This window comes from Parasteatoda tepidariorum, chromosome 9 (genome assembly GCF_982258835.1).
Source record: "Parasteatoda tepidariorum strain Cologne lab strain chromosome 9, Ptep-v5.0, whole genome shotgun sequence".
Classification (NCBI taxonomy): domain Eukaryota; kingdom Metazoa; phylum Arthropoda; class Arachnida; order Araneae; family Theridiidae; genus Parasteatoda; species Parasteatoda tepidariorum.
The window spans coordinates 103981526-104125704 of record NC_141763.1 but is presented as its reverse complement, the minus strand read 5'-3'; the positions used below and the strand labels follow the sequence as shown (position 1 = coordinate 104125704).

General features: G+C 29.7%; 3 protein-coding genes across 3 annotated transcripts; 2 read left to right on the top strand and 1 right to left on the bottom strand.

Moving 5' to 3' along the window:
• The first annotated feature begins 39831 nt into the window (after window positions 1-39831).
• LOC107439052 (uncharacterized) lies at window positions 39832-131264 on the top strand. Its single transcript, XM_043047282.3, has 7 exons — window positions 39832-39945; window positions 86756-86859; window positions 113924-113973; window positions 121231-121364; window positions 121802-122096; window positions 125589-125789; window positions 127779-131264. Exons 2-7 carry the CDS (start codon window positions 86784-86786, stop codon window positions 127944-127946), a joined length of 924 nt encoding a protein of 307 aa, XP_042903216.1. The 5' UTR covers window positions 39832-39945; window positions 86756-86783; the 3' UTR covers window positions 127947-131264.
• LOC147805186 (uncharacterized) lies at window positions 91477-92531 on the bottom strand. Its single transcript, XM_087152544.1, has one exon. It carries the CDS (start codon window positions 92233-92235, stop codon window positions 91477-91479), a length of 759 nt encoding a protein of 252 aa, XP_087008670.1. The 5' UTR covers window positions 92236-92531.
• A 2854-nt stretch (window positions 131265-134118) lies between the features above and the next one.
• On the top strand, window positions 134119-139338 carry LOC147805185 (uncharacterized). The gene is made up of 3 exons (XM_087151557.1): window positions 134119-134795; window positions 134913-137717; window positions 137925-139338. Exons 1-3 carry the CDS (start codon window positions 134119-134121, stop codon window positions 139336-139338), a joined length of 4896 nt encoding a protein of 1631 aa, XP_087007683.1.
• Window positions 139339-144179: the final 4841 nt, after the last annotated feature.

Sequence of the window (144179 nt, the reverse complement as noted above, 5' to 3'; positions counted from 1 at the left end):
TTTTGGATCAGACAAACTAATATTTACCTTGGGGGGGCCAGAAATCCAAATAGATAAGAAAAAAGGTATGTTTATTCATGGAAAGTGTGTTTTTGTGTCTGATTTTGTAACTTAAAATATCGTCTGGACTAAGTAATTAGCATATTTAAGGTCACCCTTTCGAACCATTAAGATTGAGTCCTAAAGCGTGAAGATCAGATCATTACATTAAAAGTTATTCAGGGCAGCCCGTTTTTCTTTTTGGCTCACTGTACAGTACGTTAACTACTTTGCACTGTTAAAAATTTGCACTTTTAAAATTAACTGTAATAAAAAAAAATTATAAATATACATGAAGAAGTCACGCATTGATTATATCTTGCTGTAGTAACGTATTTTATACATTACACTATTAAAATGTCTTAAAAATAATGCAGAAAATAGTAGCCATGCGTTTTAACTTTGAATTGTATAGTTGATAGAGTTTCCTGAAATAATACGGAAATTAAAAAAACAGGAACAGAGCCTGAAAAGAATTACATTGAAGATAATAGCAGCATAATACATATCAAATTTCGAACTTTCGAAGAAAAGGACTATTATGCTGCGAGAAACTTAAAATTTCTTGGAGCATACAGAAGAGTACCTATTTTGTACATTGCTGTGTTAAATAAATAAACAGGATGAAAATTGCATTAAAGATATTTAGAAGCATTGTACGTTTCATATTGTCAAAATTTCTTGAAATTATTACTATTAAGTATAACATCGATGAAGTTCACACTCTTTCTCATAGACATCAATTTCAGTTATTCAGAAAAGCAAAAAAGAAATAATACTGAATAAATAAAAGATTACTTATACAAAAGCATCAACTTGTATTCCTTATGTTTCAATTCAACAGAAGAACTGGTTTTTCGAGGTAATGAATCAAGAAGTAAAAAAGACAGTTTAAAAAAATAAAATAAAATTTTTTTTTTGTGAATCTCTGTTTTGTAAAATGAATTTAGTGTTGATTATGATTTACGATCGATGAACGGTGGTTTAGAGTTTTGTTAGTTGCTTCCGGAATCTCTAATGAATCGAAGCCTTCGAAGGACGAGTTTCGAACGATGAGACATAGTTTATGGCTAATATGTGATTCTTGTTAAAAATTAGTTTAATCCTTAGTGATGCCCTAAATTAAAAGTTTTAAATAGGTTAAAAATAAAATAAACTGTTTGATAAGTTTATTACTACCAATCTGAAAAAAAATTATTGTATTGCCAAGCTCGCATTTGAATTATGACGAAAGTACTAAAGTTCGGAGATGTCTCGATTTTTGTTAAATATTGATATATTTTTTTTAAAAAAATTGTGAGGACACTATTTTAAAACAAGTTATCATAATATGCTGCGAAATAACTGTCATAAATGTTGAATATACTATGATCAACACTGATGTCAGGTAAAAGCGCTATCAATATTTATAATGACGCGATCAGTAACGAAAATCGATATCCATTACAACAGAATCAGTACGAACAGAAAAAAACACTATCGATTTTATCTCGATCATTAAAAATCGATAGCAAAAAAATATCAAACAATATGTCACGATTGTTATCGATAACGAAAATTATTTAGTATAATAATCATCACTAACAATAAGAATCAAATGTCGTACTATCGGGATGTTTAACAAAAAGAGTAATATCATGGACAGTGATAAACACTGAACATTATATCGATACTAATATTTATCGAAAATGATGTCATCATAATATAGGTTGTTAAATTGTGTTGTTTCTATGTCAGAATTCACCACCGATTTTAAATGAGGGTTGTTTGAAAATTCAAAGGAACAATTCGAAATGCTCTTTTAAAATTGCTTGAAAGGATAGGAATTTATTCAAAATTGTAATCTTATAGTCGATTCTTGATCGATCATTCATTGGTTATCTTTGATGGATTCTCTACCATCTTTCAGACATTAGTAGGAAAAAAACTTGCTGTGCTTTCTCCATTTAGGAAAATCGATTGAATGAAAACTGTAAGCTCATTTTAAGATGATAAAATTAAACACCTTTCTGACTGTTTCAATCTGTTTTCAAAAAACGTAAAATATTTTATAAAGTTTTCAGATGATACATTTAAAATGGAACTTTCCGATTACAACTCTCTATCACTCTAGTATAATTTAGATGCATACATTTTTAATGAACTCCTTTTAAAATTATATTTCTTAAAATTATGCAAAATCTAAATTATTGTGTACCTTACAATTCAACATTTTTTCGACCATTATTAAATAAATTAATAAAAAATAATCTATATTTACTAAAAATTATTTTTTTTGCATGGAATTAATTACTTTTGAATAAACGAATTAATAATTGTGCTCGGAAAATTTTTCAATTCGCTCAAAAAGTTTTAGAGATATAGTGAAATTCATCAAAAGTAAAATTAACATTAAGGGGTTCAAACTTTGGAGATCTCTCCTGACCAAACTATTGGGACCACATCTCCCAGATATTATATTTAGGGGGTCAAGCATCTAAATCCGTAGAAAAAAAGGTATGTTTAATCAGACATTTTTGTGCCTGATTTTGTAACTCAAAATATCGTCTGCACCTAATTAATTAGCATATCTGAGGTCACCCCCTCGAGCCATTAAGATTGAGTCCTGAAACGTGGAAATGCGATCATTAGATCAAAAGTTCTTCAGGGTAGTCCGTTTTTTTAGAGCACTGTGCATTCTTCAGATCACCGAAGTCAAGCATCACTGGCTACGGTCAGTGTGCGGGTGGGTGACCACTTGGATCAGTCTGCGTAGGGACCGAGGGTGTGCGGTATTGGTCCTCGTTAAACTGTGCTACCATAAAGTGCTCGACTTCGCGCACAGGTCGTCGGGCTACCGAAGCGGGGGTGCCATCCCCTCCGCAGAGGATCAAAATTGTGATGGCATGTCTTCGGATCATCCTCCGGGATGTTTCCCAGACCGTCGCCAATAGCCCATTGTGCAGCTCTAGTGCGACGTAAATTAACAACAACAGCATTCTTCTTCGGAATTGCATAGATTTAAGCTTCTAGTTTCTACAGTTTTTGCGCAGTAAAAACTATTAGAAAAAATGCAACATTGCAACATAAAGTTAAATACCCAAAGCAGCTACGCTTATAATTTTTTAACATAAAAGCATTAGTAGATAATGTTTAATGAATAATAATAAGGTATATATTGCGGCTTGTGATTTTTCTTACTTTCATTTTTAAACTTTTTTGGAAGTTATTTTTATGAAATACTTTTTAAAGTTCGCTAATATAAAGGAATTATGTTTCAAAAAATTTTTATTTCCACATCGTATGCCGCTAAATTAAATTTTGCATGCAAATAAATTACGTTAAATTTTTAGCGTCTTATATAAAGATCCGAACACAAAGACTTACAGATCTACTTTTGAAGTAAGTTATTAAATTTATGCTTAATTTGTGTTAAAATGAAAAGGTTTTTAAAATGAAAAAGCGGGTATAGTTGTTCCGAGTTTATATTCTTTCATTTATTATCCCAGAATTTGATTCAATTTATAACTGATATTTTTTTAGTATTAAGTGAATTTTATTTTCCTTTATAAAAACAGACATAAAAAACCTTTTTTTTCTATCATTTAAAATAACTTGTTTTTAGTGAGCAATAAATAAACATTTTATTTCCTCTATGAACTTGTTTCCGATTTTGTCCAGCTTTACATTAAATTAAATACTTTCCTTAAAATTTAAGTGCACATTTTGTTTAAGTAATGTTAAAGCGAAGTTGTGTGTATGAGGATTATCAGCGCAAACACTTTCATTGAAAATAATCGGATGATGTAAGAACTAGACCTAGAATTGGATCTTCTTATAGTTTCATCAAAACAACATCCGTTTTGGTGAGGTTTTTATAATAAATTATTAATTGTTTTTTTTTCTTCTTTTTTTGTAAATTCCAAGTCAAAATGTATTTCCATGTTAACGTTACGTTTGTTAAGTTATAAAAGCTCTAGAAAAAATAGTGCTATAAATTACATCTAATTTAAAACATAAGGTCAAATTTATATAGTCTGTATTTGATGTATTGTCTTATTATTACACTAAAAATGTTCGCCAAAGTACAGTTTCAAAAACGGTATGGCTAATTTAAATCAAGAAGCCACGTTTAGAAACTTGGGCAGATTGACAAATCATAGTGCATACAGTCGTCACACGATAAAAGTACGAGTCTTAAAAAATATACCGTTTATCTAACTCTTAAGGTAAAATATTGACATGCAGAGAAAAAAATAAGATCAAAATTATTATAATAGGGTATCATTTACAGCGTTTCTGGCTCTATTGGGAACGCAAAAAAGGTCTGTCATTTTTGCCGAAGTGCTTTGGTAATGATTTTGGAAAAATCACACAAAAAAAATATGGTTTTATAATATGTAATAAAATTTTGTAATTGTGGTAATATTTGCTATTTTTTATAATGATACGTAAGACATGGCATAAAAATTATTCATTCGGTTAAATTTACTTTTCTGATTTGTAAACACTTTTTTTACAAAATGTGTTGGAATAAGAGCAATAATAATTTAAAAAACCAGAATTTTTGATAATCTCGCACATTTTTTTCTCCGTGCTTGTTGTCGTAATCTTACATAAAAAATCTTTCAAAAAAGCCGTTTTAAGTAAGAAAGAAAAAGTTTATTTAACTCCTATACTGAGAAACTTTAACCTACAGTTGCCACCATTTTTGGTATTGAAATAATCAAAAGTTTTTTTACAGTGCATGTAGTCACACTTTATATTTACTTTTTCTCCGTTTTACTTATTTATCTATTTTTCGTTTGCTTGTTTACTGATGACAGATATTTTCCTGCGCTTTAGAATGAATGCATGACTTTATTGCAAAAATTTCGTTTAAGAAACAAGTATTACATTTGCTTTAATTCTTTCAAACAATTGTTAGTTTTTCCATTTTATGTAATTTTTTCCACAATAAGTACAGTTCTGTACTTAAAACTATATTTAGTGTACCTCCACACCAAAAATGGTAGCAACTTTACTCTAAAACATTTTAAAGTGTACGCTTAAATTTTGACACATTCTTACAGATGTGTTGCTATCACGCACCAACTCCCGCAAAGTACCGTTGGAGGGGGGGGGGAGGAATATGGCTTATTTAAAATGAAATATCGCATTAGAATACTTAACATTAAAGCGTTGTCATAACAATATAACCACGTGACTGTGAATGACCGAAATGGGTGGTTGTTGACTTCCACCAATGAATGTTGACAATCACATAGTCGTTTTAGAAAATTTCCGAAATCTGTAATAGGTCTAGCGAAGCGCCTATCACCCGGTATATATTTGTCCAGTATGCCCCACATCAATGTTTTTTTTTAAGGTCAAGTGCTACGGCCTAGTATGCATGTAATCGGTACTCCGAACTAGCCCTGCTCCGAACACTGATGTTTCTCCTAATCTATCGTGAGCACAGGTATTAAAATATCAAATAAATGAAATATCATCAGCGAATAAATTAACATCAAATCGGATATAACAAATATTTCGGACATTCACCGTTATTATTCTCTTGATTTCGGTCAATCACGGTAACAACTATACGATTCTGAACTGAAGTACAGCTTTAAAGAGGATGAAGCCAGTTTAAATCGTTAAGTTAAATTTGGACTCCCCACATAGAATGCGTTGTCACGGAATTCCTCAAAAGTACAGAAGCCGTTTCGAGAGAAAAGATAATCTGTCATTGAAAGTATTATCTTTCGAGACATTTAATTTTTAACAAAGCGTTCGACACCTTATATTGATGAATAAAAGAAATGAAAAACACATTCTATTGTTAAATATGAGGGTCAAATCGGAAGGAAGAAATTAATCCAGGGCGTTCGTGACTTACAACAGTGAACACGTGTTGCCAATAAATGTAGGAAAGTTAAAAAAGATTTTCTATTGAATTTTGTCTGTGCAGCAATGGATTCGTTAACTATCATTACTTTGCCTTTTAATGAAATCACATGCTCTATTCATAAACCATTTTGAACAAAACAAGGAATAGATTTCTTTTCCATCTGAAACAAAACATTTTAATCCTAAAAGGCTGTGGGTCGAAAAATTACTTTTAGCTGCTTCTGTTTTACTCCCTCTGTGTTATAGAAAAATTGGTAGATAAAGGGAAAAAAAAGGTGCGAAATTTTTTAAATCAATTTTTTCCCGTTCCGCGTGAAATATTTGAACATATTTCTTTTCGAATATATTTCAAATTTTCGAGCATATTTCTTTTTTCTTGTTTTAAGACAAAAATGAGTAGAGTTTACTTCGTCGACAAAGCTATCTACTTACAAAACAGAATGCTTTTATGTATGATTGTCGCAGCGGTCATCATTGGCTACTTTACCGACATTCCGTTTGCTCGATATAGACTAAAAGAAGAATATTTGACAAGTCAAATATTTTAAGTGATTTGTTAGTTTCCTTACATCTATCTTTATAGAATCAAGAAGGAGTTTCATTCGCAAGTTTATATGAATTATTTATCGTTGTTTTTCTATGTTGGGTCAGAAAAGGTAAAATAAACGTGAATAATACAAAGGTGTTGTTTGTTGATGTTTACGGCCTTAAAAAAAGTTTTTTTAAACCTTGATAATTTAAAATCAACAAAAAGTAATGAAATAAAATTAACTAGTGGGACTAGACTTTCGTGCACTCTTGCCAGAGTAAATGATTGCGATGTCGTACTGGCGTTGAAGACTTTAGCATGCTGGCTTAACATTTTTTCTCTTTTTTTTTTTTTTTTTTTGAAGTGATGAACTACTATTATCTAACTTTTCCTATTGAAACGAAAAGTAGTGACCATTTTAATGGACCACTATGTAACTAGCTTGTTTTTAATAAACGATGTTAAGGAACAAAAATTCAAGAAGCTAAATATAGTTCTAAAAATAATAAAAGTTTGTTTGAATCAGTTTAAAAACCTAATTAGTTAAATTAAACAGTTGAATGAACAAATAAATACTCTCTATTCAACTAATTATAGCAACAAACATGACATAGTTTTAAACTTATCATTAAAAAACTTCTTCATCTATCAAGCAAGGAAAATTTTGAAATTATTTCTTATAAATAATTTAATTTAAAATGATTTTATTCAAATTTAATAAAAGAAAATAATTTAATTTAAACAATCTTTACTGGTAAACATGTTTTGTGTTCCAATTCTCCTGCTTATGAAAATAATCGATCGGTAACAGACATGACACAGATTTGCGGACATTTATTTATACAATAACATATTTTTTAATAACAGTTTTTAAACCTCTTTTAATTTTATTTAAAGTAATTAAAAAAAGCATAAAATATGAATTTTCCATTTCTGTAAAGTGACTCTGAAAGAAAAAAATGCATCTTAGTAGCTTTATTTCGGGTAGCTTTATTTTCAGAATTGCAACTAGTTTCCTCAAAATACTATTTTTTCTTAAATAATGTGTTATAATTTTATGTTTTTTGTACTTAAAAATGTCTACAAATACTCTTTTTACTCAAAAAAACATCACGTAAAGTTTCTAACACCATTGAAAAAAAAAAGAATATTGTTCAGGCAAACATCAAATTATGAAAATGACCCGCTTTATGGAAATCGTGATATGTTTTTCAAAAATGTTTTTAGAAAACGCTCTTCTAATCCATGTATTTAATTGTGTCTCTTACGTTGAATCGACTGGATGAAATTCGTAGCTCAAAAGTTAATAAAATTTTTATGCATCAAAAAAATGCAATTATATACTCATACATTTATGTGTGATGTATTGTTACGTATGCATTATTTTACTTTGATTTGGAAAAGATCAAATTGCTTTGTAGAATCATACTTTTTCTTCGGAAAAGTTAAAACCAAAGATTTTTTTCAAAGAAAGCTTTGTTATGCTAATAAATGACGCATGAAAACTCTGCTGGGCATGCTTTCCTCTTTTCTTTTCTTTCTTTTTTTTTCTTTAGAGGAAAATTGATTTTCTTCATGACAGTCAAGTTTCTGATGTTATTTTTTTACACTGAATTGCATGAAGAGCAAACACAAAACAATCGTACTAATAGGTTAAAATAATACGATTCATTTTACTTGTACATGCTTACTTGCTATCTAAACTGGTGATGCATAGGAAGCGCGTTGCCTTACTTCTCTTATGTCTAAAAATGTACAAAAACTGCACTTTCCAACCTCGTTTTTCAACTTTTGAACTATTCGCACTTGGTTTTAATTTTATTTGATTCGGCGTGAAAAATGTCACTCACTTGATTAAATAGGAATATCAGATAAGTCAATAGGTATAAACCAAAAAATCTCCCTTTTACACATTATGACATCCAAATAGCTTAAGCGGATTTGCAAAAAAAACTCCAGGCTCTGTTCAAGAAAAGATAATATGTATCCGTGAAATAAAAAAAAAGTAATCAGGATTTTGGAAAACAGTTAAAATGGAGCTGATCGCTTCATAATTGAAAAATGGGAAGATACAGGATCTACGAAAAATAAACACCGATCTGGTCGCCCAGTCAAAGTAAATAACAGTGAAAGGATGCATACCCCCCCCAAAAAAAAAACTTAAAGTGCTCTAACTTTAGCCAAGACAGCGACGCCACGAATTATACGAAATATTGGTGTTCGGCCAATGAATTTTCTTAGTGAGAATTTTGCTCTCGCGTATCGCCAAAGGGGTTCTGAAAACGAATTATTATTTTCTGATGAGAGTAAATGTGAAATATTTCGACAAAAAAAAAGCATTTTAACAGTTTCAAGGAAAACTGTTCTTGATAAGAGAAATATCTTGTCAGCAATTAAACAGGGTGGAGGAAATGTAATGGTTTGGAGTTGCATGACACATAATGGAGCTGGAAATTATTAATGACAGGATGACAGCTCTGTCTTAAGTAACAAAATTTCCTGAAAAGCAGCGCTAAAAAATCAAAGATACTTATGTATTCCAACAAGATAATTATCCTAAAAATTCCGCGAATGTAACAATAGGGAATGGCTGCTTTATAATGCACCAAGAAAGCTACTCACTCCCCTTAATCTCCCCATCTGAACCCAATTGAACATCTTTGGCACCATCTCGGGCAAGTAATAACTATATAACATGTATAGAAATTCTTAGAATCTGCATTCGTTTGATCCTGAAACAATATTCACACCAGATATCACCAAAGAGTTCGTGGAGTCCATGCCATGTAAATTAAAAGCAGCCATTAAGGTCAATACGAGATATTAAAAAGTAAATCACCGTAATGTTGTTATTTGTTTCTCAAAGTGTGATAATACTTTTTTTGCAAAAAAAAAAAAAAAAAAAAAAAAAAAATTATTAATGTTCTTTTTGTTTAAAATTCTGTTTAAGCAAGTGTGCTTTTTATTTCCATTTACTTCTTTTTTTACTATAATGAAGGGAATTAAAATCAAAGTTCCGAATAGCGTGACTGATTTGTCTTTCAAGAATTTCATATTAGATTAGTGTGCTAATACTTTTTTCGTCAACTGTAACTTATAAATTATCAGTCCAAGCGACTTGGTCTCATTCGATTTAGCGTGAAAAATGCTTAGGAAGTTTAAATCTGTCAACTTCACTCTGACTATTCAATTCAAGATGGTGGCTAAAATTCCCCTGGGGCGGATGACAGACTTCAGATATTTACATAGGACCTGAATAGAAATTCTTAAAAAATTAGTTTCAAGCCTTCCCTAAAATATATTTGAATTTAACTATGCATTCTAGACTAACCTAACTGTACTTTTAAATTGTTTTCACAAGATTACTCATCCCTTCAGGCGGTTATTTTCTAGGAAATGTTATTCTGAACTATATATCATTCTAGCAAAAAAATATTTAATTTTCCGTTGTAAATTGCATTATCAGTTTTCACTAAATAAAATTAAAAACAAATTTTGTGCAAAGAAATAAAAATGAAACGAAACAGAACTTCAAAGCAAAGGAGAGATTATTCTCTTTTATTGCTCATTTATTATTTGAAAAAAAAAATAGGCGTGTTAATGCGAAATAATTGTGCTAATAGACAATTCATTATAGGAAATGAAAGAGTGAATAATAGAATAACGAATAAGAAAAGTTTAAAGGCAATATAGTTATCAATTTTTGCCACACACAGTTGAAAAGAATATTAAATGAGTTTTTTTTTTCCATCTGTGTAAATAATTATTTCCTTATTTCTTTCTGCAACATTGTATGTTTCTGCTCCGTTGATTCTTTTACGTACTTTAAAAATATTCTAACAATTTATTATGTTTAGTTATCAAATGCATTTTATTCTCAAAAAGACAATTTATGACATTTTACTGTAAGGTACTTCTCTAAATAATGGCGACTTCAGCTAAGTTTGAATATTATATGCCTTAAATAATAAATAAGTTTGAATACATTTTAAAAAATTCCTCAACAAAATTACACTCAAGATCAGTAAAAAGTGTTCCAGTCGCTGACCAAAATATAAATATATATATATATATATATATATATATATATATATATATATATATATATATATATATATATATATATATATATATATATATATATATATATATATATATATATATCCGTAATGCTATCACGATCTTTAAAATACAGGTCTAGCCATAATTTTTACTCGTAAAGTAGTAAAGCCACAGACTGTAAATTAATGTTAAGTTCGTAAAAGTTTTCTTCAGTTTAATCCTTGATCTATTTTGAGACGTAGACAGCTTGTTTGTCGAATCTAGGCGAATCGAGGAACGAGAAGAAGTAATGTAGTAAATGTAGTAAGTACTGCTATTTAATGAGGAGTTACTTGTTCATAGTTCGTGGTCACCAATGTAGAGGAACTGCGAGAGAAAACCCGAGCACGGAACCATTATCTACGTAACCTGTCACAAGAGTACAAATCCCCGAAATAAGTTCGGAAGATTCATATAATAACCATATAAACTAACGGTCAGATCAACTAATTTTGCTGAAGTTCGTTACAATTACAGGTAGTGGGCTTTTTTTCCAGTAAAAGAGAACTGGTCGTATAAATGAACGACCTACTTTCTGAACGGGAATTTCTTTAAGTGTACTGTGTGCACTAAATGTTAAGTACTAATGCAAAATACTTTCCTATATAAAAATATTACCACTATAATGACTTTTTTCATTTAAGTTTTGAATATGAGATTATCTTGAAAAAATTTATTTATTGGAAAATTTCGCAACTCCATGTCAATGGCATTCCATTGCAAAAATATTTAGTAAAAGAAAGTAAATGCATTCCCGCAACAGCCAGTTGTGAGCCAGAGGAGTCATAAACGTTCCACAGTTTCATGGATAACGGCATGATTGTGACACCGGCCAAGCTGGTGTCTCAAACTCCACTGGAACTATCCTCTCTTTCTTCACAATGTGCCTTAACAACAGAGCCATCGGGGTTCATATGTCATAAAAATATTATAAAATACTTCAGAATACTCTGGATTAAAATTGCTATGGATTATTATAACTGCCATGAATTGTGATGATACTTAATTAAATGGATAGCACAAAAACCACTTTAAAAGATTTTGAGTATATTTTTATTCATTTGCTTTCATATAAAATATGAACTGATTAGGTATTTAGTTAAATCATTACTCATTAAATGATTATTCCAGAAACAACTTTAACAGGTTTCAGTATTTTTAATACAACTTAACACTTAACTTTATTGTAACTCAAAAAGATATTCTTAATTAGAGCGTCATTAAATGAAAGAATGCCAAAGCAACGACTTCGAAAGTTTTCAGTATTTTCCTTTTAACTTGAAGTATTTAAACTGATTTGGCACTTGTTAAATTTGCACTTATATGAGGAAATGAAAGAAACTCAGGAATACAATTAAATAAAAAATAAAACATAAAAATGAGTCTAATATGTGTTGAGTAAAAAAAATATATTATAATACATATATCGATTTTTTCTAACAAGGAAATAATTAAAATTGCCATAATAACTGCGATAACAATCACAAAAATTGTTTTAATCAACAAAAGTTCTTCTAATAAGCACAGTAACTGTTCAACTAAACTTAATCAATAAAGCGAATTTCTGAATTTGGAAAAACTAGACAACGGAATAAAGCACAAAAAGAGATGAACTCGTTTGTATCATCAAGAACCTTCCTCGGTATCAAAACACAGAGTGAGTAAGGAAAAAGAGAGAGACGCTGTAAGAAATCACAAACATGCTGCAACAAGAAAAAAAATGGCTTAACCGAGTGAGGGGAGCTAATCAAAGAAAGGGAGATGTGATATTGCTAGAGTGATAGCCATAGTCCTACTACGTGTAGAAAGTAAAATAAATTGCACTTTCGAACATTTTCGAACATGCTTGAAAGGTCATTAACTAAATAATAGGAATTTTTTCAATAATATGATATGATTCTCAAAGATCAAGATCAGTGGTTAGAGAGAGAGAGTGCTGAATACTTTTGGGGGAAGAAAAAAATCTGACCTATGATAAGAATTCCAACAATGTAGGGAGATAGTTTAATTTTCTGATTTTGAACATAATCTTTCAAGTTTGAGTCGAAATTTAAGGGTAGGTTTAATGTGTTCTGACATGCACAAGACCACAATGACCAGAAATTTAGTAAATGTCCCTCATCAGCTATAGGATCTTCGAGGTGGATGAAATTGAGTTTGCTCACAGGAGAAGAAAACGATTACAAAGTATTTTTTTTTTATTCTTAATTTTAGCAATTCTTGGACTGATTCAGGGATAATAATACAATCTCTAATTAAAGTTCGAATTAGAGAATTTATTGGATCGGAATGATTTAACTTTCCATGGAGTTAATTGCATTCGAAAGAAATCCATGGGCAGGAGTGACAGGTTTAAGGAAAAGGAGTTGTTTATTGAGGAGATTACTATTTAGAGGCAAATTTTAGAGGCACGATGAACAAAGGAAGAAACTTTTTGCCAAGAGTGCTTTGTTTTTGTTGTAAATCATATCTGTACTTGAATTTCTGTAGACGTTTATGTCACATTCCATTAAACACTGTTAAGCGCGCATTTTTTTACAAATTTTACATTTCTATGTTTATTTATTTCAAATTAAACACAAATAAAACATGTTTGGAGTTTAGTGTATTAGTAATAATCAAATAAGTCAGTCAAAGTAAAATTTCTATAATTAAATGAAATATTCCGTTATAAATATTAAAAAAAAAACATTTTGTATTTTCAACACAGCAATATTCTTTTTTAAAGGAAGAAAGCGAAATAAAACGAATGTCTTGCAACTTTCTCCTTCATTTTCATCCATCGTGCTTCGCCTAAAAAAGCATTGCTGCCTCACCCACCATTGCCTCCTGAAACATCAACTGATAAATCTCAATAAGATTGCTAATGATTCATTTTGCCCATTAAGAAGAAAGGTTATAACAAAAGCTAGTATTCTAAATATTCACAGGCTATTAAACAAAATAAAAAGATTTAATATATATATATATATATATATATATATATATATATATATATATATATATATATATATATATATATATATATATATATATATATACACCCTTGTGCAAATTAATTGAAACAAACTCAATAAATTCAGAAAACTAAGAGAAAATGCTATTTTATTTAAATTTATACAAACTCAAAAATTTTTAGTACATAATATGATCTCCGCGACACTTTATTAACATTTGGACACGATTCGGCAATGATTACACTAATTTTTTACAGTCATTTATAATATTTGTGTCCTTGTAACACACATGAATTAACGCCGTGATTAGCTTCTCCATATTTGTACAGTCCATATTTAATAGGCGATTCTTGCATATGGCCCAGAGATTCTCAATTGGGTTGATATCCTGAGAGTTCCCTGGCCATTCCAATGTCTCAATTTGATTCTCAGACATGAATTTCTTGACAATTTTGGACGTATGGCAAGGTGCTAAATCCTGTTGAAAAATCCCTGTTCCATCAGGGTATCGTTTCTTCAACTCTCGAACAACTTTTTTTCCCGGAATAGTAATGTACTGCTCAGAACGCATCATACCGTCAATAGGCTGCAAAAGTCCAACCCCATTGTAACCGAAACAACCCCAAAACATCTTTAAAAAACACGAAAAAAAAGTTTCTTTCAATTAATTTGCACAAGGGTGTATATATATATGTATATATAATGTATATATATGTATATATAATATATAAACTGCTGTTTGTAGAAAATGCAACACCATGAAAGAATCATCAGAATCAAATGAAATTTAATGCAGAAACGACTTGTACTGATACAAATAAATGATGAAATTTTCAAAACAAAAGAAACAAATTAAGCGTCCAAAATCAGTATTTGGTGCAGCCACCACGCGCTGCAATAAGTGCTGCTATACGACGTGGCATGGAGTCAAACAGATGTTGAATATCTGCTTGAGGAAGAGAATTCCATTTCGCTTGTATGCGCAACCAAAGTTCGTCTTTGGAAACTGCAGGACGCGGATCACGAGTGAGACGCCGACCAACCATATCCCACACGTGCTCAATAGGCGACATATCCGGCGAATAAGCAGGCCAAGGAAGAAGTTGCATGCGTTGTGCTGAACAGAAGTCTCTAACAGTCCGCGCAACATGTGGGCGTGCATTATCCTGCTGAAAGATAGCTCCAGGGATGCCTTGAAGGAAAGGAACGACTTCGGGCTGTAGCACTTCACGGACGTATCTGTTGCTATTGAGATTACCCTCAATTCGTATCAAATTGGATCGTCCATGATACGAAATCGCACCCCAGACCATAACTCCGGGTGTTCGACCACTATGTCGTTCAATAATACACTCAGGAAGGCAGCGTTGACCGGCATAACGTCTAACACGAACACGGCCATCATGGGTCCACAAATTGAAGCGTGATTCATCTGAAAAGACAACTTGGTGCCAATCAGCTCGCCAGTCTCTGTGCTCAAGAGCCCACTGCCGACGCAGCCGTCGATGATCCGCCGTGAGGGGAATCCTGTATAATGGCACCCTTGCACGCAATCCACGGCGCAGCAGACGACGACGAATTGACGAAGCCGACAATTGTACACCTGTAGCAGTAGACCAATGTGCTGCCAGCTGCCTGGAGGAAGCTGTGCGATCATTCACCGCCATGCGGAGCAGGTGTCGATCATCGCGCTCTGACGTCACCTTCTGTCGTCCAGTGCCTGTTTTTCGAGTTGTTCGGTGCTCGTCGGTCCACTGCTTCCAAACTCGCATCACTGTGGAACTGTTCCGCTGCATACGAGCTGCTATTGCGCGATAGGAAAATCCTCCTTCTCGAAGGCCGATTATCCTCCCTCGTTCAAACTCCGTAAGTTGCTTGAATTTCTTATTCTTCCGTCGTGGAGGCATACTCAGGTCTCACTAAACGTTTGCCACTAACAAATAATCATAGACTATTTTCAACGTCCCGCTACAGCACTTTATTTATACGCTTTCAGCATCAATTCAGAGGGCGCTGCGCGCGCCACGCTCGCGCGATGGCTCTGAAACTTTATTAATTTGCATAATATCCTATAATTGACATTTGCTGCGAATTTCATTTGATTCTGATGATTCCTTCATGGTGTTGCATTTTCTACAAACAGCAGTTTATATATATAATGAAGATAAAACAAAGGAAAATTACAGACATGAATAAAGGGTGGAAAGAAAAATAATAATAAAAAAAATAACAAACAACTGGGAGGAAGAAAAAAAAAAGGATAAAATTATATATAATCCGGAAAATAAGAAATCCGGAAAATAAAAGATATAATCTTTTCATCGTGTGGACTGATAAAAAGATTATATCTTTTATTTTCCAGATTTAAAAAAAAAAAATTTTTGTCCTTTTTTCTCCCTGTTTTTTGTTATATTTATTATTTTTCTTTTTTTCTCCTTTTTTCATTGTTCTGTAATTTTACCTTTATATATATATATATATATATATATATATATATATATATATATATATATATATATATATATATATATATATATATATATCCCTTTTTTCAAGATTACCGAGTGTGTAACGATAGGACATTTCAAAAATCACAACTAACTATTATTGAAATTGCTTGGCAAGTTTTATGAATTGTTCGGCTTAGTTTTGAAATCGCGGTAAAACTTTCAAAATTTTGTTAAAATATCTAACAATGGAAAAATACAAAATTTATCCCTTATACCTCAAATATCAACAAAACTTTTTCTCATTTTATGAACTGACGAATAAAAGCATTTTAAATCGAACTAGGATCAGTTTTTGTTGCACTTCAGTACTAAAATAAAGTAAAGAATAATAAATTTCAATACATTTTTTCCGCTAACTCCGTAAGGTTTCAGTAGAAGTCGGAGATAGGCAATTAATTTATGTAGCTGAGTCCCTTTTTTAAGAAAAGCGCGCTCTGCTCATAATTGTAATGTTTTTCGCCAAACTTTGTATAATTAACTAAACGGTTATATACAAAGTATACTAACTCAAAGCAGACCCCTCTTTTCAAATTATGATAACAGCATCAGACACAAACGTCTCAGATTCAATCCAATTACTCACACTCTCTCTACATGGGTGGTCGCGGGAAACGCAACTCATTCAATATTCGACAGAACTACACTATTTCGTCTCGTTCCAAGGCTCGCCTTCATTCAATAAATTAACAAACAAATCGCTCGAGTCACTAACAAGGAAAGAACTGATTTTATTTATTTATTTTTTTTGTAAACTAGTTAAAAAGTAATAGAAAATTATCTCCTTGTGAACTAACTGATAACACTGGCAATAACAAGTAGCAACCAAAAATTTTATTTATATTTTAGACGCAAATAATTTTTCGATTATTTTTAAGGTTTTATGACCTTTTATTGGGTCAGAGTGCACTCAGGAAAATTCTTTTCTATGTAAATAAAACAAATTATAGTTTAGTTGGTTTGCATGCGAATTTATTGGACAATAAAAATTTATATTCAAAAATTAGTATCGTTGTTCAGTTTTTTTTTATCTAAAAAAATGCCCAATTTTTAAATCTTTCATACTTTATTTATATTTGTATACTTTCAGAACTTTTTTTGCTTAATGATCACTACTAGAAACCTAGGCATTGATTTGAAGTTAAAACACTTTCTATTGTTGCTTGAGAAAAATTAAAGATAAAGTTTAAAAAAATATCGTTCTCACGAGCACAGCATGCACTAAAAATTCTAATAGATTTTAGAAGGCTTATTCAGTTTCATTATTATTATAGTTTTATTCAGCACAAGTATATTCATATTGTTTCCATAAATGTTTACTTCAAAGCTCCAATACGAAAAACTCTCTAAAGATTTCTATAAAATTTGGAGAATTGTTCATTAATTTATACGGACAGTTCCTATTTTTCAAAAAACAATTCAATAACCGTAATGGTGATGACTTTCAGCAAAATTTAGTAGAGTTGATTTATTATTTAACGCGGTCCTTACATAAATTTTCTTAATTAAATCGAGGGTTTACACTAATTTCCATAGTGAATAAAACATCAGGCACACATGTTAATGGTTCAATCCCAGGTCTGGAGGCACTTCCTCTAGATTGGTGACCCCGGACCACGAACACGCAACTTTTTCAAGCCTCGAAAGATGGCAGCACTATACTCTTCCCTCTCTTTCTACGGTTCACCTTTTTTGACAAACAAATCACCAGAGGCTCGAAAAACTCAAACCTATATTGGGACCCTAGCGAAAGAAAACTTTTATACGCATAACGTTAAGTTACGGCTTCGGCATTTTCCTAGAGAGAAAATTAAAGGGTTTATTGTTTTAATAGCTTTACGGGCAGACATTTAATTCTGTGGTCGCTGACTGGAACACTTTTTGCCATTTACAAATTATTTTTAAAATTTGATTACCCGAGAAATATTTAAATGGTTTCTTAACAGCCTTTTATTATATTATCAATGTCATACTCTGTTTGGGTAATAAATTCTAAAAAGAAAGAAAAAAAACTCAAGGTATTTAAGATTTTTGAGTCTTAACCCACAGATTCCAACACCCTTAATCTCATACCCCTCAAATATAGGTAACAAACACAAAAAATAATGCTTACTTTTTTAAATATCTAAATACTTTTCCCGTCATTTATCTGAACTTATCAGACTAATGTTGAAAAAATAAGTTTATACTAAAGAAATAAGATAAAGGAAATAAAATATTATTCATTGAACAAAACTAGACCCTAAAGTTGTAATTGGCCAAAGGTACTAGAAGTAAATATATATCTCTTTATGAAAACTTTTTATTTATTATTTTCTTAAAAACTAGTTAAGCCTCTCTGTAGAGAAGCTCTGAAAGGTTAATGCGATTTTTGTTATTTTATTTCTACGCTTTTAATTCACTTTATTGCTACTTCTTTAAATGAGACTTTTCTGTTGTCTCAAAGCAGCAAATCAATAACTCTTTTGGAATCTTCTTCACGTAAACTCTGAAACTTTGTGATCAAAGAAGAAGAAAATTCGTTTAGCTTTATGCTGCCATAAGATTTATTTTTTAAATTACGGATATATAGATTATTTTAATTAAATATAAGATCTTTCTAACTTAAAAATTTATATAAATTGTAGTTAGAATTGCCGAACAATTTTTCTTTGTTCTTTTTTTTATGATTTTCCGCTTTCCTATTGCACTAGAATTTTTCTTTCATACTTGTTAATTTGCTTTCTTTATTTATTGCTAAGTAATTAGTCATTACCATCAAATTATCGTGTTAAAGATTGGAGCATTTAACTGTTACTAAGGGATAATTTTAGTTATTATTAGTCTGGAATGTTTTATTGATAGTTTTTGTTTATATAATTTTTGACACTGTTTGGTAATTTAATAACTTTCATAAGTAAGTCTTGATGCCATTTAATATACTTAGTTGTCGTTAGTTTTAAATGTTCTGTAGATAATTTTAGTTCAATTTGGATAATTTTAGTTATTAATAATTTTGTCATGATTTGATAATTTAATAATTTTTACAATTAAGTTTTAAGACATTATTTGATAATTCTACTTATTAGTTCTGATATTATTTGATAATTTTAATTATCCGTTTTGATACTATTATTATGTGGAGAAAATGATCCTTACAAGCTACAACTCATGATATAAGTTTATAATCCATTTATTTGCTATTATTCTAAATGAAAAAGATTAAGTTGAATTCTATTGCCACTTTTACATATTTTGCCTGCTATGTAATAGTCTAAGAATTTCATTACGAAGTCACAACTATATGTCAAATTTGACTCTTAGTTACCGACTATTTACCAGTTTTGACCAAGTTTTCCTGCTTCAGGACATTATAAAAAGAATAACCAGAGTTATTTATAACGCTGAATTGAACACTCAGTATAAGCTCTGAAGTACAAGAATAAGATTTCTTTTCTCATTATTAATTAAATTTCATGAAACTTTTTAAATTTAATCATGCTTTCCCTTTATTTAAATTTCATAATACTTCTCATTTTTTCTTCTCATTTTTTCTCATTCATGATTTTGAAATGTGTCCAAATACTCTTACTTTTCTTAAATATAGACTCTATTTTACTTCTAATTTTGAAATTTATTTTAATTCTACTCGTACTTTTCAAATCCGATTAAATTCTATTACTAATTTTGAAATTTGTTTTAATTCTATTTCTACCTTTGAAACTTGATTGAATTCTATTACTACTGTTAATAACTCATTTCGAATTATTTAGATTCTATCACAGCTTTAAAAATTCCTTTAAATTCTATTACAATTCTAAGAATTTGTTTTAATTTAATTTTTGTTTTCAAAATTTTCCTTCGTTCTACTGCTATTTCTTCACAACTATAAGTTTTGACATAAAGTTTACACTGGGTGAACAAGATGGGTGTCGAGTAACATTTCTCATTCAACAATTCTATATTTCAAAAACAATTTAGGGCACAAAATTGTTGTTGTAGTTTTAAAAAAAAATTCATTGACACCACTTTCTATTTTACATTTATATACATGCATAAAGACTTCATTACAGAATTTTATTTTCAAAATATTCAAAAGCTAGATATTTCTCAAATAACCATTGTCCGAGGGTTGTTTTAATTGGTGATCATAGCAGATTAAATCCGCATACTAATTACATTTCTCTTTTATAGCAGTGCTTGTTTAAAAAAAAAAGCAGCTTTTAGAAAAAGCATTCTGTTATAAATGAGGCATTGTTCCCGTGGTTGTTAACGATAAGGGCTGGGCCAGCGGGTGACCTCCTACTCTCTTATCTGATAAGAGAACGTTTTCTGTATTAACACCTGATTATCCAACGGAACTTTCACTTCTTAGTTTATGGATCACCGATTTTAGAATATAAAATTATGTTATGCAGAGACAAATACATTTATTTAAGAAAATGCTTAATTAGAGTTTTTTTATTCGACGTGAACTACCAAATTGTTAATCACATTTAGTTTTTTGTTAAAGTATTTCCCAACTCTGTGACCCGAAATTACCAACACTTCATCTGCCTGACCTGATAAGTTCTAGAATCGGGAAGATAAAAGTTAAGTTTATGTTCCACGCTACTGGCAAAATTTTTCAGTCACAAAAAGAAAGTTTGTTTTAATGTTTTTTTCAATTGAGAAATAAAGAAACAAACTTAATTTCACGAGTTTCAAAATAGTGTGAAACTAATTAAATAAAATTTTACTCGAAAGATTTTCAATAAATTTTTTTTTTACGGAGGATATCAGAGGAGAGTTGCCAAAAACGTACCATTTTTAACATTTGAATTTTTATCAGTCCCAAATCACCGACACTTACATTTGAAATATTTTAATAACAGTTATTCAGCAACTTATAATGTTTTTTATAATAATGTTTGTGCAGTAAATACTGAAAATTAGTTATTTTTACGAGTTCTGTAAGTGGTACGATTTAGGAAATGAATTGCCTAATTTGTACCACCAGCTCCCTAAGTTGTAACCACCCAAAAAAATTTATTAACCAAATGAACAAAAAATTTAATCCAAAACGACTCTTTTATAATGTAAAATACAATATCATATTTCCTAAACTGTTACGAATTCGGTAAATGATAAGGCAAAAAAGTTCCCATAGAACATAAGAGTTTGTTACTAGAATGCTCATGTATGACTTTAACTAGAAAATAAAAATATAACTCATTCGAAAAACAATCATTACTTATAAACAAATCATTAGGTTCCATGTTTCATGGGTACATGTTTTCGATATAACATAAAAAAATTTTTTCTAACTTTTGGCTAAATTATTTTTCGTGAACTTAAGCAAACATTGCACCATGCACACAGCAAACACATGACAAACATTGAACCCTATATTCAACTGAATGAGCTACACACACACATCAAATTATTCTTCTGGATTCATTTAAACGATCAAGTCATCCTGTAATGAAGTAGGTCTTCAGTTTAATATACACCTAACTTGTTTTTGCACCTTGATTCAAGGAGCTGTTTTATTTCATTTCAGTTTACTGTTTTCGATTTTTGATTTGAATTTAAAGGCTTCAGCTCCTTCATTTTTTCTTTGGCAAGTTTAAGTTCAATCGATAATCCCAGTTTATTTTTATAAGGGCTGCCTATTAAAACTACAGCTCCTTGTCATTTAGAAACACACTTTTTTCCTTTAAAGGTTTCTATTGAAACTTTCATTGCAGATTAAACGAGGAGGATCATCACCGTCTCTATAATTATTGCTGACGAGAAGTCCGTTACAAACTGCTGGATCAATGGATCCTTGAACAGAATTTTCAGTCATTGCTTGCCTTATTATAAGCTTCATTAAATAGATTCAAATCTTGGTACTCTATAATAATTAGTCCTGGATAACTTCATTCCAATTTCATTGCAGATTGTCATTCCTGACTAAATCCAAAATGCTTAGATTTTTTTGAAGGAGTCAAATGACCACCCAAAAGAAGAAGAACTTGCATTATACTGCAGTGCAATTGAAAAATACAACGTAAGTGCTTCGCGATAGATTCCTAAAAAAGTTGGCTTGGCAACTTTTTTCTTTCTATTGCTAATGCCATGAACGTTAAAACAGAATGCCAGAAAACTCATGGAACAAAAGTTTTTTTTGAATGAAATGTTTTTGCAAAATGTAGCTTACGATACAAAGAGGCCAATAAAGATCTTAATTTTGAATTTTTTTTTGTCGCTTACGCTGAATTTCGTATTGCACGACAGTATACAGAAAAAGTTAGGCAAACTTGCATTTTATTAAATAAGTAATCATAAGTGCTATTAGGTTTTATGATTGTCAATCGCATACAAAGGGTGTGACTTTTTATTGCTAGCCAAGTTGGTGGAATAAATTAAACTAATACAGAAAGATATTAAACTTATATGGCAGATATGGACCCTATAGTTAGCTCCTGAATCGTACCGGTACGATTTAGGAACCCACAAGACGTGCAGTATAGGCAACTACGTTGCTTCTTACACAAAGCGTGATTCCTAGCCTCAAACAATAGTTAGCTACCAAAGGAACTAGTAAAACATAGCAGAATAAGTTGTTTAACAATTATCTAATGTATTTAATAATTTGTCTACAGCATTATATCTATTATACACAAGATGCTCACAAATTACACTTTGAATTCTCGTAAAAAACCAAAAAACTTAAATAACAAAATTTTTCAAGCTAAGCTATTAGATTTAATAGCAAACTATCAAAAACTCCCATTTTTGATAGTAAAAATTCCACAAAAAAAGAAAATTAGATACCTGCAAGCGACGTCACACATGGGTGTTGAACTTCATTGGCTGTTAAATCGAGGCATTTGTTTATGCCATGATTCAACAGCCAATCAGGCTCAACACCCACACGTCACTTCGCTTTCCGGTAACCAATTAAATCTGATACGAAAACTGATACAGTGAGAAGTCATACTTAATAGTTATAACGTTCTTTTTTTATACACTACCAGCTGATTTCAGTAGTCTTCTTCTCGAGTTGCCCAATAACATAACTCTTGTTTAATCTGATCGGAAAACACAAATCTTGTTTAATCTGATAAAGGGAGTTTTTGCTTTAGATTAATAATTGGATTGAATTTTGAAATACTTAGTTAATAGTCATTCAAACAATTTGGATTTCTTAGGTTAAAGTCTGAGTTATTCATCATTTAAGCGCTTTATTACTTTTTCGATATTTCATTTAAAAAAATTTATTCTACGTATCCCCCATCTCTAATGCATACAAAATAATGGGATGCCTGCAAGTGACGTAGTGTGGTTATTTCGATCCAGACTGGTTGCTGAAACGTGGCATTTGCTTACGGTAGCAACTGTTCTTTCCATTCTATTTCGAGTAAGCCAAGCCCATCAAGTCTCTTAAGTGACACATTCTAAATTCTTTCTCAAAGATTTCAATTCTTTCACCATGTATTTACACACAGACTTAATAACAAAACAAGCACGAAGCCATGTGGAACATAAACAAACTAATTATGCATCGAAGTTGCCAGATACACAAAACAGAAATATATACAATAAAATACCTAAGCAAATAAAAAATCTAAGTTAAGTAAAAGAAGTAGACGAGAAGGAATTATATTTCGATGTGCGATACTGCTCTGTATTTAATTAAACTTATCGTTAATTAACTTATGTAGAGAAACTTAGCTCAACTTTAATACGCTATTTTGTTGATAAAGATTAGCTGGGGCTGACGTCATAGGTCACATGGGTGGATGTGAGAGGTCTTCTTCTTCTTGAAATGCAAGTTCCCAACTATCGAGATTTGTTGAGATTCATTGATGTTTGCGTTATATTTTGCTAACCACTTTTATTAAAGATCTTTTCAAAGCAAATAATTTCAAATTTATTTTTCCCCAATGATTTTTATAAATCTTTTAAAATGAAAGTTTGTTAAAAATATTTGGAAAAACATTTCTTTTTTTTTCTTTTAATCTTTTGCAAATCAATGTAAAGATTTATTGCAAATAAATTTCGTTAGAAACCTTTTTGGCACGAATAGTTTTTTGTTAAAAAAATCATTTCTTTTCACTGCGTTTTATATTTACGCCAAAACTAATATATTAGACAGGCAAACTAAATTTTCTCGCTTTGATGCTCCTATGGGTATAAATAGCATCTTTACTGAATTCTAATAAATCAACAACTGATATTGGAAGCAATAATTAAGTTCAATTTTTGACAGGAAAATTACAAAAAGGATTAATTATTAAATCAAAGGCATGCAATAAATCATTCTTTTAGAACCTAAAGTAAGCTGATGACCTAATAAATTTTATTTAAAAAGAAGCATTTTAGGTATTATTTAGAGACTAGTGCCGAATAATAGGTTGGACAGAATAAAAAAAAAGTAAAAAGAAAACGATAATAATAAATTCGAGGAAGAGTTTTGTGTCGGACAGTGCGGAAGTGTTACTCTTTTACGAATCGTGACCTTGGAATCTAGTAACCTGTTTCAGACTCGCAAGCGATACGCTTTTTTAGAATAAACGGGAAATAAAAAAAATACTCGTTACCTGGGATAGAATTTTTAATTTCCTTTCATAGCTGCATAAGAACTGGTGATACTATGTGGAAAGCGAACTTTTTTCTCTTTAACTTTTAAATATTTTTTTTTTAAATTTTATATTTTAAGATTGTTTAACGTTTTTATTTAATTATCTAATTTTAAATAAATTTGAAATTTAAATAAAGTTTTTTTTATTTATATTTCCGAAATATTTATAGATGCAGTTTTTAGGCAAAATGCAGAATAAAACTGCTCGTTACGCGAAATTAAAAATTTCTTTCTTAGCTTCATAAAACTGGAAAGCGAAAAACCACAGAAATGCATTTTTTCCTAATGAATATTACATCGTTTTTAAAATTAACAACATAGAAAACACTTAAAATTGGACTTATTTATATTGCTTTAAATGAAATACGAAATTTGAACAAAAAATATTTGTTCCTTTAATTTTCCAAATAATTTTAAGAGAAGATGTTTTTAAACTAAATGCTAAATAAATGCTAAAGTTTTAAAACGAAAGACTACTTTTTACGTGAAATAAAAGTTTTCAATTTCCTTCCCCAGCCCCATGAAAGTTCGTATTAACATATGGGGAACGAAAAATTAAAAATTCAATATTTCTCTTTAATTTTTCAAAAAGTGTATTCTCTGAATAAACCATTTTAAGTTTAATTCACGTGTCTTTATGAAACATTAAAATAATATAAATTCATATATTTTTAACTTTTCACATTGAAAAGAAAAAAGAAGATGGTGATGCATATTTTAAATCAAACTTAAAATGCAAAGTGTCAAACAGAGAATCGAATAATTCATTTCTTTTTACAATTGCACACAAATAAATGACAAGTAAGAAAAAATGTAAATATACCCACTCTCTGGAAACAATGGAATTTCTTAATGCTACAATTTAGTATCCCCTGAAACAGTAACTTTTAATAACAGCTTCGAGTTCAACCCATGATTTCTATTATTTGCTTTTATAATCGAGTCAAGAAATGCATCCTAAATTTGGCCTAAACTATTGTTAATTATTATTTTCTTGTAAATTTTATTAACGGCAAAGCGTATCAAGTCCTTCCTTAGTAATATAGATTTTTTTGTTGGAATTTCTAAGTCCAATGTAAATAATTTTTCGCAATGTGCAACAAAAAGTGTGTGAATTTGTTGATTATTTATTAATTTATTTCTTTGTAATTATCAATTAAATTAACGAAATTATATGAATGCTGTTATTCGTTCGGGGTTAATCATGCCACTTTTCAATTTAAGACTATCACTCATTTAAGAGATCACTTAGTTGTTGTAAGTCGGTAGTCTACAATTACACTCGATGCTTACATGTGTGAAAGTCTTATAAAATATGTATGTTAAAGTTCCAACAAAAAAAAGAAGAAGAAAAAAAAAAACACGTTAGTCTAGTTACCCTGCAAAATAGGACGAGCAGTGAGAATTCAATATCTTATTTCATCTTATTCAGCTTTGGTTAGTTTGTGAAGAGGCTGCAAAGGTTTAAAATAAATGTGCAATATACTATTCCCAACAACTATTAACGAAAAAATGCTAAAAGTATTTTTTTTTTGTTTCAAGAAATTTAGATATTAACTAAAAGGAAAATCCAAACACGTCGTAACATTTTTTTATCTAATCTATCTGATAATAGTTTAAATAATGACTAACATTGCTTCGACAGTTAAAAATGATAACAAATAGTTTCTGAAAAAAATAATTCATTAGTTTTATGTTATATACTCGTTGTTATTGACCAAAGAAAGTTATCCTGTGGCTCAAATATTATTAGATTGAATAAATCTATAGTGGGCCGCTCATTTGGCCAATTAAAAAAGAAAGTGCTCGTTCATTAAACAGAATAAATTGCTCATGTTAAATATTAAAAATTTCTGAGAAATTACAAATATTTTCCGATGTGTTTTGGATGTTGCTTCTTTAAAAAAGAAAAAACAATCATTTTGTTTTCACTTGCATACGAATGAATATCACGCATTTTTCTTTTTAAAATTTAATAAGCCACAATAAAAAAGGAACATTACCATGCTACAATGAAGAAATCTCCAGTGTAACTGATGATCCTGTTGTTCGTCTCAAATAACAACGCCTCCTGTAGGTCGTTGCGTTCGCGAATTGAGTACGTCCTTTAAAGAATACTTTATTTTGTCTTTTAGGTTGTTTTTTTTAATATTTAATAAGAGGAATACAATTTTTTCATAGTTTGTTTATCATTGATCTTAAATTATGTTTTATGTTTGACAGTTGAATTCGCTGTCTTCGAGCCGAACCTAGTCTAACTAAAAATTTGTTTTTAGATTACTACTAAATAAAAAAAGAAGAACGATAAGTGCTAAAAGTGGACGGAAACATATTTCTTTATTACAACATATTTCTTATTTTGTTTGAAAAGAGCAACCTGAAATACTGTTGCAATTCATAATTTTTCATAGTTTTTGTTTAAAAAAATAATATTTTTCAAAAAAAAAAAAATATATATATAATTACAGGTTTCAGAAATGTTAACTGCTTAAAAAGTTTTCTTTTGGGAGCCCTTTTATAACACTTCCACAGAACCCTAGGATACCTCCACTTGAGAACCGCTGGCCTAAGTAACCTCGAATAACTGTACTTTATTTTTTCGTTATTTTAGATTCTGGCATTTTAACTCTATTAAAAAAATCAAATCCACCTAATATTAAAATTTATGCAATATTAATATTTATTTAATATTATGATCATGCTTTATTAATTGAAAAGTATACTTTCAGAATGTTATATTTAAATATTAAATAAAATCGTAAATTTTACATGTACCTATTTACATGCCTTCGGCGTCTTGATAGAAATCGGATAAACTTGAATGATAGAACCCGGGACCTCCTACCCTATTTCAATTCTATATATCCATGTTTACATTCCTCTGACGTCTCGATAAAAATCGGATAAAATTGGAGGATAGAACTCAGAATTTCTGATTTTGCTTCTAACCTCTTGGCTATGTTAGTATACTTCATGTCAATATTCCTTAGAATATTAAGAAAATTTAATGGGACACAATGTTTAAATGTTTATTCAAAAATTTTTATCAATACGATTGTAATGCTTTTTTTTTCAGAAATCTCTGTTCTATATCTGTTATCATATCTAATTTAAAAATATCACATTTGTGTATCGTCAATTTCAAAAAATTTTGTTTAAAAATGAAACTTTTTAACATTACGAGTATTAGGATGAAGCTACGGGAAATGACCCCCTTAGTTGATTTCAACATACAAAATGTTATTAAAAATTTGCGTTTTTGGCATTAATAGGTTAAAAATGAAAATAACACAGCAAAAACTTCCGCTTTCTTTGTCACATTTTTATAATTTAACAACTGTCATTACATTTTTTTTCTTCAAATAACTTCACAAGCCATAGAATTGAAGATGAGGAAGTATAGAAATGAGCAGTTTATAATAGAAACATAATAATCATCTCTTTTATGTGACTGACAACGATTTTCTTTGAATCAGAACAGTATCAGAAGTCAGCAATTAATGGTAAATCACCGACTGTCAATAAAAAGAAACCTTCGACATTTCGAACTTTTACCTTCTACAAAACGATAATGCGTGACTTTAAGTTGAAACTATGTCTCCTTGCGCATGAGGTTATAATCGTGATGTTCGAATACGTAACACCAAATTACACGATTCGAAATTAAGTCGGGAAAGAAATTCAAAAGAGGGGTCATCTTTTACAACCCATTACAAAAAAAAATGGTTCATTTGAGATCTCATCTCACAAGATTCAATTAAATTAACAGTCTTGTTCACACTGCCATGTGAATGCACTTTTGAACATTAGCATAGCGTCCAGCTGTTTAAAAAAAATGTAGACCACATCATTTTGAACTGGAGATTAAATTAAAGATTGTTTAAATGACTGCGTGGTATGGACAGTTATCATTTAAATTTCCGATTAACGATTGAGCAATATTTGCAATAAGCTTACGAAATTTCTTTCTCCCTTTTTTCTAAATGGTGGTTGTTGATTCTTAACAGCTACATTCTTTGATTTTCATTTCTATAATATGATTTCCATGAACTTTTTTCTGGTGATTTCGACTTTATTAACTTTGTAATTAAAAAAGTATACATAGAAATTAACAAATCGTTTCTAGAAAAAAACAAGTTTAATATTAAACCGTAATATCGGTTTCTCTAATGATTGTATCTCGCAACCTTAATAAGCTGCCAAATAGAACCGTGTTTCCGTTCAAACATGATTAATCATGTTCAGAAAGAGATTAATTTGCAGCATTGTGGTTGCTGATTATTTCTATAGTTAAACATGTGTTCAATGTTCCTAACAGTTTATTTGTCATCGAAAATTTGTTCAAAGACATCTTGAATGAGTTCCTACTATTAATCACAAAGAAGACAGTTTGTCTAAAAGATTCTAAGAACTAAAAACTAAAAAAAATTCGGTTCAAGGTTAAACCATACTTAAACAACAACATGTAAACATAAAGTTATTTTAATTACTTCTCTTTTTTTTCTCATAAGTACAGATACTACTGTCATTTTATTCATTGGTATATCATTTACATAAAACATGTCATGGATTACCCATGCGCAAATATATCAATTTCTTACAATACAGAATGTTCACTATTAAAACAGAGTATCCGTTTTTTGATTCATCACAAAATAGTCAAACTTTCATTGCCAATGGATATTATAAAGTACAACTCGATTTATGTTAACCTCTAAAAGAAATAAATGTATTTATATTACTTTTCTGTCATTCACACAACAACATTTAAACACATGATGACAATAAACTACACAAGAGCATAAATAAAGTATTATATTATTCTGGATTTTTTGAGAAGTTGGGAAAAATCTGCTTACAATTTTTGAAAAAACTGTTCTAAATACTTTATAGGACGGGGGGGGGACTAGTGTGGATAATTTTTTACAAATTTGTCACCAAAAAAAAAAAAAACTTATTAAATGTAATTTTCAACTCGTGAAGCCCTTTTTAAAAAAATTTATTTGGACGTTTAACTGCGTTCTTGTATATATATGCTGACTTAAAAAAAAATATTTAGTGTTTCTATAAGTTTTTTTAATTTTTAGAAAAAAGTTGTTCTTGACTACCCTAGCCCATTTACTCTAGTGTAGACTCTATTATCTAGTATCTAGTGTATCTCTATTATCTAGTGTAGACTCTATTATCTAGTGTAGACAATCTTGATAACTTGTAAAGTTGTCATTCATTACAACTCAGAAAAATATATTTAAAGCCAACATGAAATTAATTTCAATCTAGGCCTTACTTAAAAGTAAATATTAGCATATACAATTATTAAAACACTCATTTGTAATAGAGCAATTCACTATACTAAGAAAGATATTTTGAAAGCAAATCAATACAATTGAAAACCATTATTCATTTTAAATATCTTGATAAGTATTTTAAGTCTTTTTATTTTATCAATTTAATGTCCACATTATATGTGTATTGAATTATGAATATTAAATGTGTACAATTTTAAATGCGTAAAATGTTTTGGTAGTTCTGCCAGTCACTGGTGAAGATGTTATGTAACTACTTTTTTTCTTGAAATTTAAGAAATGTTTCTTCTTTTTTGGAATATTCGTGATTAGAATAACATTGTACACTCCCCTATAAGAATTGAGCATCATAATATCCAAATCAATAAGCAACTTCCATTATATAAACATAATGCACCTATTTTTCTTTTTAAATAATTTTTTGTTCAGCACAAAGTCGCTAACTTTTACTGATTTGGCTAACTTTTACTGATTTACTGATTGAGTCAGTGTTGTCAAGAAGTTTCAATTTACTTGTATGAATCATTGTGATAAAAAGATGAAAATAAAGTTTGTAACCTATGAATGAAAAAATCCACTTGCAGCATGTCCATACTGTGTGTTTACACTAACCCTACGAGGGTTGTTTATGCTTGACTAATGCTGATTAATGCAAAGCATACAGAGCCAATATTGAAATAGGTAAAACATAGTATCATTTAAAGCATATTAAAATCTTCAATTGAAATTTTGAAAATAAAATATATTATTAGAAGTGAAAGAAAAAATTTGAAAGTTACTTTTGCACCTGAAAAAAAACCTTCTCTTTCATATTTCTATTAAAGTATTCACAGCCTATTTACGATATCTCACAGATCGATCCATAAAGAAGATGTCCATTCCTAGCCCCCCCCCCCCACCTTCTCCCTTACTGGAAACCCTATTAATACTTTTTGTAAACAGCTCGATTTTGAAGTATTTGTCAAAATTTTATGCATCATTTTCTGAATCTGAAATTACCGTTCATTTAATTAATTCATCAAATTACGAATATTAGGAATAAAAAACGTCATTCTTACCATTTTTCATAAGAAAAATTTTTAAAAGATTCATTTTGAAATATAAAACGTGTCATTTTTACGATAAGATAATTGATGAAGTCGGTGAACCAGGAATTTGACGGATCTATTTTAACAATAAAAAAAAAGTCCTTCAATCGGGTCAATCAATGACCCCTGTTTTGCAAATAATGTTAGCATGAATATAACCAGCATGTAATCGAAATTACGTGAATGAATAACCGATATTCTAGCAGAATAACTAATTAACTAATAGAGAATAATTAAAATACAGAACTGATAAAAAAAATAATCTTAACTAACAGAGATTATACTACACTGCTGGACAATTGCTAAGGACGGATAACACTATCATCCATAGCAACCACAAAATGAAGGGAAGCAAAATGTGGAAAATTAGAATAAGTGCGGGATATTGTAAGAAGGGGTATGCGTATGTAAATTTTTTTTCCACGTTTGCTCATCACGTAATAGCGCTGATAAGAGCTTTAACGGTTTTGACGCGTTGTGGAGAGTTGTTGTTTCAAGTCAAAGTTTTACAGGAAAGATTTAGTTGATGAACTTGAAATTTTCGGCATGTCTTCCCGATATTACTTAGATGATTTTAAGCGTGGCCGAATTATTGGAAAGATCGAAGAAGGGCGAAAAATAAGAGACGTTGCCAGGGAGTTCGACATCGCTGACGGTGTTGTTCAACGGCTGTGGAAATCTTTTAAAACTACTGGAATGTGTAGTAAGCGGCAAGGGGGAGGTCGTGTTAGAAGTAAGACGCCTGCTGAAGACAGATACATCGTCCTATCAGTAAAAAGGAACAGGCGCACCACAGCTCAGCAGGTGGCAAATCAGCTTCTTGCTACCACAGGAAAGCAGATCTCCCGAAAAACTGTTGCCAGACGTTTGAGGGGAGGAGGACTATACGCCCGCAGACCTGTTGTGTGCGTCCCATTGACCAGACAGCACCGTACTGCACGTTTGCAATGGTGTCGTGAGCATCACAATTGGACTGAACAGGACTGGGCATGCGTACTCTTCTCAGATGAGAGTAGGTTCAGTCTGTCATCGGATTGTAGACGCCAACTGATCTGGCGCGAGAGTGGTACTGGTTATCGTCCAGAAAATATTCAGGAAAGGGACCGATATCCGACATGCAGTGTCATGGTGTGGGCCAGCATCATGATCAATGGCCGCCCGCGCCTACATGTGGTTGCGTATGGGAATATGACGGGCCAACGATACTTTGATGAAGTTTTACTTCCTCATGTTCGTCTTTTCCGTTGTGCTGTCGGTGATAAATTTGTTTTTATTGGCAACAACGCAACATGTCATCGAACACTCGCTGTTCAGGATTGTTTAGACAGCGAGGGTATTCAACGCCTCGTATGGCCATCACGTTCTCTAGATCTAAACCACATTGAAAATGTTTGAGATGCTTTGGGAAGGCAATTTGCTGGTTGAAACTATCCTCCAACAAACAAGAACACCCTCATCCGTGCACTGACAGAGGAATGGGATAAATTGCCTCAACAGCTGCTGGATAATGTTGTGCAAAGTATGATACGAGTAGAATGATACCTGTAGAATGTTGCATCACCCTCCACGGTGGACATATCCCGTACTGACACCTTTCTTCAAGCTGCCTGCTGACATTTAAATGCATTGTTCCATTATTCCGTACACAGCATCAAATGAACATTTTTTTTCTTTCAGATGTTTCATAGCTTTTGTACTTTCCAGAACAATGAATGTTCTTTATTCTAATGTCTGAACAGTGTGGCAACTATACTTTATCCTACTAGGTCTCATGTCTTGCTTAATGTTATGCTACATTGCAATTTGTGATCCGTCCTTAGCAATTGTCCAGCAGTGTATTAAGATAACTAGAAGGAAGACAGCTAAGAGACCTAAATAAATATATTCTATATAATTAAGTGTGTTAAAACTGTCAAACAATTCCTGATAAATTTATGGAAAAGAATACTGGCATTCAGATTGTCAGTATTTTTCACCGTAAAATCTTATGTAACGAAAATTTGTGAAGAGTCACGGAACTATTAAAGCTGTTTTCCAAAGACTCTGTTCCCGCAGTGGACTGATCGTAAAGACACAGGTTCTCAGTCGAACACCGAAGTCAAGCATCGCTGGCTGCGGTCAGTAAGCGGGTGGGTGTCCACTTTGATCAGCCTGCGTAGGGACCAAGGGTGCGCAGTATCGATCCTCGTTAAACTGCTTTACTGTAAAGTGCTCGACTTCGCGTGCAGGCGGTTGGGCTACCAAAGCAGGGATTCCCTCTGCAGAGGATCCAAATTAAGATGGCATGTCTTGGGATCATCCTCAGGGATGCTTCCCCGATCTTCGCCAATAGCCTATTGTGCAGCTCCAGTGTGACGCAAATAAAGTACCTACCTATTCAAGGACTTTGTCTTCCCATGGAATAACGCTATCTTAGTGAATAGTGCGCTATTTTCATAACTGATGGGTTTTTAAAACAGTTATTTATGGCTGTTAGATCAAGTTTAGTCTATTTTTTCCCAGCACCCTCTATGCTAACTTGCAAAACTTCAAGGTAAAGAAACGTCGAAGTTTTGTTAAGAAAAAAGATGAAAAAAAATTTATGATCTAATTCTTGCTTCCAAAATCTATTCCAATTCTACAGTTGATTCATAAAAGATTTCTAAAATTAAGAATCATTTATTGACATTTATAATTTTCCTCTTGGTGAAAAAAAGTTCATTCAATTAAAAGTTTGTTTTCAAAAAAATTGCTTACTTTTAAAAAAAGTACGCGCTAAAGCCCTGATAATTCTTAACGGCTAGATGGTGTATGAAGTTTAAAATGAATGCAAGCACTTAAACTGTGACTTTTTTTATTTCTCTTGGTAAAAGAAATTCAAAAAATACTATTGATAGATTTTAACTCTTTTGCAATATTTTAATCTTTTTATAATAAAACAAATACTTTGGATTTTGGTAAACTACATATTTATATTTTTTATTTAGAGATTTTTCAAACATTTGCCGTATTATTTATTGTTCGAGCAAATAAAGTCATTTCCAAAAAAAATACAGGCTACGTATAATTTTCTAGATTATTGTCGTAATATAAATCTCTTTGCAACCCTATTACCCGTCACGCAAAGAATTTAAATCAATATTTAATTTTTGAAGTCATTTAAAATATCTCAAAACATGAATGAAATGGTTTTTGCTATTAAACATTTGACTCACAAAGACTTATAGAATGATCATTATTCTATCATTCGTTTTCTTATTTTTTCGTAAAAGCAATTTAATATTTGTATGCACTACTTAAATTACGAATGGAATGCTATAAATTTTAAGTTTAGTTTCTTATTCTCCAGTTAAAAGCTAACACAAATAATAATAAACTCTGGCAAACTAGTTATGAGCTGATTAAAGCTATTTCAGAAAACCTTTTGACAGAAGATTATAGAACACATAAAAAGTTTAATGTATACATCTTTAAGGGTTTGAGATGATCTTTTTTAATGGCGTGTTCCAGAAAAAAAACTCAATTTAATAACTTTTTGCCTTTGGCTGGCAATTTCGTTTGTTTAATAAAAGTAAGTATGTTTTAAGCTTTAAAGTAATTACTTATGTGTATATAAAAAGGAATTTTATAAGACATTATTACCTTTGTTGGAGATCAGAATCTTTTATCCTTAATTTTTATTCAAAGAAAAAAAAATTTTTAATTTATTTTCTTTCTTTATTTTAAAAGTTTTAAAACATAAAATATATGGTTAAAGAGAGTGCATCCATATTTAAATGACAAGTAATGAACTTAAAAGAATGATGCAGTTTCAGATGATCTCACATTGAAACTGAACTCCATTTAATGATTAAATTTTATGTGATTAGATCCTATTAATCAAAATAATAAAACTCTTTTCAAATGATTATTAAAACAATCAAGTGTCATGAATAACTTTTTGAAATACTAATTTTAGATATGGAGTAAGACATATTTATAAATATTACTTCTCAGTTATAACAACTTATTAACAGCTAGAGTGCAAGAGCCACATAAAAATACATTATTTTATAACTGGTAAAATAAAAATGTTTTTATGATTTCGCAAAATTTTTAGTATATAGCAGTTAAAAACAAAGTAAGTAATAATCTAAGGAAGTTATAAAAAAAGATATTATCACTGAAAATAAGTTTTCAGTATCATAAATCATTGTTTAAAAACCAATTATTGGATTAACTATTGATTTATTTATTACCATCCTTATTACGAAATTTTAAACTGCTGTTCATTAGATAAAGAAATATTTTGGATTATCACTCCAAAATATTAGTAACATTTTAAATATTATTTTTTATGAAATCATTTAGTGTAAAAAAATCGGCATATTTATGAGTATCACTTTTAAAACTCTTTAATACATTGTAATTCAAAAAACTGCTCATTTAAAAGGCCTCTCATTATGTAAATAATTGAAATATTTGAAATACTCTGAAATTATTCAGTCCCAAAAAATTTCTTAAATTTTATTTTTTGTTTTTTTTACCAATAGAATATTTTTTTTAAAAAATATACCACTTATTGCATAAAAAATTGACATACTTATAATTACTGTAAAATTTTCAATATCCTGATTGCTTTTTAAAACACCACTTATTAGGTAAGCTATTATTTATCATTACAGCAAAATTCAAAATGTGATTATTTTTTAAAACACTACATTTTAGATAAACAATTAACGCATTTACAATTATTAGTCCTACAAAATCTCAGTATCGTAAGTTTTTTTAAAACACCTAAATAATAGGTAATCATTTATATATTTTTATATATCACTCCTACAAAATGTAAATACCTTAACTACTTTTTCAAAATAATTTTATAAAATTTTTTATTGAAAATTTTAAGGTTATATGAATGTTTAAAATTCGAAACTATTTTTTATGAATTAATTGCATGAGCTCAAGCTATTAAGCTATGGTGACTGTTGTATGCATCTTTTATGTGGTAATGAGATTGATCTATTTAAACACGTGGGATTCGTTGTAAATACAAAGAATAACTTAAAAAGTCTTTTCAATTTGAAAAACACAAGTTTGCAAAAGACTGCAAGAAAATATTTCCAGTGTTACAGTGCGGTTCGATCCCACTACATCCCCACTTCAGAGTGATATTGTCAGGACAACGAAACTACAGGAAGGCCCCTATCATTTATTGCAAGCAAAACAACCGTACATTTGTTAAAGTTACCAATGTATTATTCTTCCACCAAACGCTCTGTAGCGTAGAGGTGGCGGGTTCAATATAGTTGTGCTGTCTTTCTCATTTTTGTTCGATCTGCTCTTCAATTTGACAAAAGACAAACCATTTCTTGGGTACACGAGCTTGCATATGTGTCTAAACCAAATTTATTTATTTTTTACTCAATCAGGAGTACAGGGGCGATTGAACCCGTTTATCTTACTTACATCTTATTATCTTAGCTTAGAAATCGTAGCATTTTTAGTAAAAAGAAGAAACTGCTCGGTCAGGGAGGCCTATAAAAAAAGAATGATTAAAAAAAATAAACCTAGTGTAACGTAAATTAAGATTCATGCATACAAAAAAAATAAACATTACTATTCCAAGTATTTATTTACTTTTTTTATCTTTACATATACATATGCAGGCTAGTGTTCTCTTTACAATTTACGATTTATGGGAAGACCTACTCAATCTTAGGAACACGTAGCTCAAATCAGAGAAAGACATTACAAAGATGTATCGATTGTAGCGTTGAAGTAGTGGGTTCGAATCCCACAATGTGACTAGATATATATGTTTGTAATATATTTCTCTATGAATATTTCAACCTGACTAGGGCTTATAAGCTAAACTTTGTAATGAACACACAGGCCTGGATCTGTATGTGTAACAATAAGTAAATAATAAAATTTCCATAAATAGATACTATAAAAGAGGCAGTGGGATTCGAACTCGCTACCTCGATGCTTCTATTTTATGAAAATGGGACAGCTGTGAAGTTAACCTACTGACTTAGTTTAGTTTAGTCCAGGCATTTGTATATTTACAAATCCACATTTTTTTAAAGGAAAATAGATGTTAGCTTATAGCTTAGATAAAAGTGAAAAGAACGAAACAACGAAAAACAAAGCCAACAAGCATTTATTCAAAAATTAGAGGTTATTAAACTGAACATTTGTGTTATCTCAAATTATATTGCTAAAAATAGCAACTTCTTGGTTAAGATCGTCAAATTTTACCATATTTTCTACAAGACAGTATGTTAATAAAATAATTTCTTATTGTTAGTTTTATAAAAGAATTCATTACCAAAGCGTTTCGGCTCAAACTACAGTGTTTCCATCTACACAAATTTTTGTTACACTGAAAATGTTTCCATATTCTGGTAGTTTTGACCATACTTTTTTCTTAGTGCAGTTATGGTTCCCAAAAATTTGAAATTCAAGTTAGATGAACAATATGCCGCTAATTGAATCTTAATTTTCATCATTAAATGTGTCCACAGTTGAAAGTTGAAACCACATTAAAAAAGTTATGAAATTTTGTGTAGGACATGCTCAGACAACGGAAATTTGTTTGAACTAATAAGAAACTAGTTTTAAACTTTGCCACTAAAGAGTGCTTTTTTTTTGTTGAGAATTACGCTTTTTGAACACATTTACAATACTTAAAAATTTTTATTTCATCGTAACGTGTTCAACATAACGGCAATCCGTTTTAAACGCCAGCTGGCACCATGAAATGAAATGAATGTTACACAGCTGACAATATTATGAGAAATACAAAGCCATGTCGTGAATGTGATCTTTAAGACCAGGAAAAGTTTATGCATTACTATTAGATGCTTCAAATATTTCCAAAGTCAAAAGTTGCATGAATTGAGGTCTGGAGTTTTGGAAGGCCACAGACTACAAAAGGGAAGGTTGAATATACGCTCTACTGTTAAGAGATTTTTTAGGACATTTCAGCACAAATTGTTATGTGTATAGAAGCTCCTTCGAAATAAAATTGCAGTTGACTCAAGTGATTGCGTATTTTAATGAATTATTCTAAATTATGAAGAAGAAAAAAGTTGGATAAAAGAATTATTGTGACGTATGGGTAGAAAGTATGTGATATCCGTCATGTATTACAAATTTGCAATTCATTTAAAAAGGCGCTCTTACGCGGTGACATTTTGAACTAATTTTTCATCAGCTAAAACAAATTTCTATTTTTTCCTCATGTCCTATGAAAATTTCAAACCTTTTTATACACGTCTGTTGACAAATTTAAAATAGAATAATTTAATTAAAAATGAAATCCAGTTCATAAATGAAAGGTAAAGCTTGTTACTACGTTAACCCATTAGTATCCTGTTTGATGAAAGTTTCTGAAAATGTATCATTAGCACAGAGGAATTATTTTTCGATATAAAGTTAGTATAAATTATTTTTTAATAAGTATTCTCTTCTTTAAAATTTCATTAATGTTAACCTTATTTATGAAATGAATTATTATTGTTATTTAGTAATGTTATTTATGAAACATTAAGTTAAGAATATATTTTTGTTTTCCAGACTGAATTAAATTTACCTTTACTTCATGTCCAAAAAAGGTGTTACTTTTGTTTCATATATTTTTTTATTTATTTAGTAATGTAAATTTTAGTTTATTGAAGTGAAGATATTGAAGTAATGTTCCATTCCTGAAATAAAAATTTTTCTATTCAAATTTCCCCCGTAGTATTGTTACTTTGCAAATTTACAGAACTTCCCCAAAATGTCAGCACATTACCGAGAACAATCTTATTCCCTACATGTAAATTTTGATATTTTTCATCAAAAGAGCTCTTAAAAAACTCTATCCTGTTCAATTCTAAAATATGCCTTTTTATTATATTGCTCTAAGCCCTTGAAGTGTAAAAATATCTTTTAATTGAATTTCGTGTAATTTTATGGTAACTTACCACTTAACAACAGCAAACGCAAAGAAAAACCCTCATTCCAACTCAAATCTTCACAAAATCTTATCTAGTTGGAAGCGGGTGTTTGGATTTTTATTGGGAAAGTACGAACTAAAATATGAAGTAATTTTACATAAATCAAATAAATAGAGTATAAATATAATTATTAGAATTTTATAGGAAAGAAACAACTCGAAGTGTGCTTCTTTTCTGAAGTCGACGATAGAGATCCACTTTGTAAAGTTCTCTTATTTAATTCACATTTATTTGAAAGGAATAAATTTGTTCTGTAAAATAAACTTTATTTCTGTCTGAAAAACCAAACCCAATTTGTCTATTTTTCTAAATATCTTTTAATCGAACTAAACGATTTAAAAAAGAAATTTGCTGTATTTTATGGTTACTATGGTTACTTACAAATATTTAAAAACATTTCACCTCTTTGGGTTTGAAAAAAATGTTCCTAAAACGTATGAATTTGTGTTTTGAGAATAGAATTCAAGCACGAAAAATTTTACTTTATTTACAATGATTTTTATTATTATTATTATATTTTTAACATCAATTCAATTTTGTTTAATAAAAGTAACGTGACATGGGGACACTATTGTTTTAGAAAATTGTTTTTTATGGTATTCGGTAGTAAAAATATTTTTAAAACTTAGTCATAGAATGTTGTATATCTACGAAGTTTTTAAGTAAGTTTCGTGACATTATTTTAATGTACAAAATATTGTTGAAAACTTTCGAATCCTTAATGGTTTAACACAGCTTTAAACATCATGAAATAAAATGAATTCCATTTGGTTTGAATGCATATATTTTAAATGAACAGAGAGATCTTCATCCTCCTCCTCCACAGAATGTCCAGGTCATCACGCCCCTCCGCAGTTATAAAAGGGTTGACCAATCCACTCTTCTAAGTCCGTTTCATTTCCATCTCGAGTTCTCTAACCAGCCGGACACTTGTTTTCCCTCTTCTGTGGATTACACGATAGAACAAATCATTCTCTCGTTTTATGGATACAAGTGAGTATTATTTTCTTTACATTTGGCTGTCATTCTGTGTTTCATTTAAGGTTGTTTTCTCTTAATATCGATGATATCGTATTAATATTACGATGGGTTTTAGAAATCGTTTTCAAATTTTTAACATCTGCTCTTTCAATTAGTTTGTTTGTTTGTTTTTTAATTTTATCCAACTTAAAAATTGCAATGGATAGGGACTCAAGAAATGTCTTCATATTTTTTAATTTTTTAAATAGATAATCATTTTTAAGTGTAAAAAAAAACACAATTTTTTGAGCTACCGATTTTATAAATAATGCGGTTTTTAAATCATTTTGGAATTTTAAAGTTTTAATCTCTTATTTGGATTCAAAATGTTGCGCAACTTACAAACTAATTCTTTTAAATAACATGAAACCCTTCAAGAATCCTGTGATATTTTTAAATTTACTAAAAAAAATAGTACCTTTACAGTGAGAAACAGTTTGTTTTTGCAAACGATTTTAATGATGCTTTTTAGAGTAATTTTTTTTTAAATTTTGAACATTTATTCTTTTAATGAGTCATTGAATTCCACTCAACTGAAACAGATTTTTTGTAGAAAACGACTCTTAAAATGATGCAGTGATAGATTTCATTTTTAGTCTCTCGATTCTAATTTTTTTTTTTAAATGAAATGGATTGTATCAAGATTAATGTCTTTCATAATTTTTACAGAAAACATTACGGCAGACTTTTCATGAGTTTGAAGATAATGGATAGGACATTTAAGGAATAACGATTCACAAAAATCAATACTATTTCTAATGTTTTATTTTGCCCTTAATTTAATATACTGAAGCAAAAACTTAAATTCCCGTTCCCATAAGAAATGAGTCGAATTTTAAACGAATTACAATAATTACATTATTCGTTCTTGTGAAAGAAGTATTTATGCATTATTTTTTGTAATAGTCTTCATAATTTACATAATGACATTTATTATCATCATATAAAGGTTTCGATAATGGTTTCCAATCTTGAATGACGTATAACTGTCATATATGAGGTAAATAATTCTAGAAAATGTCTTACTTCATTAAATTGAATGTTTAAAATCTAAAACATTTGCACAAATCCTCGTTAAAAATGATTTTTTTTTTAATTATAATAATGATATAATCGATGAAAAATGATTAGAGAATTACAACCAATTTTAGAACCAATTTAGTTTTGTAATTAGATACGATGTAGCATAACCCGTTTTGTTCAGTTAGTTTCATAGCAACGCCATGCCAGTGGCGTAAAATTCGAACACTTATTTTAACAATTTTATTATTAGAAAACAATAGTTTTAAATAATTTGATATTAAACCTGTGTTTAGCTATGTTATGCATTAAAACCTTTTTAAAACTAAAAATTTATTTTTTAAACTGATGCAAACCATTAATGCATTATGATGAACAATGATTACTAACAATTCTCTGATTTTACGATATAAAAACTAATTTCATATCATATCACTCCTATCATAATATCCTATCATAATTAATTCATCATTAAGAAAACTAAACAACAAAATTAATTTGCATTCTAAATTCTCTATTATAATTCAATTTTAATGGGAAAATAAACCAGTTTAACACCTTTTAAGGTTCCAGTAAATTTTCACCTCATTATTGACTGAGGTACCGATATTATGGTTCAAATTTGAACCAGTTTTTCTCAGATTGTGATGAAGAATATTATTCTATAATATTCACTTTATATTTAATCCTTAAAGTAAAAGGAAAATCTATGCATTTAATACATTATGCACTTAAAATTTTAAATAATCATTAGCTTATACATTTGCAATTTAAAATAATCTTCGGTTTATACATTTGAAGTTTATTGTAATCATTAGCTTATACATTTGAAATTTAAAATAATCTTCGGTTTATACATATGAAATTCAAATAACTATTGTCTCATACATGTGAAATTTAGAATAATTATTTGCTTATACATTTGAAATTTGAAATAGTTATTAGCTTATACGTTCAAAATGTAATATAGTTGTTAGCTTATTTGAAATTTGAAATAATGATTAGCTCGCATGTGAAGTTTAATATAATCATTAGCTTATACATTTGAAATTTAAAATAAAAATTATGGTTTACGATTTTCTGTTTAATAACAAAACTTATATCGAAACTGAAATTTCATTATGGCTAAGTTAGATAAAAAAATTAATTACAATTTATTTTAAACCCAAAACTTCAATATGTCCTTTTTAATGCAGGAAAAAAAGCAAATTAGGATTGTTTAAAGTCAATTTAATTAAATGAGCAAAAAGTATATTTTGCCCTTAAATTCAATTTTTTCTGGCAACAATTCGTTTGTATTTTTTCATATATTCTGTTAATTTATTTATATTTTTTAATTATTTATTTAGTTTACTTGCAAACTGTTTTTTAAATCATTTATTTTAAGTATTAAAAGCCTTTTATTAAAGTCACTACAGCAATCACAAATATGTTAGATTATTGACATATAAAGTTTAAAAAAAAGAAGGGCAAGAAAATATGCAAATCAAAGAATAGCCAAGTGTCGTATAAGTGAGTTAGCTAAAAAGTGTGTTAATTAATCCGTGAATTAGTAAACCGATGAATTGGTTCATTAATGAATCAGTGAATCAAAGAAAAATTTATTTATTTTATAACCGTTGTTGAACAGCTGACCGAATTTTCAAGATACGACTACCAACGTTCAACTCCGTTTCCCTGCAATTTTGAACCCAATCCAGAAGAAAAGGGAACTCCTGGATCAAGTATTGGGGGAAATTTACTTTCACAGAAGGCATTTTGATGGAACCAACCAGCATTTACGTTAATTGAAGAAGTAAACCACGAATCTCGCATGGTTAGTGTAACAGCAAGGGGCTTCTAACCCATAATCCGTCTACCACTGAGGATATTTTATGTCAGCACTGTAGTCGGCGAGAAAATCAAAGAAAAAATGCATGATTTAGTGAATAGATGTATCAACTAAAGCAGTAGATCAAAATTTCCCTAACTAATATACCAGGGAATCCAAAATCGCTAAATTAGAGAGTGAATTGTATTAACTAACAGGCAAAATGGATTATAAATTACAAAAACAATACAAACACGTTGTACGGATATGGGTGAACGTAATTTATTAAAGATATTTATAATAAATTAGAATATAGTAAATTTTTATCCACTATGGAAATGCTGTATTAATGCTGTATATAGCTGGTGAGAGTGAGTGTTTAATTGCTATTTTGCGTTTTTAACAAAGTTTTCCTAAAATGACACAGAACAGGTTTTATTACCCGATTGATACTGAAATAATTCTTCAAAAAAAGCAATGGTTTAAATAAATTTCATTTTAATTGAAATAATAGCAGCTGATATAATGATTGTATTGCTCATTACTAAAATTATAATAGTTCGGTATCTTTAATGATAGACTGTTGTTTTTCGTTTGAACTAAAGAACGATTATGTTCCTGAAAAGTTTTTAATATATATAATCTTAGCTTTTGAAATAAAATTGAATCGTTGTGGCTGCAGATTCAAATAAGTTTTTAGAAACTTTATCTTTATGCGATACCATTGTTTCAGATTCTCTAACTTCACGCAATTTAAATCATTCATTTTTTTCCTATCATTAATAACTAATTGTTGAATTGCAATGAATCGCGAAATGTCCATTTGTAAAAAGAAAGATCATAATAAACAATAGTATATTTTTTATTCTTGGCAAAATTGTATATATACAGTATTTCTTAGTCCTTGAAAAAGGGTTTATTTTCAGTTGTGATGGAAATCCCCTATAATCCATGTCCTTGAGGATAACAAATTGTTCCTAAATTTACAGTCATTTTTTCAACTCCTCACTCTACGGTAAAACCTTAAACTTTTTCAAAATAAAATTTTTCCTCTCATCTTTCTTTGCTGAGGTGTCAAACATTGGTTTAAAATTATGCTCCAAAATTAGAACTTTCTGAAGCAAACAATAATAAAATCTCTGCCAATACAGATACCCTCTGAATTCCAACCATTTGAGATCTAAGAAACTATTAATGTGATTTTCATATTAATTTGAAGAAATTATAATCAACCAAACGCTCAACATTGTGCTTAGCATATTTTAATCTATATATAAAGGTTCATTTTTCATCCTTAAAAACTTTCCATCTGCAAAATGCAATAAGTGACCGGACATTTCCTAAGTGAGTAGACGTTTTGAAGCGTTCTAAGACATAATGGGGTTCAAGTTCGATGCAGCTTATATGTAGCTCTAATTTTAACCCTAATATCTCACTTCTTAAATTCGATTACAGAATACTGTGGCTGAACTTGAATGGAAAACATGATTCAGTTTAGCAGACAGCTTATGATGTTGCATGGAATTTGCTTAGTATTATAGTTCAGGATATTTACATTGCGTTTCAACCTTAGACCGATTTTTCTAAAACACTTTCTGTGCTCTCAAATACCTGGAATCAATTTCATTAGACAATACCGAAAAACAACAATAATTTAAAAATGTATCTTAAAAATATAGTTATAACACTTTGCATAAATGCTTTTTTCTCACAGGTACGATAAAAAAAATTTCTATTTTTTAAACTTTAATTTTTAGAGCTTATGTCACTTAAGCATTATCTGCATACTTAAAAATTATATCCATGCAATACAAGAATCTTGATAAAATATAATAAAAATGCAATACTTGGAAAATCTAATTAGAAATTATCTGTTGCACATTCTAATTAAACTAGCTGGTGACTGACACTTAGTTTTAAATTTAATTATGCTTAGAGTTCCTTTTTTATTTCTTAGCGTTTGAATCATATAGTTTAAAAGTGAAGATTTTTAAATATTTCTGGTGAATTACTGGAAATGAAGTTAACAGTAAGCATAATGTTCTTATGTCTAAGTTTTAATAATGTTTATTATACATTATATAAAGTGCTTGCAATTTACAACAGTAATTACATTTATATTAACTGTTTACAAATTATTGGTTGTTTAAACAGTTATGTCTTTTATTCGAGTTACAGCAGAACTTGAATTTGCGAACATATTGTAAAGCTTAAATGTGTTTTCGTGCTTTCCCAGGGAGTTAATATTTTTCTAATCAAACACAAACTAAAGCATAATTAGAGTAACTAAAATTGTAGAAAATTTTAAAAATTGTGAATAAATTACACTAAATTTAAACATTCGCTCTATTTATTTTGATTATAGTTATATTTTTTTATCAAACGCAGAGAAAGTAAGTTCGCTTTACATTTATTTATTTTTTTAAGAGAGAACTTTGTTTGTTTGTATACAAATCAGAATATTTTATATTTGATGTATTCAAAATGAGTTTTCTGCAAGTCGACTAAAGAAATTAAATTTCGTACGCACACCAATTATAGCATCCAAAATGTGTTAAACTACAAACAATATAATTTTAACTCCTAATACTGATATTATCTTCTGTTATACTTACATTTATTCTTAATAACATTCATTAAACATAATCAGTATAATTCTACGCTTTTTTTTTGCAAACAAATCTTTGATCTATTCCATGAATGAGTTTACGAACCGATATGAGCGATAATTATGATTAGAGCAATATCCTAATTGCAGAAATCATTTGGCAGAAAGAGAAACGAGAGCCGTCCTTGCGACGTCTGTCTAAAAAACCAGTCTGGATCGTCGTTCTAGGACAAGCTGACCTCTCAGTTGCTGCGTTTTATCAATTAAGAAAAATGTGTTGGTCAAACAGATTAAGAGAAAGAGTTAGGAAATAAATGGATGCTGCCTTATGGACATTGTCTGCACAATGTCCATTCGTTAAGTGAGCTGGTATTAATATGAATTCATGGTTTTGGAAGGCTTCTTAAAATGGCGGATTCTTGACTTTTTCTGATGATAAAATGTATCAAAAGTTAACTATTTTATATAAAATATATTACAAATGAACATTTAATTTTTAATTATTTACAAATCATTGACATAAAATAAAATGAGTCTTATTATTTTGAATCACTTTGAAAGCTAATATTTTAAAGAGAGAAAGCGATCATAATTTTTTGGCCAAACAGTTTTCGAAATTAATTTCTACTTTTTTAATTTTGAATTGCTGTTTTTAATATATGTTATACTAATACAAAGAAACTTCTAAAGTAGCAATTTGTTAAATAAAGAATAGGTGTTCATTACTTGCCTTTTAGTTTTATCTATACACATGTAATAAAAACGATTTACATCTATAAAAATTATATTATGCAAAAATGAAAAGAATTACTATAATAGTTTAAAACTAAGAATTTGAAATATTCCACTTTAAATAATTTTTAACTCGTAGCAGATATATCACGCAAGAAAAGGAAGCATTCCTGTATAAATAAACGTTTTCGAAAGGCATTTATATTTTAAGAGTTAAAAAAAATGGAGTCAAAGCTCCAAGTTTAAAACAAATTGAATTGTATCAGTCAAATTGAATTTATCAGTTGAAAATTGTATTAGTTATTTGAAGTAAACGACGCGTAATTAGGACGTAATAAATTTTGAAAAAAGATAGATACCAAATTTCAAGAATTTATTTATTTGTTTTTTCAGCCAAATTGATAAGTCTCCTTATAAATTTCTCCTCTTCATTAAGGATGAGATTTTTTCTCGTGTTTCTTTTTTAGTGAAATCAATATTTGAATGCCATGTATCAATGCTTTATTTAATTATCAACGATTTAATGGTGGGATTTTTAAAAATAGCTGATTTTAATCTGCATTTTAGTGAAATCAATTTGGGTTGATTTAGTCATAGTATGCCTGAGAGAGAAAAAAAAACCGCAATTCTCAGCTCCTTTTTTGGAGCATTCAAAGCAAATAACATCTGATCATATTATAAAATATCGACAAATGAACTTTGAAGGTGAGAGCCATTAAATTGTGCAGAATTAGACGGTTCTGTCGATGTGAAGCCCTTTTAAAAAACTAGCAATTTCAAAAACGGAGAGAACTAAAAGATTCACAGAGCAAAAGATATGATTTGGGGAACATCTTAGAATGATGGGAGTAGAGATAAATCATCGATCGACCCTCTCTGTTTGGAGAAAGCGAATGGAAAAGGCCTGCAGTAGACTGTAGTGCTGATTAAGAAGAAGATATGTTGTGCGTCGATCTCTTACATGCGATGCATTATTCTGAATTCTGTTATTATAAATAAATCTTAGTAAGATAACTCAAAGTATACCTTAAAACGCATTGAGTTTTATTTTTATTTTATAATCGCAAACGGAATCGTTCGATATGCCGACTTAAAACCCTTTAAAAACATTGAAATAAGAAATAGATTCATCAACTTATAAATTAATAAAAATTGAATAATTAAAACTTTAAAGTATTAATAATTCAAAGTATTAACTGTTTCAAAGTATTATTATAATTTCGAAATATTATAAATTACTTCGAAATATTTATAAAATGTTTTCAAAATATTTTTCATACAGCAATATTTAGAAAAATTTATTTCTTATCATTTTTGTTCACATTCTAGGATTTAATCTTAATGACTCGAGAGGGTGATCCCAAATATGCTAATAAATAAGTGCATCAGTTTGAACAGTTCCTGAAAAATTGAAATTTCGAAAAACTCCGATGTTTAAAATTCGATTTCTCAGGAACTATTCAACCGATTTTGCTCAATTTTCTTAATTTTGCTATGTAAAATTATCTTCCTTAAAATGATGAGAAAATTTTTATGTCTTACAAATCAAATTTTTTCGACCTTTATTAAATAAAATTTTAAAAAATTAATAAATATTTAAATAGAGTTGTTTTCTTGTTGATTAATCTTTGTATAAATGAATTTTATAAATGTGAGCAAAAAGTTTTCAATTTGCTTACAAATTTCTCGATATATAGCGAAATACGCAAAAAGTAAAATTATCATTAAGGGATCCAAACTTTGGAGCGCACTCCTGATCGAACTATTGGGGCCATATTTCCTAGATTGCGACAATCCCCTATATTTTGGGGTTCAGAAATCCGAATCCGTCAAAAAAAAGGTATGTTTATTCGGAGAAAGTACGCTTTTGTGTCTGATTACGTAACTTAAATTATTGTGTGCACTTATTAATTAGCATATTTGAGGTTACCCTCTGGAGCCATTAAGATTGACCCCTAGAACGTTAAGACCCGATCATATTCAGGGTGGTCCGTTTTTTCAGCTCACTGTACCACCGTCAAACAGGCAGATCAAGGACATGCCAATTAAAATATTGTCAAACAAGAATTAATACGATAAAACGAGCAGAAATACGGTAGAAGAAAATGCTAACAATCGAGCATAAATACGGTAGAAAACTATTAAATACTGTTAAACAAGCAGATCAATTAAAATGAATTTTAAATTTTTGAATTTTAATTCAAAGGAAGCTATATTAAGATCTTTTGCTTTTTATATCTAAAATACAAACAAATCTAGTGAAATAAGTTGCAAACTTCAATGTTGTCATTCTCATATACATTAATCATATAAATAATCACATACATAATTTTTTAGTTTCAATTCACTCCTGACAGAACAAAAGTAGCTATAATAAGAGTCAAGCATTTTTGCTTTTTATATCTAAAACGCAAACAAATCTAATGAAATAAGTTCATTGATTTCGCTCTCAAATGCATCACGGTTAAGAATACAAGTTTAAAATATACATTCAAAATAGGAAAAATATCAAATAGCAGTGTTTTGCGCGACGCAAGTGCTAAATTTAGAGGGAAAAAATTTCATGTTTTTAAAACTGGAAAAGAATATTTCTCTCCATAACGTCGTCAAAAACAACATGAATGCGAAAAGTATTTATATTTCTAAGCATGCAAAATAAAATTACATACAAAGTAAAGAATAACCATTATCCACACTGAAAACTAATTTGAAGATAAAATAACTACTGCAGCGACTTTTTTAAACCTGGAGTCCATTTAAAAGAACATTCGTATTTTTTTAATGTAAAAAGAGGTTGTTATTACAGCTTTTGGCCTCAAATTCTCATTGTTTGATACTTTAAATCTTCTAGTGTTGCCATTTATAACTTTAAATAGTAACGAATTCTGCAGACGATTTATTTCCTTGCTAATAACTGTTAGAAAGAAATCATTAAAGAATACAACTTTCTTCTTTTTCTAAAAATAAAAAATTGTATTTGTATTGGATATATTTCAGCAATAAAATGCAATTTTTCCTTGAAATAATATTTCAGGTGTAGAAATCGATTATTAAATGTCTTAAGACAATACAAAATAATAATCGTCTACCAATGGAAACAAAAGTTCAGTTTTATTTCCTAATTTTGTTGTTTCTGAAATAATCACACACGATTATCATGCTTTCTAAGTAGAATGTAGGAATATTCAAAAATTGGTTGGAAAAAAGTTGGAATTGTAATCTTAGATTAATAAATAGCTTTACGAGTTTTACTCCCAAATGATATTTAAAAAAAAAACTCGAACCAGCTGCACATTTGTTGAACCGCTAATGGATTTCAGAAAAGATTCATTTGTAATAATTTTCATGCTATTGAAATATATTATTGAAGATATAACAAGTGTCATATATTACGTGATACTCAAGCATATTTCTAAGGACATTTTAATATTTTAAATGAAAACGATTAAAGCGAAGTTTCTACGAAAGAGGATCAAATACATTCCTGAGAGATAATAACCTGTTGCAAAAGGGGAAATATTTTAGAATTATTCTAACGAAAGTATGCTTGCTTCCTATAACTTGCTTTTTAAAGATTCTAAAAATTGTATTTTTTTTTCTCGCATGTTTTCCCAAAATGTTTTAAGTAACAAGTTAACTCCTAATTTACAAACTCCTGCTTGAACTTTATTTGTCCCTTAAATTATTTTAGTATAGACTAATTTTAAACAAAACAATTGTGAGAAAAATGCGGAAATGGTGTACTTAAAATAAATTGTTTATAAAATTATATGCATTTTTTCTAATTATCAAATAGAATTTCTAATTATCAAATAGAGCCAGATGTATCAATGACATTAAGTCTTGGATAATTAATATCGGCGAAAGAAATATTAAGAACAACAATTTTTATAAAATTCAACTTAAAATTTTTACTTACTTACTACAAACTATGCAATAATGAAGTTCATTGTGAAACAATGAGGTTAGTAAGAAAAAGTATGAAAATAAAAGTTTAATACTTTATTAAGAAATGCAATTATTTGTCTCGGGATTATTTAATCATAACTACACAAAATCAAAAATTACAACAAAATAAATTTAATAAATAAAGCATGCAACCTTTGTTGAGAAACAATGTATTAAAGTTTTAACATAAAAACTTTTATGTTTTTAAATTTTTTTTCAGTTATTAAGCTTATGAAATGTTATTAGTTTTATAAAAAAAATTTAAATGTTTAAGCATTAAAAAAAATATATATATGCTGAGAATTACCCATTTTATACAATGTAAATATTTCAAGAATTAAAAGCTATTAAATGCCATGAAATAACAATTAAAAACAAGACAAACATAAAGCAACAGACAAATTATCTACCTAACTTCAACCCTTTTATTAAAACTATTATTTAGAAACAAGTTTTAAATAAACACAATTAATGCAATTTGTGACAACATTTTGCACATCCATTTATTGTAATAATCTGCAGTTAAATATGAGAAAATAACAGCTCTAAATAAAAAAAAAGAATTCTATCCAGACGCAACAGAAAGAAGTCCTTTTTAACATGCATGTCAGAAAGCAAAAAGTTCTCGTGGCAATAATTACTCGCTCCGAAATATGATTTGGCCTCTTTGAGTGCATCACTTTTTGTCCCCAGGCAGTGTCTTCCGTTGCATACAAAAAGTCCAGAGTGACCTCCTTCATTCAAATCTTATTCTCGAGTGATTACGAACGCACTGCAATCAAAAGAAGCGGAGGAAATTTATTGAAAGTAATGAGAATAACGAAGAGCGTTAATAAAGTCGAAACCCTATGAATTATTCATACTACTTGGAAGAAAAAAACTAAATATTCAATTCGTATCTCGAGAGTGATATGGAAAACAACACGTGCATCTTTTAACAGTTTACAGTTACACTTTTTGAAACTTCACAAATTGCTATAACTGTATTAGTTTCTTAATTTTTTTATTCAGGATCGTTTGCTTTTTTTTATATTCGTTGCATTTTTCTGGCAATATTCCTTCAGGTTTAGCACTATTTCAAGTTCCGTTCAGTTTGAACTGTCCTGCAATCTAGAAAACGTCTTATGGACAGAATTTAGAATTATGAAAGCAGCAAAAGAAGAAATCTGATCTAGAATTCTCGCGTCCTCTCCTTTTATTTAAAATGCAAACTGCGAAATTTCATTCGTTTCTTCATTTATTTTTTTCACCGAGATCGTTTGTCCTTTTTTATTGTAAGTTTTCTTTTCCTTTTGGAAACATTAAGATTACGGCTATTCCACTTTAAGCTTTACTTCAAATATTGTCCATTTTTAACAGCACTATACTTTGCGAAGTGTTTTGTGAACAGAATTCGGATTTTTAAAAAGAACGAGAGAAGAAATCTGATCGCTACTCATCCGTTCATTTTAAATGCAAACTGCGAGGGAGGTTTCAGAACATTTTCTATTCAACTTATGAAACGAAATATTTGTTTTAGATTTCAACTGTTGTTGTTTTTTTTACTGATACGCATTTAAAATTTAAAAAACAGCCCTTGAGGAAAATAGTTGGCTGAATTTTGCAATCTCTAAACTATCTCAATGAATAATTTACATTTTACATTTACACGATCAATATCAATGGAATTGGCTCGTCGATAAGTTTAAAAGTGGACGAAACTTAATCTAACAGCAATAATTACTGTTACAAACTGATGGAAGTTGGAAAAAAGCATGTTATTCGTGATGCGAAATGATTTTTCATAAACAGGTATGATATTTTATATTTAGAGATACTTTTTAAAGTAGACTTAAAAGGATTCCCAAGAGATGATATTATGCTTAACCGTAAATACTTGTATGCCCTTTTGTATTCATAAAATAGATGTGTATAACAGTCTCTTCGTACAGCTTTATATAACACTGAGGAGAGTCATGTGTAAACATTTATTCATAAAACACGAAGAACTGACCATAAAATAATTCAGTTTCTTAACACAATCGCGCGTAATAATTTATGCGCATCCTTAGGTATATTGAACAAGGAGCTGGTTTATGTAATAAATAATTTTGTTCAGAAGTTTTGGGGCTCTAAATGAATGCGGCTAGAATGAGCAATAGTAGCAAATTGAATTAGACGAAAAAAACTAAAATAGGAGAAACATTTTCTTCATGAACATTTTGAAATAGCTAATGTAAAATTTAAATTAATTTTGCTATAACTTTTTATGTGAAAAATTAAATATAAGAAATTTTCTCAAAATTTGCGCGAAATCATATGAAACTTACATTGAAAAGTCCTATGACCGATTTAGGAAAAATAAAATAAATAAAGTGTGGAGAAGCAACTTCCAGATTTTTTTGGAAATGGTTTTTAAGATTCAAAATAATAAAAAAAGACTTATTCCTCTCTAATTAGAGTGTTTAGGGTAAACATGAATAAATTGTAAAAATTTCGAAAAATAAAAACATCTTTAAAGGATTATTTGAAGACGGTAAATTAGTTTAACTAATCCAAAAATTTTGTGTTTATACTTTAAGAATAATTACTTAAAATTCCTTGTATTACATTCCTTGTATTCCTTAAAAGTAATTACATTATTTCCCTTTCTGAAAATTGAGAAGATTTTAAAAGGTCAGTGTGTTCCAATTTTAATTCCAAATATTTTTTAACATTTTGAAAGTCATTATTTATAAACAAAACAAAAAAGTTTGAAATGGAAGGCAATAAACAAAGAATTTCATCAATGTAGAAACAAAAACTTAACTCGAAATAGAAGAAAAAGCCATTTCACTTTGAAGAATCTGTACGTAAGTGCTAAATATCCATTTATCGTGAAACATTTCTATTTTATTCTCTATAGCGATATTTGTATAGAGTTAATTGAATATGATATATATAAAGAGCGAGACTTAATGGAAATATGAATAACCTCCGAAGGTCCAAATGACCCGAAGCATTGGATTACATCCTCTCCCAAACGTTACAGAATGAAAAACTGAATTATATAATGTTCAACATCAACTCATTCACAATATATATTTTGTTAAAAATATAATCTAAAAATGTTTTAAATAAAGAGTTGACCGCCGATTTCTTTTAATGATTGCAATCAAGATTATTTTGCCAGTGGTTCAATTAATATGGTAATCAAAATGAACCATCAAATAAATTTAAGGATTTTTCTTATCTCTTTTCGTGTGATTGTTTCCTTCCAAGTATGGCGCTTGGCAGAAAAAGGAAATGTAATCTGGTGGGCCACGCCCGGCACGAAAAATAAGAATAAGAAAAAGAATTTTATGAAATCGTTTGAAAAGTTATTTCCTTTATATCTAATATCGTTTGGATGGATCGTTTTCGTTTTCTTTGTTTGAGAACTGGATCAAAATGAGGGAGGGGGAGGAATGATTCCAATCAATTCATTGGTAATGGTTGTAATTTTAGATCTAAATATATTCGAAAGTAAAACTGGTCTTTAAAATGCGTTATTGTTAGGGTTACGCTCCGGTTTTAATTAATTTTGTTTATTTCTGGATGAGCAGATTTAAAGCTTCATCAATTCGTTTCTAATTGTGATTTACAGCGTTAACAGCTTTTAAGAAGCCTCTTTACTCGAAAATGAAATTTGCAGGGATACAAAACTAGAGCTTTTGAATTAATCAGTAAACTAACTATGATTGTTTGCTTCACGCAAGGCTTTACTAAAGTATGTTAAAAAATATGAATGCTAGAATTTTTATCGAAACGCAAGAATAATACAATTATTTAATTAGCATATGCAGGCATAATTTATTAATACAAGAACTTATTCACATTTTGTAATATTTCAAAACATTAATTTACTTTGAAAAGTAAAACTTATGATTCACTCAGAAAAAAAAGGACATAGAAATGAATGCTCATTTGTGTAGATAATAGTTTCAGATGCCCAAATAGGTTAAAATCAAAAATTCCGTTGAAAAGGCTCAAAATTGAGCAAAAATATCTCAACATAGCTCCGGAACAAGCTTAGTTGAATTTGAAAATCTCGCGTACTCATTACTGAGCATAGTGACATGCTGAAAAATTGAAAAAACAAGTCATCTACATTTGTAAATCTACATGGTGGCATGGTAGAAAAGTGCTGATTACTGATATGAAAGCATTTTTTATTCGGGAAATAAATTTGGAATGTGTCATGTGTCAGTATTGAGACCATTCAATTTTGAGCATGTCACTATACTCTCACTATGTCACTATAGTGCTTGTTTCAAACTTACTAAATCAATTATAACTTTTTCGCTTTCAGACCTATCAGTTTTGCAATAATGGTCTAACATATTTCATTCAGAAAATTTGGATGCAGATTATAAAGTTTTTTTTACACTTCTACACTAGAATAACATTCGCATTTAAATGAAGAAATTGACTATTTAAGAAAAACTCTAACATTTATAATTTTTATTAGATTTATATTGCTGTTTTAATTTCTTTAGTGATTGGGTATAAGTGCGCCAAAAGAACGGACCACCCTGAACAACTTTTGATCAAATGATCGGGTCTTCACGTTTTAGGACTTAATTGTTCGAGGTGGTGATTTCAAATATACTAATCAATTAGTGTTACAAAACCAGACCAAAAACGGAATAAACATTCCTTTTTTAGGGTGAATTTGGATTTTTGGCTCTCAAAATACAAGGGATAGTAGCAATCTGGAAAATAGGGTCCCCATAGTCTTATCAGAAGAGCGTTGGAGCCCTTAACGTTAATTTTACTTTTTGCCTATTTCGCCATATCTTAACAAAATTTTTGGGCGAATTGAAAAAATCTGGGTACACAATTATAACATTCGCTTATCCAAATATAATTCCATGCAAAAAAAAAATTTTAGTAAATATTTATCACTAAAATTATCAATGCGGAGTCATCTCAGAAACTGTTCAATTGACTTTACTCAAATTTTGTATTTTGCCATGTAGAATTACATACTTTTAAATGATGCAAAAAATTTTACACTTTACAATTCAAAACTTCTTGACCATTATTAAATAAAATAATAAAAATTCATCCGATATCAGAATCCATCGAAAGAAAAGGTATTTTTATTTAGAGAAAATACGTTTTTGTTTCTGATTTTGTAACTTAAATAGAATCTGCACTCATTCATTAGCCTATTTGAGGTCTCTCCCTTTAGCAATTAAGAATGAATCCTAGAACGTGAAGATCCGATCATTAAATCAAAAGTTATGTAGGATTGTCCATTTTTTTTTTTTTTTTTGACGCACTGTTTTTACATAGTGATTTGAAAAAAACTTTCCTTTTCACCTTGTTGTTAATAGTGCAAAAAATTTATATCAGGTAAAAAATAAATGATAAAAAAATGGAACTAAACTTTTAAATTTTTTTTTTTCATTCGCCCATCGACATTGAAATTTTTCTAAAAAAAAAATCTAATTTAACTCGATTTCCTTATTCTGGTACATTTCTTTTAATCGAGTCATTCAATCCCCTTTTTAATAAAGTTTAAAAGAAGCAATATTTTGTATTACATTGCAACCTTAGCGTTCTAAATACATTGAAATGCAACCCTTCAGAACTATGGATATTCAAGAAGCTTCAAATGAGTGATCTGTTTATTTATTAAATGTTTGCCCTTAACGCAAATTAGACTCGACGGGACATCAACTGACCTATGCGAGCTCAATTCTTATGCTTCCTGCTTTTTTATAAGAGCGCTTCCTTATTTCCACATAGTTCGGAAGATCAGGCATTCAAAATCATTAAAAGGCAAGTAAAAAACCACTTAAAATGCTTAAAATAGGTGTTAAAAAATTCGCTTACGAGTATATGTGTATATAAATGTGTTGAAACGCTCTAAATTTTATTGCCAGAAGTTATGAATTTTTACATTATATGCCATTTGTATCGTTAAGTCTGTTTATTATTCGTTGTTTTATTCATAAAAGATTTCACGGCCTAATGCGTGTGTCCAATAAACGGAAAAACAGATTTTGAAACCACTCAACAGATTTCAGGCTTTAGATTAGAGATTTCCAAAATGTTTTTTTACCTCATCTAAGACCTATGGAGTAGCTGAGGTGTTAAACTTGGCTGCAAAAAATTTTAGTGCATCTTAACACCAAAATGGAAGGCATTTACAGGAAAAGTGGTGTCGAGAAAAGCTGGAGATAATTCTTTAGGGTAATGAAAAACAGGAACGTTACTTTTGGTGTAAAAAAAAACTCCCTTTTCCCATATTTCCGGTGTTAAGTGACAGTCCTACTGTAACAAGTAGCAAAATTTACAGAAACAATACGCAACACAATATTCACAAATTCAAAATAGTCTGTGGCGCAGTAAAACTGTTATCGTAAAAATTAGATCTAACACGTGTACAATGTGCAAAATAAAAAACGGACCTCCCTGATTAACCTTTGATCTAATGGTTGGATCTTCACGCTTTTATTGATTTGAGGGGTTGACCTCAACAAGTACACTAATTAATTAGCGCAGACAACATTTTAAGTAACAAAATCAGACACAAAAATGTACTTTCACTGAATAAACATACCTTTTTTTTTCAACACAATCAGATATCTGACCCCCAAAGTGTTAGGGGGAGCCGCAATCTGGGAAATAGGGTCCTCACAGTTTGGTCAGGAGAGTGGTCCGAACCCCTTCATGTTAATTTTACTTTTTGCCTATTTCACCGTGTCTCGAGACATTTTTAAGCGAATTGAGAAATTTTTGCACGAAATTATAAAATTTGTTTATCCATAGATAATTATATGCAAAAAAATGAATATAGTCCGTATTTGTTACTTTTTATTACTTAATTATATACAGATCAAAAAAAAAAGTTTTAATTGTAAGGTATAAAATTTTTAACATCCTATTAAAGAATGTATTTTTACAATACAAAACTTGAGTAAAATGGGTTCCATTAGTTCCAGAGAAATAGGGTTTTAAAAATACGACTTTAGCAAAATCAGATTTCTCAGAAACTATTCGACTGATTTCGCTAAATTTTTGTATTTCGTCATTTAAAATTACATTCTTGAAAATTATATGAAAACTGCATACCTTACAATTCAAATTTTTTTAGACTAGTATGAAATAAAATAATAAAAAATATTAAATACCCACAAAATTTATTTTTCGCAAGAAACTATCTTCGGAAAAACAAATTTTATAATTGTGGTCAAAATCTTTTCAATTCGCTTAAAAAAATTTCCAGCTGTGACAAAATCCGCAAAAAGTGAAAATAACATTAAGGGGTTCTCTCTCCTGACCGAAGACCCTATTTCTCAGATCCCCAATGGGTCAGAAATCTGAATCCGTCAAGAGAAAGAAATGCATGTTTATTCCAAAAAAAACTTTTTGATTTGTCTGATTTTGTAACTTAAAATATTATCTGCACTCATTAATTAGCATATTTGAGGTCACCCTCTCGATATATTAAGATTGAGTCTTAGAACGCGAAGATCCACTCATTAGATCAAAAGTTATTGAGGGTGCTCCATTTATTTTTTGGAGCACTGTACAACAAAATTAGCACACGTAAGATAAATAAAAATTATAGCGTTATAGCTACCGGAAAATCGTTAAATTTTTTTTCATTTTTTAATTAAAATATTTTGCAAACTTTCAAATGAATGAAAAAATCCAAAATTGAAAATTTTAAAAACTTAAATAAGTCCCTTTATAGTCTGTAAACAAACAGAAAGAGTTTTTGGAAATTAAGGATATATTTTATAAAGGGTTCTCGTCTTTTAAATTCTTTATTTCTCAAAATTATTTGGAATTTTTCAAAGTTATCGTTTATCATTTGCTTGTTTGTCTACAGGATGACAAAAACAAACTCCGTTAACAAATAAATTAGTAGTTTTATAATAAAAATGAAAAAAAAAATCTGTTTTCTCCTCTCAATGATATTTTAGTTAACATCTGATAATCCGCAGCGCTGGAGGATTTCTGCTCCCGGAAATAACAGGAAAATTTACAATAACAATAAAATATAATACACATACGAATCAGTTAAGCTACTTTACGATGCTATTTTATGCGTGTATGATTTACTATGCATATACACACTCATTACTTTAAACAAATTAAGTATTTAAATTTAGAATAAGCATATAACAGAAAAAATTTTAAGACAATTTCCAACTAGGCCAAACAGAAGCTAATGTGTAGAGCCCGGATTTCGATGACCTAAAAAATCTCAACTAATGCCCTTAAAAAATGCAAAAAATGCCCTTAAAAATGCAAAAAATGTCCTTAAAAATGCAAAAATTGAGCTAAAAATGCCATGCAATACTTGATCTATGCTCATTAAAGTTTGAAAAATACGTTTTATGTCCCAAAATAACAAAAAAAGGGAAATATATTGACTCCAAAACATTTTCATTTTGTATAGAAACTTTATTGAATATAACAACTTCCATATCATAATATTACTGAATATAAGAATTGCATTGAATTATAATTATCTTTTGACATTTTGAAGTGCAAACGAGCGTCTCTTGTCTGAAAGTAAATTGTTATACCTGGAGAAGCTTCTTTCAACGTCTACTGATGTTATTGGTGCGTACTTGAAAAAGACGGTCTCACTTACTGGCAATTCTTCTTCAATTTGAAAAGATGTTGCTTCACTTGTTAATATCCAAGAGATTTTCTTCATTGTTTTGAAGTCAGTGTTCTTCTCCAAAACTTTGTTCAATTTAGCTGCTAATCTTTGTCCTATCTTTCCCCTTGCTTCTTGCAACACTTGACTCACTACGTTAATATAATTTATTGCATCGCAAAGCTCCAAATCTTGTTTCTCCAAGCTTGTAATTGTCGAGGACACAATAGCAAAGTTAGACTTTATAAATGCTAAGTTTCCTTCGATTTTATTAGAGGCCAACACGTTCAGCGCTATCTTAATTGATGCAGCATCTTCTGAATCAAAACTACTGACGATAAACTTCACTATCTTACAATTTTTACTGAAACATGCATCCAACCAGGTACCACATCGTGTGATTACTGGTTTAGGGGGCAAAGCTAGACTAGGAGCAAATGTTTCGAAACATTCTTGGCGATATGGGGCTTTCAGAAAAATCTTTTTCATATTTGACACCAGACTGTCTACACCAGAGTAATTTACACGGATCTCTTCGGCAACACGATGAAGTGCATGTGCAAGACAAGTAACATGAACTAGTTTTGGATAAAATCCTTCAATTGACTTTCCAGCTCTGACCATATGGCAAAACTTAGATGGTTTGTTTTTTAGGCACTTCTTCAAACACTACGTAATCTTTAATTCATCAAACTAATATATAATGAAAACTAATGTATAGGAGATTGCAGCTCACGCTAATGGCACCTTCCACTTACTAAGATACTTGAAATTTTGCTTAATCCTGTTAATATCTGCTCTGACTGTTCAGAGCACTAGGAGGAATAAACCGGTTTTAAACACAGGTGTTCATTTAAATACACAATTGTTAATTTGTGCTGTTGAAAATTGTGACGCACAGGGGTATATTTGAATACAATACACAGGTCTTCAGTCATTTGACTCTAACCCTTCACGAAGTTTTCAAACTTTATTTCTTATGCCTCCCCACAGTTTCTTTCAATAGAGGACAATAATAAGTTCTTTGCTAGAAAATTGTAATGTTCTAAACTGTACAAATCAGAGAAAATGGGAAAGTTGTGACAAAGAATTACTTCTAAAGATTTTATGTCAATCAATAACATAATGGGAAAACATAATGGCATGCAGTTGGTATTGAGAGTTACAATATGAAATGCAAAATTATAAGGCAAATATCGGATTTCATGTAATAAAAATGCCCAAAAAAATAATAAAAATGAGAAAAGTTAACAAAAAGCTTAAAAAATGCTTTAAAATACAAAATACACCCCAAAATTTTTAAAAAAATGCCTTATAAATCTAAAAAAATGCTCTAAGGGACAAAAAATATCCAAAAATGCATCAAAATCCGGGGCTTACTAGTGTGAATTGAATATTATAAAATTATTTAATAAAATAGACAAAAGGTATAAAAATTAAAATACAATTATCCTTAACTTACATACACACGCAACTTACATACACACATTTGGTAAAAGTGGAAATCTGCTGCTGCATACGCTCAAAGTAACCAACTCTCGCCCATTTCGCACTTACTTGTAAACTATCGAAGTGGGTGCTTTCTAAAGTGGCTTATAAAAAGATAATTCCGTGTAAAAAATTATGTATAATAATTATTTTTTATCATTATATTTAATAATGGTCGAAGAATATTTGAAATATGGAAGGTATGCAATTGTTTAAACAATTTGAAACAATGTCATTTTAAATGACAAAATACAAAATTTAAACTCTATCGGTCAGATTGTTTCTAAGAAATAAAATTTCAGAAAAGTAACATTTTCATTTTTTCAGAATTTATCGACCCATTTTCTTCATACAATGCATTTTGACACTTAAAATGGCATGATTTAACATTATGTAAAAGTTTATATACCTTGAAACTGATCATTTTTGAAAAATGAATAAATTGAAAAACAAATAACAAGTTTAGTTTTCACGCAGTGTACAGTTAGCGGCTATACAAATTCTCGAAATTTATTTATTTGTTTTTTCTTGTTTATTATTTTTTTGGTACAGTTATTTATAAAATATTTCACTCAATAACTTTTGATTTAATAACCAGATTTTTGCGCATTTATTCATTTTTTGCCAAATAGATCGAGTAGTTTCAGACCTATAAAATTTCATATGAGTCGTAAATTATTTTAATCTTCATTTATTGAGAACTATTCCATTTATTTGCTTCAAGTTTTTTTTTTATTAATAATCGCAGAGTTTAAAATTGTTAAAAATGTGTATTACTTACAAATCAAAAAAAAAACGTACATAATTATTATTAAATAAACCATTAACATGTAATGAATAATTGTTTAAAAAAAACTATACTTAGAATTATTCTTGCATAGACGATATTTGTAATTTTATACACTTAAAATATTTTCGAGATATTGTGAAATATGCGAAAGATAAAAATGACGATAATGGGATTCAATCTTTTCTCCTGACTGAACTATTTTCCAGATATTCCCTATTTTAATGATCAGAAATACAAATAGGTTGAAATAAGGAATGTTTATTCAGAGAAATTACCCTCTGTTGTGTCATTCCATAACATTATTAATAGTGATTAGTTAGCACTCATTCATTAGCACATTTGTGGTTAACACATATTGAATCCTTAAAATGGGTACTTCTGTTTTGAAAATCCTATCATTTGAACAAAAGTCATTCGCTGTAATCTTTTTTCTTCATTTTTGCTCTCTGTACTTATTTAAACCCTATTTTTAAAGAGTAATCACACAATTATACTTTATAAATAGGGATAAATAAAGTGGGTGATCAGTAAATTCATGGAAGTCATTTCATTGCATTAAAATTTCTGTACATCTAATAACACTTTATTGTTATACCTACAAACCAATTTATGCAATTCAGCGATTAAACTTTTTCGCACTCTTCATGTCAAAATCACTTTTCGATCATAACATCAAAAATGAAAATATTTTTAATAGAATATGCAAGAGTGTTTCATGACTGCCAATATCTCCTCTCGACAAATACATTGAGAAGCCCAGTTTCTCTTCCTTCGTTCATCAATATGAGACACGTCCGTTTAAGAAAATGGACACCAATGAGAAAGAATGCTTTAGAAATAAGGGCCATTTTAATGTTCAACCCGAGTTCATCAACTAAACGAGGAATTTCGTACTTACTTATTTACACTAAAACCAGCATTACGGGACACTTCGGAGTACATTACAGTCATCGCTTCGTTCTGACGGCAGCGAAGAAGTAGTTTTTAAAAATCTTGAATTGCACAACGTCAATCTAATATTCTTATTATAAATGTATAGGATCCGTGACAACGTTGGAAAAATAACTATTGGCCTGTAATAATTAAAGGAGACTAATTTATTTTTTAAATGTTATCATTTAGGAAAAATGGACGAATTTAGTTGAAATCCTTAGTTTATTCTTTAAATATAGAAAAATTTTAAAAGAGAAGCTTGAAAAGCAACAAATGTTACGTTGATTTTTTATATACGAATTTTGAGTGGTATCTAGAATGAACGATTTATATCGCTAATATATTGTAAATTAATACCCTGTCGAAGGATTAGGGAGTGTGGTGCGGAGGTCTGGGTATCACTGTCACCCTCTGTGCTCCAATCTCGATAGTAGTAGTTGAGTGCTTGTGCATGTGCCAGTATTGTCTTCGGATAATCATCGATCACTAATAATCCTCAATAGTTTATTTTCTGTTGCTCCAGTGACTTTAACAACCAAAGCAAAACATTACTATTTAAGGTAATTATCACTTAACGATAGATAGTGCACTTTCTCTCTTTTTTTTTCCTTCTGCGTTCTTGCTATATTACTATTTTATCATACATTACTACTCGATTAAGCGGCTGTGGAGTGTGATGTGGAGGTAAAATTTTTACTTTTACCATCTCTTCTCCAACTTAAATTGTGGTTGAGTAGTGTGCGCCTGCGCCAGTATTGTATTCCAGTCCTCATTCAGGACAAATCCTAGACAGCGGACAATAGCTCATTTGTGTGGCTCTTCAAACAAGCCGAAACACTAGTACCCATGATCATTACTACAGGATGACCCACTTTTTCAATGAATTACCCAATTACTCTTTTTCTTATTGTTCTTTACTCATTAGCGATATCATTATTATATCCTACTACTCACGATCTTTACTACATCCATTCATTCACTTTATCCTTCACTTCCCCTGTTCTTTCTTTTTTTCTGTACTTCATTCATTAAATGACAATGATAAAAAATATTAAATCACGATTATTATTATCGGAAAATAAGAAATAACCCTCAGATTCACCGAATCACGGATTTGTTTTTTGTCATCCTGAACCCTTATTCATTCGCTATATCAATAGTTATTTACAATAACGGTAACGATGCTAACGTATTTTGCACAAGAAAAAAATATTAAATTATGGTTAAAAATTCATGCCAATAGATTAAAACTAAATTCTAATTCCCTTTACTTATATATAAAAAAAAGTAATTGAAAGCGAATATTGAAAAATAAATTATCTGCATAGGTTCATATAAATTTTAATTGCTATAACTTTTTACTCCAAGTTCAATGGTTGATGGAGAATATTTTTACGTCCACTGTGAAATGAATCGATCTAATTTAGAAACCTAAAAAAAAAAAATTGAAACTGTGTAAATAAGGAAAGTATATTCAAAAACCATATCCTACGAATCATAAGCAAATCTACTTTTCTCCAAGTAGGCCGGTTTCCGTTTGTTGATCGAGCCAGTTCCGCTCCGACGATTTTTAATGTCAGGGATTATATTCCCTTAACCCCCCCTCCTCTCTTCCTAAACGGAAGAAGCGAAAGTCAATTAAACGAAGAAAATTCCAATTTTCATTAATATTCAATAAACTTTGATACCCGGTTTTCGATAGACTGATCTTTTCGGATAAAGTTTAATTACATATCAGAGAAATATTTCTGTTCCTCGGAATGGCAACAGTCACGGTTGAAATATCTTTATTGATCAGTTTTGTCAAAAGGTGAGCTTTGTATGTAATTAATTTGAATATAATCGTATATTGGAGTAATACGCTTGAATTCTTAACGGCGGTTAAAATTAAGGTAAATATTTGTATCATTGAATTATCTGGATAATGAATTTAATAAGTTTCTGTTTATCTTTTGTTGAAATAAGCAATATTTATATATCAAAAATGTTAGTGAAAGATATAATTTTTTTTTCTACAAGGTAATCAATTGTTTGTTTTGATTTGGAAAGACTTAATAGGCTCTGTTATTATGGGCGTACCTGGCAAATACAAACATTGAATACAAACTTTTTTTAAATTTATTTGTTGTAAATTTATTAAGGTAAATATAAAGATTATTTAGTTACCTGATTAATTAATTTATTATGATTTTTGTTTTATGTTTATCATTTTTGAAATAAACTGCATTTTCAAATCATAGTGAAAGATCGTAACTTTTTTCTTGTAAAAATATTAATAATTATTTATAAATAAGTAATAAATATATAAATTACGAAAAACAAAACAGTGCTCATTGTATGTACAGTGAGCAAAAAAAAGACCCCCCTGAATAACTTTTGATCCAATGATCGGATCTTCGCGTTCTGAGACTCAATTTTAAAGGTTTGAGGGGGTGACCTCAAATATGCTAATTAATTCAATCAAACGATATTTTAAGTCACGAAATCTGACACAAAAGCATACTTCCTCTGAATAAACATGCATTTTTTGACGAATCCGGATATCTGACTGACCCCCAAAATATAGGGTCATAATTTGGGGCCCCATTGTTTGGTAAATGTTAGTTTTACTTTTTGCGTATTTCGACATATGTCGAGAACTTTTTAGGCAAATTGAAAACTTTTTGCTTACAATTATAAAATTCATTTTTTTGAAGATATGAAAAAAATAACTTTTGGTAAATATTTATTATTTTCTATTATTTCATTTAAAATTAAGTATCTGATATTACATCTAATATAAGTATGTGATATTACATGGCTAAATACAAAATTTGAACGAAATTGGTTAAATAGCTCCTGAGAAATCGAATTTTAAAAAAGTCATATATTTAAAATTCAATTCCTCAGGAACTATTCAATCTATTTCGCTCAAATTTTGTATAATAGGACTGAGCACGACTGTCGCAGGATTTTTTCTTTTTTACATACAATATGTCGTATAAAATAACGTTGTTGTTATATTCATATATTCGTAGAAGTATACTATGTAAATAAAAGTTTTTGGTCCGATATAAGAATCTAAGATAAGCAGTTATACATCATTGAAATTTCTTTTACTTACAAAATGAATTATTGATAAGTTTTTGAAAATGAATGAAAAATACAATTTCAAACTACTTTTATATTTTAGTTCAAATTTAATTCCGATGATTTGAAAAACTTTTTTAGTTACTATTAGACGATAGTTTTTTATAACTAAAACGTACCAAAACATTTGTTTGCTTGCAGTTAGAGAGTCAGAAAAAAATAATATGTAAGAGAGACACCGATGTCCCATCTGCGTAAGAGGGTTAGCTTGAACTACAAAAATGTAGGTTAACACTTTTTACCCTTGTGATCTGCAATATCAAGCGATTATAAAACTGGTGTCAAGTAATAAATTTGGAAGAATTTTCAGAAATGAATGATGTTATTCAGGGTTATTCCCACAAAAGAAAACAAATAAATAGATTTTTCTTACACCCTAAATAATAAAGGAAGTTTCGTATAATTATCTCAGGTATTACACATTCTTTTTGAATAATATTAATAGCATCTACTATTCATGTATTTGCTTTCGATTATTGATTTATTATATCAACAACGGTGAAGTGGCAACAGTTAATCACTCTTTGATTTTTCCTCAGAATCAAGGATAAACTCAAATCTTGTTACCACGATCTAGTTTATCCTTGGCAAAACAAACCTTAATTTTATTATTCTCGTTACAGTATTCTTTCGTTTAGATTTATTGTATAAATAGCAATTCATTTTTATTTCATACCTTGAAACATGCATAAAATTCAATCTAGCTTCCATTACTAATGGGGGACTGCCTGCAAATAATGTCACGATTTTGGGGGAGGAAGGGAGTTAGTATAAATGTTACAATTTGTGATAAGGCCGAGAAAGGGGATAAAAAGAAATATGACATCACATATTTTGATTAAAATACGAACACTAATCAACTAATTTAATGATTTTATAGTATTATGCTTTTTCATGCACGTTTTATGCATTTTGTATGTAAACATTAAAAAAAATTTAGCAACTTTTTTTGAATTTTTATTGACTTCATTTTATATCCATAAAAGTCGATGTTGATTGAGATTTAAAATTAAAATTAAAAGAAATTATTTTTCGGGTATTAAATAACGCTGGTCATTATCACAAAATTCGAATAATCTCAAAAATTTCAGAATACTACTGTTTACAATTGTTCTTTAATATCAATTTTAATACTATTGAATATTATGTTTTGGTTGTAAGCCTTAATGTTAAACAATTTATACAAAATACGTAGTCAAATTATTATTATTGTTGTGTTTAAAAATTTCGCTAAAATACAAATTTAAAAGCAATATTTGAAATATAATCTGTAACGCTGTATTTCACTTCTAAACAGCAAATACATTATATAAAGAGACATAATATAGAGTGACGTGTGACACTTTGTCACTATAAGGAGAAAATTTTGAAAAAAGGTGTGACATTACATATAATCAACTCCCGTTCTGTAAATCAAATATGTTCTTTTTAAGGAGATCTTCGCAGTCAAATTTTCAATAAATCGATATTATTTTATTTTCACATCAATCAACAATAAACCCGATTTCATATGCAAATTGTTGTCTCCTAAATTTACAGTTTGAAACCCACTATATGTGAGGGAACATATTTAAAGCATTCTTTACATAAGTCTTCGAGAGAGTTTGTTTGTTTGCTTCTTTTTTTTTCTTTTTTTTATCACTACATATATTTTAATACTTACAGCCTTATAATATTTATAAAAAGTACTTACTTATTTCTTTTAATAAAAGCTATGTTTTATTTCAAATATTCGGGTATTGATTATTAATGAAAAGCTTAAAATTGAGTGTTTATCTGCACTTGTTTAATACTCATGCATTTTTCGTTACACTTAAAAGAAATTCGCACCAAAAAAATCCCATAAAACTAGCATATGTAGATATATTTGAAAAATTAAGTGAAGTATATTATTTCATATTTGTAAAAGTCCATTATTTTTTACACAGCTTTATTTAACTAAAATAAAGTTACAGTGAATCAATTGAATTGCAAATAGTCCTATAAAATATATAAAGCGGAACAAAATAGGCCTTTAAAAAATTTCACTCAGCATATACGTACAAAATTTGAGTTTTCAATTAAAAGACAAAAAGGACTTAGTTCTCTAAAATGGTCGCTTCTTCTTTAACAAAGATCTTAAAATATTGAATTTTGATGAATTTGGGATTTCATTCGATAGTTGTTAGAAAATAATTGAAACTTCTATGCTATAGAAACATAACTCCAGATGATATTTAAGGCATCCAGTTAGTTAAACTTTGAATGACTATAAACTTTATTTAACGACAAAAAGACAATAAATAATATTTATCATTAAAAGAACGATTCATCCTATCTAAAGATAAAAGCACGCTGAATTTTATTTAGCTATAAAAAAAACGATAAATTCAATTTAGCAATAAAAGAACCATAACTAATACTTAGCGATAGAAAGACGATAAATTCTATTTAGCGGTAAAATGACGATAAATTTTGCTTTGTAGTGGTGAAAAAATAATTAATTGTGCTAAAGTAGTGAAAGTCGAGAATTTCGATAGCAAAATTTCGTCCTCAGAGACAAGAAAAGAAGTTAATGAAACTGAATAATAATTATTATTAAGTTTTACTGAATTTTAGTAATATAATTACTTTAGCGTAATTATAACGAAATTAATATAATATGATGCAATTAATTATAATTAATATATTTATTTTGAATTAAATTTATTAGACTGTGAATAATAAATGTCACTAGAAAATTAATTTGAATATACTACACACATATTTAGAGGATTTTTAACACTGTAACACATTTTCATGCCATTGTAAATGAATCACCGAAAATCCTTGAACTCAAAAAAAAAAACATAATAATATTAAATGAAACCTAATTGAATTTTTATAATGTCATTAGAAAAGATAGATAACTTTTATAAAGTTCAAATTTCATGAAATTTCGTATTAATGAAGAAAGGCATTGTTTTCCACTCTCAACTAGCATCATTCATTTTCCTTGTTTGAGGGGATTGTCAGTCAGTTATTGCCGGAGGAGGTTAAACAGCATTTTCTAACAAGGAACTGAAGAGAGTTTCATTATTTATCATATTATTACTTGTGTTTATTATTTGTTTACACAATATCCATTTTGCAATAAGGACATATTTATGCCAATTTATTAATTGTAACCGCTTATGTTCTTCACATCGCTATTGTCACACAAACAAAAAACAATCAAAATAATTACATGAAATTTATGTTTTATTGTGCTATTGTTATGTGCTGCGATTGCTACGGAAAAACCCGACATGTTTTCATGTGTAACAAAATTTTATAATAAAAATAATGAAAAGCATTTATTTCTTTTAAGTTTGAGATATTTTTGTTATGTGCGATTCACAAAATACCACTAGAGAAAGATAAGTCAGAAAATATTCACAAAATGTCACACAAACATCTTAATAACTTTTGATCTAATGGTCGAATTTCAACGTTCTAAGATTCGATCTTAATGATTCGATTGCATAACTGTGTATGTACTAATTAATTATTCCAAACGTTTTAATGAGTGACAAAATCCTTCACAGAAAAGTACTTTCTATAAATAAACATTCCTTTTATTCACCCTTTTCAGCTTGTACTGATTTTTAAGATAGGTGCTATTGCCCGATAAACATTTTTTCAGTATTCCCTACACTGATGTTTACACTGGTGCCATTGTCCGATATTCCTTATACTAATGCCTTTTTTACGTCAACTGCTGATGCTCGGTATACATTTGCCCCACTGTATTCCAAACTCTGTTTTTCCAATTCACTCCAATCGGATATCAAAATATCGAATAAATATTAAAATGGAAATGAAATGACACAGACGTAACAAATATTTCGGCAATTTACCAAAGAGACTGTGGGATTGTGGACATTCACCTGTGAGGGTCGACATTTTAGAGACTTTAATCTTTCACGGTAACATACGTATTTCTTATACATTATCAATCGAATTAAAAATAAATGTGATAATTTGTTTTTAATTTTATTTAATTAATTCCCAATTATCTTCAGAAATGAAATTAACTAATTGATCGAATAACCACTTACTACATGAAATTCATATTAAACTGGTTAGTTTAAGAAATACAGATATGTAGGCATGTAAGTTATTTATAACATTTTCATAAAATATCAAGAGACAAGAACGTATGTCAAAGTACCTTTTTTTAAAGCAGGAACAATTCATATTATTTCATTTAAAAAAAGTATGTTCAAAACTACCAAAATATGATAGAAATTCTGGCCCATAACACCAAAAATCGAGGTAATTTTTAAACGATGCACTTTGTTTTCGTAAAATTAACTACAAAATATGGTTATTTAGAATGTGATAAAATTTGATAATTTTAATTTTATACATTAGAGCATGTCATAAGAACTATTTATTCGGTTAAATTTTCTTTTCAGTTTTCCAAATGTGTGGTAATAAGAACTATAATTTTGAAGACAAGCATTTCTGATAAACCTTTGCCATATGAGAATAAACCATTACTGTATGAAAAATTTAAATACCATATATTTTGGTTTGATTACCAGAGTTATGGGGGGGGAGGGTTATCGGAAATGTCTTTACAATACAGTACCGTAATTTTAGCGGAATTTTTATCTCCGTGTGCATTCAACTCGCAAAAAAACTTTAGATTACAATTTCACTAATTCAGAGAAATTTTAACCTCATGGCCTGATAGAATGAAAAATATTCTTAAATTGTCTTTTACTATTAACGTATGAATGATTTAGAATAACATTCAATAGCATCCCCAAACTCTGTGGTCAACATACATCACAGACTCGTAATAAAGTTAAAAAAATGTTTGCATCCTTTTATCCAATTGGATTCTTGATAACTCACAAAAGTGATCAACCCACTGAAATCATTTTTTTTAATGATAAACGATAAGTGATAAAAAAAAAAACTTTCTTCTATAATTAAGAAAATAATCAGTTTATGAATATCTTTAACGAATATAATTTTAAAATGCAATCACATATGTTTTCAAAGATTCCATTAATTTTTCACAAGAAAAGAAAATTATTAATCATTTGACACTTCATTTTTTTTAAAAATAAATATAAATAAATTTTCTTGATTTTTTGTCTCAATTCCTACTATTTATTCGATATTGCAGACAAATATAAGTTTGGAAATTTTCTTTATTTTTTAGTTCTAAGGTTGAACGAATTCGGGACTTTTATATTTTTATTTTTAAAACAACAACTAGAAATCTCATAACATTATCTTTTAGTAGTTATGGACGCAAAAATAATAAATTGTTCCAAATTCACAAAAATAGTAATTTAATTTAACTGAGATCATTGTAGAATAACTTAAATCACATTTTTCTCACTCCAGCTCTTATTAATAGCAAAATTTGTCCTTACATTTTATTATGATTAGAATATAACAATAATTTTTTACCAGCTTGAAATTTCCTTAATGTTCAGAAAATTATTTTTAACGTGACATTTAAATACAAATATCTTACTTTGTTTGTTTAACCGAATTAAAAGTTTTCTTTTATTTTCTAAGCTACAAAGGCGAAATTAAATCAAATATGTTTAATAAAAAAGACCTATTTTTAAACGAATGACTCAAAACTTGCTAAAATACTATTTCATTTTTAGTGGCAAGCTGTAAATTATTAAAACCTTGTAACTTTAATAGACTAAATCATTCATTTGAAAATATCGTTAGCTCATATCTTTTCTAAAAAACATATTTTCTCCTAAGACCTTATTTTTTAAATTTATGAAGAAAAAAAAACTTTTAATCTAACAACTCACCTTGTCGACTGTATTATAAATAGAAAAAAGCGTTATTTCGGCATTTATAACTCTTCAATATTCAAACAACTACTCTTTATACCTCAACTAAATGCTATTTTCCCAACTAAATTGAATTCCTTAACTACTTAACTCTTTCTTAACTACTTAACTTTGATCGAATATGCTTCATAAGAGATCTTTTATTAAATGAATGCTTCAAAATTATTTAAACAATATTTTATTTTCAGTAACAATTGATGAACTACTAAAATCTTACCACAAACTTTCAACTTAAGAAATTTAAATTCATAAAAAAATGTCCATTAATAATACACATTTAATGTTTCTTTGTATTTTAACTGGAATATAACAAATGTTTTTTAATATTATATTTTATTTCATATTTAGACATTTATTTCTGTACTCCTATTAAATGCATTACATTTCATTTGCATAACCGGATTAAAACTTATTTTAAAGAACTACCAAAGTAAAGTTTAATCGAATTAATTTCATAAAAGATCATTATTTTTATCTTTAAGGTAATGTTTAAAACAATTTGCTCAAATTATCTATTATTTTGAACTTAAAGGGATTCAAAACTGGGCTTACTATTCCTCAGAATCATTTATTTGAAAATATGAAGGCATTTACTTTAACTTACATTCTTCTAAAACAAATTTCACTTGCTCTAACTCACCAAAGAGAGAAGATAAATTCTAGCAATTTGCATCTTTAGTTTTGCCGCAATTAGAATAAAACATAAATTGGGCAGCTTATTTATAATTTCTTCTTTCATAAATACCTATAATGAGAGCTCCGCAATCTTATTTACTGATTAGATTTGCAATTTTCTTTAACTTAACACTTTAAATGGTTTTTAACTGTTAACCGTGCCCTGAAAGAGTGATTATGATCAGCTTTTTTCACTCATTTATAATTTGTCAAACAATTATTCTTTAAGCCTCAATTAAATACAGCAAATGTTATATGCCGATCCAGTTTTAAAGTCCAATTTATTTCTTAATTACTAAAAGCAAAATTTTATCAAATATTTTGAATAAAATATTAGTTTTTCAATGAATACATCAAAAGTAACTTCAGATATATTTCATTTTAAGTCGTAAATTTGAAATATTAAAAAAATACCTCTCTAGCCGTCAAAATCATTTATTTGATATAATCTTTAATTGCATCTTTTTAAAACAAAATTAACTTTCTCTAACTTACGAGTGAAAAATATTATTTAAAATTTTTCTTAGAATAAAACATATCTCTGACCATATTTTTTTTCTTTCATGTGCATATAATTATAAATACTTCCATTAAGAGTACCTTAATCTCATTTACTGATTAGATTTACTTTAACTTACAACTTTGACTTCATTTTGACTGTTAACCGTGGCCCAAAGGGATGATTATGATCAGGTTAGAAGCTCATTAGCATGAAGTAAAAACGAAATCTCATTATAAAAACATCTCTTTCGAGAATTAAACAATTGCATTATTAGTGGAACTTGTTATGGGCGAAGAAAATTTCATTTTCGACCAATTTTTATTTACATAATTGCATCGTTTTAATTTGAGAAATTAAATCAAAAAATGCCCTTGACACAAACATAACGGATTTGTAATCACCTTGGAATTGAAATAGAATTTTTTTTATTCCATGTTATCATAAAAATGAAATCAGCGCTTTCATGCTTTTTAACTATACTGATATGTTTTGAACTCTGATATTATATTTGAGTTGGCCATGATGAAATCGTGGGTTCTTGAGGCTATAAGAATCAATCAAGCTTTGTGGAAAAGTATGAAACTTAATTCATGGGAATTTTTTTATTCAAATTTATATTTTTCTTATTATTATTAAACGACCCACTGACAACTGGAAATACGCAATCAACTATATGTTTCAATCATATTACATCAAGAAAATTTCAGTTTTCATAACTATAACAAATTGAGATTGTTCTTAAATTTTCGTTTTGCGTCATGAAACAATGCATAATAACAAAATTTTACTGCAACATTTACATTTTATTATCTAAATGCATAATTTCAATATTTTCCATCATAAAGCAATACATATTGATAACATTTCGCAGCATTGATTACATGCATTGATCTCATAATTTATAATTTACATCTTTAAGCATAGAATGTTTCAAAGCATCAACTCCATTTTATATTGGGGGCCAACTGTTTGGCTTTTCTTAAAACATTTTAAAGAGTTGTTGTTGACTACTAAATCCTTCAAAATGTTTGGCAATTTTGCCAATATTTTAAAAGTCTCCACCACGAGAGAACGCATTTCATATGGACTTTTGAATCCTTTTCTTGCAGTGGTGTGCAATATGAATTGAAATCAAATTTACAAAGCAAAGAATTATACATTATAACATAAACATGGTGCTACCACTAGAAGAAATTTTTCCGTAGAAAGTTGGCAGCCCTGATTTTACAGCATGTAACAACATATAGTATTCGCAGCTGCATTTACAGTTTGAATCATGTAAAAAGAAAACATTTTAAACACATTAAAATGAAATACAATACAAATAAATAAAAAATATATAACTAAATAAATAAAATAAAATAATAGCTGAATTTTCTTATGTTTGGCTAACCGAAAAGTACCCAAATTTTATTATGAAAATATAGCCAAAAGTGTAAATGTTTATACTGTTATTCAAAAAATAATCATTAATCTTATATATATATATATATATATATATATATATATATATATATATATATATATATATATATATAAACGCATATATATATATATATATATATATATATATAAACGCATATATATATATATATATATATATATATATATATATATATATATATATATATATATATATATATATATATATATATATATATATATATATATATATATATATGCGTTTCTTGACTTATTCACTATAACTATATGTAATAAAAAGAGTTATGAAATATATGTTGCTTGTCCCCCGCCCCACCTAAACATCTTCCCGGTAATTCTATTAAGATTTATTTGTGAACATTAATTTTGCTTAGCAATCATTTTTTTAAAATAGCATTTAAAATTGGATGCATAGTGTTATTACAACAAATTTGGTGAATGCACAAAAGTAAATTAATATTTTCGTTCACCAAGCAGACTGATATATTAAATACACAATTTGAGCATAAAATTCTTAATCATTTAAGTAATCTCTTTACATGAATTTTGTAATGCAATTTTTATGTAATTTACACCAGAAAATAATCGTTGTAAAACAGTTTATAAATTGAGACAACAATTTACTTAATCTTAAACGTCCATATACAAAATTATTTTAGAATATTTTAGCAACTAAGTTGCCATATTAAAATGTATGGTATTATAGTGTAAATTGAGGATATATTTTTCATGGTAAGTTCTTAATGAAGTGCAGAACCGTTACCTTGGATTGGCCTGGAACTGGATTTGTGCAAAAATTAAGTATATTATATTAGACACTCGAATTTTAAATATAACATTTCAATTTCGATGACTTTTAGAGAAATTATTAATATTCAAAACACCTTTTATCCATGAATTTGCCCAAATTGGGATTTGCACATAGTAAAAATTTAAGTAACAAAAATTGTTTATGTAAGTAAACGCATTAACTTTAACTTTCAATTAATTCGAGGATTTTGCATAAAATTTAATTATATTAATTGGATATCCATTATTTTTAATCAAATTATGGAAAAGTTTGCCAATTTGTTTTTTCATGGGATGAATAAATATTACAACAGATTCTTTTAATTGAATTTATTTGATTAAGAATAGCATTTAAATAAATACTTTCAGAAATATTAAAATTCTATGCATTTAGTTTATTTATATTGAATTTAAAATCATTCATTTTTATTGAATCTCAACATTGCAGACATTTTCTTCTTTTTTAACGTTTAGATTCAAAAAAAACATTAATATCGTCATCATGATTTCGAAGCAACAGTAATTCCTCCTAATAAATATATATTCTTAATCTTCTAAACGTCACCTTCTTGAAGACGCTACAATAAGGCATATATCAAAATATTTATTAGAACCAACAGCACATTGAACACCACTATAAACTCAACACATGGAGCACAAAGCAAATATAGATTAAAGCTTATATTGAGGAATATACAACTCTTTTTGCATTGATTTGAAGAAGGAGGAATACTCAATTTAAAGCATATTTAGAGAGAATTTTATACATTGATGTGGAAATCTATGCTTTTATTTGAATAATATTTTCTTAGATAAAATTTTTAACAGCATTTTCACGGATACACAATTACAAACAGTTTAAACATATAAAATTTCACAATCTTTGTTGTAAGTTAATTAACAGCCACCACATAGACTGCTGACCTTAAAATCCTACCACAATTATCAAAATAAACATGATGGATGGGATAGGAGCCGGTGTGCGGCCCAGGTGCCCAGCTCAAAAATCAAAAGAAGAAGAAAGTTATAATATAATAATGTTCGTAAGCATTCGCACAATTTATAGTAGTTAAGGAAGTTTCATTGTCATTTCATTTTCATTAAAAAAATTCTTTCGCAAAGGGGATAAAAGTTGACATCTGCTATGTAAACAATTTTGAACCAGTAAACAATTTAAACCTTGAAAATAGTGACAACTGGATTACACAAAAGTCGTTTTCCACAACATCTAAAACCAAGGATAAATCCTGCTGAATTCCCTAGAATGTTCTTTTACAATGAAGTAGCTGCCCCCATGTTCGTAAATCAATGACAATAAAATTTATAATTAATAGTGAGATATGATACACATAAGAATCACTTAAGTTACTTTTACGATGCAATCTAAATCAAGAATCATACATTTAGGATGCATCTACAGAATAGTGTGTAAAATTAACATCGTAAAGTAAGCTCTGTGCAAGGAAACTGACCCATATATATTCAATTATTTTATGCAGATTTATTCAAATTTAATGAGAACATAAAAATCATTGATATAGAACTAAAAACATACTTGCATTTTATAACAGTTCATATGAGTAGTTTTACAAATAATTGACCACAATCAATGTTATTTTATGAATCAGTATATAGGATTGAAACTTATTTAGTGTGAAATAGGCTCAGTTCATCACTTAAATCCTATTATATCCGACCGAATCACATAAATTCTATCAGTTTTTCACCAGTTATGTAAATAAACCACCATCTTGATCTTGCATCTTAAAATTGCACAATTATTTGCCTTTAAACCAAAATGAATACGTTTAAAACATATCCTAGCCTCATTTTACACGTGAATTCAGTTGAATATTTTGAATTTAAATTTAATTAAATCGAAAAACACACCAACGAGCAACAGATTAGTTTATCAGATATTGGTGTTATGATTTACCTTTGAAGTGTATATTCAGTATTAACTTGAAATAAAGGAGTCATTCGCCCAAAGTTTTTCAACACCCAATTCGGATACACGACGTAAAAAGAAATTAGTTCAAAAATTAAACATAACCATAGTGCAGAAAGAATATTACGATGAAATAGAACTAGAACAGAAGAGGAAAGAAATTATAAAATTATTTTACACAGTTTACAGAACCTTAATGAAAATATAAATATCCTTATTGCACACATAAAAAACATGCATATTTTAATTTCTGTATATGAAAAGCAACTGTGAAAACGACCACAAACACACACCAACTGGTTGTAAACAATTATTGACGATATCTAAAACCCACCAACATTGGAGTTCTCGGAAGTAAAACTATTAAACGTATAATGGCGCGTCATCTTAGAGCAAACTTTTTAAATTTTAGGTGCTTAAAGCTTTCATACACCCTTCGAATGAATTGTATATATAAGCTCGATTTGGTGTTAACTTAAAAAGTGTTTTTATATCACATAATTCTTATGGTTTGTTATACATCAAATTCGAAGCAATATGACACGATAGTTTTTACAGTGTCTAAAAAATGATTTTTAATACCTATTTCTAATGCGACAACATTCTCAGAGTTCGAAAACTATACATTTCAAAGTGACATTATTCTTCATACATGTTGTCATTTTATTTGTAATAAATAATTGCATAATGTAACTAATAATAAACAACTCATTTATTTTTAAGCATTCACAGAAAATGTGTCGTCTCCTTGACTTTCTAACCAATATTAAATTTCTTTTATGTTATCGGAATGTTTTATTTCCTCCCAGATTTAATGAGCCGTTCAATATTAATGTGAGTTCACATAATGTAAAACTTCTGAGCCGAAATAAAGGGAGTTAACGCCTCAATAAACTTTGAAATTATTATTACCTTTGTATAAAATAATTCTCGGCAAAGAAATATCGAATGAATGCTTACGAACAAAATATAAAAATAAAAAGTAATAAATGAACGGCTTACTCTATAATATATAGATTTTGTTTATTGTATTTTGATACGAAAAATAGTGATAATTCTTTTTGTAATCTATGTGACATTTATTTCGTTAAAGAAAATTGTTTGTTTTTAAATATTTTAAAATGAGTTCTTAAATTTTAGCTCTTCGTGTATGAGCAAATCACATGCATGAGGAAATTGTTGCCATTTTCTTTTTAATTTTAGAATCAGTTTATAAATGAAGTCAATCATTACTTTTACAACTATAAAAAAGTGATCTAGGTTGACGTCAATAACTAACTAGGCAATTTTAATTCTTCCCAATTATCCAAGCTTTTTCTTTTTTACATCTTCTTTAAACAAAAAATTCTTTCTACGAAGGTACCCTTAATTTCAATTTATTATAGTAATTTGTCTTTTTTATTGAGAAATTAAAACTATGCATCTTTCATCCCTTTCACTTTAGTTCCAAAGATGTAAATGAGTGAAAATTAAATAATTGAAGAAAAAAAATTTTGAATGAAAGGCAGAAATTTCTCCAAATGTATGCATAACGAATGCAATGGGTAGAATCATTTTTAAGAAATCAAAAAGAAATGTATAAGAATTTCCATTCTGTTCAGTTAAATTTTTTTAAAGTGAGGCAAAATGGCAACTCTCTCCCATCAAATAGGTGCAGCGCTCCACTACGGTATGAAATTTAACTGCTAATTAGACGATTAACTTATTGTTTTTCTTTTATTACTTTTAATACCATTTCTCCGCATGAGGTGAAAAACTATCAATAAATCAGTGTTAAAAAACACTACGAAATTATGCGTAAGACATGAACCAACAAAATTAATAAAGCTTTTTTTTTTGTCCTTGCTGGTAGTTTTACGTTATTAAATTAAGCAAAACACGTTTTTCGTAGATCAGCCCATCAAAATAACTGTATTCAGTATCTTTTGAAATAATGTTATTACTCGAGGCTAACTCATGAGGGTCAAAATTTATCGCAATGAAGCAATTTTTTCTCATACTTAACCCGCAAAACACTTCTTTCCACGTTATCTACAATCAAACTGTACAACTGCCTCAACTACTACTCATAAGAAAAATAGGTAAAACACGCAACACAACATAAACAAAACATACATACCACACAAGCCTCACCACTGACCCTGCTCCCAGTCCCTGGGGACAGACAGTGAGTCCGGAGCTTTTCAGCTACCCGTGATGGCCATTTATGTTAAATGTTGAAAAAAAAAAATTAAAAATTAAAAAAAAAAGAAAAAAAAAAAAAAAATACCTGTGACGTGGCTAGCTATTTTATATTGTACTGTTATTGTCGATGTCCATTCTTTGTGGCTGTAATGTAACGCTGCTAGTTATCTATGTAAAATTAAATTGTCTCTACTAGGCCGGGATAGCCTGGTCAGTGGGGTGCCGGGCCCATGTCCAAGAGTTCGTGGGTACGGTCCCTGCTGGTCGAAGACTCCCCGTGTAGTAAATGGTGACTGATGCACGTTAAATCTGTCGAGTCTCAAAGTCCTCCATGTTCCCATAACAAATCAATACCTCTGGGGGTACCGATACAGAAGTTTCCTTGTCTTCTGGATTGGTTCAAAATTACAAGGCTACGGCGTTGAACATTTGTAGTCGTAAACCCAAAAATTGGGTCGACTGTTCAACGGCGGTCATAAAATAAAAATAAAATAAAATCAAACTGTACAGTATTAATGAAAGTTTTAAATTCAACCAAATATGCTGATTTTACCGACATTAGTATATTTGGTATTGAATAAAATATCACCAATTATCATAATACCAATAGTGCCCAATACTAAAATTAATTTAACACTCAATAATAGTTGGATAATTCTTGTGTCTCCTGAACCAATTAATACCATTTCTTCATTTATTTATTTTTTCAGTACTTAGTTTTTTTTATTTCATTTTTTAGGATAATATTTTTATTCTTATTAATGGATAATTATTTTTAAATTAATTAAGCAACATCGGCACTAAAAATAGCATTTCGAGTTTTTGCTTTTGGTCTAAAAGATATGATGCCATTTCTCCATTAATTATACTTTTTGGGATCTAGTTTATATTTATTCCAATTAGTACCTTTTACCGAAATTAACCAATTTCACTCAAACCTCTTTAAAAATGCTTGGATGTTTTCTCTTCAGACTTTGGCACTATTTGTCTTATCTTCCCAATTACAATTTGATATATGTAACTTAATTTCGCTCCATTTCTCTTGTTCTTAAATTTATTTCTACTTTGGTAAAATGCATATTCACATGCACCATTCACCCCTTTAAAACCAATTGAAAATAAAATACAGAAATAAGAGTTACTTCTTCAAAATTCTAAATAAATTTTCGATAAATTAATATTTTAGATTGGTTTTTTTTCTCTATCCATAGAGAAATTTAAACTAAAGGAAAAAATTTAACAGGAGTAAATAAAAATGCGCTTGAAACACTAATTAGAAATGCAATTTAAATATTTGGAATTGTTTCTCAAGTTTAATGCTTCTGCATAGATACACAATAGGAAAAAACAGTAACAGATATTCAGGCAATATAATATTTATTCAATACTTTCAAATGAAATAAAGGAAAAAGAGCTCGACTTACAGCTATAAATTCTAAAGAAAAATCATTCGTTTATGCTATGAATATAATCGCAAAAAAGTTAATTAAATATGACAGAGATATTACATTACAAGCTGTTAACTTTTCAAATGTGTTAACTATTCAAATGTGAGCAGAGACTAAACGTTTACTTTAAATATTGCTTGAGGGCACGGCAGACCGTTGGGCGAAAAAAATTAAAAGGAGCGTTGTGAAGACAGCTCAGTACAATGTTCTTAGGCATTATTTATTATTTTAGATACTTAAAAGTTTAATAATTGTATAACATTCTGATATAAATTTCAAATGTAAATTTCAAATGATTTCCTGTTAGAATTCTAATTAAATTGTTTTGACTGTTATCGTAAAAATACTTCCAAAATAAAGAGTTATGCAAGTTTTAGCCTTTAAAAAGCAATACTCTTTTTAACCTTTTAAAAGCTTTCTCCCTTTAGCAGAAAAACTAAAGTTTTTAATAAGTTATAATCATTTTTCTACATTATTTCCTTTCTATTTCTAAAAAAGATTCAAAGCGATTGGAAATTGATAGCTCTACCATTACCCTTGCTAGTATTCATTTTTTTATTATTATTATATTAGTTTAATTCAAAGGATTACAAACAAAACAATCAGCAAGTACAAGTAAAAATTAAAAATAAAAATTTTAATTTTTAATGATATCAAAATCCCATCTATAGGTATCCTTCATAGCTAAATAAATTAAATAAAATTAAATAAAATTCAGTACGTTAAAAAAATTTTAAACTGAGTTGTTTTTATAATGGTGGATTTAAACTTTCTGTCAATTTTTTTCTTTTTTTAGTTTCATTTTACTTAAGCAATGACTCGTTTAGTTTTTTTTTTCCTTTCTTTTAAGATATTAGACAAGATATAAGATAAGATATAAGACAGTTTTCAGGAAAAGTAAAAAAATCTTAAATTAATTTTTATGATAGTAAAATTCTGAAAAACACAATCTTTTTCATTGCTTTTTTTGGTGAAGAATGATGTTATATGAAATAAAACAAAACTTAATGCATCATTAAGTATAATTTAAGCCTTTAACTTTAATTAAATAAAAATTAAATAATTCTTAATAAATAAATTTTAATTAAGTATATGTTAGTTTTTTCTTAATTTTATTAATTTATTTTTAATTTGACGTCTTTTAGGAATAAAAAAACGTAGAAATTGTTAGAAAATTATGAATCTCACCCTATTTTTGAGATGGGCACCAAACACAGTGTCAACTAAACTTCAAAAAGCGAACTCTTAAATTATTTTGATATTGATTAATGCCCTGAATAGATTGATAAATTGTTATTGGAGTTTTTAAATTGATGTCAGAAACATTATAAAACAATACAGGGTACGGCAAGAAATAACCCGGACATACAAGTTTTAGCATAACTTTATTCAAAATAAATAAATTAACAAATTATGACAAATAATTATAAGAGTAAACTTTTACAATAAATAAATTTAATTGACTTCAAAGAGACCATCTTTTTGTAACGATGCAGAAGCGCAAACGCTTAATGCAATTTTCAACAATTAGCCGCAAGCCTATCTCTAATGATTTATCACTTTCTTGCCGAAGAGATTGATTTTTGAGAGTCCTCACTTTTATGCGTTTAAGTGTGCAGGTCCTAGACTTTAAAATAATTGACCATATACTGTAATCCATGTGATTGAAATCTGGTGAGAAGGGTGGCTATTCTTCCAATGATATCATGACTCATAGGTGGGTCTTTCACCATTTTTGTGTCTTTCTGGCCTTGTGGTAGATTATGGACAGAACCATTAATTCGCGGGGTGGATTGTCTCATTTTCATTTGAATTGCTCTCGTAGGTAACCAACAACGTGGTAAATGTCCAGCTTGTTTTGTTTTCTTCTTTTCGGCGTAGTATGAAATATGGAAATTATTATATAGTTTATCTAGGTATTGTATGGCAATGGTATATTCTCTTAGAAGAGACCATGAAGTATTGTTTCGCGGATGTAAATCACTGGCAAAAAAATCGTATTATTTCCCTTTTTTAAAGAAATTTAACTGCATAAATGAAAGGAAAAAAACTTTTACTTCTTCAAAAAATTTAATATTTTTTCAAAAAAAAAAAACATTATTTTTACTTCTACCAGCCCAATAGCCTTCTTATTAATAATATTCGATTCAACGGCTCCTTACCTAAAAAAAAATTATGTAAGAAACTCTGGACAAGAACATTTCTAGAAATATCCTTTTCTCTTTAAAAAGCAGTGTACTTAATACCGGGAAATGAGTCTCACAGCCCTTCTTGATTATTGTAAAGAATTATCCGGTTATTATAATTAATGCATAGTTAAAACTTTATGGCTCTCTTAGTATAGAAGGCAAAAATAATCCACATGATATTGTACTATAGAATTGTGTAATCAAGTTTAATATGATTAACATTGCAAGATAATTCAAACGGTATTTTAGTTGAACCTGGACCAAACATATAAGCATAAGAAAACTGAATAGTAAACGCATTTTCCAATTGACTATTTAATTATCTGGCATAGAAAATTAAGTTGAATAGAAATAATAGATTAACTCGAATATTTTGTTTAAAGGTAATTTAAAATAGCGTTTAGTTCTTCCCCATAATAAACTCTAAAATTTAAAAGTAATCGATAGAACGATAAACCTCACCATTTTTTTTTTTTTTTTTATATTTAAGAAATGACTTTTTGAAAAAAATCTATTTTAAAAATGGATACTCGTTTAAAGTTTCGATGAAATGTTAAAATAAAAATATTGTTACTCTCTTTAGCAAATTTCAAATAAAAATTGAATTCCGCTTTCTATGCTTAAGAAAACTGTCAAATTATTCAAATTTTTCCAACCCTATATGACAGATTTAATTAAACTTCTCGAAAATCATTAATTTTTTATGCAAAAGAAGGCATTATTAATGACATTCAAAATATTAAATTGTTTTCTACTTTCTTTTAAAACACCTTTACCTTGAAATCTGACGTTCAAGATAAAAAAAAATGCAAATAAACTCTTCATTTAAATTAAAGCATCGATTTAAAGCCAGACATTCACCTATTTCTTTTGCTCCAAATCAAGTTTTCTTTTACAATTTAGCAAATAATTAATTCTTTAATTATAATTTAACACATCTAAACACAAATGAATCCAATAAATCATTTAAAAAGTGAAATATAGTGAAAAATATTTTTAAAAGAACTTGAATTTTTATTTTTATGTAAATCAATGTCAAGCACATCCGTTACTAGATTTTGGAAGGAAAATGTGTCAAAATTCGTACAAATGCACAAACGTAGCGCATTTTCTACCGATGCGATCGTGGTTTTGCAAATTTTAAGCAAAATTTTCTCGAAGCAAGGACTGGGCCTGGAACGTCCCATTGCTTTTATTTATTTAATATTTATTCTATATTTTTTTAAAAAAAGGTTAGCTTTAGTTGAAGCGGTTTTTTTCAGTCAAAATTTAATAATTTTTTTAAGAATCAAGGAGATAACTTTTTTTTTTTTTGAGAAATGTTTTTTAACACCAAAAAAGATTTTCTATTTTGAAAGTTTATTATTTGATCTACCAAATAAAATGCTCATTCAAGTTATATGGGTATGTTAATGGGATTCCAAAAATGACATTTTGTAAAGCAAATATTCTAAAATTTATTTGAATGCTGCAAGTTTCCAATCTTTAACTAGTCCTGTTATTTTCTTCACTTCTATTTATTTTACTTCTTCTTCGTCCATTTCTTTTCTTTATTTCTATTTCCTCTTCTTTTTCTTCTATCTCCGTCTAATCCATATCTTCTATTTCATTTCCTTCTATTTTCTCTTTTGTTTCTACGGCTTTTTCAATATCATTATTTTCTCATTTTCATTCCCTTTCTTCCTATTAATATTATTCGATTGTTGATAATTTAAAAAAAAAACTGGAATAATTTAATGTTACAATGATTTTAAACACACTTTTAAAAAATGTTACTCCGTACCTGTTAAGGAATTGAGATTTTGTGGTTCCATTATTTTATTTGGTTTATCAAGACAATAAAATTGGAAATAGTATCTATTAATAAACTGCTGGAAGGAACGTTACTTTCAAGCAATCTAATGCTCGATGTTTCATCCTTTTATAAAAAGATTCACTTTAAAATTTCCTTCCACATTGTGTCCAATAATTAACAAGATACAGGAAGTTACAAATTAAATACATTAAAGAGATTGAGGACTACAAAACTTAAAAGAAAAACATAACTCTGGCTCACAAAAGTCCTTATCATCATTCTATGGTGTGGACCTTCTTCATAAGAGTTCTTCACACTCCAATTTTAAATACATTGAATATAACCTTCCTCTATAGTGGATTGCAAATGGTTAACTATAAAAATTTGTTTAAAAAAATAGTTCCTATTAATAAATGCTTGCATGTGAATTTGACTTATTGAATAATATCTGGTTTTTCCTCGACTTCTTAAAATTTGGAATTGCCGCACACGATTAAACTTTTAAATATAGGCTTCAAAATTTTACCTTTAAAAAATGTCGCAATCCTATTTTTCACTTTCTTGGTTTGAAGTCTATGCTTTCATTGCATATGTTAAAATCGAACGGGAATAGTAAAAAAAAATTCTTGTTATCCTCCATACCACTTGAGGTTTAAAATCCTAACCAGTATATGACAAAAACGAAGTATGTACGTAGTAATCTTTACAAATTAAAATTCTTCGTGTGAGAAAATATATAAACGAAAATTTAAAAGCAATTTCAACTTGAGTATCAGATTAATTCCAGCAAATTTGTTCCTCGGAACACTGAATACATTTTAGAGATTAGATAACGATAAAAATGATAATCATTCGGGGAAAAAAGCAGGCATGAAACTGACCAAAAAGATAAATAACAATCTCATAGAAACAGTTTTTAAAAAAAAAACTCAAAATACATCTAAAAAGTGACTGCTCCTTTGATTTGTTGCGACATTTCAATGTCGCATAGTTTTCTCATGAAGGTTTAATTTACATTACGGAAATCTTTTTTTTTTTAACTCTTCGCTCAATTTTTATAATATAATTTTTTTATGAATTATTTGTTTCAGTTTCATAGGAGGTAATTCTAAAGCTCTTTTTTTTTCAATGGAATATCAACAAAATGTGTTTTAAATATTCCTCTTAAATAATATTTAAGTTGGTTGGTGTCGTATCCTCTATTGAATCATATTTCATGGTGTGCTTGAATAGTTTTTGTTATTTCTATGGCATTAAAAGAATACAAATCCTCTTCTGTGGGGTAGTTTAAGAGGTGAAGGCCTGCAGCGACTGCAGGGCAGTTAAAAACATGATATGGTGTCAGTTCCACATTAAGACAGTTGCCACAGTTTTGATATTTTCTAGTCTTATCTGTAGAAATTTTCATGTTTTTATGATGTTTTGTTCTTAGTCTGATGAGAGTAGTGGCTGTCTTCCTATCGATGTCAAGATTAGTTATTTGATCGTGATTTTTAAAGGGGTAAATAGTCTTGACTTTGCAAAAGCATTTGCATCTGCCAACGTGGTTGGGATTGAATTTTGATTTAGATCTCTGGCATTTTAGCCAAGGAATCAGCTATTTCATTGAACTCTAGGTTCACATGGGCGGGAATCCACTGCAAGAAGCAATTTTTCCGGAGACGCTGAAGTTGTCCAAGTTGTTAATATTTAAGTTAGATTTTAAATTTTTAAGATGCCACTCTGTTGAAAATAAAACTTGTTATTTGAGTATTTCACTCTTAATTATCAGCCCTGCAGCCGACAGCTGGTCCGCCTCACTGAACCCTTCGCTTCGCATATTTCGCATTGTTTTTCGTGTGTATTAATTCCACACTTCGCTGTCCCCTGATGCTTTCTGGTAAAATTACTTCCAATAAGGATTTTAAGAGGAAGGTTAGAAATCAGACACCTCGTCAGTGGTCAGCTGGACTATCGATACGAACTCACCTCTTCGCGGCTTCCCCATACCGCCTTTCTCGCAAACTGAATGGCCACAAGGGGACTAAATATACAAATGGGGAATAAAATGAACAAGTCATCAAAATCCTGCGAATGAATTGGGTTTGTATGAAGTCCGATGTTATAAGAAAGTCTGTTTGCAAGGCCCGTGAAAAAAAGGACCTCGAGGTCCATCCCGGCTAAGTGTCTGTTTTAAGAATGACCTAAACATTCTTAGAATTAAGGACTGGAAAATAGACGCCAAATGCAGAAATGCCTGTAGAAAACTTCTGGAGAAGGCCGGGGCTTACTTCGGGCTGCCAAACCACTGACGAAGAAGATTAAATAAATTATCAGCCGATCGTCACTTTTTTCGCCGGAAATGCAGCTCGTGCTTCTAATTATTTATTTTTTTAATATCTATGGAACTATTATAGATATTTTATGGAATTCTGAAAATTATTTTATGTCATGTTTGTTCCTTTTTTTTTGATTCAAAAATGAATCTTTTAATGATTACCATATTTTGTGAAATGTTTCGAAAGAAATTCCAGACATTGTAACTATCAACCGTTCTATTAAATCGCTTAAAATTTTCAATTTTTTCAAAAGTAGCCTGCATGTTTTTTTTTCGTTTTTTTTTTAAAAAAAAAATCCACTCTATGAAGTGCTACAACTTGTCACTGGCAATGGGTCAATAGAAAAATTTCCCAACTTTGCATATCTGCACGCATTCACCGCTTCACGACCTCGTCGTGATTTCCAAAACGCTTTTGAAGCGTTTGGAGCGTTTAGCATTATTCTGGAGCAAAATAAGGTTGAATTTTTTATCATGTTGTCAGAAAATAATCCTTGTTATGCTGACTCATAAAATTAATAATCTAATATACTAATTAATGCTTTTAAACTAACTAAATAATGTTGTTTCAGAGGCTGATGAGAGCAAAGTTAGGGAAGGATGAAAGGATGCAACGTTGGCCCGACGCTCTACTGGGTACTCGTCGTCACCGTCGCTCTCCTCTACACACACTCAAGTAAGTACTAATTATACTCTGAAAATGGAATTCATTTAAGGGGATGATTATACAAAATAGAATACCTTGATGCTTAATAGCGATTGTTAGCACATGTAATTTGATGATGTTAGCGATTATTAGCACATATAAATGCTTGCAGTTTGAATATTTCCCAGATCAAAATTTTTGATGGTTTTCCATGGATGGTCTAACATAATCTTGATGGTAACCATTAATAATTCTCTCATGAACCATCATATTTTTTGATGGTAACCAACATAAATAACCATCATCCCAACGTAAAAATTCGGGCTGATTTACGATGGTCCAACATAAGTAAAGCAACTTGTTTTGATGGTTTGTTTATGTTAAACCATCAGAAGTTTCCATCATAGTTTCTTTGAAACGAAATGTTGGAACTATCATGAACAATCATCATCCCAATGTAAGAATTCAGACTGATTAATGATGAGTCAACATAAAAAAAAACAAATTGGTTTTGATGGCATATTCCGGGGAACCAACAAAAATTCCCATTAAACCATCATGGAAATGTATAGTTGAAACCATCATGAACCATCACGGCTTCTTGGCTCATGAGAGTGAAACTTCTCCTGATGGTGAACCATCATAGAATTAAAGTATCATTTTCCATCATGGAGTGATGAAAGGCATATTAAAAACCATGAACGCATAATGGAAAATGTTGGAAGGTGGTGGTGGCCTTCAAATGTTGTTGAACCATCATGAATAGCACTGAAACCAACATAAACCATCAAAATGATTTTATGGGACTATTAAGAATTTTAACTTTTATGGTTTTGAAATTATTTTGCGCATATTAAAGTAAATTGTTCATGAAATCTACTAAGTTTTTAATATACTAGATTTTTAACTTTTTTAGTCTAATGTTCGATTCGTGTTACTTTTGTTCGATGACAAACTTATAATCAGTAAACAAGTTCTTTTCACCTATTTTTCTTTATTGTCACACTGCCATCGGTTCCTAATACTACACAGATGCATTCCTTAAGAAGACGCTATACCGGGGAACAAATGCTTCATGACAAATTCCGTTTCAACTCCATTGGTAATTTAAAATTTAAAGTCCATTAAAAAAAGAGTAAAATAGACCATGAAATGTTTTCAAAATATTAAAATGCAAACAAACTATGGAAAGATTGAAGTGTTGTTTCATCGCTTTAATACAAGACATCTTATTCAGAAGGTTAGTAAGTAAGTATTTATTCATCGTTGCTGTTCTATCTTTTTCCTGTAGCTGTTGCCATCCAACATATAATAAAATATTTATAATCATCTCATTAATCGATTCAAGAATCGATTAATAATAATACTACAGAGTATCCCCCCAGTGTCAGAGAATTATACTCTGAAACGACATAATATTTTACATAAAATTTTGAATATTACTCTATTTACATCATTGAAAATAATATTTTATACTAACAACCTTGCTTAGTTAATAATGTTAATAACTAACATAAGTTGCCAGTTTTGCTGGAAAGTGTACATGTCTTCCAGACCTAGTCACAATTTTGTCGGGTTCCTTGGGAGAATGATTTTTTTCTGTATGTAAAGATTTGGAAATTCCAGGTTTTACAACCCGTAAGTTTGATTCAACCTTCTCTGTGGTAGGAATCAAATATGCTGGCTTTACACGGTCTATGGACACAGTAGATTGCCTGCCATTTAGTTGAATTGTAAGGTTTTTAGCTGATCGCTTCAAAACCTTATGTGGACCTGTATAGGGTTGACATAAGGGAGGTTTTACACAATCCACTCTTAAAAACACGTGAGAACAAGTGCTTAGTGAGGGATTAACGTAAAATGTAGTTCGTCCATGAGCAGATGTTGCAATTGGATTCAATTCACGCATGATGTTTCTAAGACGATCAACAAAAATATCATCACATGGTGGAATGATGGATGTTTCTAGCATGTCGCTTGGAAGTTGAAGAGTTGTTCCGTATACCAGTTCGGCACACGATGCGTTGATATCCTCCTTTACAGCAGTACGGATTCCTAAAAGTACTACTGGAAGTACTTCTGTCCACTGTGAGTTTTCATGCGCTTTTATTGATGATTTTAAGTGCCGATGAAATCTTTCCACTATGCCATTTGAAATGGGATGGTATGCTGTCGTACGAATTCGGCTTGTTCCTAACATTCCGGAAAACTCACGATATAAAGATGATCGCATCTGAGAACCTTGATCTGTTGTAATTATCGAAGGGCATCCAAATCGAGATATCCAAGTGTGGAAAATTGCACGACAGATGGTTTTGGCTTGCATGTCCACAATCGGTATGGCTTCTGGCCATCTTGAAAATCTATCGATCATTGTTAATAAGTAGCGGTAACCATCAGATGAAGGTAACGGGCCTACAATGTCGACGTGTATTTGTTGAAATCGAGCATCAGGTAAGCTGAATGTTCCTAGAGGAGCTTTGGTGTGTCTTTGAATTTTAGAACGCTGACAAGGTTCACAGCATTTCACCCATTCTTTTATGTTTTTCTTCATATTTGGCCAAACATATCTGGCACAGATGAGCTTAGTAGTAGCTGTAATACCAGGATGTGATATGCCATGCAAGTGCTCGAAAATTTGTCTTCGAAATGTTGTCGGAATGAATGGGCGTGGAGAACCATTTGAATTGTCGCATATTGAGTCAATGTCTGTATTTTGACATGGTTTGAGTTCAAGATGAAGAGAAGAATTTTTATTTTGAATAATATCTTGAATTTCTGCATCAGTTTGTTGAGCCTTCGCCAGATCGTGAAAATTCAGAAAATTCGATTTAGTAATTGAATCTAATTCTATACGCGAAAGTGTGTCGGCTACTATATTTTCGGGTCCCTGTACATGTCTAAGGTCAGTTGAATATTGAGATATAAAATCTAAATGGCGTAGTTGTCTTGGGGAACATTTATCCGGATTTTGTTTGAATGCATAGATTAGTGGTTTTTGATCAGTATATATTTGAAATTCTCTGCCCTCTAACATGTGTTTGAATTTTTTTATTGCCGAATAAATAGAAAATAACTCGCGGTCATAGGTTGACCATTTTCTTTGAGAATTATTTAATTTCATCGAGTAAAAAGCTAAAGGCTCCCATTTCCCCTCTGAAAGTTGCATTAATGAACCCCCTATTGCAAAATCCGATGCGTCGACCCATAAGCTTAAGTTTGCACCAGGAATAGGGTGTTTTAAGAGGGTTGCCTGCGCGATTGCTTCCTTTGCCTTTAAGAAGGATTTTTCTGCGTTTTCATTCCATTTTAATGGCTCATTTTTGACCTTAGAATGATTTTTCTTTTTATTTCCTTCTAAAAATTGTATTAAAGGATTAAGGATATCAGCGGCTTTTGGGATAAATCTGCGATAGAAATTAAACATGCCTAAAAATCTGCGAAGTTGTGTTAAATTGGAAGGTTGAGGGAATTCTAATATGCATTGTACGCGATCGGGTAGAGGTTCGATTCCTAATTCTGTTAATTTAAAGCCTAAGAAATTTAAAGAATTTTTACTGAATGTACATTTTTCAACATTGATACAAAGACCATATTGTTCTAATCTTGCAAATAAATTCTTAAGGTTTTGTATATGTTCACTATGATTTTTAGATGCGATTAATATGTCGTCGACAAATGCATAAATATTAGGCAAATCTCTAGTGACTTCGTCAATAAATCTTTGGAATGTAGCTGCTGCGTTGCACAGTCCGAACTGCATGCGTGTGCTTTCGAATAGTCCAAAAGGTGTACAAATGGCCGTTTTATGAATGTCATCAGGGTTAATTGGAATCTGGTGATAGGCCTTTACTAAGTCAATGTGACTGAAAATTTTGGCGCCATGCAGTTCAGATGTGAAATCAGCTACACAAGGAATGGGATATTTTTCCTTCACTGTTTGTGCATTTAGTGCCCTAAAATCACCAACTGGCCTCCACTCCAGTGTTCCCTTTTTTGGGACCATGTGAAGTGGGGATGCATAATTACTTCTAGATGGTCTTATGTGCCCTAATTCCATCATTTTTTTAAATTCTGATTTTGCAATTTTTAGTCTATCCGGAGCTAATCTGCGAGGTCTTGCTACTACTGGAGGACCTACCGTATTTATAAAATGAAGGGTGTTATGTTTTACGGGTTGATTGGGATCCGGTAATTTAGTAATTGAGGGAAATTCTGCTAAAAGTGAATGAATCACGGAATCACCTGATATTGTTTTAACTGAATGCAAAATTGTTTCCTTAACATGACCTTTTGTTTTAAATTTAGTCGTCAAATCTCTTAGACATTTATTGCGTAAATCTGGCACTAAAGCAAAAGAGTGAAGGAAATCGGCACCTAAAATTGGCGTCGTAATATTTGCAATAAAAAATGACCAAGAAAAAATTCGTCTTAATCCGAAATCTAAAGAAAGTGTTTTTTGTCCATAAACATTAATTGGTGTAGAATTAGCAGCGAAAACTGTTTGCAGAGGATTATTTCTTTTTTGAATATAATTTGCCGGGAGAATGGACACGTCGGATCCAGTATCGACCAGAAATGATAAGTTTGTTGTCCGGTCTCGAATGAACAGGCGACGCGATGTTTGTGGCAAAGAACATGTCGCGTTTATTCTTCGCCAACTCCGTTTTCCCGAAACTTACATGGCATAACGCATTTTCCTGGTTTACATTTGTTTCCAAAATTGCGATGGTACCAGCAAACAGATGAATCTCGTTTTTTAACACTATTACTTCTGTTCCTGCGATAAGGAGAACGAGAGCGAGAAATTTCAAGTTTGTCAATTCTTTCATTTAATTTTTTTATTTGGCGAAGTAATTTCTCTTCCATTGAATTTGAATCGTTTTCAGTTATAGAGTGGGTTTCCATGGGAACTGGCGTGACTTCTAATATCTTATCGGAAATGTCGGCTGCTTTTTCTAAAGTTAAATCTGAAACAGCTGATAAAATCGTTTGTACTGATGTTGGCAAACGCTGCAAAAATAATTCTAACATAAGCTTTTCAGGGACTTTTAATGTTTCTGCACGACGTTTCATAATCCTTAATAGTTCGGAAGGCTTCCTGTTACCCAGTTCTTCACCAGACAAAAGTTGGCGAATTTCTTGTTGCGATGACTCGCCTGATCTAACAATTAATTCTGTTTTTAAATTATTGTAAGGATCTGTAGCATCAGGATTCATTAAAATATCTCGTACAATCGATGCAATCTCTGGCGGTAATTGAGAAACAATGTAATTATATTTGGTTATAGATTCTGTTATAGGTTTGGGAGATGCCAATCTAAACGTGCTTTCACACATAATAAACCAAAGAGCAGGATCTGATCTGTTATATAGTGGTATTTGTACAGCACTTACCTCAGACATGGCGAAAGAAGTCTGAATGGCGTCACCAGATTTTTTTTTTCCAAACTGAGATCAGAATCAAACTAAACAAAATTCTTGATGGGTATAATTAATATCAATTCAAATCGTCCGCATAGTCACCATTGAAGTGTTGTTTCATCGCTTTAATACAAGACATCTTATTCAGAAGGTTAGTAAGTAAGTATTTATTCATCGTTGCTGTTCTATCTTTTTCCTGTAGCTGTTGCCATCCAACATATAATAAAATATTTATAATCATCTCATTAATCGATTCAAGAATCGATTAATAATAATACTACAAGATTGTGCTGTAGGGAATCTATATGCATTTCGATATTTTGAAAAGAAACTGATACTTGGTATATAGCTTGGTTAATGGTTTACTCTAGGTTTACCCGAACTTACTTTTCTTTAAACTTTAACTTACTTATGTAGTTGAAAGAGAGGGTATTGTGCCCTCTTAAATGTTTGCAGCGTATTGATGATTCATAAACAATGTCTTCTATGTAAAAGAAATCTTCTTTCAAGGGCACGACAGTCCTGGATGGACCCTGGTCTTGTCGGCAAGACTTTTCCAAACGTCTCTGCGATTGGTTATTAAGAGAACTGAATTGAAACATGGCCTATATTTGGTCTTTTTTTACTTACTGACAAAATAATTGCTTTTGCATTTTGCTCTAACGCCATAAAAGCCTGTTTAAGAGCATGTGTGGTGTGAACCTCTATGGCAATATCGTCTACTTAAGTATTTACAGCGACTTACTTAAGATGACTCCCCTGGTGTTTATTTTAGAGTTTCTTAATAACCTTTTAAAGAGCTATTTTAAACATAAAGCAAGACTAGCCATGAAAAAAAATTTATCTTTATTTTGATTCAAAATAGAGATTGAAAAATTTAAATTTTATTTTGAAAAAAAAAGAATCTTTATTTGAAGTACTACAACGTATTTTGCTTCATCTCTAATAGCCTGATGACACCGGGAAGAATGAAATATAATAATTTGAGAAATGGAATTATTTAAGTTTAGCTAATTGCGTTGGTATATGTCTTTCAGTTTTGTATTTCGCAATGCTGTTCAGTACTGATGTATTAATTGCTTACTTTTTCAATGAAGAATGGATATTCAACTAGTAATAATGAGACTACTAAATAGTAAATAGTAATAATAAGAGCTTAGTTCATGTAATTTTTTAACGTAATAAGTTATATTTATCGGAAACAAATTGTTAACTTCAACTTAACATTATTGGATAATACAGGCTGGAATGTTTCCACTTGTGCTAAGAAATATGCTTACGAAGATTCATAGTACTACAGAAAAATAAAACAAAAATAATTTTGAAAAACACTTTATTGGTCTTTTGAATTCATTTCATTCTATTATCAGTTAATCATTTTACAACTTAATCGCGAAGGAGTCCCATGGGGAATAATATCATTTTTATAGTAAAAAATAAGAGTATCATGAATTATGTGTGAGCATTTAATAAAAGCCGACATTACTTTTTTCATTTGTTTACTCTCTTGCATAGCTATTTATTTATCTAAAACATAACAAAACACAGTTAATTTACATTTTCTTTAAAAAAGAATGAAAAAAAGAATTATGCTGCATCAAATATATATAGATATATATAAACACAAAGAAGAATTATAAAATAAAATGAAATAAAATAGAAAATTTTTTAAGGGGAAAACGTAAAGGTTTTCTTCAGGACGCATTCCCTTACAGTAGTAAATGCGATATTTTACAATAAAAAATAATTATCCTAAAGAAAAAAATTAATCTTTATAATGCGTTCATGTCACTAAAAACAAAAATGCAGTTGAAAATGAGTTTGAGATAAAAAAAAATTAAAAAAAGAAGCAGAAAGCAAACTTTCCGAAGTGGAGTAAGTAAAAATGCCTTAAAATATAAAAATAATATATATAATAAATATATTATAAATATATATATATCTATATATATCTTGTATATGTATGTATGTTTATGTTTATGTATGTATATGCATACATATTGTTTTTTTTTTATTATACGTCAACGTCACACTACATCGATGAAAATGTGTGTTATTGGGGACGATATTGGATCACCGGAGACATTATTGTCACCACACTTTAAATCGGAGACAGCATATAGGTGTTAATCAAGAATAAGTATCATTATTAATAAATGAATTTTTTTTTATATTCTCGGCTGTTTTATTTATTTTTTATTTATTGTTCATTTATTTTTCATTATTCATTTTTATTTATTTTTCATTCACCATTTATGTTTTCTTTTGGTGATTTTTTTTTTGTATTTTTCCCTTTTTTTAATTATATTTTTATGAATTTTAAATTATACTTTCATTATAAGCATTATAAGCGTAAATAGTTTTTAGGTTATGCAGCAATGGCTTGTAAACGTAACAATAAAGTTGTAATAATTGTGAAGCGTATGTAACATTTAACGATATTTCGTACGTGTTTATAATGGAAACAGTAATTAGAACCAATACATTAACTTTCGAAAACAAGTCTTAAAGTTGTATGATTTCCTTTCTTCACATTGTTGCGATTCGAATGTTCTTCCTAATCGGGACACTGATTAGATTATAAAAGATAAACAAGTAATCCATTCTTTTTTCGAAACGGATTCATGCAAATTAATTTATCTCTTGCTTTGTTTTTATATATGGATTCTTGTTTGTTATGAATTTTTGGATAAACTTAAAGAAACATTGCATATCTTACTTTGGCTTTAAATATTTTAAAGAGAAGTACTCGTGTAGTAAAAACTAAAACTTGTTATAAATTATAATATAATTAATTAAACATAATTTATTAATAAGTAATTATAATAATAAATAACAATTATTTATAATTATATTTAAAAATAAAAGTGGCTATTTTTAATTAAAATTCGTACCAAAAAATTTTAATTTATTTTTAGTAGCTATAATTACAAATAATACGGAATTTCTTCTTGAGCTAGGTTTTAGTTCCTTACCTCAGAGAATCTTGAAATGGAAGTTGATATATTTTCTTAATAATTTTGTTTTATTTTCAAAATGAATTGAAAAATTTAGTTTTTTGAGAAATGAAATCATGTAGAGATACATCAAAATTTGTTTTCAAATGTCTCATAATAAGCTAATCCGCTCTAAAGTTCCCCATACTACAGTATAAATATAAATGTGCATCAAATAAGTTAAGCCAATAATATATAAATTAGTATAAAATTGAAAAATTCTTTCTGAAATATTCCAGATAGAAAATAAAGTGAAAGTTTACGTAATACATGCGTAAGCCTTTTTTCCTCTTTAGTATATAAACAACTAATTTTACAATTAGAATCTTTTAAAAAGACATTTCATGGATACCTGATCACCAACAGCCCTATAAATAATCATGAAATAGACTTTAATAGATTTCTAATGGAGAAAAAATATTTGAAAATAAGAGAAATAATGAAAATTTAAGGTGAATTTTTGTAATAGTTTTTTATCATAAATACTAAATTCGGTTTTTATTCTAAATAAATTGGAAAGGAAATTCATCAAAACGTGTTTATAAGTTAAGTTTATAAATCATAAAAAATTTTAGTATCACCAAAAATAGAGGCAACTACTTTACTCCGAAGTGCGATCCACACAACACGGTACCAACTGCATCAGCAATTGGTACCGTGACAAATAAAATAAATAAAAATTTCTTTATGCTTAAAGTAACAAATAAAACAATTATACCTTTAACTCGCTTATATCACATCAGAAGACTTTCCCTAAACCTTACTTCTCTGAAAAGAAAGATAAATAGCACATCATTTAATTTTTACTTTACCATATTCAACCAAAACAGTCAAATAGCCATAAAACAATTATATTCAAACTGTTAAGTGTGAGAACAACGTTTATTGGTTTTTTTTTTTTTTTTTTTCCTAATACAGTTTAACAACCAGATTTCTATCCGCGCCAACTAGGCCCATCTTAGCAATTTCATGCCGTGCAGCTGGGTGCATATAGTTTGCCTAAAGTAAAAAATCCCCTAGCCATTCGTCTGAACCCGTGGCGGTGACTATGGTAACAAGGTATGACTATTTCAAGTAGGGGTGTGGAGTCAATGTTTAGAACAGGTTTTGGCTCGGTTCGGCGAGAGAAAGGGAATATTTTTCTTCGATCTATTGTGCTAGAATGTCTTACTGAAATGTGTTATCCTTGTTTCCATAGGCCATCAGACTTTGTGGCGAGAGTAGTTCTTACGGTAGACAAACTATACTTTAGCTGAGAAAACAGCTGGAGTAGTGAAACAACAAGAATGATCTTTACACTAACCCTCTTTGGAATTCACTAACACAACGGTTTTTAATTACAATAAGATAAGAGTCAGTAAAATTATTCAACGCAAAGTATGAATCATCCATTTGAGATGCAGCACTAATTCTTGAAATAAAATTAGTTTATAAATCAAGCGTAGCAGAGTAAAACGAATACTGACGAAGGCTTAACAAAACCGAAGAAGATAGAAATTATTTAATACAGTTCACAGAGACTCAAAAACTAAAATTAGGAATATCCTTAATATAGAACCAAAACATACATATTTTAACGTTAGTTTCAGTAAATGTATAGAACGACAACAATCAGCAGTTGTATCTACAAATAATATTTAAACAATGATACTTCCGAAAACGAAAATATTTAACGCATGGAGTGCAAGAGATAGGGGTTAGCTTTTTTGCTTTTTAACTGTTTAGATTTGAATTCTTCTACAAACGTTCGATTTGGTCAACTTGGAAAAAAAAAATTTCGCATACTCAATATTTTTGGGTCGAACTTGGAGTACACAGTTTTTACATCGTTTTTACAGTTTGGATAGTACACGGTTTTTAGATCGTAGTTTTGGAGTGAAAATTTAAACTTATACTTAATCTAAAACTAATTTTAAAAGAAGATGTTTAAAAAATTAAACGAATGTTTACGTATTGCAATTGTCTGCCCTTTTTCATCTTTATAATACTAACTTATTTTTAATTTAATTCTAATTATTCAAAAAAAGTAGCATTCAATGAGTGATCTGATTTTAAAAATGTCATCATATAACGAAAGATAATCCTAAATCGATTTTGATGATCAATAATTAAAAATAAAAAAAAATAAAAACACACATTTCTTTAAGCATTTTTTTTATTCGAATTCTAATATTTTGTACTTCGGAAAAATAAGCTGGAACTAGGATTCATCAAAACTTGTTTAGGCTCTTTAAAAAATTTTAGTGAATTTCAACACTAAGAAAGGTGGCAACTGCTTTACACCAAAGTGGTGCTTCATTATATCAAGACCATTCCTGAAAGCACCAAAAAAAAATTTTTACACAACTTGCTGCAAAATAGCCGTCACCGTTTTTAGTATTCAAAAATAATTAATAATTTATTTTTATTTATAATTAAGATACGATACGCATAAATGTCCGTGAAGTTTTTTTACGATACAACATAAGGTAAGAATAATTAACTTAAGATGCATGTCTTCAATATTTCTTAAAATTAAATTAGTTCGTTAATAGAACAGCAAAGAACGAATATTAATATGAATTTGAACTAGGCCCAACAAAACCCAAGCGAATAGAAATTTTATACAGTTAACAAATTATTTTATACAATTGACAAATTTAAGCAGATCTTCTTATGGGAACATAAATATCTTTATTATACAACTAAAACATACACGTAACAATTTTCATGATTATTTTGTCAAATCAATCCGAAAAAAAAAAAATAGAAACAACTTGGCAAATAACAGACCACAAACAATATTCACGCACAATCAGCTAAGAAAATTGAAATCACTTGGTATTAAATAGACTACTGTTCAATACACTAACTTAGTCCAACAAGGGGATTGAAATTTCTTCTCAAATGATCGACTTATGACCTTGGAACTCTTCCATACGTGCATGAGTCGATAGCTAAGCCTATTTAGGCTTCAATGGCCGCCTTCATAGATCGAAGATTAAAAAAATTCATATCTTCAGAAAAAAATTTTATAATTCAGTAAACTCACTCATTATGTGTAGCTGCAGTCTTCTGTAATCGATTAAGCCCCTTCTAAAATAAATAAGATAGCAATTTAAATTTATTTCTCAAAATTTATGGAGCGTTGAAAAACGGCAACACCACATTCTCCGGCTAGTTGCCAGACACGAAGAGGCATCGGACGTGTAAGCTTCATCAATTATTGGTGTTTAGATTTAACTACAATCCTTTAAAGTGTGTATGAACGCTCTATTCTGTATTCACTTAAAATAACACAACTTTGGGGGTTTTTTCAACATCAAATTCGGACAACACCGCAGTTCTAGAGTGTACGACGTAAATAGTTTGGCATGAAAAGTTTGTAAATTACTTAAAATTTTTATTCACAATCAAAAATAATCAGTGCAGAACATAAGAATAATGTGGAAGTGAGCGTTTTATATGCATGCGTCATTTTTTTATACAGTACAAACATATTACAATTTGAATTTTCTTCTAATCGTGGCTTCTGATGATGCCTAATGAATAAATGACCAAACATAGATCACGAAAAAGTGATCTAGAAACGGATTTTAAAACAGTTCTTGTTATTTTAGTATTTAACTTAATGAAAGTGATACAAATACTTAAATTTCACGGTTATATCTTTATAATGGTGTTTTCGTACTAATTTGGCTTTTCGAAAATAAATAAATCAGACTAAAATACGCAAACACATTTGAAAAAAAAAATTAACTATGCATCACGTGAAAGTTAATTCTTACAGACATCATATAGGAAATAAAAACGAAGAAGAAGTTTGTACTATATTTTACGTAATCATGAAACACATTTTGGATAGATGTCCAATTGCCAAACCAATATTTGAAAATAAAAAAGTATTTTATTTTTCTGATAAACTCCAACAACAACCCATTATTGTACTTGTTGTTGTAATTATTACTATTATTATTTAAAAAATCTATTAGGACTAGGATTCATTTATAAAACGCAAATAATTTTACGACAAAGATTTATTATTTCCATAAAATTTAAAAAATAATTCTCAATAGCAAGGAAAATAAAGGGAAAGTTTCTGTATAACCATTTTTCGTTTTATAGAATACAATAAACAACTTACAATCCGAATGACTTAAAAAATCACTGTTACTGATGAGTAACGTGATAAGTTAACTCATCACTATAGGTTATCATAAAATCTGATATATTTCTGATCAAAAAATAATATTTTAAACGTAAGAAAAATATTTAAACATTCAGTAGAATTTCGTAATAGTTTTTTCATTATAAATTCAAAAATTATGATTTTTGTCAAATCAATGGGATCTAGGATTCTTCAAAAATTGTTTATAAGACGCCAGTATTTTGGTGGTAAAAATGTTTGAATTAAAAAACAAAACAAAAATCGACAACTAATTCTAACAAAGTGAAAGTTTGCTTTCTAACATACAATACAAACCCTATTAGAACTTAAAAAAGAGTCTTCCGATGATTGACCTGATTAACTGATCACAAAAGGTACTCATGTAATCCACTTCTCTTTTGTGTCACTAATTGCCCGCTTTCTTCTTGCTTTCCCTAATAACGATGGCGGCCAGTCAAAAAGATCTCAATCTGGGACGAATAAACCCTACGCACTCACTGAATTCGACTCACGTGTCGGATGAAGGGGAGTGGTCATCTCTTCTTCCTCTTGGGGGTACAAAACGATGGACAGAAAGGATTGAAACTGTGTCACATCGTGTATAAATAAAATACAACGATCCGTTCGTATTTTTTACTGCTTCTACAAAGATAAGATTTACGAACGCGGATTCGTTTTCTCGATAAATCTTATTTCTCAGTCGAAAAAATTTATATTTTTCTTGTTGTTTAAACACACCTTGTTGAGTTCATTGACTATTGTTAAATGATGATCATTTCTATTCTGGTTCTGCTCGACTTAGTTAGAAACAGGTGTGTGGCTAATCGGGAAAATTAGTTTTATTTTAAATGTATTTTATACGAATGTCAAAGTTATTCAAAATATCTTTTTTTCTTCTTACTTAAAAGGTAAGAAATTGAATTCAATAAAGATTTATTTTTATTAGTTATAATACAAAAAAAAGTTCAAATGTTAGATCATATCTCGTTATTTTTATAAAAAAGTTTATAAAAGGTATAAAAAAAACTGCTATGGATATTTTTCAAAATAGTAATGTTCATAAGTATCTGAAAGTTGCTAATAAATAAGTATACGGTTTATAAATATCAATAGCATTAATAATGATTAGTAATCATCAATAATGATAGTAGTGACAAGTAGGTATCGATGTGTTCAATAATTAGTAGGTAATAAAATAATTATTAAATATCGAAATGGATGATAGGAATATGTTTTCTAGTCAGTAAGAGCGCAGTTAGTAACAATAAATCTGGTTAATAAGAATCCATATATTTATTAAGGACATAGTTGATTAGTATCTATATGTTTAGTATGTTAAGAAATAATTTATCAGTACCAATATGTTTGGTTAAAATCGATATAGGTTGATAAATAAAGATATGTTTAGTTAGAATCGATAAGCTTGATAGTAATGGTATTCTTTTAAGTATTCATTTGGTTGATGTGTATCAATAGGGTTGATAAGTATCAATATGGATGAAAATATGAATATGATTGATAAGTATGAATACGGTTGATAAGAAACAAAATGGTTAAGTAGAGATATGTTACACATTCATATAGCTGACAAGCACCGAAGTTGATAAGTATCGATACACTTTATAAGGAACACTATTTCTATTAAATAACGGTATGGTTAATAATTTTGATCTAGGTAAAAATAAATTATTTCCGAAACCATTTAAGTATTTAACAAAATCAAATTTCTTAAACAATGTCATTTTTAGTTGCTCCAAATATTTCTCTATTTAATTCTACTCATTATATAGTTATAATAAGAAATAAACTATTACAAACTGAAGGTAGCTAAAGAGAGAATTGTTAATATTAATTCTCATATAAATTTTTTTTTAATTTTAAAATAAATTAAATGACGTTATTTAGGAAAAATTTAGTACATTTACTTAGAAGTTTTCTTATTTTAAATAGTAATTTGTTTAAGATTAAGAAATGTGCACTCGTGTCGCTGATGGAAAATATAGTAAAAAAGAAACTCTTCTAAAGAATATCCAAAGCATTTAACGAAATAAATGAAAACAACATTCGGTGATGAATAAATATTTATAAAAATTGACAAGAAATAAATTTTAAATATCAATACCATTTTTAAGGCAAATATTAAGTTTATGTTTCCCTATAAAAAGAATTTCATAAAATTATGCACATGTTTTATAAGACTTAATAGACGCATTATTTTCTCGATATCTCGAGTTCAATAAATAATCATGATATGATAGTTATGAAAAAAAACTTATTGTAGAGAAAAGTCAACTTTTTTTAATGTTTTAAGTTATCCAAAATTTAAAAAAAAAACTTCAGGACAGATGAAATAATCAGTTTGTTTTCTCATTTAAGTAACAATGATCATTTAATTCCAGCGGAACAGACGTTAACTGTACTAAAGGTTTCTGATGACATATTTTAATTAAGTTTTTAATTTGTTATTAAAAAAAAACATTTTTTTTTACTTTTTTCTCACTAAATTAGGTTTTTAATGTGTCTTACTTAATTTAATTGACTTTATGGATTTAGACTTTAATGGATGGGATAAGACTTTATTAGATTTTAAAAGACATATTTTAATTTAGCTCATTTTCAAAACGTTATTGTTCCTATTTTTACTTGATATAGTGATTAAACTACTTGTTTTAACTACATTTGTAGTTTATATAATGTATATTTTCAATACATTCTGAAAAGAGTTGTTTTAGCATTGAACCGTAATATTAGTACTTCAAACCATAATACTATGTAAATTTGCTACAATGTTAATGACCCGTTCAATTTGGACTATACAAGGATGAAAAATATCGGGAAAATTACCGTACTATATAACAACAATATCTCTAGTTAAAAAATATTTTTTTTTTAAAAAAAACAGAACTTAGCAAATGTAATAACATAATTTTGTCCAAAATATACGTATCATTCAATTGATAAATTTTTTTGTTTCTATCGTTACGGTTTATCGGAAATACTGTCTTTCAAAATTATAGTTCTTATTACCACATATTTAGTAAAACATGCAAAACTGAAAAAGAAACTTAAAAGAATAAATTATTTTTATGCCATGCTCTAAGGCATGATATTAAAATGACCAAAGTTTCCAATTTTTAACACATATTAAAAAACTATATTCTGTTGTTAATTTTTCCAAAACCATTACCTAAGCACTTCAATAAAGAATATCTTGGCGCTTCCATAGAGCCAGAAACATGGTAAATTTTACCATATTCAGATAGTTTTGACCCTACTTTTTTCTCAGTATTGTATCGCAATAGTGGAGTGGAATGTTCACTGTATTTTGTGTGCAGCAAATTCGCTCGATATTTTTGTTCAACGCTCTCCAAAATTTCGAACAAAGTTTCAAATGGGTAGCATAACACAAAATTATAAGCCTACTTAACATTTATTTCATTTAGACTAAAATAGGCTAAGCAACAAAGAGAATTTCTTGAGTGAGGAAAGGAAGATTTTTTTAAGTAGGGAAATAAAAGATTAAGAAACTTATTTAGCAATTATTTAGATACATTGTTTAAGAATGCTTTATGTCCAGGTTCTGGCAGATTGCATCAGTTAACGTAACTAGGACAACTAAATTAGAAAAAAAATGTATATATTATCTTAAATTGAATGCTGTCAAGTATGTGTAACGAATCGCAAGGTTGTTTCGTAATAGAATGTTTTTAATTGTGCATAAAAAGTATATGAGGATCCATAGAAGAACATTCAAAGCATCCTTCTTCAACTCATACTAAAATGTTTAAATTCTGCGAAACAATAAAATGATAACAAAAATCGTTTGAGGAAGGAACATAATGGAACTTCTTTCCACAGCTTTTTGCATTGACGATAATTTTAAGTAATATCTATTCGCTATTGTTGTATAAATTGGAAATTATGAATGTAAAATAAACTTGATTAAAATCCTTTTGTTTTATTCTACCATCGTTAGTTATCAATTGAATAACGTAGAGAATTTGAATAATAAAATTATACAATTACTATTTAAAATAATAATTCATTCCAAAACCCTTAAATTTGTTCTAAATCATCCTAATTCCAAAATATACTTAGTTTAATGCATTTACTGAACTTCCTATTCACTGTTCTTTATTTTCAAAAGAATTTATGCATAATTCAGTGAATTTAGTCTAAATACAACCGAGATTCATTTTAAATTCAATTTATAATATACATTCTAAATTTGCTCTAATCCAATGCTAAACCTATAACGTTATTTGGAAAAATTCATTAGTCATACTTAACTTTTATTCATACTTTATATTTACTTGAAATGTCCTCCATTTAACATGCTTATCAAAACTCATATTCATTGCTTGTTATTTTTAAACACTATTACTCTATAATTGTCTTACTTCATTGTTAAAATGCCTAAACTAAATTATCATGCTCAGTCCATTCTTAATAAGTAATTACAATAAAAAAAACAACCTAAATTTATATTAAAATAACCGAAATTCAATCTGAAAAAAAAACATGATATCTAAATGTAATCTTTAAATATCATTATTTTCATGCATTTGCTAAAATTAAAAAAAAAAATTTAAAACAAAAATAAAAAAATAAAAAACATTTCCACTGCTTTTTAAACTATCAGTCAGTTTAAATTCTTTTGCAACAATAATCCGAAATTTGTTGTAAAAAGAACTTAAATTTAATCTAAATATTCAAAAAAATAATTTCTGAGTCTATATTAATTTATGATTTTATTAATTAATATACCGTGTACATTTCTTCTAAAACTTTCATTGAATCTATCCTTAATTCATCCTTAAAATATCCCTATTTAGTACGTTCAATAAAAAAATTAATTCTATACTCATTATTCTCTAAAACTATTTATTGAAATTTTTTAAATAGACGGTGGAAGTTAAAAAAAAACGTTTTCTATTCAATTTAAAGATGGCTCTTTTCTGGAATTGAATAAAGAAATCCGCTTGACAACAAAAACGATTTATTCTAAAACTTTTCTTCGAGTGATGCAGTGTTGTCCTTTCACAGCCATAGATTACAAGAAAATGACACAATGTGCGTGACGAGGGCAACTTGAGGGTCACTCTTAAGTCACCTGACCTTCCGAGATTCTTATTTGAGAAAAGTGCTTTTCAATTTTAAAACATTTCTTCCATTGAAAATAAAACTCTAAAGACTATATTGTGTTATTGGAGGAACAAAAGTGTATTTTTGTCGAAGGGCAGAACAGATATTATGAATGACGAAAGTAATTTCCACCTAGAATTTCCCCTTTTGATGCTTGAGATAAAAGAAAGGAGGTATTCTTTTTGAAAGAGAGAATAATTATAACTGCCTATTGACTCATTAATTTTAATAGTTTGGTTTGACTTTGTGATGAGCGGCGACCTTTCTTCATAAAAAAACACTCTTCAACTAAACACAATCCTTACTACATACAACTCAGGTTAAATTACCAACCTTCTATGGTAATGATATTTCTGGATTTAAAAAAATCATGATTTAATAATATCATGACATAAAAATCCTTTTCTCGACTAAGTATTCTTTTCAGATTTACTAAATGTGTTAAGAATTATAATTTTGAAAACCAAAATTTCCACTGAACCGTTACCATATAAACGTTAAAATTGCCAAATGAATGGTTTAAATACAGTATGGTTAATAACTGTATGGTAACTCAACCAAACTGTAATTTTATAACCGTCATTGAACAGCCAACCCAGTTTTGGGTTTACAGATACAAATGTTCAATTCTCCTGAATCAAGCACTTGAGAAATTTGCCTTCGTGTCGGAACTAACCCACAACTGCGTTACATGGGGAATAAAACCACGAAAACCTCCCACGGTTAGCCTGAAGGCAAGGGGACTCTAATACATGATATATCTACCACTGAGGATAATTTTCGTCAGCACTGCGGCGTGTCTTGTCTAGTTAACTATACACTAGATTTAGTTAAGTGCCACTTCCCGGTATGCCCTACATCAATATTTTTTTTAAGATTCAGTGCCACATGTACATTGAACCGGTACTCCGAACACTGATGTTTCTCCTAATCTGTCCTCAGAAGATATTAAAATATCGAATAAATATAATAATATCAATGAATAAATTAATATCTAATCACATATAACAAAGATTTCGGACATTTGCCAAAGCGACTATGTAATTGTTGGCATTCACCGATGAAAATCGACATTCTCTTGATTTCGATCATTCGCGGTAACATTCATGAATCATGAGTTCCTAACATGAGGATACAATAATCTCAAAAACGTATTATGAAACTAGAAAAATAAATAAAAAGACAAGTTTTTTGCTTTAACAACAAGAAAGAAGAAGCTATATAAAATAAATGCTTAATTTATTTTCTAAACTTACTTGAGGTATTGAAAGAGTTTTATAACCATTTCTTTATAATACAAAAGGTTTACAGGGAATTTTATTAAAAGCGATAGTTTAGTTTTTTTCTAAAAAAATTACTTCAAGTTTTACTTACAACTTACTGATTAAAATTTATATTTGAATGAAGAGTCATACAGTTTTTTTTTCATTAACAACACTAAATATATAATTTTTTGTATCCCTGCTAAAAATGAAATCAAACACGAATGGAATTTTGTTTTTAAAATCTTCCGAATCATTACTGAGGAAGGTATGGTTGAAAACCTGCTTGATTATTGCAGAAAAAAGATGAAAGTTGAAAGGCGGTCGTTAAAAACACCTCCAAGTTTCATAAGGCAGTCAAATCAGTTTTATGTTTTTCACCTGTCTTTTTCATTTGTTATTCATTGCATTTTGGTTAAGGTTTTTGGCATTTTCTTACTCTTCACGCAAAGAAAAAGAAAATTAATTCATAATTTCATTCTTGACAAGGAATTTAAAAATATGTATTAAGAGAGTCACAGCAAATTTAATGCTTTTTTTAAAAAATAATAATAATGCTTTAAAGAAAATCAATACTTTCTTTTTGCACTTAAAATATTTTTGCCAATTTTTTTAATTGATAAGTAATCAATAGCTGATCTAATAACACATAATTTATCAATTTAATTTTTAATTGATAAGTTATCAAAAGATTTGTGACAGTTTTCGATTAGTTGGACGCCAGTATATTAGCAATTTCTATTTATTTACTTGAACACAAAAAAAATAATAAACGCACCCAAAAATTGTAAATTTATATGAGCATGTATTATGAAAGATTAACTATGAAAGATTAAAATGAAAGATTAACTATATTTTTTTCATTTATTTTTTCTGCAACTTTATTTTAAACAGGCAGATGTTGAACATATATTTAGTTTAAACTGCTTAAAGTATTAATTCTCATCAAGTGTAAGAAAAGTTATTTTGAGCTTGGTGACCACCAAATAATTTTAGATATCAAAAGAAACTTAAATAATAGATAATTTATCAAATTCATCTTTAAGAAACTGCGAGCATTAAAAATATCAATCTTTTTAATGTGTATACTTCTTTCCTTCATTTTTGTCAAATATTATAAAAATATTAGTTAGAAGTGATCAATCTAGAAAAAAAAGATATAATGTTTCAAAAACAATAATATTTTATTTCCTAATGCAGACTATTTTTTAACAATTTATTCAATTATTTTTAGTTTTATTTTGAAATGCCTTAGAATTTTATTTCAAAATTTCATCAACTATTCCGTTTCTGCTTGATTTTTAAGTGTTCAAAAGTTTTCTTCTTTTTTCAACTATACCATCTGTACATTATTGACATTGTTAAGAAATTCAATTAAAGAATTAAATAACATTCAAACTCACTTTAAAGCATTAAATAATATACGAATAAGGATTAAGATTGCAGTTAGCAATTAACAGATTAAGTTAAGCTCGTGATTTAATCCGCACACATTTTCTCACATTTCAAATGAGTGAAAAGGAAACATTCGGTAAATACAAGGAAACATTCTTTTAACAAGGAAGAAAGTCTCTCACAAACTGAGCTAAATATTTATGTACGAAAAAAGTTAACTGTTCTTAAAAATATAAATAAGCTTTTTTCATCTATTTTTACTTTAGCTATTCAAAGATAGTTACTTTTTTTAATTTAAGCTTTGACAATTGTGAATTTTCAAAAATAAATTTATCATAATTTTTAAAGAAAATATGAGCAAATAATTCTAAAATTCACAAATTTTTAAGGTCACTTAATAATTTTTTACTCATAATTTTATTATGTGTTGAGATTATGTTAAATAATTCACCAAATGCGAAAAGAATAAAATTCTGCAATTTTAAAATCATTTATACAGTAACAGATTAAGTAAAAATTAAATCTAAAATTAAAAGAAGTTAACTTGCAATTTCTAAGGATTTTCAAGATGTCTAAATAGTTAAAATTTTGATATAGTAATTATGATTACAATCATCATTTCAATAAAATTAACGTCAATTAAAATTATAATAAACATTAGTTACAATTATAACAAACATTAGTTACAACTATAATAACAGTAAAATTTAATTGTAATTAGAATTACCCTAATTGTTTTTAATATTAAATCAGTAAATATTTTAGTTATCAGCAAATTTTTTTTTATGATAAGACTAACAGCAATGTTTATTAATATCAGCATTAGCTACAATTACTAAAGAAGAAAAAAATTTGCATTTATACAAATACTTGATTTTGCTTAATTCGAATCTGGGGATATCAAATCTGAAATTGGTTTTACTCCTAAAGCTACAGATGTCTTTAAAAGACATATTTTGTCTAAATTAGATCGAAATGGGAAAGTTTAAAAAGGTTATATATAACAGTGGGTCACGTGAATGTTAGGTCACATTTCTAGGGACATGAGAACACATAACCGGGATTAAAATTGCATAGGAATTCATGCCTGGAAACGTCAACATACGCGGCTGGAGGTGCCATCCTAGTATCATGAAGTACACGAATAAACAGCTAAAGATCAGCATAATGTTCTTTAACTTGTACTTCTCAACAAAAAATAGATTAAAAATATCATTTAAAGAAAAACTATAGCTTGGAGAGAAAAACCGATTGCAGATTTGAAATCAGTAATACGAAAGTATGTCAGACCTGTTAAAAAATCTCATGCAACAGAAAAAAATAAACATTTTTGTTCACTAGTGTTATTAACAAAATAACTTTTGATTGTGTGATTGATTAGCATAGAGTTGATTACAATATAAGAATTATAATCGAAGTTTATTTTAATTATAACCAAGGTTAGCTAAGTTTATGTTGATTATAACTAGGAATATAATGAACACAAACTTTAAATACAACCAGTGTAAATTTTGTATTTTAATGAGTCTATCCATTAGGGTATATAACTTATTATAATCAGTGCTATAAATAGTGTACTCATAAAACAACCATTCAAGTCGTTAATTTAATACTCCTTAGTTTGATTTTAACTGGAATGACTCTGCGGAAAGTAATATATTAATGTCGAAAATACGGTATATACACGTTACTGTAAAAAATATGCAAATATTTATTCGTAAATTTTGCACTAATTTCTAAATAACTGATGTATATTAATTTCTTCTCAAAAACGCAAAATATCCATTAGGTTTTAGATGCAGTGCCACGAAAAAAATTTAGTTATTGTAATGTACAACTTTTGTACAGATAATTTGTAAACTAACTAAAAATTATGACACTTTGATCTTATGTGTTGATTATGATTATAATTTGTATTAATTATATAAAGATACAAAACTAATTTTAAATTATAGTTATAAACTATAATAATTGCAATTAAACTGGTGTTGGTTAGAATTGCAATAATAATTAACGCTAATCTTAATTGTAATCAACATTAATATATTTATTGTCCATACTGATTACAATTATAACTATCCAAAAACCCGTTCTTCGTAAGGAGAGATTAACTAATAAATCAGAAGAAATCATGAACACAAATGAAAGGGAAAATTTTTATGAATCCGGTTGCATCAACATGGGTATATTTAAATGTAACAGAATTGTTTCGCTTTAATCTTAACATAACGCATTAGTTTTGAGTATATTTTCCTGATTTTCATTTCAAATCAGACAGTGGTAAATTGAATAAGGAAAGAAATTATTAGTCCCATCTTCTAGTAAATCGATAATAAAATATTTTGGATACCACTTCTCAGTTTCATTATAGGTTCCCTGAAAATATCCCTCACCATTTTCTTCCACTAGGCTCTTCAATTAATAAAGCTTAAATAATTTCAATTATTTTATTTTATTATTTATTATTATTTGTTGCCCCTCCTGATGGCTTTACGTCATTAAATTAAGCAAAACACGTTTGTTTGTTTTTTTAGCTCACCCCATCGCAATAGAATTTAGCGGCATTTAGCATCACTTAGAATGATGCTATTGCTAGCAGCCTTATTATAATTGTCAAAATTATACAAAGTACTTATACGAAGACACTTATTTTCTACGGTTCCCCATAACAAATTCCCCATTATCCTTTCCACCATTAACTTTTCTTTTTAGTGCATAGCTTATTTTTTTTATTTCAATTAATTCATATTACAAACATTAATGCAGCGTCATTAGCGCCAATAATAGTATAGTATAATATGCATATTTTTTTGGATCCACTAGACAAATGAGTACTTTTGTTCTTATTTTTGCATAGCTTATTTCTTTTATATCAATAGCTTATATATTAGAGCATAGCTTATTTCTTTTATATCAATAGCTTATATATTAGAACATAGCTTATTTCTTTTATATCAATAAACATTTATTAACTAAATTAATTAGCATCGTGGGTCGTCAATAATAGTATAGCAATTTTTTATGTTTCTCCTAAGCGAATTACTACCACTTTTCCGTTCATTTTGCCTTTCAATACGTAACTAATTTCCTTTATTTCATTTATTGTTGCTTTTAAAATATTTACTTTTATATAAACAAGTTTTAAAAGAGTTACTATAAGCAAAACAAGCACGTGGTATCAGGTAACTTTAGAAATATTAATTTGGTGACACTCATGCTACCACGTTAATTCATTGAATTTATCATACACATCGGAAATACTAAGATACGTGGTCTTTTTTGATCAAATGAATCTATAAGCTAGCAAATATCACTAATGTTATCTTTAAAATATTTGGAAATATATAATCATTTATAGTTAAATTTAAAATAACGCTTATCTAATCAGAAAATTCCATTTTGTTTTTCGCTCATCAAAAGTTCGTCATAGAATGTTCTAATGTTGACAACGACCTTACTCTTATTTCGAAATATCAGTTTGGCAAATTTCATCTCTCTCTGTCGGATGGTTTAGGAGTCTATAAAGGATACACAAACAAACAGATGCGACATTCATTTTTATATTTATAGATTAAGCTTGATTAAAGTAGTTATTAATCTTCATTATAATTATAATTAACGTTGATTATAGTCCTAGTCATCTTTAATTTTCATTCCGATTGTAATCAGCATGTTTCTTTTTACTTTGCATCAATTAAAATCAACATATCGGCAGACCAACAGCAATCATTATATTTTAGATTACACATTATCAATACAAAATAATATTCTGCAGTGAAATTAATATAATTTCAATAATTTTGTAATTTGTGTTAAATTCATTCTCAAATTTTTTGAACATTTTTTACAGTAACGTGAAGATTACTGTATTTTAAACATCATGTGACATCATTCTTTAGAATGTATTATTTATCCAAACTGTCATTTCAAATTCAGGTTAAAATCAGAATATTATGTATTAAACGCATATATGAGCCTTTTTTTTTAAGTAACCCATATATAGCATTGAAGCTCTTCAGTCATCAACCTTTTCCGACAATTGAGCGTGAAATTGGAAGTTTTACCCACTTTTTCAAGAAGAAAAAAAATTGACTCGAATATTAATTCTTCTCTTCCTCTAATTTTTTTGGTAATGCTTCGCTCTTTTTTTTAATCGTGCGTATCTTCTGTTGCTGAATTCGAAGGTTTGGTACACATTTCTAGGTAATTAACTTTTTGACCTCCCGAAATATGGCTTACGGATCTTTGTGGATGCTTGTGTGATTTGATGCATGTAAAAATGTGCCTAAATATAGAAAACTTATTTGGTTTTTGCGTATCTACAAAAGTAATTGTATTATTTTAACACGTATTTTCAAACGTTTATCAGATTTTGATTTGATTTCTCTCGTCATTTGTATTTTTGTTGCAACTCTTTTGCAATACTTTTGGACAACAAATTAATCAAGTGTTTTTCCTTAGCTCTGTCAACTTTTTTCTTTTTTTCTTTCTTTTTTTTGCAAATTATTATTTACGTGAAACATAAAAAAAAGATTTTTATCTTTTTCGTAATGGGTAAAGAATACTTTTTTAAACGAAAATCTTATAGATGTTTTTAAGATGTTTCGAAAATTTAATGGTGTATTCCAAACTCGAATTTGTCTAATGAGTGATTTTAAATTACCTTTTTACCTCTCAGATTAATTCCAATTTAAATCCATACTTGCTGTAAAATAATCCACTCTCCAATTAATTCTCACTAGTGTTTTATGATGAAAAAATGTCTTCACCTCAAAAAGCTTACTTATTAAAATCATATTTAAGTGTAAAAACGTTTAAGACTATAGATGTGCACCTTTATAAAAATGACTAGCACCTTAACTTACAAAAAGTATCTATAAAAATTTAATGATCAGGTAGAGTATCCATTTGACAATAAAGTCGAATCGCAGTTTCATTTATAGGATGTTAAAAACCATAAAATATTTGCTGATAAGTAAGAGAAGAATGATTTGAGAAAAGTAGAAGTTTTCGGACAGTAAGAAAATATGTATGTCAAAAAGTATAATTTGAATTGAATGGTTTTTATGCGTTTGGTGATTAAGGTGAAGAACCGTTTAATCAGCAAAACAGCATTAAAACGAAAAATATACTGAAAGGATCAGAAAAAATACTGTTACTTTTTACAATGTAATTACATATTTTAACATTTCACGCACATTATTAAAGGTGTCTTTTATGCCCGCTCTAAACATGCACACATAATCAAGTGATGCATTCTCTCTTCGAATATATACAAGTCTTCTTACATACATTGTCACACTGAATTCAAGTATTTATAAACATTACATAAATCTATTCTAACATTTCTTACAGCAGAAAAGCTCCCATGTGTGTCCCAAATTATACTCAAATGTCCTGTTTGTTTTCTCAAATTAATTTCAATTTGCACTCCAAATTGATTTGAAATGTCTTATGTGTGTTTTTTATTATACTTATTTTCCTTCTATAAGCCTTAAATATTTGTTTCCAATAAGAAAGAAATTTTCTTCTACTCAAAAATCTATGTCTCATAAATACATTTTCAAAATGTTACAAAAGTTTCAACCATCCCCACGCGGTACAGAAACAATTTTTAATTCCAGAAACATTCTATTTTTCTTATTTCTTTTTTCTAACTTCTATAGGATCTCAAAAATGTATTTAAAATATAATATTGGAGAAGCATATAACAATACCGTTCTGTTGTGTACCCTAATAGGTGACGCGTGCATCGCAACGAGAACTTGTTTCGTGTCTCGATCGGCATTCTATAGGAATAACTGCTCTCAGTTGCAGTTGAGTAGGTAAACTGTACGGTCAGTTCTGTGCCTTTAAAATGTTCAAATTTAACAAATCACTTGCCATACACGAGATAGGGTCAGTGATGCGTTTTCAGTCCGCGAAAAAACCTATCTGCTGCATTCATATACTGGTAGATTTCTGAAGTTACGATTTGGGAAGTAGCGAAATTGTTTGCCCTGCTGACAGGGAATTTTTAAACTCTATGACAATGATTCTCTCCGCAGCTCAGATCCCAGCTTTATTGGACTCTTTTGGTTGGGAAGTTTTGGATCATCCCTTCCTAAAGCCAGACCTAGCGCTAAGACATTTTCATATTTTCCGATATTTCAAACGTAATTTTGACGGCAATCACTACAACGAGGACGAATACGTGAAAACGGCCGAAACCTCTTGGTTAATGGAGCAGGTGGTAAGTTTGTATGAAGAGGGTATTCGAAATCTAGTTGCAAGGTATGATAATTGTTTAAGCAAGCTTGGCAACTATGCTTAAAAAAATGAAATTAAAATTTAAAAATAAATTTGGGTTTTGAAAATTTTATTTCGTTTCATTTTTATTCTCAAAAGGCCCTTACTTAAACAACCCTCGTACTTTGAAAATTGTTTTTCCAAAATATTCCATTTCATTTCATTTTAAATACATCATAATGAATTTCATTCCATTCAAATTCATCATGAATTTCATTTTTTGTGGAATTTAAGCAAATGACGCAAAATTTATTTTAAAAACTCTTAAAAATGAATATTTGAAATTAATTTCAGATCTATGCCTGAAAAATTGAAATGATTATATCGCCATCAAAGCAGAATACTGGGATTTGAATCGTGGAAAACATTTGTTACGCTCTTAATATTTGTTACGTTTTGAAGTTTTGTGTAATTAACTATTATTTATTTTTTTGCAGCTATGGCGGGTGCTATAACAGCTTTCAAACTCCGTAGGAATTTCACAGCTGTAAGTAAATTTATTGTAATTTATGTTCATGCTAAAATAGTTTTTTTTTTTCATGTGATGCAACATATATTTGAAGCTAAACTGTAGGAAATGAAACTATTGATCAGAAACATTCGTATAAAGAAATCTAATTTCTGAATTGAAGACATTAAAGTGAATCTTTAAATCTCATTTATGTACACTAGGATACTAAGCTACTAGGTTCGATGCCCCTCACCAACTCCGATGATTGTTTCGTAATAATTATCGTCTCTTTGGCAGAAAACAGTTTTTCCACTAAAGCTAATATTAGTCACTTAGTATTAAAAGGAATTCAGGTTTTCTTACCCCTGTACCTCCACTTCCCAAGTATTGTTTTCTATCAGATTATAAATATTTAGGTGAACAGAAGTATTTTTTCTATGTAATCATTTTCAAAAATAACATTTATATCGTTATAGCATTATATTGTTCAAACAAATTTGATGAGTTCGCAACAGTCATTTAATATCTTCACCAACCAAACGGGCGGATATATTAAATACTATTTTCGCTTGCATCTCATTGTGCATGAAGCTGATCGCTAAGTTCTAAATCATTTAACAGATCTCTTTAACTGCAATTTATAACAGTATATTAATGTTATTTGCTCAAAAATAATAATTATAAAACGGTTAACGATATTGGACCAACTTTCTTTATAACTGTATCTTAAAATGTAGCGCAGAATTGCACTATAATAATAATCAAAAAATTAAAAAAGTAATTCTCTTAGTTTTGAACTCGTGAGTCAAAAGCGTAATAACAGTAGTAGAGGAAAATAACTTTAAATTATGGATAGAAAAGCAATTCCCTCATAACTTTTATTAATTTTATGCTGATGACAACCAAAACAATCTGGAAATGAATGAAGAAAACTTATCCTATCACCTGATTTTCCGGCCAATGAAAATGTACTAACAACAATGAAAAACTGTGACAATAATAAGAAATGAAGCCTAAATGTTTGAAATTGTTACGCATATTACAAAGCCACACTATCTACGATTTGATCTTTGTGAATTCGAAAGGTTCATACAATTATAATGTTTATGCACAATACTGAATTTGTATGCTTGGAGATAAATCTATGAGTTTAAAAGGCTCGCTCATATAAATGAATCCTTTTTTTTTTCAATACCCACCTCGAGAATGACCTTTCGTCATACAGGCATCTGAAGGGCAGATTTGTTGACCACTCTTTCAGGGGCATCCTAATGGTGAGCCAACGTTGCTGCCACAGTAAAGACAGATAGTATAGAGAAGAAATCATTCATGACTTGCTCGGGATTCGAACACGGAACCTTTCTGATGCAAGCCCAGTTCCCTGACCCCTACACTGGTCGGCTGTAAATGAATCCCAAGTTTCTTAATTTTTAATGCTTATGAATGAACCGATCTCATAGTCAGGAATAAATGCGTTCAAATGAGTCAGAAGCCCTTATACATAGAAAGGAATTTATAGAACGAAAAATATCAAGAGAAAATGTGAATCTACTGGTCAAAATCTAGTTTTTACAGAAAAGATTTCAAATTTTCATGTATATTGATGTATCTATAGGTCTAACAATCTTATAGATTGATATAAATCTATAATTTAGAAAGCTTCGTGCACGAACCTTTTTACCAAAAGATCTTATTTATAGCTTTATAAATGCATAAAAATTAATCTATTGATCTGAAGCTCTTCTGCAAAAGTCAACAACACTTAAACTTAAAACAAAATTTCTAATATATACATACGTTTGAATCTTTTGTGCTAAATAGGTAAGATGCTCTCATACACAAAAAAGAATCTATTGGTAGGAAGGTCTAGTGCATAAAAATTACTTTATAGATCCAAAATCATCATATATGAAAGTTTGAAATATTATCTGGAAAAAAAAATAAACTTACTTGCTGAGGATTTTAAAAAAGGGAAAATTTCTAATTTCCGATATTTGAAAATTTCTTTAAACTTTAGTTCAATATTCCACTAATGGTGAAAAAAATCAAAACATTTTTGCATAGTTCATATAGAATATGTATACACGGGAACCACATGAAAGTGCCAATCGAGCATAGAAAAATGGTTTTCAACCTGATTTTTAAAACTCAGTTTTAATAAATCCATGTTCTGTAGCTTTTCAGTCAGAATTTCAAATCAACATTTTTAGAAATATTTCGAGAAAGAATGGTTAAATAATAATTTATTTAATTATTATTTCACCAAATTCAAATAAAGCTGTCAAATAACCATAAATAAGACGGTGTTCAAACCCTTAACTCTAAGAAAAACCGTTTATTAACTGCTTTCACCTGATACCGATAAATAACCAGAATTTTACCTTATGAAATCACTTAGTTCCTTGCACATGGCTACATATTACAGGTTAGAGGGCTAATCTGTCAATTTCATGATCAGAAGAACGGAGCGTCAGCATCACAATATTTAATTCATTCCCTTCAACACATGAAGAATTTCCAGTGTCCTACACTCTCCAATTTGTGACCCAGAACTATTAGAATACGATACTCTCATTCGCGCATAAATAGCGACAACACAAAGCTGCTTAACAAGAAAACAACTCTGGACTTTCCCAGTGCTCACGATTGATGGCACCAACAGATAAAAAATATAAGCCACATTCCATGGCTCATTTGACAAAACACAACTCAACCTAACACCAATGTCCATTGCATTGCATAAACCAACTCCTATGTCCAATTAAATTTCCCCATGATAGTTGTAAATGAAATAAAAAACCATATTGCTTTGTATTCATGGTTTTTAACCATACTAGCTGTAAACGATTTCAAAGACGTAAAAGTAAAAAATAATGTTCTTTACTGTAAACTTTTTAGTTAATTGGCTGGACAGACTGCTACCGATAATTTTGCCGTAATTTTAGAATCAAAAATTTAATAGTGTACAATTCCTTTTTTTTTCTTTTTTTTTTCTTTGAGTTATGACTGTTTAAATAAAACTTTCTCTCTCTCTCTCTCTCTCTCTCTCTCTCTCTACATATATATATATATATATATATATATATATATATATATATATATAAATAATATCACTTCTCGAAAATTGTTTTCTCAATCATAATTGATAATAAAAGCGTAACGAATGATCTATATAGAATTTTTAGATAAAATCCTTCGAAGGAATTATTTTTTGAAATATAAAAATCCTTAAACGCAATATAGATTTGTAATTACAGATAAACAAACAGAATATAGTAATTAATATTGAGAAAAGCCCAGGAGGCATAGAATTCACCAAACTAAACACAATCAACACCAATTTTGGTGGAAATGGGTTCAAAACCAGTGTTAAGAAGGAGGTCTCACAGTATAGAAATGTCTGTAATAGAAATCTATTCAAGGCTATCGAATCCGATAGCCTTTGAGGACAAAGTGTAGGTCAAAGGGTGGAGACTGACCGCTTTGCAGAGGCGTTGGGTGCAGCAAGTGCCGACGCACTGACCTTTCTGGTCAACTTCATCTCTCCATTTATTTGAGCGGCTGCGGGAACTTTTACTTTCATTAATTGATCCTACAATTAAATTTACGATTATCTGCATTCATTTCACAAAATAGAATTCGCAACATTTGCCTCCTATTTAAAACCTTCTTTTTTTGATAAAATAGGTCAAATTTATTAGCGTTCAGAAATGTACACTTTAAAAATATTTTTTGCTGTAAATTGTGAATCAAAATTTGTTTTATAAGGGAAAATTCTACTATGTTTAGGGAAATTTCTCCTGTATAAAAGCCGAGGGTAAAAAATCTGGTATCATCTGGGAGAATCAAAAATCGATGCAAAAGAGGTGTTTAGAATTTTCAACAAAATTTTCCTTAAACATTTTTTTTATTGTTGAAGACATGATCAAATGTGTGGCTACCATTAATATTTCGAAGGCTTTCCTTGAAGAAGAAAGAACTAAATCTAGTTTTTACGAACTCGCCTTCTTCGAAGATTTTTGAGTGAAACTAACCCGCATTTTTGTTACATGGAGAAGACAAACGATCAGTGGTTAACTCGATGGCAAACAGACTCAAGCCCATAATAAATTGACCACTGGGGATTACTTCCGTCAGCATAATTGGTGGATGTCATTGCGATGAGATTTGAACAGCCTCACCTCTAGTAGGAGAGAAAGTTTCGGCCCCTCTATTTCAACTGTCACCACTCTGCAAAACAGTCACCCTTATACTATCTGCGAAATGAATAACTTTTTTTTTTCATTCTATTGTTTTTAAAGTATCTGATTTTACCTATTCACTTCATAATTTCAGTTTGATTTCAAAAAGCACAATTTAGTGTTTCAATTTCTCTACCTCATAAAATCTTATGTTTAAACTGATACGTTAAACTAATTTCTATTTTAAGATATATGGTGAAAGGGAAAAGATATCGCTTTATATTAAATTGTAAAGAACACCACTTTAAAGTACAATTTGTACATGACTCAGAAACTTAATAGTGAGAAGGTGTGTTGTGAAAACTGAAATGCAACTACAGAATTGAGTTTTTATTTGTTAGTAAATTTGTTTTCAAAAATTGCATTGCGTTCGAAATATTAAGTACTCTCTCTATTTATCTATCTATCTATCCATCTATCTATCTATCTATCCATCTCTTTTTTTGTGTTTGCTTTAAGCATTGATTATTTATTGTGGAATTTTTCTCTCTCGAGGGCTTTATTTTATAAGCTCATGCCTATACATTATAATAACAAGTAATACATTACATATACCTATACATTATATATACCTACATTATACAGCCTAACCCCGCTATAGTGAAAAACGGCTTATAGTGAACTCCCGAATATAGTGAACAAAATGTTCGGTCCCGTGCCTTGCTATACGAGTATAATGTTATTTTTTGCGGATATAGTGAACCAAAAAAGTGAGGAAGTTGGATATAATGAACTTTTTTCTGTCTTCGACTAAATTTTCTTCTTCAAAATAAATCCATATGCCAATTTTTAAAACCATCTATACAGGGGAATGTAGCGATAAGCATTTTTTCTTGTTTGCGTTTTTTATTTCACTTTCCCATCCCTAAACAAATCAAGCAGATATTTCCAACCCAGGCAGATGATGCACCTATAAAGTGTCAGTGGGATCAATATGCATATTCTGTCAGATGGAATGAGCAATTATTCATTTTTGGTCAAAGGGTTAGACATTAATCTGTGTTTATAAGGCCCTTATTTCAACACCTTTTTGCTTTCAGTTCAGTTAAAAAGAAACCTACAAACAAGTTACTTAAATTTAACTATGGTGAGCAGTAAACGTAAAACGTTCTCCATTGATGATAAAATGTGCATAATCAGAAAAATTGAAAATAGATGTATCAAGCTGATATTTGCAGGGAATAAACTATCCAAATCTACAGTTTGCAACATATGGAAAAATGGGCAATTAACAATTTCTGCTCACGAAAAAAATTTAGATGGCCGAAAAAAGTTGAGCAAAGCAGATCACAAGGATGTTGAAGAAGCATTACTGAAGTGGTTCAGCATTCGAAGAAGCCGCAATTTTCCAGCATCTGGACAAATGTCGATGAATTTGCAAAGCGATTTTGTGCGTCTACTTTTATATGCTCGAATGGTAGATTAGACAGGTTTAAAAAGCGGAATAACAGAAATTCAGGAAAAATTGTCGGTGAGTCGGGAAGTGTTTCCATATCTGATGTTGAGGATTGCTCATCAGCAAAAGATTATTCATTTTTTTTTTCTATACGCAAGACGAAGAGTCATAAAATATAACACAATTTTTTCTTCTACATAATATTTTTCAGTCATTTACTTGAATAATGTGTAATAAAAGGGAGGAGTTTGGGAACCATTTGTTAAATTGTCTGCGTAACGGATATAGTGAACTCCCGGTTATAGTGAACCGGTTATAGTGAAGGTTCACTATAGCGGGGTTTGACATATCTATACATTAAGCATACCTATACATTATATAGACGTATACATTATATATACCTATACATTTTATATACCAATACATTATAAGTGCCTAAACATTATAATGATTGTAATCCAATCTTATGCAACATAAAACACCGTAAATCTGTAATTTAGATTTCTTTACAATCCTGATTACAGGATTACCTTAATTATTCGTAATAGTAAATTACGACTACCATGAATCGTGGATCATAATTACTTTTAATCATGATAACCTTAAGACATGACAAAAATTTAATTTATAAATTTTCATTACTTTTATATGTAAGTATAAGTAATCAATATTAATTATACTAGTACTTTTCAGTTACTTGTAATCGTAAATCATGATTATAGTCACAATTACAATTGTAATCCTAACTTTTTATTGCCTGATATCGGAATTATAATTGTTTTCGTGAACTATGGTATGATGTAATCAAGATTAAAATTGATTGACTACTTCAATCATCTTTACATCTAATAGTAGACTATGAATGCTAGTAGTAATCGAGATATTACAGAATAAAGATTTCATTGTAAAATTGTAATTATTTTTACAACTTGTAATGATTCATTATAATTGCCTGAAATCATGATTACTTTAAAAGTTATAGACTACTTGCAGTCATCTTAACTTTCTAATAGTAGATTACGATTGCTTGTAGTAATCAAGATTATATAGAATGAAAATTTTCTATAATTATGATTATTGTTATTGTTTGTCATGATCTATTATAATTACTTCAAATTATGATTATTTTTAATCGTGATCGCGGTTTTATTATGAAAATATCGCAATTACAATTGTATTCGTTAATTATTCTTATTTTCAATCATGGTTACTTGATTACTTTCATGCTTACATGATAATTTATTGTAATAAATCATAAATACTTGAAGTCAAAATGGCACAGAATTTTTATTTGTATTACATTTAATCACAGAACATAATGACTTGCAGCAGTGAATACTTACAATCAATATGTAAAAATATTTTTACTTCTAACCATGATTTAATGATTACGTAAGTTCTATCTTGAGGGCTGACCAAACTGGCGCGCATACGTACTTATATCTGACCGGGCTCAAAATTACATTGTTATAAAAACCGTCTGGTGCTTGATCCTGATTGGGTGATGTCTTATCATGCTTACAATTTAATTTTGTTCACTTCAATTCATGATGCCAGTAAGTAACTATTTTTAATCAATCGACTCTCTGATAAATGAAAATGCTTGTCAAAAAAATACTTTCGGTCAACATGTCTTTATATCTTTTGATTGTACAGGTGGATAGATTGCTGAAACCAGAATCGAGCATTCGTATTCCGAGACGACTTCCGAGACCCCCTAAATTGCTCATCTTCAGAACGAGTACTGAAGAGGAGACCACCACAGAAGATTACACATCAGCAGATGAAAGGTATTTTACAATGCAGTTTCAAATAAAATACAGTAAAATAAAATTAAAATAAGCATCTTAGAAACTACGTTTTTCAATGTTGACTTAAAAAGACACTTTCGAAAGACCTGGGAGAAATTTTCGATAGTGATAAAAGTTGATTACAGAAATGGCGAGCCCTCCTACATACCTTTTTTTACCCTTTTTACCTTTTTAGCTAGCTTGAAAAACGTAGTTTTTAAAATTTTGCTTTTATTTTATTATTTTTCTTCTTTTTAGTTTTCTGCCTGTTAATTTTCTCAAGTAAGGTGCTGTTTTTTTAACCATGTCTTTGCACAATGAATTAATCCAACTTGGTACCGCTCTTTCGTTACTACAGATCCGAACGAATATTTGGATCAAAAGTTGACATTTCATCTTGCAATGACGTTTAACGTAACTGATTTTTTTTTCTTCAGCACTACAACAAGTGATACGTCAAATGACGTTGAAAGTGCTTCAGACAACAGCCTGTCTGTTGTGTGGCCATTGCGAGCTCGACCCGCCAAGAGATTTCGTATTCCCACTCCCACAACCCCCACGCCTCAATTGCTTCTGAAACTCCGTCAGCCAAAGCCCACGAGGCCTGCCATATACAGTTTGGACGGATTTGTGCCGAAGCCATCCATACAGAGGATAGTCTCCACAGAACCTCCTTTAAATTTCAAGAAAACTGATCTTCAACTTCTGTCCAGTATACCCAGAAGACGAAAGGTAAATTTCTTTTTACGGGAATCTTTCTTTTTTAACCACTTATGAATTATTAAAAACAATGGAGAACAACAGGAATTTATAACTAAGCGTTATCTTCATGTTTAACTTCCGATCTATACTCTATTATACGAAGAAGAGAGCGTATTGGCATATAGGTAAATGGAGTCCTAGCTCCCAGCGTGATCCTACATCAACAACGTCAAATTTCCTTTAAGGAAACTGATGAAAGAATTATAAATGTTGTTTCTTGCAGACGATTTTTTCTACAGCGAAACAAAAGTAAAAATTCTTTATCTCGCACTTGATTTGTAAAGGGCATGTCAGCATAAGACGGACCATTTTTAGTGGTCCAATCAAATCCAACGCTCTTGCAACGTCATATAACTGTTTTTTTTTGTTTTTTTTTTTCAAGAACAAATTTTTTCCTTATTTATCAAAATGTGTCGCCAAGTCTAGGATTCCAGTTTGACTACAAAACCATAATCTTTCTTTAATAGTTCTATGATATATATCGTAAAAGATAGCACACATTAGATTTCTGCCTCACGTGTTTAGCTTTTAAAATCTTTTATATCATTTTTGAAAGCATATTTATATCATTTGATAACGACATAAAGCGGAGCTATATGCAGTCGCGGATGATTACTTGAATCCTATACTGCATATGGTGTTTTCTGCAACGCAGTATAGTAATACACATCGTTAAAAGAGTTTTTTTTTCTCTCTCTCTCACTTCTCTTGTAGTCAATTTACTTAGTAGTGTAGTGAGCTACTTTTTAAAACGAAATAGTGTAGCGAGTAATGCGATAAAAAAAAAAAAACAATAGCGATTCCTGGCAACTACTTTTAACGTTACTTTAGTAACCAAAACATAGTTCAAATGCAACTAATTTTTCGAATACGACTGATACAATTTTTTGCGGATCTGTTAATGGGCTCATTGAGAAACTAGCCATTATGAATGATAGCTAATTTATCATACCTTTCAATGAGAATGCACTCTTGAAACGTTGATGCTCGCTGAATGGAAGGAAACCTATTTTCTCTGTAGTTTTCCTTCTTAATTTTTTAGAGGAAATAAAAGAGCAACAAACACTTGGACTATTAAGAATTAAACTTAAATTAAAAGAAAACTTGAACCCATTAAGAATGAGTCTCAGAAAGTGAAGATCTGAGCAATAAATCAAAAGTTATTTTAGATAATCTTTTTCTTTTTCACTGAACTCTTATGAAATATTATTATTATTTCAGTGAAATAGAACATATTTTCTCTGGAACCTATTTTTGATGCACTTCATTTCTTAGCGGAAATATAAAAACAATGAACAAAATTACAAATATTTGATAAGTTCCTAACAATTCTGAAATTAAATATTCACTGTCGAGAAAGGCATCATACATTTAAAGAGCAAATTCCCAAGAAAAAATGGTTAAAAACTGAATCGTGTGAATATGAATAATATTTTTTAATAGTTCCTCGCGTTTAAAGAAGACAGTTTTTTATTCAAAACCTTTTTGAATGTGGGTGTGGATCAAGTTCGCCAGTAAAGTTCCCACACTAAAAGTAACGAGGTATTGACTATATTTCAGAAGAAGTTTGTAAGTTGACTACAAAAATGGCTGCTACGTCTTTCGAAGAGCAGCTTTAAAAAATCTTATGCCAAATGCCTGACTGGATGTTCACGGAAATAACGCTGAAAAATATATTTGTATGTACATAACGCTCAATAACATTTTTTTTTTTCCTTTCAGTCTTGTCTTTTTTCTATGATCATTCCGGTACTATGAATTCACCACCTTCAGAATCGATTCTGATATTAGTAGGGGACATGGGGCTAAAGTGGACATCTTGAATAACTTTTTTATTTCTTGGTCAAATCTCCTCTGTGAGGTATCGTAAATTGGCAACACTTCTGCAGTTCACGCTGCGAATACTTTAATTGAAATCTGCAAAAGAAGGTTTGTTGGGGACAAAAATAGATTTCGAATTTTTTTTATCAACTTATTTCATTTTCAAAATTTAAATAAAGGTGATATAAATCCGTTATAAAGGATACTGCTTTTTAACTATTTTAATGTTAACTTTTGCTCTGTATAGTTTCAATCATTATCAATTGTTGATCAGCATAAGCAAACATATGTCTTGGAGAGGCTATAGTGTAGGTGGTGGATTTTTTTTCAATCAAAAGTTAGCAGGTTCAGTTTGTTTTTTTACATCGCAATGATATCAGATCGATACAATTCAATTGAAACTTTTTGACAACACTTCTCAATGAGAATAAACAATTTCGGGCTAGTCAAATTTTATTAAAAAATAAATAAATAAAATTAATAAAAAACAGTGTTATGCTTTGTGTTGATAGAGTGGAAGTTGTTTTTAGATTTGGAGAGATTATGATATTCTCAATTCCTAAGAAAACAAAAAGATGGATATTGTTCTTCTAATTATAAATCTTTCATTTTTCCAAAAAGGAAAAAAAATGGTTAAATGGAAGAAATTGTTATAAACTTCTATCTCTAGTGACTAATAGAGCAAACAGGAGTTTCTCTCCATACATATTTCAAGTTGTCATTTCGCTTTTTTTTTCTTTTTTTTTGATAAAATAAGAAAACATTTAAAAAATTGTGCATTAAATAAACCGAATTTAATAATGATTTTCAAATGTCTTGTTTTGTGCTCAAAATGTTTTCTTAGTAAAATGAAATGCTCCATTACACTTTAATTAATATTTATTCTTCAATAAGGTTTAGGTTGAAACATTTTAGCTTTTCTAAGTTGTAATAAATGATAAGTTTGTTCACTTAGTGGTGATAAAAGCAACCTATTATGGAATAACATTTCAAGTTCAGACTTAAATCAGAATACAGGTTAAAATTATTGTTATAAATGCTGCACGAGATAAAAATTATACTTTATAAGGTCTTTTGACACATTTCCTCGCTATCTAACCTTATTTTTAAATAGTGTCCTTATCTTTGTAAATTATATTATAGTTGCTCTTATATGCGTTATTACGCAAGAAATAGTTCCACGAATATGAAAAACATTGTTTGTTTAATGTATAATCCTAAGTTTGATAGATATGTTTGATTTTATTTTGTTCTGAGTAATATCTAAATTTTAATACCACAATTTATCGTCTGAAAATATTGATTCTTCTTGATACATCATGATATTTTTTTTTAAATTATACTTCTCTACATTTATTTCACAATACCCCAAATGAAATGTATCAATTCTCTCGATGATATCATATACGTTGATTATCTTTATTGATTATGATCACGATAGTATCGTCATCGATAAGACTCGTGACACTACCGCATTAGATATTTACCGTTTTCGATAACTATCATGTTTGCAATATGTATCGTAAGGAGTAAAAGTCACGATATATCGTTTTTTTTTTAATATCCTTAATACGGTGCTTAAAATATTAACATATTCCAATATATCGGTCAGCTATATAAGTATAATCTTTTTAATTCCAGATGAACCGCTATAGTAAAGAAGATGATGACAATGAATATGAGTATGTAGGCCGGAGGAAAAAACAGGTGAGCCGTTACACGGCCTTTGCAAGGAGAGGCGTCCCTGGAGAAGACTACCCTGTCTACAATTACATTCCCCAGACAGATTTCACGTGTGGGCCGCAGCCAGGCCTCTATGCTGACCCCTTCACCGACTGCCAAGTAAGAAATCTTTTTTTATAGTTCATTAAGATCAAGAACATATTAAATATAATCTTTTAAAGAATCTGAAAACGAAATGTATACAAGTTTCAGAATATGAAGAAAAAAAAATTTGTTTTTGGTGATGTAACCTTGTATTGCAAAATTGTATTGTCTTTTTTTAATTATTTTCTAAAATGAATTGTTTTTAAAATCGTGAAAAACTCGCAAAAGGGGGATCTTTAGCAATAAACTTCTAACTGAAGCACAATAGCAAATGTTGCATAAATTTACAGCAAATTGCTTAGTAGCATTACAGGTACCGTAGTTTCATCATTCTTGCTTGTTTTATTGTAGAAAAATTGCTACAATGCTTACAACGCCGTCGAAAAAACTTTTTCTTCCCTTTCATTTCCAAAAGACGAAAAGATTTTTTCATGGTGTTTACAGGATTTTGCAAAGTAGTGGCTTCCCAGGCCGATCAGTGCTCCCTAATACTCTATAGCGTGGAGGTAGCAGGTTCGAATCCTTCCGTAACACTGAATGTATTTTCGTTCGGTCTTTCTTTGAATTGTGCTATCTGTTCTTCAACTTGACAAGCTATATATGAGGACACTGCATATGTATGTGTATCCATAAAAAATAAATACATTTGCATTGAAGAGTGTGAAGATCTACTAAGGCTTTCTCATTAACGCTGCAGGGTTTTTTGTTTTATATTTACTAAAAGTAGCTTTGTGAACTTACTAGATGCCTCTTGCCTGTAATGCTACTAACAGTTTCTTGGTAGAATTACTAAAGAGGTCTGTGTGTTCTTTACTAAGCTCAATTCTGCAATACTATCTAAAAAGATGGAAACCGCGTTAATTGCTAGAAAAAGTCATGAAAGCCCAGTTTCTTAAAGATTTTCTAGCAATGCAAGCAGTTTTTTAATTTTTATTTTTAAGAGCTTAAACATTATTTTTTAAAGATTCATCCCCGAAATATTTTGCCAAATTTAATTACTATTCGTTTTTGCCCTTTCATTTTCTAGATCATTATAAGCCTTAAACACAGTATTTGAAAAAAAATCATTCAGCTTCAAAAGCGCAGTAGAGTCAAAAACTTAGACACTAAAATGACAGATTTTACGTGTTTCAAAAAAATAAAAAACTCAGGTTACGTTTAAAGGAGAAAAACAAAAGAATAAACTTTCTATAACTCAGAGTTCAAACCAAAAAAAATTTGGAGCTGTGATTATCTCTCAGGTAATTCATTGTAAAGCACTGAAGGTAGTAACTTCGCCTGAGAAGTAAATGCAGTCGCTCACAACTGACTGCTGAGGGAATACCTTTCCTTTCCCAGAAATATTTAAGTAACACAAACAAAATGTGGAAGATAATTAACTGTTTTAAGTCTAAGTAAATGACCGATGCTAATAAAAAAAAACTACAATTAGCTACTGATGACATTGTCTGTAAATAACAAAAATCACTGCATCTTAAATAGCATTTAGTTCTTAATTGCTGAATCTGTAAAAAACGCTTAGTTTTTAAGTTTTATTTTATTTTATAACCGTCGTTGACTCAATTTTGAGTTCACAACAATCAATGTTCAACTCCGTTGTCTTGTAATTTTGAACCCAATCCAGAAAAAAAGGGGGATCAAATATTGGAAGAAATTTACCTTCGAGGAGGACTTTTTGATCGAACTCACCCATATTTGCGTTACTCGAAGAAGTAAACCATGAAAACCTCCCACTGCTAGCCTAACAGCAAGGGCACTCTAACCCATGATCCATCTACCTCTGAGGATATTTTAAGTAAGCACTGTAGTCGATGTGAGCCGAGTGCGGAATTCGCATCTCCCAGTCATCGCTGGGCTTCGAACACGATTCATCTCATTGGAAAACGAGCGCTCTATCTCCTGAGCCACCACGGCTCTTAATTTTTAAATTGTAATTACGGATTGTCTGTTTATTGCATATAATTGCTATTTTGTTTTGTGCAGTACTGGTTTTATACTTTGCAGGCATGGCACATGTGTCCAGGCGGTAATCTTTCCCCGCGCCACAGCTTCTTATGCCCGAATGGCACTATCTTCAATCAGAAGAAAAGAATCTGTGATTGGTGGTACAATGTGGACTGTAGAAAGCGTAAGGTCAGATCTCAGAACAGTCTGGGTGAATCCAGCTCATAGTTGGCTTCTTTTTTTGTTTCACTTTCTGATATGCCAAATACCAAGAGTTTAGAACTTTGCATATTTGAATTGTTTTATTTTACATATTTTATCACTTATTTGCAAACAATGTAAAATATAGTGTTGTGTTTGTTATTGTCAGAAACTATGCACATGTGTGTGTGTGAAAACTCGCTTCATAAGCTGTATTACGAAGTACAAACTTGTACTTGTTTGTTAGGTCATTCAGTCTGAAATGCCTCTTTTTCTTTTTTAATTGACTTTTTCGGGAAACTGGTAATCACTGACTGACCCAAGTAAATAAATTTTAATATCCTTTTCAAAAACCAATGCAAACAAAATGTTGACCTCAGGAATCATATTTTATCCAAACCCAAGGACATTATCAAAATGAGACGGATCATTATCGAGTAAAATAAAAAAATCAATATCAAAACGTACATTTTAATACCTTTTAAGAAAAAATTCAATCTGCTGGTTAAACAACCTCCATCAACTTGTAACGTATATCTAAACAAAAAGAAAGAAGAAGAAAAAATAATATTTTATAACTTTTGTTCTAATGATTTTGTTTTAACTGACTAATTGACAATCTTAGTAGCTTGAAGAATTTAACCCTCAGATATGCTAATTGATGAGTGCTAATATAATAATAGTGCTATAAAAAAGTAAAGAAATAAAACACAAAAACAAACTTCCCCTGAATACTGTTATAAAAATTTACAAGGTAATAGTAGTTGCAACTTCATCCACAAGCGTTATTTTTCTAATGTTGTTTCAATATCTTCTTTAGTAAAGTGGTTTTCAGGAAATCTAATCACCGTTAAGTAAAGTCTACAAAAAATTTTTTTTGAAAGATAGTGTAGTTTCAATAAAAATAAAGACTTAAAATGTGCTATTAAAACATTATTTAGTGTATTAAAGTAGAATTAATTATCACAAAAGTTAAGCTAAGGAAATATCCAATCACATTTTTAAATAAAAAAGCTGGGAAAAAAATCTGTTTGAAGCTGTAAGAGTAAAAACAATAGCAAATTTAAATTAGGGAAAGCGCTAAACAGCTCCCCAAGAAATTCGTCATCAAATAAATTAAAAAAATTCTGTAATTAAATTGATATAGACCAAGAGAGAAACAGGAATGCAAAACAGGAGTTTCTTTAAATAACTGATTAACGAAGTGTAATTCATGTCTCGAAGTCCCATTTAGAAAGAATTAATATCATTTGCTGAAAGAAAGCAAAAAAACAAAGAGAAAAAAAATCATACCAAGGAAAAAGAATATTACATTTTAAAAAAACTTTAAATCGAAATAGAAATAAATAGAAAATAAACAAATAATATAATATTTTTATGTATTTTTCGTTTAAACTAAATTGAATTTCTATAAATTGAAACATTAATATGCAAATATTTAAAAATACACTTATATTAACTTTTCATTGTGGTCAATTTTTTCTGATTTTCAGATTATCTGCAGTTTTTATATTCCATACATATTTTTATTACCTCATATATTCTTTTTAAAAAAATTGAAATGACAGGCATATCTTTCTCAAAGACCTAACAACAAAAACGGAGAGAGAAAAAACTTTTGTAACACGAAAATTTTGATTTGGTTTTAATTTCTCTAAATGTTGTATATTCTATGAAAACTATTATTTATTTAAAAATTTATGGCTTTATTTTTGTTATCAATCGTCGAACAATTAAATAATTGGCTTGACTTTAGAGGCAAATTCTACTCATTCACTTCTGAGACCCCCAATAGATTGAAAAGTAAGACTTTCTTTTTTTTTTTTTTTTGTTTCTATTAAAAAGTGGATTGTTGATGTAAAAATATAATTACATTTACCGAAGTTTTAAATGACAATGAAAAAATATATTCAACAGTTTTATGGCCTATAAATATTTCATTATTGGAGTCTAGGGGATTTGGTTTCACTATCAAAATGAGAACATTATAAAAATATTCTGCAATATGACAAAATGCAAAAAATTGAATTTTATCATTTCTTATTTAACAATCAAAAAAGGAAAAAGTTACTAATTTTTTTTAAATATTGTATCGTATTTATGAGTAATAATATGCATTGCACTAAATGTGTTAAGTACATATTTTAAAACCAGGGCTTCCCAAACATTTTTCCATTTGACGTCACTTTAATAATATTTTACATATTTAAGCTATTTGTCTGTTTTAAAAGAAACACGGTCATTTCCTTGGAATGTATAATTTAAAATTGAAACTTTTCTTATGGCGCTTAAACTGTGTCTTTTTCATTTAAATTGGCGAAAGAACTACGAAAAACGGCCTTGCTTTTAGAGTAAAGTTCTGGAGAGTAGTTTCAAATGAAGCGGGTATTTTCTTCTGTTATCTACCACTTTAGCTTAAAGCAAATATTCGACAATCTTTTTTAAAAAAATTTGAAAATTACAAACAACGTTACTGCAGTAAAACATAGAATTTTCTTAAGACAACATACCGCTCGGCAAACTGTATCGAGTTTAAGCAATTAAAGTTACACTGCAGTAGCTAAAACTGAAATTGCTAGAAATTTATTATAAAAATACTACCATTATTCAAAATGACACCATAAAAATAACAAGAGGATAATTAAAGTATAAATATAGATTTTTAAATAGTAAATTTTGGTTGATATAGATTTTTAAATATTATATTTTGATCGATAGAAGCGTCTTCTTACTCATCGATGATCGCTTCATAACAAAATTATCTTAAACTCATTTTATTATTTTAAAACAATGACTTTTCTTTTCAAAATGATGCTAAACACTATTGCGTTCATATGATGCCATCAAACTTCTTTTTTCCTTCAAAATGATACAAAATGCTATTAAGTCAAAATGGTGAACGTCTTGAAAAAATTATTTTTCCATTCAAAAGTATACTATTGTGATCAAAGGGTGAATACCAGTAAATATTTTTTTTTCTAGATGAGACTTAATTTATTATTTGTTATTTCTATTTATGCGGTAATAAACCTAAAAAAATATTAACTTTTTTTCTTTCGTCCATATCCTACCCATGAAAACTTTAAGTGTATATACTTTTAATTTATTGGATGATGCAATCTTGGTGAATTATTGCCAATCTCGAATTATTAACTTTTCATTACCTCAATAAAATTGAAACGTTGTAATTTCTTCGAACACACTATTGTTGTTATCGTTTGTTATTTTATTAAATATTTTTATGTTGATTATTGGTGTAACATTTGTACATATTTTGGTTGTGATGTTTTTTTATGTGCTTCCATGTTTTAAGAATATTTTCAATAAATCCTTTTACCTTTTCAATGAGTTTTTAATGTGTGATGGATGCTTTGAAGTAGCTTTAAGTATACTCATTATGCTGTGTTTTCGACTTATGCTCTTAAATTTTCTAAGGCCAAAAGTAATCGAGATAAATATAGCGTCTATGCAGTGGCGTACGCAGAATTTTTTCAAGGGGGGTGTTCATAATTTTCTGAAACTACTAAAAGAAATTCGAGTCTGTAATAAAGCACTATTATTTCCCTAATTTAGACAGCTAGACAATTTTGACTTTTTATTTAGACAACATTGTTTAGTTTAATTTTGATTTGATTTTTTAAGTTTATGAACGTAATGCAATATCTTCTATAAAAAGTCCAATGTCATATGGGTGTAAAGTAACACTTTGAGGGCCACTTTCACATTCATCAAATAACACATTTCACATTTTCTCAAAATAATTAAAAATTATTAAATTCTTGCGTTTTGACATCCTTAAGATCCAAGAACAGCAAATATATATATATATATATATATATATTTCACAGCATCTTCAAAATTCTCGAATTGTCTCAAAGAAGACGGAACGTCTAGGATTCCAGAGTCATCGCTTAAAGACCTTAAGAATGACAGCCAATCTCGAAAACTATACTGGCAGGACAGAAAGGAACCAGTCCGAACAGTATCACGTGAATTTGGTTTCAAAAGTACAACCCTATTATAGTAAATGTTTTTTCAGTATTCTGAGAAATACTCTGAGAAAAAAAAAGTAGGCATAAGGCAAATAAAAATATATAGTCTTAAAAAATAATCGCATAATTTCTACTAAAATTTTTATTTTTGCCATTTTGTCTGAGCTCAATGGGGGTGTTTAAACCCCTAAACCCCTCCCTTGCGTACGCCACTGCGTCTATGTATGTTAAAGGTGGTGTAAGCTTCCTAAGATCACTCTAATAGCCGCCTACAAAAAAAAAATCGGTGCTAAAGAAATTAACTTGTAAATGGTCGGAAATACCAGAGAAAAGTTAAATTGGATACCAGATCTTGTTAACAATAGGAAATGGCAGAAAGAAAGTTGACTATGATGCCACTGTTGAATGAAAGTTAACTATGAATGGAAAGAGATGCCAGATAAAAGTCAACTACCAAGCTATACTTATTATTTTGTAAATTGTTAGAGATACCAGAGAAAAACTATAAAATTAGACTTATTATCATGTAAAATATGGAGGATATAAGAGGAAAGTTAAATACGATGTTAGACTATTATTATTATCTTGTAAACGGTAAGAAATTCCACAGAAAAGTATAATAATACAAAGGCGTTACATTATTTTTATTTTTTTAAACTGTTCGAGATACCAGAGAAAAGTTAATGACAGGGACCATGGAGTAAGAGGGAAAAGGGGGCCCCTGATATTTTATCGATGAAGTCCTTCTGAAATTACAGTCCCTTCTGAAATTGCAATTTTTCAATAAATATTTCTTGTATATAAAAATGGGTTTTATTTTTGTCTTAATTATATTTTTTAAAAATAAAAAAATAACTATTTCAAGAGAGCTTCAATATTTCCTTGGCGGGAACCATACCTTGCTCACAGGGCTAAAGTGAATAGAAGGGCTGGTTCACTCCTTTGAAGAAACCCCCTCCTCGCCAAACCTCCGATTTTCGCCTGTGACGACGGTGGCGCAAAGCTTGAGGTCTTACTTCAAGAACGAAGCGTTCGGTCTAACTAACTTCAACTAATATTGGAGCATTCATTTTTGTGACATCTTCCAACACATTCTTTGTCTCCTATAATGATTTTCTCAGTTTTGTGAAGAGAATTACAAAAATTTAAAATTATTTATGAAATGCCAGTTTGTGCGATTGCTACTTACAAAATTTCTGATAGAAACACAAAAGGAAAAATATAATTTTCCACGTGTTCCCTAAAGTAAATGAAAAACTATGTAAGGAATGGCTTCAACATTGCAAACGAAATGATCCAGTTAATATTAAATATGAACGAATATGCAGTAAGCATTTCTTAAAACAAAATTATGAAGATGATATGAGAAATAGTTTGCTTGGATTTCCGATTAGAATGATTTTAAAATTGCTTTAACTCTACCAAGTGCTCTCTTATGTAAGGGAGGATTAATTGTTCCTTCAGTGGAAGTGTGTCAGGAATTTGAGAACATTTTTCAAAGTGTGCATGGGACAGAATATCAAAAAGTGTCATCAACGAACTTATAAATGAATTAGAGGGACGATATCCCGCAGTGAATAAAACAGCAATACGCTTATTTTGCATTTCAGAACTTTTACAAGAATTCGCCATCTAAATTGAAACCGCCCAGCTACTTCAAAAAGAAAGACAGACGAAAAAATCAAAAGATGAATAAGTCAAAGAAAATAAAAACTTAAATGAAAAGTATAGATAATTAATAGTTAAAATTCTCCTAATTTCATAACGTAGCTTTCAATGTAGTTATTCCAAATATTTATTTTTTTAATTATAATTATTATAATTATTTTTTTAATATTGTATCCGCACGGATTTGTAGCGCCACCTAGTATAACTTGTAACACAGAGAGAGAAAGAGTGTGTGTGGAAGGAGAGCTGTAACGAGCTACAAAAAAGCTCTCTTCCAAATAATAATAAATAAATATTGTGAATTTACAGTCCGCTTATTTTCTGTTTATTGAGCGAGTTCATATTTACCTGAGCGTCGACATGAGTGGTCCGCTCACCAGGAGAAAAAATCAGCAAAATTAAAACAATTAACGAAAAGAGTTTCGTTTTGAGTTCTAAGAGATAACCATTGTGGACAGTGTTACGAGAAAACTGTGGATTCGTGCCTTCCCATTCAAAGTAGGATTGTTTTGATTTTTTATAAAATACTTTAATTTACAATGTTTAAGAATTGTAAAAAAGATGATTTAAGGCTTATTGCCAGTGAACTAGATCTAGAGATTAGTGATGATATGACTGTGGTAAACTTAATTGATATAATTAAAAGTTGTGAAAAATATAAAACAGACTCTGAAACTGTTAGTGATCTAGTAAGTTTAATAGTAGAAGAGCGCAAGTCTGAAGAATCAAAACAATTAAAGTTAGAGAATATAAAGCTCGAGAGAGCAAAAACTGAACTAGAAATTGCACGTATTCGTGCTGAGCCAAAGGAGCTCGAGAGAACAAAAACTGAATTAGAAATTGCACGCATTCGTTCTGAGCCAAAAGAGAATAATATAGAGCTAATTGAATCTAATAATTCCCTAGATTCTTTGATTAAGAGCATTAGAACATTGACCATTAAAGTGCCGAGTAAACCCGAAAATTGGGGATTCTTCTTTACATCGTTAGAACGAGCATTTATAGTTAAGTGTGTGCCAGATAAATATAAATCAGAGATTCTTCTTAATCTGCTTGGAGAAAGATCGTCTAATATTATCACATATATAAGTGATGATGATCTTAATAATTATGAAAAAGTGAAAGAAATAGTACTTAGAGAATTTCAGCCAACGGCTCAATCTTGTCTGGACAATTTCAAAACAACCACGCGCCAGTTAAACGAAACGCACGTCCAGTTTGCGTCACGTTTAACAACTAGTTGGGATTATTACTTAAAATTAAGAAATGTGACAGATTTCAAAACATTAAATCAGCTAATAATTTCTGATAAACTCTTCCAAACGTTGGACAGGGAAACCGCTACTTATATAAGTGTAAAACAATCGGACACCTGGTTTGAACCAATTAAACTAGGAAAGGAAATAGATTTATTTATGACTTCTCGCGGAAAATCTTTAACTAAGTGCTCTTATAATAAAAGTCATAATGAAAGAAATATTTCTAAAACCTTTTTGTCTGATGTTAAGAGTTCGAAGTGCATTTTATGTAATGAAAATCACCCCCTTTATATGTGTTCTACTTATAAGAAATTATCTGTGTTTGAGAAAATGCAATTTGTTAAAGATAATGAATTTTGTTTTAATTGTCTTGGTAAACATAAAGTGATGTCTTGCAAATCAAAATATTCTTGTGCTAAATGTGGTAAAAGGCATCATATTTCATTACACTTTAATCGAGAACATAATTATTCAGCGAAATCAAAAATAAGAGAGGAGAACATTATGAATTCAGAATCGAATAAAAAACAAATTGATAGAGGAAATCCCCCCCTCTCTCCACTTGCTTCTGAATTTACACCAGCAGCATGCGAAGAGCAAAACACAGGCGCCAATATCTTTTCGGCCACGAGTAGTTATGTCTGGAATAAAAACAAAACAGTTCTTTTGAGTACTGCAATTTGTTATTTATGTGATTCTTTTGGAAATGAAAGTGAAATTCGTGTTTTATTAGATTCGGGATCTATGTCTAATTTCATAAGTAAAGAATGTGCAGATCGCCTACAATTGAGAAAGAATAAAATAAACATAGTAGTGTCAGGTTTGAATGATTCAGCTATTTCTGTTAGGTCTCAAGTTTGTGCTACTTTAATAAATAAAGCCCGAACTTTTAACGCAGATCTAAATTTATTAGTTGTTCCTAGAATTACGGATCTCACACCCTCAAAGAAAGTAAACAAGTGTATAGAAGGGTTGGAAAACATTAACTTAGCTGATGCGTATTTTCACATTCCGCAGAGAGTTGATTTATTAATCGGTGCGGAATCCTTTTTTGAGCTAATAAAACCTGGGCAAATTTACCCTCCTAACTCGAATTTAATCTTACAAAATTCTGTGTTTGGTTATTTAGTTAGTGGAAGCATATCAAATATGGAGGATAATAAAATCCATTGTGGGTTAGTTAAAGAAACTCTTGATTTAGAACAAACTGTTAGAAGTTTTTGGGAGATAGAAAATATCGAAACTGAAATAATTGAGAGTAAAGAAAAAATTATTTGTGAAGAACATTTTAAAAACAACTGTGCTAGAAATTCTGAGGGACGGTACATAGTAAAGATGCCTTTAAAAGAGGATCCTAAGCATTTGGGAAAATCTAAAGAGTTTGCGTTAAAGAAATTAAATCTGATGTGGAAACGTTTAATTAAAGAGCCAAATTATTTATCTTTATATAAAGATTTCCTTCATGAATATTTAGAGATGGGACACATGTCAGAAATTTCGGATGATGAAGAGGAAGAAGCCACTTACTACATTCCCCATTTAGGAGTTTACCGCCCTGATAGGCAATCTACTGTCCTAAGAGTTGTTTTTAATGCGAGTTATCCTACCTCAGCTGGTAATTCCTTAAATTCTTTGCAATTAAATGGAGGCATAGTTCAGAGTGATTTATTTTCCATCATGACAAGGTTCCGTAAATATGTCTATGCCTTCACAGCAGACATAAAGAAAATGTACCGAATGATCTTAATTCACCAAAGCCAAAGAAAATTGCAGCGTATTCTTTGGAAAGAAAAAGAGGAAGGACCTGTCAAAACCTACGAGTTGAATACCGTCACTTACGGTACGGTGTGTGCACCATTTCTAGCAACTCGTACATTAAAGCAAATAGCTATTGATGAAGGAGAAAATTATCCTCTTGCTGCTCCAGTCATTGAAAATGATTTTTATATAGATGATGTGTTGACCGGCTCTGATAATTTAGCAACTGCAAAGGAACTTAAAAATCAGTTAATTGCTATTTTAGGAAATGCTGGCATGCAACTCCACAAATGGCATAGCAACTGCGCAGCGTTAGTTTCTGATGGTGAAGAAATATATAATTTTACTAACTGTGATGGAACTCAAGTGCTAGGAGTTTCCTGGAGTCCGAAGAAAGATAGTCTTTATTTTAAAGTTACCTGTAGTGCATCACAAAGAAAAGATTCGAAAGTCACGAAGCGCTGTGTCTTATCCACAATTGCACGCCTTTTCGACCCCCTTGGATTGCTTGGACCAGTAGTGTCAAAAGCAAAGATATTTTTGCAACAGCTATGGTCTTTAAAACTGGACTGGCATGAAGAACTGCCTGAGAAACAAATCCAAGAGTGGAAGAAGTTTGTCGAAGCTTTAGAGAGTGTTAACAACATGGAATTTGATAGATGTATACTTACAGAGGGAGCTGACATGATTGAAATTCATGGATTCGCCGACGCGTCAGAGGTTGCTTACGGTGCTGTTGTTTACTGTAAGTGTGTTAAAAATGGTCAAGCAGCGACTATCAAATTGATTGCTAGCAAAAGTCGTGTATCACCTTTGAAAAGAGTAACCATCCCAAGACTAGAACTCTGTGCCTCACTGCTTCTAGCCAAATTAGTGAAAAAAGTGATAAAAGCTCTTGATTTGCCTATATCCAACATATACTTATGGAGTGATAGCATGATTGTGCTTTCTTGGATACGTAAGGAGTCATTTCTACTTAAAACTTTCGTTGCCAATCGTGTATCCCAGATTCAAGACTTAACTAACATTGACAGTTGGAGATATGTACCATCAACTGAGAACCCTGCAGACATTATCTCCAGAGGTCTCGATCCTGATAAACTTTCACAATGTAGATTGTGGTTTGAAGGACCAAATTTCTTGTGTAACAGTGAATATCCAAATAGAGACATTCCATCCAGAGTTATTGAAGATGAATTTTCTAATGAATTTAAACCATCTAGTGACTTTAATTGTTTTATTAGTGATAATAGTAATTTTCTTGATAATTTTCTGGAAATTAGTAATAATTATAGTAAACTCATTCGTGTATTAAGTTTTGTATATAGGTTCATCGATAATTGTCGGAGCACTTATGGCACATCAACTGGGTCTTTGTCTCCAGATGAACTTAAAAGAGCTGAACTGAAATTGGTAAGTTTAGTGCAGAAACGAGAGTTCAGCAAGGAAATTAGAGATTTAGAAATTACAGGTGAAGTTTCAAAGCAGAGTAAGGTAAGAAATTTATGTCCTTTCATTGATGAAGAAGGTCTCTTAAGAGTAGGTGGACGTTTGTCCAATAGTAATTTGTGCTTTGACAAAAAATTCCCATTGTTGTTACCAGAAAAACATAAATTAACACAATTGATAATTATTAGTAATCATATTAAGAATTTACATGTTGGACCTCAAACATTATTGTTTATTATAAGGCAAAGATTTTGGCCAATCAATGGCAGATCTATTTGTAGAAAAGTAGTTCGTGAGTGTTTGTCGTGCTTTAAAGCTAAACCAATAACTTGTGATCAACTTATGGGTGATCTACCCAAAAGTCGTGTGAGTCAAAACTTTCCATTTGCCATTTCAGGTGTGGACTTTTGCGGTCCATTTGCAATTAAATACAAGAACCAACGGAAAGGTACTTTTCAAAAAATTTATGTCGCGATTTTTGTATGTTTCGTCACAAAAGCGATTCATTTGGAGCTTGTGACAGAGTTGAGCTCTCAAGCATTTATAGCTACGTTAAAGAGATTTTTTTCGCGTAGAGGAAAAAGCAGTATTCTGTACTCAGATAATGCGACTAATTTCGTTGGGAGTAATAATGAGTTACAGCGATTATTTAGCTTAGTTAAAAATCCTGATAAGAGTTTATGTAATTATATGAGTCATGAAAATATCAAATGGAAATTTTTGCCACCTAGGAGTCCGAATTTTGGAGGGCTCTGGGAAGCTGGAGTGAGATCCTTCAAATATCATCTGAAAAGAGTAGTGGGTGATAAGAAATTAACTTATGAAGATTTTTTGACTGTAACTACTCAAATTGAGTCAGTTTTAAACTCAAGACCGCTTACCCCGTTATCTTCAGATGCCAATGATTTGAGCGTTCTCACTCCAGGCCATTTCCTGATCGGAAGACCGTTCACATCAATTGTTGAACCAGATGTAACCAATGTATCTGATAATAGGTTGAGTTTATGGCACAAAACCACTAAATTCGTGCAATTAATATGGAAAAAGTGGCACAAAGATTATTTGTCAACTTTGCAACAAAGGTCGAAGTGGTACATAGATAAGCAAAACATTAAAACTGGAGATATGGTTTTGATAAAGGAAGATAATTTGGCTATATGTAATTTTCCAATTGGTAGAATTGTGGAGGTCTTTCCGGGAAAGGATGGCAGAGTTCGTGTTTGTAGTATTAAAACGAACAAAGGAATCTTTAAAAGGCCCATTTCCAAGATTTGTTTATTGCCAATTGAATGAATTTTTTTTTAAAACTTTATATTACTTTTCATAATCATGTAAAATGTGAAATTTATTGTGTAATAGTAATTGTTAGTATAGTAATATTTGTGTAATAGTAGTAATATTGTTAATAGTTGTAGTAATATTGTTGATTGTTAAAACAATGCAACGCCCGGCGGTATGTATCCGCACGGATTTGTAGCGCCACCTAGTATAACTTGTAACACAGAGAGAGAAAGAGTGTGTGTGGAAGGAGAGCTGTAACGAGCTACAAAAAAGCTCTCTTCCAAATAATAATAAATAAATATTGTGAATTTACAGTCCGCTTATTTTCTGTTTATTGAGCGAGTTCATATTTACCTGAGCGTCGACAAATATAATTACATTCTTTTATTTTTTTAATATAATTATATTCTTATATTGCTTATAGATATTCAAATTTAAATGAATATAATATATATATTATATTCTTTTAAATTTAAATATCTATAAGCAATTGCAAAATTTCCAATATTTTAATGAACCTAAATTATTATTTTGTTAGAATAATTAGCTTTTAATGTTGTTTCCTAATGATTAAGCATAAACAAATTGCCATAACAGCATATTTTAAAATCAGGATTCCAAATTTGACCCAAATTTGCAAATTATTGTTATCGAACAATATGTAGCTAAAAAAGTGCCGATATGTGCATTAATTTTTTTTTTAATAATAAAAGTTAAAACTGAAAATTTTAAAACAAAGTATTTATAGCGCCATTTACGACAACTAGCAAAATATTTTTAGTAGTTTAAAATGATATTTAATTCAATATTTTGGCCAAGAAAATTCTTTTGAAAGGAATACTTTTCTATACTTTTGAAAGGAAATAATATGTTAATTGCATAATGTTTGAAAGCTAATATCAAGTAAAAGTCGAACTTATTTTTACATAGAGAATGATACAAAGTTTTCATAATATCTTTGCTTGCGATCTCAGAGATCTGTGTGCAGCGTGACGTTATGAGGAGGGAAATCGTAGCTTCAGCTCTAAGAGCGGAATGAACTACTAGCCCTTCTTTCTTCTCTTTAGCCCTACTCGTAATTTCAAATGTCATGGGGGAAAAAACAGTTAAGAGTGAGGATAGAAAAGATCTTTGGTGTGAGGATAGAAACATAGAAACGGGGAATTTCATTCGAGATCGCAAAGCTCGAATACGCCATCTGGGGAGAAGATCGGTTCCATGTCTTGACTCTTCCCTCTCCTCCTCTTCTCAGTTGCATAGGAATGCACTGCGATATTTTCCCCTTTCTTAATATTCCTCGTATTTAATTTAACTGTCAAGAAGAAAATTTCAAAATTCCCACAATGCTTTCTATTAGAATTATGTTTAATGTAATTTTCATTTCAATATAGTTTCATAACTTTAAAGATTTTGATTTATTTGAAAATCAAGACAGAAATTAAGTTAGTTCCCCCTCTTATGACTCTCCAATGCTAATGGTGAAAATTTGCGAAGTGTTGCCGCCATAGGTAGATAGTTCTGCTCTACATCACCTGTAGCCATCCGCTCTACATCACCATTCCGCTCTACATCACCATTTCGATTACTAATCACAGAAGAGTTCGAGCTCAATTTCGAGGGTTCAAACCTGACCGAGTGTGAAGATTTTATATACAAGCCCATTACAGACTAGACATACCGCAGGTAAAAGCCTAATTTTATGGTCTCGCCACTCGGACTAAGATGTCTAAACAAGAAAATTAGTCATTAAAATCTTTTTTATCACTACCTGTCAAACAAAAAAACGAAGAGAAAAACTAAGCCGTTTACAACTCCAAGATGACTCAAACAAAAATTGAAAAGAACGATCAATATCTTAAACTAAATTTAAAAAATTTACTAGTGTTAGCCTCACAAAGCAAAAACATCGAACAGAAGTTGCAGATAGCTGGAATTTTTTTTACCACATTTTTTATCCTTAATAACTATACCAAAAGTTTGTTTTGAAGTTTATGAAAATTTTATCATGAGTCCGAGGATGCTCCTAGTCTTTGAATTATCCATGGAATCCTCTGAAAAGTTGGACTTCTGCCTGTTGGTCTGCATATTATTTCTCTCCTACCACCCATCAGAACTGATTGAGGCTTTCCCCGATTCATCACCTGTTGACACGCCCTCTGGAGACTCTCCCGTCTCTCATATGCGAATTTTAATAGAATATAAATTACGAGTGTATTGCAAAGCTTTATTTTTCACTAACAAGGCACTTTTGATTCAAGCTGTTTGAAGTATAAACTACTTTCTATTCCTTACTGAAGGTATGCAAATACAATATAAAATGTAATAAACAATATTACAAAATGGTATATACGTACGCATTATTTTTATCGTGTTTGAAATAACATAATAGTAAATTAATGATAAAGGTACAAATTTCTTTTACTTAATATCTAAATTTTAGTTAAAGAACTTATCGTAAAAAAATTCAGAAAAGAATTTTGTTCGATGTTTTCCCTTGTAATGCCCTGTATATTTTTTGCGAAAACAAGTTATGTAAGTGCATGGTGTAGTTTTTTATGACTTATTCATCAATATCTGCAACCTGATTCCGATCTTCTACTCAATTTTTTGCAAGCAAGCTCTATCTCTAGATTGTGAGTATTAATATCTTCCTTGTGTTTAAGAAATTTGTTTCTGTATTTAATAGCTGATGTGCCAACGCAAATTTTTTTTTTCTGCAATATGAAAAATTATTGTCAAATTTTGAAATATTAAATGCTTTTCTTGTTTCACCTCCTGAAAAAGTGTCGATGAATTTTGGTTTTGTTTCAAGTTTTTTCGTTAGTTAAAATTTCAGATACTGAAAAAACTGAAGTTACGTAAGTATTTCTTTTTTAATTTCAGTGAGAGAAGAAGGGGAGGAAAATTTATGGAAGTAAGTAAATTGATTATTTTTAGATTATTTCCTTTTCTTATTATAATTATTACAAAAAATGACACGTTGAAAATTCAAACATTAAATTAATTTTAATCTTAAATAAATCTTTAAATAAAACTACAGTTTTATTTTATTTTTTAAAAAATGACATGGTGACAGGAATGAAATGTAGTATAAACAAATAATGACAAATAGTTATATTTTAAGAAAGAAAGAACAAAAAACGATCCAGGAAAGGACCATAAGACCCAGTGAATGCTAAGAAAAATGAGCCAACACCTTTATGCAGCCACCACCTGAATGCACAATGCCTTCCTGACAACTTGGGCCCATGGCTACGTGGGATTTGCGCCACACTCCAACTCTCCCATCAGAACTGCTGTTGACTAGCTGAAATCATGACTAATTTAACCAAAATACAGTCTACCTGTGATCTAGGTCCCGCAGTGGACTGATCGTTAAGACACGGTTCCCAGCAGATCACCGAAGTCAAGCATCACTGGCTGCGGTCAGTGTACGGGTGGTTGACCAATTGGATCAGTCTGCGTAGGGACCAAGGATGTGCGGTATTGGTCCTCGTTAAACTGTGCTACCGTAAAGTGCTCGACTTCGCGAGCAGGTCGTTGGGCTACCGAAGCGGGGGTGCCATCCCCTCCGCAGAGGATCAAAATTGTGATGGCATGTCTTCGGATCATCCTCCGGGATGATTCCCAGACCGTCGCCAATAGCCCATTGTGCAGCTCTAGTGCGACGTAAATTAACAACAACAGCCTGTGATCTAGGGTTTAACCCATATGCATTCAGAACCCGAGAGGGGCGCTGGACGAGGTGTCGTGCTCTTAGTAAAAGCACTCTAGTCGATCTTCTGCCGGCATATCCTTTATTTCGCCACATTGTTTAAACGGACACATGCATTTCACGAACCACATGGATGCTTGCTGTTATTTCAAGTAATTTTATTTATCTGCTAGCACTAAGGTGACCTGGCGTTCTTTAATATTCAGAACAGTCCTCGAATTTCACTGATTGTCCTCGAAAACTTCTAAACTCTTTGAAATCAGAAAATGCTCCAAAATTTGAACATGTGTCCTCAAATATCTCCGAAAATATTGCTGTGAATACGAAAAAAATCCAAAATGCTTACATTTTGTCTTACAAAGACAATAAACAAAAAGTGATGTTTCAAAACTGCTCAGTGATGAAATCAAAGTTGATGAAGATAGTTCTGCACATGGTACTAGCTATCAATTTTTAAAAAAAATCTTTGTGGCACACAGAAATCAATATTTTTCGTAAATGTGTTGAATTGTCCAATGCTCTCACATCGTAAAATATGTCAAGGATGCTCCACTGATTTGTCCTCAAATCATACTTTATAAAGCTAGCCACCTTTCGACGCACGCGTCAGCAGTCTCGGTCATTAAGTGCTCGCGGTCGGCCACTACGTTGTCCATCCATAGTAGGAGGTTATGTTGGAAATGAGGTTATCTTGGCACACTCTAGAGATCTAGACTAGCAATGCTCGATTACGCCATCTGGATAAAAGCCATCTCCCCCTTTTTCTCTCAGTTGTATAGCAATTCAATACGATATTTTCCCCTATCTTAATATTTCTCGTATTAATTTTGTCGAAAATTTTTTTTTCAATTTCCAAGATGCTTTCCTTTAGAACTATGTTCAACGTAGTTTTCAGTTCCATACAGTTTCCTAACTTAAAATTCTTTTAATCTTATTGAAAATCATGACAGAGACAACCGTGGATAGAGGGTTCTACTCTACGTCACCTGTAGCAAATTTCGTTCACCAATAGATCAGTTGAACGCAAAAAACTTGCCTTTGGATGGTTGACTGAAGATTAACAATAACAAGATTCCTAAGACCGACAGAAATTTAGAAAACTTACGGTTGCATCCCTTCGCTTATGTTATGCTTACGT

Coding starts and splice junctions, on each gene's coding strand:
- LOC147805186 (XM_087152544.1), bottom strand. CDS start 92,235: ATGTCTGAGGTAAGTGCTGTACAAATACCACTATATAACAGATCAGAT.
- LOC147805185 (XM_087151557.1), top strand. CDS start 134,119: ATGTTTAAGAATTGTAAAAAAGATGATTTAAGGCTTATTGCCAGTGAA. Junction 134,796..134,912: donor TTAAACGAAACGCACGTCCA/GTTTGCGTCACG, acceptor AACGTTGGACAG/GGAAACCGCTACTTATATAA. Junction 137,718..137,924: donor CTTTCACAATGTAGATTGTG/GTTTGAAGGACC, acceptor TTTTGTATATAG/GTTCATCGATAATTGTCGGA.
- LOC107439052 (XM_043047282.3), top strand. CDS start 86,784: ATGAAAGGATGCAACGTTGGCCCGACGCTCTACTGGGTACTCGTCGTC. Junction 121,365..121,801: donor TACACATCAGCAGATGAAAG/GTATTTTACAAT, acceptor TTTTTTCTTCAG/CACTACAACAAGTGATACGT. Junction 125,790..127,778: donor ACCCCTTCACCGACTGCCAA/GTAAGAAATCTT, acceptor TATACTTTGCAG/GCATGGCACATGTGTCCAGG.